A 144179-nucleotide genomic window follows, 5' to 3' on the forward strand; every position below is an offset into this window, starting at 1 on the left:
TTTATAGCCGTTATGCTGTCCGAGTCATCCCAGGTTTCTAAATAGTCCGATGCATTTGCAACTCCCTTCTTCCTGTTCTCGATGTTCCTTTGGGCCAGATTAAGCACACTAATCGGTCTGTTGAGGTACTCCGTTGCCTTGACATGTATGTTGGAGTTAGTATTATGACCCTAGGTGTCTCCGAGAACCACTCAGTGATCTAGCAATGTTTCTATTCCCAGTGTGATGATTCTGGCCACCATTCTCGAAAACATCCCATGATGCCATTTAGTAGTAGATATTCTACTTCTGGGTTCTTAAGCCCAAGATTCACCCTACTTGCTTCATGTTGATAGTGTTGCTAGTTCCTTTAGGATATTAGTAACCTTTGCGATAGTCCTCGAGGTCCATGGTATTTCCTTCTTCCAAATACCATGAACCATTAAGGCAGAAGTTCTTTGAACCAAAAGATCACCATTAGAGTACTCCTGAGGAGTTCTCCATTCATAATTGTGATTCTGCCAGCTCTACCTTTCTGCATGGGTTATCCGGAAGAAACCTGTTGAACTTGGTTCGACATACTAATCTATGCATCCACAACTCAGAAAATTATATGTTCCCTTGAGTTGTCCCTCTTTAGTTGTTTTCTGACTCTCGTCTATCAACTGATAGTCAGGAGTACTTGTGCAATCGTGTTCATCGATGCCTGCTATTCTTGTGGTTCATCAAACCATTCTATTCCAGAATGACTAGGAGAAACAAACTCCAGTATCTTATCCATATCTAGGATTGGGTCAAAGTAGTTGTATTCCATGGATCAAAATGCCAACCCAGCTTTTGCTCTGTTCTACCTTGGAGTGATACCATATTTATGTCAAGAATGTCATGACAATTGCACCACCCCTTATGAATTCTTGACGCAGTGATACTTATCGCCATCATTATTCATTCTTCGGTTCCGTGTTGTTGCAACCGGAATGCCGACAAGTGAACTGTGATGTGTGAAATTAATACTCCTAGCAACCCCGTTGCTTGGTAGTTAATGGACAATAAACTCATTCTTAGCGTGTCGGTTATTGAATCATCATTCTAATATTGATCGTGCTACCTAGTCCTTATTTCCGGAGCACTATTTGATCAATGAGTTAGGATTGTGTCAAACCCTTGCTCTATTGATCACATCGTCTTGCCTCGCAAAGCAAGATTGTTCTCGAGCTTAATAACATATCGGTGGGTTGTGATTTTCCAAATATCTTCTTGGAAGTATCACCAGGTTGTCACCTGATCGCTATGGTGAGTTCGTGATCAAGTTGGTTTCTTGTAGCCACCCTTTTCTCCAAGAATCTGTGTTGGCTACCCCTGAGCTAGTTGGTTAAGCTTAACAACAACTTGGAGAGTTGGAAGATAAAAGCTTGGCTTGCTTAGTTCGTGTTAAGGGATATATTTTGTGTGTGTGTGTGTGTTGATGAAAGATGATATCTTCATCGATTCGTCCTCGTGATCAGTTATTGGATCTATTGTCTTGTCCAAACTTTGATTTGAGTGCGGGCTATCCTCAAATCAAATCAGAACCAACGATGTTCATAATGTTGTCCTACTCGAGGTTGATTCCTCGGGCATACACCATTACATCCTTTGTTCTGACCAATGCTATCACCGTGTTCACTTAATTGTGGAATTCCATCTATATGGAAGCCTGGATGGTTGTTTGTTGAGCCCATTGACAACATTATCATCTTGTCCATGATTCATGTTGAACATCTAAGTTAGCGTTGGAAACTTTGAAAGCATTTCTTCATGGTAGCTCATGAAGCATATGTTTGGATGAAAGAAGTGACTACCTCTGATTCACATGCATTTGGTGAAAGTTGCCATCGTGGATTCAAGAAAGCTTGTTCTGCTTCCTTGGAATCATCGCAAGTTAGTCATGCATGTGCGAAGTATTCTATGGTTTGATAGGTTCGCTACCTCCAGTCCATATGTGTCCCTAGCACACCAAGCCACTGACTGATTTGTTCTAGGAGAAGGAGTTAAGTGCTAATCCATGGTAATGCACAAGACTTCGATATCCTTGATGATGGTTCCCAACCTGAACTCGGTAGTGTTTTATCATAAGACTACTATCTGGTCATGCTTGTCTGGGACAGCGTGTTCACATGTGTTTGGCAGAACCAGCTCATGTTTTGGAGCTTGCTACCATACTTCATTTCCCGAGAGTCTTGAACCATCATCTCGTCGATTTGTGTTGCAAACTTTCATTTTTCTTTCTAGACTTGATGAGTCTGAAATATCCTGACACCAACCAGATCTGAATCTCAGGCAGATATGATGGTTGGAACACACTCCAAGAACTATAATATTGGTCTCTCTGTAACCGGTAAAGTGGATGTCGTGGCCAACACAACCAGCCGGAAGACCTATTATTGTAGTATCTTGATTGAGGAAGTTGGCCACCTCCCCATAAGGATTTCGTAGGGTTTACTCCAGAAGTTGTTCCTTATGGATCTATTGTATTCCGAAGTCCGACCACTACTTGATGGCTATGCTGATGCTTTAAAGCATGACCAGTACATCAAGGAGAACATTAGAAGCGGAGTGCTAAATGTCTCTAGGTCGATCATCCAGTTTTCATTCCCTTGGCCTCGCTAAGGTGAAATCTGAGAAAGGGTTGTCTTTCTATGCATCTGCATTGTCCATCACTATTTGTCAAGCTAGTAAGATGTGTTGCCAGGATCCTCGACTCAGATGTTGGTAGAAACTTGATGAATATGGAAATGCTCAAGTTCTTGAGAGCACGCGCAAGCAAAATCATCCCTTGTGTTGTCTTCAACAAGGTAGTTCACATCATCCATTTTAGCCCGAGTGTGTCGCTCTCCCGAACTCTGTCAAACGATCGCTCGTAAATTGCCTTAGGCTGGTATAGAGAGTTCCAATGATCTCTGTATCAAAAGTAATTCTTTTTGCCACTTAAGGGATAATTACACGAGTCACCTTCCTTAAGGTATCACGTTACGAAATCATGGCAATTATCTCCTTGCTACTTGAAATTCATGCTCCATCTTAGTCAAGTGTGGAATTGTAACTTGCCAAATTGAAACCTCGTCATTTGTTTCTTTCCTCCCCTCTCGATATGTGTTTTGTGTCTCAGCTCGAGAGATGTTTCAATGTCTCACTCCGTGAGTTGATCCTAAGTTGTTCGACCTTCGATAAGATCGATCCCTCTCGAGTTTTCCTTCTCCTCTCATTGTCATGTTAGTTGGAGTTCTCGGGGCAAGACATTGAGACAAAGATGGTGATTGAATCAACGTTCATTTGAAGTGCAACCTGGATCGTGAGGATTGCGTTAGTTGCGTTCCCTCATCATCTTACCCTATGCTTGAATCTCGGGATGAGATTCTTGTTTAGTAGGGGTGAGCTGTCCCATCCCTAGCTTCTGGTAATGCTCTAGGCTAGCTTCATGTGTGCATCATGTCTATATTCCGAAAGTTGAAATGAGGAAATTGAAAGCCTCAGAAATCATTTTAATAAAAGGGTAAGAAACCCTAAAATTGCAATCAGTAAATCCAAAATGCCCTAGAAATAGCTCTGACAATTTTGGCAAGAGTTATAAATCAAGCCAAAATTTTGGAACATTTCTAAGGGATTATTTGGGCTCTGATTTTAAATCAATATTCTATTTGAATTTGGAGTTATATTCATAATATATAATGAATATATTTTCAAATGCCCTGAGACATTTTATGTATATGAGGAGTAGACCTTAAGTGACATAAAATTATGCAGGGGAGTTTTGGCACTGTTTTCAAATTTGTTTGAATTTGAATTCAGTGGAGCTTAAACAAAACAAAACAGAAACAAAAGAAAAACGAAAGCCCACCAGGCGTCTTACCCGCACCTACCTGGTCCAGCCCACCTACCCCCACCGCGTCGTCTTCCTCTTGCCAGTAGGAGCAGGTGTGTGTCAACGCACGCGCAGCTACGGCCACCTCCTGCTTCGCGCTGGAGGCCCGTCCTTCTCCCTGATCCCGCCTTTGGAGACGCCCAAAGACCCCCCTGACCACTCTCTCTCCCTCACCCGCAACCTCTCCCCTCCCCTGGCTCTCTCTCTCTCTCACCGGCCGAGCGCCACCATCGCTACCCCTCGCTGCCCTCGCGGCCACAGCCCACCCCTTGCCTCCCTAGCCATCCAACCGCTCCGCCAAGACGTCGCGGGCCTATCCATCGAAGCAAGCGAGCTCGGGACACGCTGCTCCGTCTCCATCGTCTTCGTCTTCAACGTTGGCCACCGGAGGGAGCCGCCATCGATTTGTCGCCTACCGGTCGTCCCCGAGCTCTTTGAGCCCCAGTTCTACTCCCTATGAGGCCGCCGTCGTTTCCCCTCTCTCCTCTCTATTAATTTCGTCCACTAGACCCGATCCCCATCGACGCTGTACTCCGGCCGCCGCCCAACTCGTCGTCCCCGCCGTTGCACGCCACCTCAGCGCCGCCCGAGGCCACCATTGGACGCGCCTTGTTGCGCCGCTTCCAACGCGCCCGGCCGCGCGACCTCTCGTTGCCAGAGTTGGCCGGACGAGCAACCTCGCCGTGCTCTGTTTATGCCGGTGGTTATAACGCCGGCGATGATGACGTGGACGCATCATTAGCGGCTAATTGAACCACTAACTAACCCCCCTGGCTCCCTGACATGCGGGTCCTGCTGCCTAACTAACTAGCTAACAAAAATAGATTAATATTAATCTAAACGCAGTGGCCCCACGCGTCACCGTTGACCTCGCTGACGTGGTCGTTGACCGGACCCACCTGTCTGTGACACTAAATGTCACTGGGCCACTGACCAGTGGGTCCCACTGGTCAGGTTTGACCTGGACCATGCCCCGTTGACCTGCTGACGTCATGACGATGTCATGCTGACGCAGTAATTAATTTCTGTTTTAAAACAATTCAGGAAATTCCAGAAAATGACTTAAACTTCAAAAAATCATAGAAATTAAACCATAACTCCAAATGAAATAATTTATATATGAAAAATTATCAGAAAAGTTCAAGGAATCTGTTTATGGCATTTTCATGCATGTTAGAACAACTTATGGCTGCTGTTTAGGCCAATTCACATAAATAGAATTTAAACTCTCACATATGGAATTTGAATTTGAACCTAGGGTTCAAACCAACTCCATTTAACATGTTGCTAGTTGCATTAGCTCAAACCACAGCATATTGACATGTCATGATCATGCATCATATTGTGCATTGCATTGATTGTGTTTCTTTCTCTGTTGCGGGTATTTGTCCCCGCTCGATAGACGTTGTACCGATGCTGTGATCGTTGACACTGATGAAGACCCAATGATATCTTCAGAAGTGCCAGGAAAGCAAAACCCCCTTGTTCATTCCGATACAATCCCACTCTCTCGCTCCGGCTCTCTTTTACTGCAATAGGATAACAACGATTCATCTGTTACTTGCTGCGGTAGTTGAACCCCTTATCCTCTGCATGACCTGTCATTGCCAAAGTAAATAGATGAAACCCACTAGCATGAGTAGGAGTTGTTTGAGCCCTAATGTGCCTACTCATTCATGCTTGTTTGTCATGCCTGCTATTGCATAGAGTTGTGTCGGGTCTGATTCATCGGGGATGAATTGGAGGTGTGTGAACATGTCCTACTATGTGTGAGCTAAGTGTGTGAACACGATTTGGTAAAGGTAGCGGTGAGAGGCCATGTAGGAGTACATGGTGGGTCGTCTCATTGCAGCCGTCCTCAGGAACTGAGTTCTGTGTCTGTGATCCATGAACAGCTACTACCACTCATTGGGATCCTTAATTGACCCTCTCGGCTTCTTAATCACCCTAGTACTCTGTCCAGGAGTTGCAACTAGTTTTTGGTGTTTGTAGGTTATGTGTTGGCGGCTGTGCATAGCGCTGACCCTACGGGTGGGCTATGTTGCGGTAGATACACCGTGGCACGGTGTACCAGGTGCCCGTTTGGTGTCTCGGGAACCCTGGTCACATCATTCGGGGCCGTATGTGGAATCCTCGGCCGGACTCCCTGCGGATTGAACCTGGATAGGCGATAAACCTGGACTAGAGACTTAAGTGTTTAGGTCGGCCGTGGCCGACACCCTCGTTGGGCTTCCGCTTGAAGGTTGCCGAGTACATGTCGTGTAAACGACGGTAAGTGGTGGGAGCGTGTGTGACGAAGTACACCCCTGCAGGGTTATCATTATCTATTCGAATAGTCGGATTCCTCTGATATGCAAACATGGACCCCTTGCATAGTTCATAGATAAGTGAAAGTGGATACTCTAAAACTCGCAAGATAACTGTGAGTGCTATGGATGGCCTTCTCGTAGGGAGACGAGAGCGGATCCATAGTGGTGTATTGAATGGTGAATATGTGGACTCGTGTGCGCCACCTCAAAAGAGTTGCTTGTAGTCGTAGTTCAGGTTAGCCACTAGGTCAAAGCTGGCTTGCTGCAGTTAAACTCCACCACCCCCTTTGTTGATACCGATGCATATGTAGATAGTTCTGATGTAAGTCTTGCCGGGTACATTTGTACTCACGTTTGCTTATTTTATGTTTTGCAGAGAGACTTCAGTCTCGCTAGTAGTTCCACTTGGACTTCGACGTTTAGCTTGTTACCTCAGCTACGATCTTGTACCCTTGGGAGGGTCTGGTATATAGTCAGGCTCCTCAGCCTTCTTCATTTTTAGTTGTGTGTACTCAGACAAGTTAAGCTTCCACATGTGCTTTGACTTGTATGCTCTGGATGTTGGGTCATGAGACCCATGTTTGTAATACCTCGCTCCTTGAAGCCTAATGAATAAATACTTGAGTCGTAGAGTTATGTTGTGATGCCATGTTGTATTTACACATATCGAGCATATTGTGTGTATGATTGAAATGCTTGGTATGTGTGGGATTCGACAATCTAGTTGTTTATCCTTGGCAACCTCTCTTATGGGGAAATGTAGTCTTGTGCTTCCATGAGCCATAGTAGTCTGCTACAGCCCGGTTCACCGGAGTCCTGCTAGCCCAACACTACTGCTCAGGACACTTGACTGGCCGGCATGTGTTTCACTTTGTTCCTGTGTCTGTCCCTTTGGGGAAATGTCACGCGGTGACATCCAGAGTCCTGCCTAGCCTGCTACAGCCCGGGTTCCCGGAGTCCTGTTAGCCCAATGCTACAGCCCGAATTCACACGCTGTTGATCGACATGCTCGATGTGATTCATGTATGCCCGTCCCCATAGGTTAGTGCCGCTTTGGGTTCACGACTAGTCATGTCGGCCCGGGTTCTCTGTCATATGGATGCTAGCGACACTATCATATACGTGAGCCAAAAGGCGCAAACAGTCCCGGGCCATGGTAAGGCGACACCCGTGGGAATACCATGCGTGACGCCGCAAAGTGATATGAGGTGTTACTGGATAGATCGATGTGACTTGGAATCGGCGTCCTGACACTAGTATTCACATTTCAGTTTGCGAACTTGCTAATGAGACATTATTGGAAATGATCTTTGGTGCGGCATGGCTCCCGACAAGCATCGACCACTCCTTCTGCTAATGCCGGAACCCCGACCGGTCCTTCACCTCCGTCTGGCACTGGCACAGCCCCGACCATTCCTACACCTCCGTGATAACGGTATTTTCCTTCTTATTTAGCGTGTTTAGTCCATGACATAATTTAGACTATTTAGTCCACAAATGACATAATAAGATGAAGAAAATCAAGGAAGAGTAAGCAAAGAAGGAATAGGAAGAAAAGAAGAAGAAGAAGAAGAAGAAGAAGAAGAAGAAATAAGAAGAAGAAGTTTCTTCTTCTTCTTCTTCTATTCTTCTTCTTCTTCTCCAAAATGAAGTAAGCTCCAAGTTATATCTCATAATATGCTTAGTTAGGTCAAAAATGGCATAATTAGCTAGGTAAGCTCAAAAATAGCATTTTTCTTCTTATTTAGCCTATTTAGTCCATTTATGACATAATTTAGCCTATTTAGTCCCCAAATGACATAATAAGATGAAGAAAATCCAGGAAGAGGAAGAAAAGAAGGAATAGGAAGAAAAGAAGAAGAAGAAAAAGAAGAACACGGAAAGAAGAAGTTCTTCTTCTAGTCTTCTTCTTCTTCTTCTTCTTCTAGTTTTCTTCTTCTTCTCCAAAATGAAGTTAGCTCTAAGTTATATCAAAAATGGCATAATATGCTTAGTTCACTCAAAAATGGCACAATTATCTAGGTTAGCTCCATTTTACCGAAGTATGCTTACTTCTTCTTCTTCTTCTTCTTCTTCATTTTGTTCTTCTTCTTCTTCTTCTTCTTCTTCTTCTTATTCTAGTCCTCTTCTTCTAACTCTCTTGTTTCCCATTTTGCAGATTTATTTCACTATATGGAAGCTTGCATGCATGGAGTGCTTGTTTCCCTTTTGTTTTTATCATCTGTATCGATGAAAACTGTGGAACTTGTTACACGGATGCATGGAACAATGTGTTGGATGAACATTATGATGTTACTATAATATGTGTGGATGGAACTCTGTTTCTTATTATGTATGTATGTTGTCATGGATGGAGCTATGTGTTGGATACATCATATGTCTGCTGTGCATGTGAAAAAAAAATATGTATATCTGTGTGTGAATTCCTGTGAAATTAAATGGATTCAAATAAAAATAGGGGATATGTAGCCTGTTTGCCGTCCGCTAGCAGACGGCAAAGAGCTTCGCCGTCTGCTAGAAGACGACAAAGAGGACATGTGGCAGTCACCTCTACAAACTGGGAACACTAGCTGCCTATTTCGTCATTTTGTCATCCGCTGGCAGACTGCAAAGTGACCGGCTATGCCGTCTGCCGGCAGACGACAAAGATTCAAACTTCTTTGCCATCTGCTGGCGGACGACATATTTGGACACGTGGCAGCTTCCAAGTGCAGCTACCTAGCTGGGATCTTTGCCATCTGTCAACGGATGGCAAAGAGCTTTGACTCTTTGCTGTCCGCTGGCAAACGACAAAGAGCGCCGTTAACCCCCTAACGGCCCTCACGCCACCGCACTGCCGTCCGCTGTCTTTGCCGTCTGCTGGCCTCGGATGGCGGACGGCGTAATCCTTTGCCGTCCGTTTCTAAGAAGCGGATGGCAAAGAAGGCCTTTGCTCGCACGTGTTCATCCGGACAGTTTGTTTTCTGTGATCTATGCCTTTACCGTCCGCCATGGCGGACGGCAAAGGAGCTGATTCCAGTAGTGATAGCGGGAAGTGGAAGAAGAGGAAAGTGAGCAAAGACTGGCAAAGCCTGGCAAGGATCATGGCAGAAATAGGAACGACAACAAGGGCGACCCCAAGGACATGACAAAGAAGAAACTGGTGTAGTGCCCAATGTACTTCGTCAGTTCCCTGATATAGGGAGCTAGATCGCAGTACTATGGCGTGCAAAAGTTGATCTTTGGTCTCATCATGGCCCCAAGGAAACAGTGACACTACTTCCAAGCCGATGAGATTATGATTGTCACTCGCTTCCCGTTGCAGAGGATACTCCAAAACCCTGAGGCTACCAGCAGAATAGTGGAGTGGCCTTTGGAGTTATCCAGCTTTGGCTTGAAGTTTGAGATGACATCAACGATTCAGAGCCGGGCATTGGCAGAGTTTATTGCAGAATGGATGCCAACCCCTAATGAGGAAGTGCTCGAAATAGTTATCCCCGGAATGGAAGCGCCCCAGGAATGGATCATGTATTTCGATGGCGCCTTTACCCTACAAGGTGCAAGGGCTGGCATGCTTCTCGTTGCCCCCTCTGGGAAGCACTTGAAGTACGTCGTCCAAATGCACTTTGCCCGGGAAGAGGTGACCAACAATATAGGAGAGTCTGAAGGGCTCCTTGCCGGGATCGGGATTGCTACCGAATTGGGAATCAAGAAGTTGATCATTCGAGGAGATTCACAACTTGTGGTGAGACAAGTCAACAAGGATTACCAAAGTCCATTGATGGAGGCATACGTTGAGGAAGTGGGAAGATTGGAGGAACGCTTTGACGGATTGCAAACAGAGCACGTACCCCGTGCGGAAAACAACATAGCTAATCATTTCTCAAAGTGTGCTGCGCAGAAGCTTCCTCTGGAACCAGGGACTTTTGTTCTCCATCTTACTCAGCCCTCTGTATCCACAGCAACAAAGGCCCGGAAAAGGTGAAAGATCGACTCTGGTAAGCCTCTCCCAGCAGAGCCCCCCGGGGCTCCTGGCAGGGACCATGCCAGAAACAGCTCCTCATAACTTGCCGGACCGTACCCTCTAGCCGGGCCTATGGTCCCGCGAATGAGGAACGTGCCCCCGCAGTTGAGAAGGTGTCGCTAGTCCTTGTTGCTGAGCCTTAGGCTCCAGCTTGGGCGAGGCACATAGTCCACTTTCTCCAAACCAAAGAACTTCCCGATGATTAAGATGAGGCTGAAAGTGTAGCTCGGAGGGCCAGTATGTACTAGTTTGTCAATGACACTCTGTACAGAAGGAGGCCCAATGGTGTGAAATTGAAGTGCATTTACCGGGAAGAAGGCAATGAATTGCTGGCTGAGATACACAAAGCCATGTGCAGCTCTGACATTGGATCGAGGGTATAAGTTGGGAAAGCATTCCGGCAAGGATTCTATTAGCCCATAGGCCTCCAAGATGCGGTTGAGCTAGTCACCAAATGTGAAGCCTGCCAGTTCCATTCCAAGAATATCCACCTGCCTTCCCAAGCTCTTTAGACAATCCCTTTTTCATGGTCGTTTTCAGTGTGGGGGCTCGATATCCTCGACCCTTTCCCCCGAGCTGTCGGGGGCTTTGAATTCTTGTTCATTGCTATCAACAAGTTTACAAAGTGGCCGAAAGTAGCTGTCATGAGAAAGGTGACTTCTCACTCAGCTATCAAGTTCTTGAAAGAATTGGTGTGTTGTTTTGGAGTCCCCGCAAGGATCACTACACTACAAAAAAAAAGACACATCAATGACATTTTGGGCCGAATAAATTTTTTTTGTCATGCTTATGACACTTCTATGATGATAATTGTGACAAAACCTGGTATCATCATATATGTGGTGGGATCCTACTTCTATGAAAAAAAATCTTGACAGAAAATGGTCTTTTCGTCGTGGGCGGGTAGGAGACGCAGCTACATGACATTCGTTGGGCCGTCTATGACGGAAAAAACCATGGTAGAAGCGAGGGCGAGGAAAATAGCAGGGAGTTCTCGCTTACGTTGGGTGGTTAGGGCCGAGCGATGCACGGAGGTTTGCACGTTTCTGTCGTGTACGCGCGTGTGTGCAAGGCGTTAGCTAACTGAACCCGAGCGATCGCATGTTACTGAACCTAAGCGATTGATCCCTTGGCTGTTAACTAAAGCCGAGCGATTCATTTGCTGCTGACTGAACCCGAGCAATTCCTTCGATGCTGCTGCTAACTAAACCCGAGCGATCAATCACAGCTGCTTATTGAAGCCAATCGAGCCCCCGTGCGAGACGTAGCTAGCCAGCCGGTGTTGTGTTGCCTCTTGATGGACAATGACCGTTGCACCCGGGCGGGCGGTACGTGGAACGAGCCGAGACGTGGTGAGTCGAGCCGGTTGGTTGGCTATGGATGAATAGTTCCTGATGGGGTTGGATGAATAGGACCACGAGGAAGCTGCCGCACCCCAGCCGGTTGGGGGTGGATGAACAGGACCCCGTGGAGGCTCTAGGAATAGCAGCAGGTGGAGGCTGGATGAACAGTAGCCATGGATGAACAGTAGCCCATGGAGGGTGGAGGAGCTCGAGGGTGGATGAATAGTAGCTCGTCGAGGTAGGAGCGAGGTAGTAGAAGGCGGATGAACAGGACCCTCTTTCGACCGTAGGCGCTCCAACACAAGTCCATTTCCTCCATTTTGCGGTACGCGAAACCCCTCCAGATCAACAGGACTCCGTTTGGAGAGTAGGCACTCGAACATAAGTCTGTTTCCTCCGTTTTGCGGTACACCAGGCCCCTCTTGATGAACATGATCCTGTTTTCAACCATGGCCGGTCAAACAGAAGGCCGTTTCGTCTGTTCCGTGATACGCCAGACCCCGTTTCGGTTGTTCCGTCCAAGCCGGTTGGCTCCCATTGAACAGGACACATTCCAACCCAGTTGGTTGCCTCCCGATGAATAGGATCTTGTTTCTCTGTTCCGACCCAGCTGGCTTGCTGCCCGATGAATAGGACTTCGTTGCTGCAGTTCGTTTCCTCTCCATGTACACAAGCCCTGGCCGTCCATATATATGCGAGAGTACGCAGTAGAAACCCCGCCCGTATGTACATACGTGGCCGTATTTTTTGCCCTGTGGCTATACGTACGTGTATAGGAATTAGACGGGATTGTGTGAACTGCTATGTCGTGTTCTCTACAACGACACGTGCTGCTACTTACTCGGCCACGGTTCATACTTGCAGAGAGACCGATCGACCAGTATTTACGTACACGTTCGTGACCAGATAGACAATGCTACGTACGCTTTGACCGGGTGGGTCCCAGTGGTCCGGGAGGATAAGGATGCACTTCCTTGCGTGCGAAGATATAGCTGCTCCGTCCCACCTGTCGGGGGGGCGGGGGGATTGTTTTTATTTTGCGAGTAATAAGGAGGCACTTCCTTGTGTTCGAAGAAGTAGCTGGTGGGTCCAGCTATCAGCCTCACCGCATAAAGTCCTCTTTCATTGACCATGTTGACCACACCGCGCCGAGAGCACCAAGGCAGTGGAGTACGGTGAGGCCTAGGAAGGGAACAACGTGGAGCAGGGGAAGACATGGTAGTGGATGCCCACGTGGAGGGGAGTACGTGGGTTGACTTATTCAGCTACGGTGTGAGGCTTCATTCACTGAAGCATAACAGGAGGTGTGGGTGAGAATAGAGGGATGGCATGGCCAGCGGTGGTAGCATAGCCGGACACGGGAGGTAGGAGCAGGTGACATGGCCGGCGCTAGTTTGGGAGGCTGGAGCAAGAAGACCATAGGTTGAAGAAGCACGAAGGCCGTTGGATGGACATCGTACGGTCACTGCAGCTAGAATCATTTATACTGACTAAGTTGACAAACCCCTTAGTACTCGTCAACTTAGTAGGCCCACAGGTCAGCCTCCGAAATGGTGTGCCCAAGATGTTAGGGGGAGGAATCATTTTTTGGGTGGCTGAAGCAAGAATATCTGAGATTGAAGAAGAAGCGCGACATTTGTTGGATGGACATCCAATGGCCATTGATGCTACAACCGTGTGTTGACTATAAGTTGAAAAAACCTCGCATACGCATCAACCTAGTCTTTTTAGGGGACGCGTCAACTTTGTAGGCCCACAAGTGTGTGGCAGAGAACATATATCCCATTTGTGATTTGTGAGAGGGTACAACCAATTTTGACTTCTAATGGAATATACGACAACCCATTTATAGTTTGTTAATAGTACAACCCATTTTCTAGCTAGGACAATGATTAATAATTTCAACCAAAATTTCCCACATTTTGATGGGATCTTAAATATTTTTATCCCGAAATTTTTAGTCAGATTAAAAAGAATTTCAAAATAAATTTCTATTACATAAAATCCAATGAAATATTGCGCGCGCAACAAGTAATGAAATTAAAATTTTCAAACTAATTACCTGTTTGGTGGTTTTTTATATGGTTACTACCCAGTTTTTATAATTACATCCCATTTATTATTTCTTCAAGCCCATTTTATTGTTAAGCCTAATGCATCCCTCCTATGAAAGATTGGAAACCTAGCGGGGCGGAGAATAACAACTTGACCCGGATATTGTGTACAACTGTCTGCCCGGTTGCATTGCTGATGTTCAAAAAAGGCCTATGTAGTACAGTCAACTTTACATGGCTACTCAGCCCACATTCAACGACGCCAAATAGGCCCAAACAGGGCTTCTGTACAACTTTTTGAAGTCACTGAGCTCAATTAATAACTTAAGAAAAAAGTTAGAGTATAGTGGAACCTAATTAAAAGCTGTCATCAGCAAAGAAATAATTCAATGGGTCCCACTTGTGTGTGTGTGTGAGTGAGAGAGACCCATCGGTTGATGCTCGAAAATACATCTTTCAGCCATATGCATTGCTGATGCTCAGTAAAAACATATATAGTTGACACAATCATATAGAACATCATATCACAGTGAACATGCATACAAAAATTTCACACAAGCGGCACAATCAGCTTCGAAGCAGTGGATCACTACGGGTAGGGCTTTGTTGAATACAACGAACTTGTACGTAACGGTTCATCGTCTTTATCAATGACGGGGAAATATCTTGAATGTTGTGCAAAGAAAACAGACAGACAACACAATAAGTTCTGCTAGCACATTAAGTTGACATACAACCCTTTCTAAAAAAAGTTAAAGTACGAAAATAGAACAGGTCACAATCAAATGTACTGGCACATCAATGCTTCACACCCATAGCTCGGATTTAACTACTATCTGATAAAATTCAGTTGTTACCTCGAATTAGAGCACATATAGGCAGCCAACCCTTCCTCTTCTCCTAAAGAAGTAGTGCCCTCCACTGCGTGATGGAGTAGGCCATGTGCCGTCCATCGTTCCGAGCAACACGGGAAAAGTCCAACGTTCACTCCTGTAATGGACGTTGTTGATGGACCCTGGCACCAGTGGCGGCAGAAGGACTTCTATTGATGGATTCACCACTTCATAGACATGCACGCACACTTGATATAGGTACATCCCTAACGTGGTCCACAGCGGCCTTGGTGGCGAAGAATAGTACAACCCCAGTACCTGCACCAGTATCTCAGCAACAATCACCTTCGGTATGGTGGACGACTTCTTCATCCATGCCATCACCGTTAGAGCCCAGCTGTCTGGAGGAACAAACATACTTAATAGCTCACCTCCAAGGTTGTTGATAAGCACATTCATGGACTCGTTGTTCCAAGCATGTCAAGGCATGCCATTGAAGGTAAGCTTAGTTAAAAACTCAAGCTTAGAGGGCACCAAGCCCCGTCCTAGATGCCACCAATCAAAGCTCACCAGCACGCCATCACAGAACAAACGGCGGGAAGATTCGAGCACACGACTGCGGTCGAAAGTTGTCCTGAACTTGACGAAGAAATCAGCCAGTGGCGGGCAGACTTCGACGAGCAAGTCACTTATTTGGATGCCGTGCGCAATGCCAAGAGCTTTGATAAGGTCATCCGGCGAGACGGGAGGCCGGTCGCCATTGTTGGTTACCATCAGCACTTTGCCGGCAAACTAGTCTTCAAGCGCCACCATGCCACTGTTGAGCGACAGCACGCAGCGCCCGAAGGCTAGACGGTCCTCAAGATCTTTGGCTCGGAGATCCGCGTTGATCGGCGACATGATAGTGCGCTTGAGTACAGGGAGTACAAGAGGGGGATTTGGGGGAACTGGAGATTCCAGAGGTGGGGGAGGGGTAGGAGATTGGGAATGAAAAGGTAGCATGAATTTCGAACACGCGCCAATATGCTCTCGGCACGCAAGCGCATGAAAACACCGGTGGCGCCCACATGTAGGCCTAAGAGTCCTTATTCTTTCCTTTTTGAGAGCCCGGCCATTTTTTCTGAGGATCTTTTGAGAGCCCGACCTGAGAGTCATAATTGACATGTTTGGCATTGCATTACTACTCGACCCATATTCAATGACACCTCACTGGCCCAAACAAGTGGACATCATCGAAAAGACACAAAGCTCACATTATAACTTGAAAAAAGGAGATATACTCCGAACACTAGAGAAAGGTGATGCCCTCATTTAGCCCACCAGCAGTTCAAGACAATAAACAGTTCGAAAGAACGATATATACAACATTCAAACACTGACTAGTTGTCACTACTGACATAAACAGCGAGCCGGGATAGTTCATAAGAAGTCTTGCTACACCACAAAAACGCACCCATCTGCAGCGCTCAGACTCTTGTGATCCAGACGAGAATGACATTCTAAATAGATGCAACTATTACATAGTAATAGTGACATAGATGAGGATGACCAAATGACAAGGAATATGTATAATAAAAGAGAGAACTACCCATCCAGAACAAGTAGCAAAGACAACAAGTCATTCGAGGAGGGATGATCCCACACCACCATAATTTGTAGCCCTGCTTCAGACACCAGTGATCTGGAGACACCAGTACTCCACCCTTTCGATGCAACAGCCCAATTACCTATCTACGTGAAGGCTTGAACCACATCACTTCCTGTCGGACTCGACAGATCCAAGGATCAAAGTTAATCCAGATGTCTTTGTCATGCTCACCTTCTTTTGGTTGCGGGCTGTATCATTGATAATCAGGGGAGTTTGCTCTCAAACTCCTATTGCTCGCCATGTAGACACGGTTTTCCATAGCAAACAGAGCCTCTCTGGCATCAAGGTCCTTGCCAACGATGATCTCCTGGTTAATCTGATAATTGAGTCCGAGAAACAGAGAGTGTGAACCAAGGCTGTTTACCCGCCTCCAACCCAAAAATCCTGATGGCTCCAACAAGCTGGTATCCTGCTCATAGATGTAATAGCCACTATCCAGATACTCGCGTATTTCATGGTGCTTGTACATAGTGGGGTTTTTGCAATATAACTTTCTGGCTCATGTGTGCGAATGATCATCAGTCTTTTGCTGTCATCTGATCGAGTAAGGAATCATTTGTGGTTCCCTGTTTTCGGCAAAGTTGGTGTGATTACAAAGGGTAGAAACTGTAGGGACACTCCATCATATCAAAAAGGATAGGCATTGTTAATGTAAGATCAGCATTGTTCAGAGTATGAGTAGGACAATGCAAGAAACATCATTGATATGTCCCTGTTGGAACTGAGAGGAAAATACAGGGAAATGTATATTGGGTTCGAAACTATAGAATTGACATGCATGGTTATACTCATGTTATCTTGCAAATGATTCTTCACACGAAACTACCATGTCATGCATCTTATGTACTCATGTTCTGTCCTCACAAACAAATTCTTCAAGGAAACTAACAGACCATGCATTGTTATATACTCATGTTCCGTGGGCAAAAAAATTGTGAGGATATTATTCTAGCCATTGATTGCTGAAGGGCGATTATAGGTATGTACACACGGTAAGCATTACAGGATTTCACTACTTCCAAATATAGAGTTCTCCATATGCACATTTACTTCCCTAATGTATGGTTAGATGGAACCATAGTGTGATGCATGTTTCTACATCATGAAAATGAGGAAACTAACATGGCCATTGATACACACTCATATTTAGTAGTATATATATTACTATAAAATAAGGAAAATATCCATATCTTCCTAACCGTTTGATTATTCAAGGGTACAAATTGGTTGTAATGACATGGTCACAATCGCATGAATTAAATCATTCCAAATATAGCTGATTTATGGCGTCTCTAATATATTTCCATAGTTCTACTCAAATTCTGCTCAAACAGGGATATGCCAATCATCACAAAAAGTTCAAACATTGTCATGGCATTATCATTAACATCAGATGGAAACTACTTACACGCGCCATCCCAGGAATACGTGGTTCCATCTGCTTTGTCAATAATGTAGATAATGCCACTATGGTCAATAGCATCATAGAAGTGTGTATCAGCTTTGACGATGCACTGCGTGGTGAGTTCTCTCCAGCTAAAGAAGGCACCAGCGGAAAGATAGGCGAGTCCGCGGTCGAACAAGGAAAAAGCTTGAAGTTTGTGTAATTCGCATCTTGTGTGGGGACTTGGCAGATTACCATCTTCTGCAAAAAAAAGGTGCGTACAACTGACAATGTAATCTAGATGACTTGGAACGCCATAGTAAAACCCTATATAATCCAATGTAGGAAGGATAATCTCATGCGAGGTGTGGAAGTTCACGAGCACCAAATTTTTCCTTTCTTATCTGACGACAGCCATCCAGTGGGAGTTCATGTCGACCAAGTACAAATCTGCCAAGAAGTTTTGGGCGATGGTGATTGGATAGAAGTCCAGGGAAATGATGTATGGCGACCCACTACATACCTGCAAACATGTTTCGGCTAATGGAGGTCGGATTGAAGTCGAGGGGCATCATATGCGCCCCCATATCATGGTGAACAAATCTCGCAAGACTAGATAGCAGCAAGCAGGGTGTCTTCAAAATCTTAGGCCTTGGTTCGACGATGGTCATGTGCATGTCCCTCGAGCATGCAGCCAGCCGCAGGGAGCTCAACATATGCATAGACAAACAACAAAGGTCAATGATGTCACTGGGGAGATTGCTCCAATCGCGGCTCATATGGATGCTGCGCGGTTCGTGTTCGGCCATGGTGGAGTTTGGAAGGTGGGGTTTTGGGGGGCTTGATTTACAGGGGAGAAGGCTCTCGGTGCTGGAGCAGCTAGCGAGGGAATAGTGGTACCGAGCGAGGCGAGGGTACGCAGGGGCACAATGAGATGATGAAGAGTGACCTCAGGATCTCCGGCGAGACAGAGATGGAGATGGATTGGTTATATGGGAGAGGGAGACGAGGCGAGGCATGCTATACAGCGGTGGTGACAATGACTGCACAGTGCACAAGGTGAAGCTGACTTTGGTAACCCAAACACGCCGCCTGGACTGCTATCACCACGGGCGCAGGGTCTTGTCACTTCACTGTGAGGACCGAATGAATAATATTTTGACCATCAAGTGTACCACGGTTGTACTACTACTAGTAGTAGTAGGAACATGAGTAGTACTGTATAGCGGAAATTGTTTTCCCATGCTAGCATGCCTCTGGGTTCACTTCATCCTCCAGGTATCATCCATATTGTGAGTAGAACCAAATTCTCGTGCATGCGGAAGCGCGAAGAAGGATTTTATTTTTTGAGGATAACCGCATATTCCTTAATGAGAAAATGTTGTGTCTTGCAAGAACGCGCCAATATCCATCCGAACCTGCTACAACACATTTTTTATATCCGTTTGCATAGGTCCCACCTGTCAGGAGGGGTGCAGAAATAAAAAGGAATCATAAAGTGTCTCGCCACAGTGATTCGAAAGAGTGACCTCAACTAGCCAGTGGAACATATAGCGCTAGAAGGATGGGCACGTACAAGGACAGGTACCACTCCTCAGTCTACCTGCATAGCCTTTTCATTTAGTCTACCTAGCCGTCTAATCAACTGCCTATAGGCCACTTCTCCCATTTACTTCTCCATCAGGAACCAATTTTCCTCAACTTCTTCACCTCTCCTTCATCTTCGTTTGCATCCAAACCACACTGCATTCACATTGTTTTAACCTCTTCACATACTCCTAGAGTAATTTTGAAGCCCCTTTAAATAATTTTCTTCTTCAGTTAGACTAGCCATCTAATCCTAATTCCCCAAACCATAGCCCTCTGGTCTAGAGGTTCGAAATGGCCAAAGATATCGAGATCCATGTTTTTAGCATCCAACATGTCCTCGTCGAGGGCTTGTTGAGCATAGTTGTCACCGACCACCCAAGGGTTGTTCGAAGTGGATCAACAATTTATCCAAATCCCCCCAAATGGTGGAGATGAAGGTCATCGGTCTCGACGTAGAGTACACGGAGCGTGCCACTGGGAAAATCCAACGGGCCGCCGTCCTTCAGCTGTTCCTCGAAGATGATGTTTTGGTGTACCACATCATACACGCGCCCTCCATACCAGGTGATCTCCATGATTTCTTGTATCGGGAGGACATACACTTCTGTGGGGCAGACATCGCAGTGGACAAGCAGAAGTTGGAGGCGTACAACCTTGATTTGAAAAGCATCGCTGACGTACAAGACAAATTAAAAATTCCTATAGAAGATTGTCATAAGTCGACAAAATCCCTATTCGACGTAGCAAATTTTGTGCTTGGAACAAATCTTCGGAAGGGTGACGAGACGCTGGCATTAAGGTCATCTGGATGGGAGAATTATCCCTTGATGTACGAGCGGATAAAATATGCTGCCCTCGATGCCCGTGTTAGTTTTGAGATAGCTGCAAGGTCCAGAGAGATTGTTGTGAAGTTGTCGCCCATAGAAAATGAGAACAAGACGAAGAAGAAGAAGAAGAAGAAGAAGAAGCTGCACCAGCAACAGGGCATTATGGATGGATGGACTATTTCCTCTCATGTAAAAAGTATTCCTCTCTATTTATATTGATATAGATGGAGTATTTTGATGGTGTGCATGTCTTTGGAACAAGTAGTAGCGTAGGTCCGCTTGACTATAAGGAACTATTTATCTGCCTACCTTTATCTACTACTCCTTCCAGTGATTGGTATGGAATGCATGTGTCCGTAGACATGACAGCTTGTCCATGGAAGTTCAACTAGGCAACCATCATGTTTCATCCACTGCCACTCGCGATTCCCACGACGCCGCTCCAATCCATGGCCCAGGAATGGATCATGTATTTTGATGGTGCCTTTTCCCTACAAGGTGCAGGGGCTGGCGTGCTTCTCGTTGCCTCCTCCGGGAAGCACTTGAAGTACGTCGTCCAAATGAACTTTGCCCGGGAAGAGGTGACCAACAATACAGCAGAGTCTGAAGGGCTCCTTGCCGGGCTCAGGATTGCTACCGAATTGGGAATAAAGAAGCTGATTATTCGAGAAGATTCACAACTTGTGGTGAGACAAGTCAACAAGAATTACCAATATCCATTGATGGAGGCATACGTTGAGGAAGTGAGAAGATTGTAGGAGCGCTTTGACGGATTGCAAACAGAGCACGTACCCGGTGCGGAAAACAACATAGCTGATCATTTCTCAAAGTGTGCTGCGTAGAAGCTTCCTCTAGAACCAGGGACTTTTGTTCTCCATCTTACTCAGCCCTCCATATCCCCAGCAACAATGGCACGGAAAAGGTGAAAGATGGACTCCGGTAAGCCTCTCCTGGCAGAGCCCCCCGGGGCTCCTGGCAGGGACCCTGCCGGAAACAGCTCCTCATCACTTGCAAGACTACACCCTCCAGCCGGGCCTATGGTCCCGCGAATGAGGATCGTGCCCCCGCAGTTGAGAAGGTGCTGCTAGTCCTTGTTGCTGAGCCTTAGGCTCCAGCTTGGGCGAGGCACATAGTCCACTTTCTCCAAACCAAAGAACTTCCCGATGATTAAGATCAGGCTGAAAGTGTAGCCCGAAGGGCCAGTATGTACTAGTTTGTCAATGACTCTATATAGAAGGAGGCCCAATGGTGTGAAATTGAAGTGCATCTGCTGGGAAGAAGGCAAGGAATTGCTAGCTGAGATACACAAAGCCATGTGGAGCTCCCACATTGGATCGAGGGTATAAGTTGGGAAAGCATTCCGGCAAGGATTCTATTGGCCCATAGGCCTCCAAGATGCGGTTGAAATAGTCACCAAATGTGAAGCCTGTTAGTTCCATTCCAAGAATATCCACCGGCCTTCCCAAGCTCTTTAGACAATCCCTTTGTCATGGTCGTTTTTGGTGTGGGGGCTCAATATCCTCAATCCTTTTCCCCGAGATGTCGGGGGCTTTGAATTCTTGTTTGTTGCTATCAACAAGTTTACAAAGTGGCCGAAAGTAGCTGCCATGAGAAAGGTGACTGCTCACTCAGCTATCAAGTTCTTGAAAGAATTGGTGTGTTGTTTTGGAGTCCCCGTAAGGATCACTACACTACAAAAAAAGACACATCCATGACATTTTGGGCCGAATGAATTTTTTTCTGTCATGCTTATGACACTTCTATGATGATAATTGTGACAAAACCCGGTATCATCATAGATGTGGTGGGCTCCTACTTCTATGACAAAAAATCTTGACAGAAAATGGGCTTTTCGTCCTGGGAGGGTCAGAGACGCAGCTACATGAGATCCTTTGGGCCGTCTATGACGGAAAAAACCATGGTAGAAGCAAGGGCGAGGAAAATATCGGGGAGTTCCCGCTTACGTTGGGTGGTCAGGGCCGAGCGATGCACAGATGTTTGCATGTTTCTGTCGTGTACGCGCGTGTGTGCGAGGCGTTGGCTAACTGAACCCGAGTGATTGCATGCTACTGAACCTAAGAGATTGATCCCTTGGCTGTTAACTAAACCCGAGCGATTCATTCGCTGCTGACTGAACCCGAGAAATTCCTTCGCTGCTGCTGCTAACTAAACCCGAGCCCCCATGCGAAGCGTGCGGTATGTGGAACGAGCCGAGACGTGGTGAGTCGAGCCGGTTTGTTGGTTGTGGATGAATAGTTTCCGATGGGGTTGGATGAACAGGACCATGAGGAGGCTGCCGCACCCCAGCCGGTTGGGGGTTGATGAACAGGACCCCGTGGAGGCTCTACGAATAGCAGCAGGTGGAGGCTGGATGAACAGTAGTCGTGGATGAACAGTAGCCCGTGGAGGGTGGAGGAGCTCGACGGTGGATGAATAGTAGTCCGTCGAGCCTGGAGCGAGGTAGTAGACGCTGGATGAATAGGACCCTGTTTCGACCGTAGGCGCTCCAACACAAGTCATTTCCTCCATTTTGCGGTACGCCAAACCCCTCCAAATCAACAGGACTCCGTTTGGAGAGTAGGCACTCGAACATAAGTCTGTTTCCTCCGTTTTGCGGTACGCCAGGCCCCACTTGATGAACATGATCCTGTTTTCAACCATGGCCGGTCAAACAGAAGGCCGTTTCGTCTGTTCTGTGATACGCCAGACCCCGTTTCGGCTGTTCCATCCAAGACGGTTGGCTCCCGTTGAACAGGACACATTCCAACCCAGTCGGTTGCCTCCCGATGAATAGGATGTTGTTTCTCTGTTCTGACCTAGCTGGATTGCTGCCCGATGAATAGGACATCGTTGCTGCAGTCCGTATCCTCTCCATGTACACAAGCCCTGGTCGTCCATATATATGCGAGAGTACGCACTAGAAACCCCGCCCGTATGTACGTGCGTGGCCATATTTTTTTCCCTGTGGCTATACATACGTGTTCAGGACTTAGATGGGATTGCGTGAACTGCTATGTCGTGTTCTCTACAACGACACGTGCCGCTACTTACTCGGTCACGGTTCATACTTGCAGAGTGACCGATCGACCAGTATTTACGTACACGTTTGTGACTAGATAGACAAGGCTATGTACGCTTTGACCGGGTGGGTCCCAGCGGTCATGGAGGATAAGGATGCACTTCCTTGCGTGCGAAGATATAGCTGCTCCTTCCCAGCTATCAGGGGGAGGAATTGTTTTTATTTTGTGAGTAATAAGGAGGCACTTCCTTGTGTTCGAAGATGTAGCTAGTGGGTCCAGCTATCAGCCTCACCGCATAAAGTCCTCTTTCATTGACCATGTTGACCACATCGCGCCGAGAGCACCAAGGCAGTGGACTACGGTGAGGCTTATGAAGGGAACAACGTGGAGCAGGGGAAGACGCGGTAGTGGATGCCCACGTGGAGGGGAGTACGTGGGTTGACTTCTTCAGCTACAGTGTGAGGCTTCTGTCACCGAAGCATAATAGGAGGTGTGGGTGAGTATAGAGGGATGGCATGACCAGTGGTGGCAGCACAGCCGGACATGGGAGGTAGGAGCAGGCGACACGGCCGGAGCTGGTTTGGGAGGCTGGAGCAAGAAGACCAGAGGTTGAAGAAGCACGAAGGCCGTTGGATGGACATTGTACGGCCACTCAGCTAGAATCATTTATACTGACTAAGTTGACAAAGCCCATGGTACTTGTCAACTTAGTAGGCCCACAGGTCAGCCTCCGAAATGGTGTGCGCAAGATGCTAGGTGGAGGAATCATTTTTTGGGTGGCTGAAGCAAGAATATCAGATATTGAAGAAGAAGCACGACATCTGTTGGATGGACACCCAACCGCCACTGATGCTAGAGACGTGTGTTGACTATAAGTTGACAAAACCTTGCATACGCGTCAACCTAGTCTTTTTAGGGGACGCGTCAACTTTGTAGGCCCACAAGTGTGTGGTAGAGAACATATAGCCCATTTGTGATTTGTGAGAGTGTACAACCCATTTTGAATTCTAATCGAATTTACGACAACCCATTTACAGTTTGTTAATAGTACATCCCATTTTCTAGCTAGGACAACGATTAATAATTTCAACCAAAATTTCGCACATTTTGATGGGATCTTAAATATTTTTATCCCAAAATTTTTAGTCAGATTAAATAGAATTTCAAAATAAATTTGTATTACATAAAATCCAATGAAATATTGCGCGCGCAACAAGTAATGAAATTAAAATTTTCAAATTCCAAAAATAATAATTTTTTAAACTAATTACGTGTTTGGTGCTTTTTTATATAGTTACTACCCAATTTTTATTACATCCCATTTATTATTTCTTCACGCCCATTTTATTGTTAAGCCTAATGCATCCCTCCTATGAAAGATTGGAAACCTAGCGGGGCGGAGTATAACAAGTTGACCGTATATTGTGTACAACTGTCTTCCCAGTTGCATTGCTGATGTTCAAAAAAAGGCCTATGTAGTACAGTCAACTTTACATGGCTACTCAGCCCACATTCAACGATGCCAAAAAGGCCCAAAGAAGGCTTCTGTACAACTTTTTGAAGTCACTGAGCTCAATTAATAACTTAAGAAAAAAGATAGAGTATAGTGGAACCTAATTAAAAGCTGTCATCAGCAAAGAAATAATCCAATGGGTCCCACTTGTGCATGTGTGTGTGTGTGTGAGAGAGAGACCCATCGGTTGATGCTCGAAAATACATCTTTCGGCCATATGCATTGCTGATGCTCAGTAAAAAGTTATATAGTTAACACAATCATATAGAACATCATAGCACAGTGAACTTGCATACAAAAATTTCACACAGGCGACACAATCAGCTTCGAAGCAGTGGATCACTACGGGTAGGGCTATGTTGAAACCAACGAACTTGTACATAACGGTTCATCATCTTTACCAATGACGGGGAAATATCTTGAATGTTGTGCAAAGAAAACAGACAGACAACACAATAATATCTGCTAGCATATTAAGTTGACATACAACCCTTTCCAAAAATAGTTTAGGTACGAAAATACAGCACATCTAGGCAGCCAGCCCTTCCTCTTCTCCCAAAGAAGTAGTGCCCTCCACTGCATGATGGAGTAGGCCATGTGCCATCCATCGTTCCGAGCAACACGGGAAAAGTCCAACGTTGACTCCTGTAATGGATGTCGTTGATGGACCCTGGCACCAGCAGCGGCAAAAGGACTTCGATTGATGGATTCACCACTTCTTAGACATGCACAAACACTTGATATAGGTACATCCCTAACGTGGTCCATAGCGGCCTTGGTGGCGACGAATAGTACAACCCCAGTACCTGCACCAGTATCTCAACAACAATCACCTTTGGTATGGTGGACAGCTTCTTCATCCATGCGATAACCGTTAGAGCCCAGCTGTCTGGAGGAACAAACATACTTAAGAGCTCACCTCCAAGCTCGTTGATAAGCTCATTCATGGACTCGTTGTTCCAAGCACGTCGAGGGATGCCATTGAAGGTAAGCTTTGTTAAAAACTCAAGCTCAGAGGGCACCAAGCCCCGTCCTAGGTGCCACCAATCAAAGGTCACCAGCACGCCATCACAGAACAAACGGCGGGAACCTGACGAAGAAATCAGCTGGTGGCGGGCAGATTTCGACGAGCAAGTCACTTATTTGGATGCCGTGTGCAATGCCAAGAGCTTTGATAAGGTCATCCGGCGAGATGGGAGGCCGGTCGCCATTGTTGGTTACCATCAGCACTTTGCCGGCAAACTAGTCGTCAATCGCCACCATGCCACTATTGAGCGACAGCACGCAGCGCCCGAAGGCTGGATGGACCTCAAGATCTTCGGCTCGGAGATCCACGTTGATTGGCGACATGATAGTGCACTTGAGTACAGGGAGTACAGAAGGGGGATTTGGGGGAACTGGATATTCCAGAGGTGGGGGAGGGGCAGGAGAATGGGGATGAAAAGGTAGCATGAATTTCGAACACGCGCCAATATGCTCTCGGTGCACAAGCGCATGAAAACACTAGTGGCGCCCACATGTAGGCCTAAGAGTCCTTATTCTTTCTTTTTTGAGAGCCTGACCATTTTTTTTGAGGTTCTTTTGAGAGCCCGACCTGAGAGTCATAATTGACCTGTTTGGCATTGCGTTACTACTCGGCCCATATTCAATGACACCTCACTGGCCCAAACAAGTGGACATCATCGAAAAGACACTAAGCTCACATTGTAAGTTGAAAAAAGGAGATATACTCCGAACACTAGAGAAAGGTGATGCCCTCATTTAGCCCACCAGCAGTTCAAGACAATAAACAGTTCGAAACAACGATATATACAACATTCAAACACTGACTAGTGGTCACTACTGACATAAACAGCGAGACATGATAGTTCATAAAAAGTCTTGCTACACCACAAAAACGCACCCATCTGCATCACTCAAACTCTTGTGATCCAGACGAGAATGACATTCTAAATAGAGGCAACTATTACATAGTACTAGTGACATAGACAAGGATGACCAAATGACAAGGAATATGCATAACAAAAGAGAGAACTAACCATCCAGAACAAGCAGCAAAGACAACAAGTCATTCGAAGAGGGATGATCCAACACCATCATAATTTGTTGCCCCGCTTCAGACACCAGTGATCTGGAGACACGAGTACTCCACCCTTTCGATGCAGCAGCCTAATTACCTATCTACCTGAAGACTTGAACCACATCACTTCCTGTCGGACTCGACAGATCCAAGGATCAAAGTTAATCCAGATGCCTTTGTCATGCCCACCTTCTTTTGGTTGCAGGCTGTATCGTTGACAATCAGAGGAGTTTGCTCGTGAACTCCTAGGGCTCGCCATGTGGACACGGTTTTCCATAGCAAACAGAGCCTCTCTGGCATCAAGGTCCTTGCCAACGATGATCTCCTGGTTAATCTGATAATTGAGTCTGAGAAACAGTGTGAACCAAGGCTATTTTCCCGCCTGCAACCCAAAAATCCTGATGGCTCCAACAAGCTGGTATCCTGCTCATAGATGTAATAGCCATTGTCCAGATACTCACGTATTTCATGGTGCTTGTACACAGTGGGTTTTTTGCAATATAACTTTCTGGCTCATGTGTGCGAATGATCATCAGTCTTTTGCTGTCATCTGATCGAGTGAGGAATCAGTTGTGGTTCCCTCTTTTTGGCAAAGTTGGTGTGATTACAAAGGGTAGCAACTGTAGGGATGCTCCATCATATCAAAAAGGATAGGCATTGTTAATGTAAGATCAGCATTGTTCAGAGTATGAGTAGGACAATGCAAGAAACATCATTGATATGTCCCTGTTGGAACTGAGAGGAAAATATAGGAAATGTATATTGGGTTCGAAAATATAGAATTGACATGCATGGTTATACTCATGTTATCTTGCAATCGATTCTTCACACGAAACTACCATGTCATGCATGTTATGTACTCATGTTCTGTCCTCACGAACAAATTCTTCAAGGAAACTAACATACCATGCATTGTTATATACTCATGTTCTATGGGAAAAAAATTTGTGAGGATATTATTCTAGCCATTGATTTCTGAAGGGCAAATATAGGTATGTACACATGGTAAGCATTACAGGATTTCACTACTTCCAAATATAGAGTTCGCCATATGCACATTTACTTCCCTAATGTATGGTTAGATGAAACCATAGTGTGATGCATGTTTCTACATCATGAAAATGAGGAAGCTAACATGGCCATTGATACACACTCATATTTAGTAGTATATATATTACTATAAAATAAGGAAAATATCCATATCTTCCTAACTGTTTGATTATTCAAGGGTACAAATTGGCTGTTATGACATGGTCACAATCGCATGAATTAACTCATTCCAAATATCGCTGATTTATGGCGTCTCTAATACATTTCCATAGTTCTACTCAAATTCTTCTCAAATAGGGATATGCCAATCATCACAAAAAGTTCAAACAGTGTCATGGCATTATCATTAACATCAGATGGAAACTACTTACACGCACCATCCCAGCAATACGTGGTGCCATCTGCTTTGTCAATCGCGTAGATGATGCCACTATGGTCAATAGCACCATAGAAGTGTGTATCAGCTTTGACGATCCACTGCGTGGTGAGTTCTCTCCAGCTAAAGAAGGCACCAGCGGAAAGATAGGCGAGTCCGCGGTTGAACAAGGAAATTAGCTTGAAGTTTGTGTAATTCGCATCTTGTGTGGGGACTTCGCAGATTACAATCTTCTACAAAAAAGGTGCGTACAACTGACGATGTAATCTAGATGACTTGGAACGCCGTAGTAAAACCCTATATAATCCAACGTAGGAAGGATAATCTCATGCGAGGTGTGGAAGTTCACGAGCACCAAATTTTTCATGTCTTATCTGACGATAGCCATCCAATGGGAGTTCATGTCGACCCAGTACATACCTGCCAAGAAGTTTTGGGCGATGGTGATTGGATAGAAGTCGAGGGAAATGATGTATGGCGACCCACTACATACCTGCAAACATGTTTCGGCTAATGGAGGTCGTATTGAAGTCGAGGGGCAGCATATGCGCCCCCGCATCATGGTGAGAAAATCTCGCAAGACTAGATAGCAGCAAGCAGGGTGTCTTAAAAATCTTAGGCCTTGGTTCGACGATGGTCGTGTGCATGTCCCTCGAGCATGCAGTCAATGGCGAGATTGCTCCAATCGCGGCTCATATGGATGTTGCGCGGTTCGTGTTCGGCCATGGTGGAGTTTGGAAGGTGGGGTTTTGGGGGGCTTGATTTACAGGGGAGAAGGCTCTCGGTGCTGGAGCGGCTAGTGAGGGAATAGTGGTAACGAGGGAGGCGAGGGTATGCAGGGGCACGGTGAGATGATGAAGAGTGACCTCAGGATCTCCGGCGAGACGGAGATGGAGATGGAGTGGTGCTATGGGAGAGGGAGACGAGGCGAGGCATGCTATACAGCGGTGGTGACAATAACTGCATAGTGCATAAGGTGAGGCTGACTTTGGTAACCCAAACACGCCACCTGGACTGCTGTCACCTCGGGCGCAGGGTCTTGTCACTTCACTGTGAGGACCGAATGAATAATAATTTTACCATCAAGTGTACCACGGCAGTACTACTACTAGTAGTAGTAGGAACATGAGTAGTACTATATAGCGGAAATTGTTTTCCCGTGCTAGCATGCCTCTGGGTTCACTTCATCCTCCAGGTATCATCCATATTGCGAGCAGAACCAAATTCTCGTGCATGCGGAAGCGCGAAGAAGGATTTTATTTTTTGAGGATAACCGCATATTCCTGAACGAGAAAATGTTGTGTCTCCCTAGCACGCGCCAATATCCATCTGAACCTGCTACAACACATTTTTTATATCCGTTTGCATAGGTCCCACCTATCAGGAGGGGTGCAGAAATAAAAAGGAATCATAAAATGTCTCACCACGGTGATTCGAAAGAGTGACCTCAACTAGCCAGTGGAACATGTAGCGCTAGAAGGATGGGCACGTACAAGGACAGGTACCACTCCTCAGTCTACTCGCATAGCCTTTTCATTTAGTCTACCCAGTCGTCTAATCAATTGCCTATAGGCCACTTCTCCCATTTACTTCTCCATTGGGAACCAATTTTCCTCGACTTCTTCACCTCTCCTTCATCTTCATCTGCATCCAAACTACACTGCATTCACATTGTTTTAACCTCTTCACATACTCCTAGAGTAATTCTGAAGCCCCTTTAAATAATCATCATCTTCAGTTAGACTAGCCATCTAATCCTAATTCTCCAAACCATAGCCCTCCGTCTAGCGGTTCGAAATGGCCAATGATATCGAGATCCATGTTTTTAGCATCCAACATGTCCTCGTCGAGGGCTTGTTGAGCATAGTTGCCACCGTCACCGACCACCCAAGGGTTGTTCGAAGTGGATCAACAATGTATCCAAATCCCCCCAAATGGTGGAGATGAAGGTCACCGGTCTCGACGCAGAGTACATGGAGCGTGCCACTGGGAAAATCCAACGCGCCGCCATCCTTTAGCTGTGCCTCAAAGATGATGTTTTGGTGTACCACATCATACACGCGCCCTCCATACTAGGTGATCTCCACGATTTCTTGTATCGACAGGACCTACACTTCTGTGGGGCAGCCATCACAGGGGACAAGCAGAAGTTGGAGTCGTACAACCTTGATTTGAAAAGCATCGCTGACGTACAAGACAAATTAAAAAATCCTATAGAAGATTGTGATAAGTCGACACCATCCCTATTCGACGTAGCAAATTTTGTGCTTGGAACAAATCTTCGGACCGGTGACGAGACGCTGGCATTAAGGTCGTCTGGATGGGAGAATTATCCCTTGACGTACGAGCGGATAAAATATGCTGCCCTCGATGCCCGTGTGAGTTTTGAGATAGCTGCAAGGTCCAGAGAGCTTGTTGTGAAGCTGTCACCGACAGAAAATGAGAACAAGACGAAGAAGAAGAAGAAGAAGAAGAAGAAGAACAAGAACAAGAAGAAGAAGAAGAAGAAGAAGAAGAAGAAGAAGAAGAAGAAGAAGTTGCACCAGCAGCAGGGCATTATGGATGGATGAACTATTTCCTCTCTTGTAAAAAAATATTTCCTCTCTGTTTATATTGATATAGATGGACTATTTTGATGGTGTGCATGTCTTTGGAACAAGTAGTAGCATAGGTCCGCTTGACTATAAGGAACTATTTATCCGCCTACCTTTATCTACTACTCCTTCTAGTGATTGGTATGGAATGCATGTGTCCGTAGACATGACAGATTGTCCATGGAAGTTCAACTACGACAACCATCACGTTTCATCCACTGCCACTCGCGATTCCCATGACGCTGCTCCAACCCATGGCACCACGTCCCGCGACATGCGCCTCACCCCTCTCGGCCGCACCTCCTCTCTACCTTTGTGTGCATGACATGTGTGCAACCTGAAATGTGACAAGCATCAAGTTTCTACCACAGCGACACACGATTCCCATGACAATGCTCGAACCCATGGCACCACACATCCCCAGACCTGTAGCTCACACCTCTCGGCCCCACTGCCCCACCGCCTTTAGGAGGATTACATGTGGACCAGCCAACTATCGGGTCCACATGTTATTAACTCAAAGGCAGGTGTAGTAAGGCACTGAAGCTCAGTCCCGAGGGCCCCGAGAGGGAAATGCAACTCCTGCGCCAGGCCTTGTGGTGCTACCACTGCACGAACTCATGCCAAACTCGAGATTTGTTTCTTACTAGTACATGCACGCAATGATTTAATGGACATTGTAATCTCAACATGTGATGGGGAGCTCTACATTTGATTTGAAACTTATAAAACAAGGAATTCAAAACAAATAAACTGAAAGAGAGGGAGTATACCGTAGGATGTGTCCCATACGAAACAAGTCCCTTGGTTTGTCACCGCGAAGATGCTGTTAGAAAGGAGCACATCGTCTTTGTACTCGCACGGCAACAAATCGACCGCAGACAGCATGGTCCACCTTTGAGCGCCATGTGCAGGGTTCGTGAAAGCACTCGCGATGTCGAACACCGCGATAAGAGTGTAATTTTGGTTGGCGGATGACCTTATCAGGGCTTCCAGGATTGCTATCTTCTTCAATCTCACCATGGTTCCATCGTACAAATTCAGGCGGTGGCCCATTGCATGGCTGATCCCAATGTTGGACAAAGGTTCTATAGGAACGGTGTCACCATTCTAAATGTTATACAAATTGATGTTGGTACCCTCCCGTACATATGCAAGCCAATCTCCACTGGCACCAAGCCTAACCTGTGAAATAGTGGGCAATGAGAGAATTAGGAAATGGACATGGAAGTAGTCTTTATAATGCATTTACTACCTGATCAAACTCATCATTTACCTGCTCATCGGACCAAATCCGAGTGCCCTCAACGTCGGCATCTCAAGGGGTGTCAACTTGCAAATACGGCCACGCCGTGCTGGAGAGACCCCCAAGGAAACATCCTCGTGCGTTGCATGTAACATCAAGATGCATTTGTATGAGTAGTTTATCTTGTAAGAGAAAAGGATGAATGAGGGAAGGCCTTATTTACAAATGTGGAGAGTGGTGTAGGTATCTTTTTGCAAAATTGCCATAGTTTTTGTCCTATCCGTCACATATAAATCGGACGGACTATATTGCAGGATGGCAGGCACACCATCATCACCAGTTCTGTTTTTTATAAGAGTAGTAGACTAGCAAGATGGTCGTGTGTTGCACGGAACATCAAGATGCATTTGTATGAGTAGTTTATCTTGTGGGAGAAACGGATAAATGAGGGAAGGCCTTATTTGCAAGTGTGGAGAGGGGTGTGGGTATCTTTTTGCAAAATTGCCATAGTTTCCTTCCTATCAGTCAGATATAAATCGGACGACCTATATTGCGGGATGGCGGGCACACCATCATCAACAACTATGTTTTTTATAAGAGTAGAGATGAGTAGTTTATCTTGTGAGATAAAAGGATGAACAAGGGAAGCCCTTATTTACAAATGTGGAGAGGGGTGTGGGTATCTGTTTGCAAAATTGCCATAGTTTTCTTCCTATCTGTCAGATATAAATCGGATAGATTATATTGCAGGATAGCAGGCACACCATCATCACAGCTCTATTTTTATAAGAGTAGTAGACTAGCAAGATGCCCGTGCGTTGCATAGAAGATCAGGATGCATTTGTATGAGTAGTTTATCTTGTGGGAGAAAAGGATGAATGAGGGAAGGCCTTATTTGCAAATGTGGAGAGGGGTGTGGGTATATTTTTGCCAAATTTCCATCGTTTCCTTCCTATCCGCTAGATATAAATCGGATGGCCTATATTGCAGGATGGCAGGCACACCATCATCAACAGCTTTGTTTTTATAAGAGTAGAGATAGAGACTACTACTACCAATGTGCTGGCCCATGCGTTGAAATGGGTCCAAAGTAGTAGAATAATACTTGTTCACGGGCTTGAAATATAAACACTCTAATTTTGATATACATATATCAGTAAAAATAAATCATGCTTCACTCAAAATATATTCCTTGGGCTGTTTTGATGAGGTGAGGGATGGGCATGGCTAGTTTGCAGATAACAGGTTTTGAAAAATTGGAGCTATTATTTTACATTTTGTAGCCTCGCATGGCATCCGGTGCATCCAAACATCTGAAAAAATTGAGTTTGGGTCGGTGGCACACCCTGCGACAAGATGCCCGTGTGGGCTTATCTTATAACTAGCAACATGCCGGTGCATTGCAGGAACATCAAGATGCATTTTTTTACAAAACACCTGTTGTCATTGACCCTTGCAGGAGTAATCCCATGTGTAAAAACTAATGATATCTCTAGAATTTTATCGGAAAATGGCATCTTTGCCATTGTTGAGGAAATCTTTAACTGGTAGCTGCTCGGTTGGCTAGCGAGTAGGGGATTAATCGGCTAATCAGCAAGTTAATTGGCCATTTAATCAATTAATCGGATGATTTTTCGGTTTATCGGCTACTCGGTTACCCTATGAGTAGGGATTAATCGGCAAGTTAACTGGTTAATCGGATGAATTCTTGAACAGGGATCTTTGGAACAAGTTTCTATACCAATTCTCATCGTAGTGAGCGGTATGCAATGCATGTGTCAGCAGACATGACAACTTGTCCATGGAAGTTGAACCACGACGACCATCAAGTTTGTACCACTGCCACACATGACTCCCACCATGCCACTCCAACCCACGGAACGACGTCCCCCGATGTGCGCCTCATCCCTCTTGGCCCCACCGCTCCTCTACCTTTGTGTGCATGACATGCGGGCTAGCTGAACTGCAGTGACCATCAAGTTTCTACCATAGCCACACCCGATTGGACGCGGTTTGCCTGCTTCGCTCATGTGCTCCGGTCCGTACTCCCACGCCATCGTATTTTCATCCAGCGGCTGTGACACATTTCATCTCGCACATCACTCCTTAGCTGGAGTACTTTTGTACTACAGGTAGTACCCGCCAGTGTGGTCATCTACGCCTCATAACGCCCCGACACCCAACTGTGGCACCGTTACCATGGCCACACCACCACCGGCCGGTTCATCTCGAACGAGTGAGTCACGAACCATGCCACCACCATGAGAATGACATATGGGCCAACTGCATTTAAGGTCCACATGTGATTGACTCATAGGTCGGTGCACTAAGCCACTGAAGCTCGATCCCGTTGGCCCCGAGAGGGAAATATAACTCCTGCGGCAGGACTTGTGGTGCTCCCATAGTTCGAACTCATGCCAAACTACCAATGTGCTATCCCGTGCGTTTCAATGGATCCAAAGTATATAAGCTTCATGGGTGCCCCCCACATCATATTTAGTGGAGTACTACGTTGACTGAAAAAAAGATAAATCACCCAAACAAGATCTTCCCTCTTTTTGTTCCTACGATGCTATGTCGTGCACGTACCTAGTAGTTGTTTAGTGGTAGTACTAGTTATAGTACAAACTTCGTACTAGTAGGAGTAGTAGTACAGAGTGCTCCTACTCTATCAACGACCGCCATCTCACACCAAATTTCTTGGCTTCCGTGCTATAGCTAGATCTTCCCCTCCTCGTTTATGTTTTCCAAGGCGGCGGGCGGGGTGCAATTTGCCAATTGTCGGTTTGGTCAACTGCGGTCCCACATGAAAGTGAAAATGCTAGGCAACGCCTTCCCTAGCTATGTGGCATGCCGGACGTGCTCTGGAGTACTCCTGATTCCTGGGCGTGTGGGGTGCGATGCGAACGCGGTAGGCCTTTTCCTTTCACGAGCGATGTGCCCGTGCGTTGTGACAAATCCAATGTACTAGTAGAATAGTAGTACTTGTTCACAAACTTGAAAGAAAACACTCATGTTTTGATATACATAGATACCATCAAAAATATATTACTTTTCACTCAAAATATATTTCTCAGGCTGTTTTGATAACGTGAGGGCGGGTTGTGGTTGCTTTCAAGATAATAAGGGGTTTTCTGCAAATTGGAGCAGAGAAGTGGGCCACTGTTGTAAAAATGCAACAACTTACCCCACAACCATTAGATGCAGATCTAATGGTCAGAAACGACAGATGACAGACACACCACCATCACCAACTGAGTCTTTTAGAGTAGGGAGTCGAGAAGCATGTATAAATTGTAACATTTGGTTCTGCTCCTTGGCACGATCGAGAGATAGAAATAATGATTGGAAACGCTAGGGCGGGGCTTTTTCTCCCAGATAAGTAGGGTAGTATCTAGGTTGGTACATTATCGGTTTGGTCACATGCGCTTCGACATGTTCTAGTCTTTCTAGCAAGATGCCCCTGCATTACATGAAGTTGATGGAAAAGGTAAGCACAACTTATAAATTGACAGATGGAGTACTAGTTACAGTGATGCATATAATTAAGCAAAGGGATCGCACATGTCTGTGTTCACTGGAACGAGAATGCAATAGCACAATAAGAATTAAGGACATGATGATGTGATCGCAGTGGTGGCTAATGAAGCCAAGAAGAAAGATGTATCCATCAATGTACGGCCTCCTCTTCCTCGACTTAGTGCGCCGGGCCACCGCCTGGCGGCTAAGGAGCGGCTGCTTTTGTGACAAGGTCAAGGTGCTTCTCAGCAAAGGCATCCAAGGCTTCCAGCCGGTTTAGGAAGGCCAACATCATAGCGTCCTCACTGGCCTCGTAGATACCTATGTATAGGATTTGCTCGTACACGTGGATTTGTAGGTTGACGAATTCTTGCTGGGCGAGGTGCCTCACGGCGAGCACAACCTCCAGGAGGATATTCTTGGTGGCAGGCAATGAGGAGCTTGGGCATGCGGGCTGGAGGAGTACGACGATGTCGTCTGCGAGCTTCTTGATGATGGTGAACTTGTTAGTGGTGACAACGATCATCTAGTCCAACTGAGAGTCGTAGCTGGCGTCGACGGCGGCCATCCACCAGCCGGTCGCCAACACTGTCTGGAGACGATCCTCGGCACCATGCCGCAGGCCAGCGTCGTGGACCATCTAGCACAGCCACTGGCCACTCGCATGCATCGCCGTCATGGTTTTGGAGTGAGCACTTTGGCGCTTAGTGTAGGTGCGTAGGAAAATGCTTAGGTACGTACAATGAGGGGCGCCTTTATATGAGTGCAAATTGCATTGCATTCACATTGTGCTGCCTATTTTCCCGGTCCTCCTCCCATTACTTCCCTCATGCATTCACGATGCTAAATGAAGGGGGATGCATCATTGGCCGTTCATCTTTTCGAGAACCGCTATCCTCTCCCTCGTCTACATTAAAGTCGTATCGGTAACTATGCCACCCGCTGTCAAATCGAATAGTACTGTGCCGCCTGCTGCATGCCCGGCTGAACACGCCTCCTCACCTCCATCAAACGCCTCCGTTAAACCCGCACGAAAACCGAGAAACCTACTCCGGCCACATGTCCGGTCATAAGTGGGCCGTAATTAAACGCAATGCCGGTCGAGCTCCTCCCGTTTTCCCTCTGTTTAAACGAGCCCAAACGTCGGTCAAGCTCCTACTGTCTTCCCTCTATTTAAACGAGGCCAGACAGACAACATCCAAGAATCATACCCCTTCACCACTGCCCCATCCCCTCATTCACCATTTTCTCCACTCTTCCAATGGCTTCCAAGGAGCCGTTCTCCGGCATACTCCCCGGCTGGGTGGCCCGCCGAGCCCTCCGGATACAAGCGAGGCCGCTCGGTGCTTCACCAACCTTTTCTTGGCCCGATGGAGCCAGTTGTCGACCCAAGCCGGCACGTGGTTCAGCAACTCGCCGCTCTAGTTCAGCTCGATGAGGAGTAGCGAGTTGCTCCACGCTGGCAAGGTGGCACAAGCGTCGTCACTGCCGCGTCATTCCGCGCCATCAGTGTTTGCGGTGGCCGCGCCTCCCGTGCCTGCGGCAGCGCCATGCGGGCAGAGACAGAAGCCAGGTGCATGGAGAGCGATGAGTTGGTGGCTAGCTTCTCCGTGTCCACCGCCATTATCAAGGAGAAGTAGAACACGGGAGGCCACTGCCACTTTGGTCCCACGAAGGCCACCGCCGAGGCGACGACTACGTATTCAAGTTGTTTCTTTGCTGCTTCGTCTCTTCTGAGGACCTTCGTCGACCCCGCAAGTGTCTTCCAGACGTGAGGTAGACAAAGGGATCCCACTACAGGAATCAGCTTCTTTTCCGTCCGCCAACTGTCCGTCCGAACACGTGACATCAAAGGCCTTCTTTGTCGTCCGCTTTGTAGAAACGGATGTTAATGGATTGTGCCGCCTGCCATCCGAGGCTATCAGACGGCAAAGAGAACAAACGATAGTGGTGTGGGGTGAGAGCCATTAGGGGGTTAATGGCTCTCTTTGTCGTCCACTGACAGATGACAAAGAGCTTATTTAGGCCAGCACTGGGAAGCAGCCACGTGGCCAACTATACCGTCTGCCAGCAAACAACATAGATAGCCCTGTTTGCCAGGCCTATTTGGTCACTTTGTCGTCTGCTAGCAGACGGCAAAATGACCAAAAAGGCAGCTAGTGTTCCCAGTTTGCACAGGTGACTGCCACATGTCCTCTTTGTTGTCTGCTAGCGGACGACAAAGAGGCTATATATATCCCCTGTTTTTATTTAAATCCAATTAATTAGACGTGGTATCAAACATAGATATACATGCATACATATCCAACAGGATGTCCAACAACGTATTTCATCAAATCCAACAACATAGTTCAACAAAGTCCAACATATCCATACATACATAACCAGAAACAAGTTTCCAACAACATATCCATATAGACATACATATCCAAACAAGTTTTCATAAACAACAAGGAAGCACCAGAAGAATAGTACACTCCATGAATGAAAGCTTCCTCATGTAAAGCAAATCTGTAAATTAGTAAAGATGAAAGTTAGAAGAAGAAGAAGAAGAAGAAGAAGAAGAAGAAGACTAGTTAGACGAAGAAGAAGAAGATTTTTTTTCTTCTCTTTCTTTTTCTCCTCTCCTCTTATTTATATTCTTCTTCTTCTAACTAAGGTAGGTAAAAATGCCATTTTATTGCTAAGCTAGGTAAACATGCTAAATGTAGGTCATTTTAGAGCTAAGCTAGGTAAATAGGTCATTTTGGAGCTTAGTAACGTTATTATGTCATTTTCGAGGAAAATAAGCTAAGTCTATATCATTTTGGAGGTAACAAAGATTATCATGCCATTTTTGATCTAAGTATACTAAGTATGTCATAAGTGAACTGAATAAGCTAAGTATAGCTCATTTTTTATCTAACTTAGGTAATTATGCCATTTAGGAGGAAAATAAGCTAAGTATCCATTTGTAAAGCAAAACACTAGAGAAAACTTACCCTCATCACAACAAATGTGAAGAAGATCGCAACTAAGGTAACAATTGATCCAACGGCATAATGATACCAAGCCTCATTATCAATGGCATATTTTCTAATCTTCTTAAGCTTCAGGCGCATTGCATCCATCTTCAAGCGCATTGCATTCATCTTCATCTTGTGATCATCGATGACATTGGCAACATACAACTCCAATGTCATCTTCTCTTCTTCAATTCTTTTAATTTTTTTCTTTCAAATACTCATTTTCTTTTTCAACTAAATTTAACTTCTTGACAAGAGGGTCGCTTTCAAATTCTGGTTCACATACCTCCTAGATTAAAATATCTTTATGTCAACTTGATGGCCATAATTGTCATAAAAGCGAAATGCAAATGATAGTTATGAAAGAGAATTTACCACATCCGAATCATAAAGCGGGCGAGGGTCGACGGGGACGGACATCAAGACCATGTCACTATGTATAAGAAACGATCATACAAAGTAAGAAAATTATACATACCAACTATATAAATCATACAATCATACAGATAACTATATAAATCAAGTATAACATAAAATTTGAATACTTAATAATAATTTGGATTGTCGGGTTCAATAAATGCTCCGGGATCAATAAATGCATCATCATCATCATCAATATCGGTAATGACGTGCTCATCATCATCATTAATAAATGCATCATCATGTGGAAGGCCACCTTTGCGTAATCGTTCAAGCATTGGCAGGTCATCTGCAGCAGTAACTTCTTATTTTTCCGGTTTAGGGGTGAAGTTGGATTCACTATCGTTTTCTACTTCAATGTTCTGGGGTGGAGTAGAACGGTTCTTCAAACGTTTTTTGCAAAGACGTGTTTCTTGGAAGAATTCTCCTTCGTCATATGTGCCTTGGTTAATGTGAGGTTCATAATCCTCTTCATTGGGGGGAGGTGGTCTAACACGTGGCGACACTTCACAAACGACATCCCAACCACTTAGATTTGGATCACTTTGACAGGCCCACGGTAGATAGAAAACTTAGGTTGCCTGTTGATCCATAATATAAACATCGGAAAACATCCAAATGGGTGCATTGATTGATCATGAGTCCTTCTAGTATCCCTCGGCTGGAACCAATAACATCTGAAGACTACGACGTTTGGTGGGTTTTCATCATTTGTGGGTTTTCATAAATTACTTCAACTCTTCCATAATACTCGATACCTCCTTCGCCGATAGCAAAGACACAACAATTTCTAGACTTTCGGTCGGCCATAGATAGCTCTTTGCCATACGTACGAAAGCGATACCCAATGATGTCGTATTTGTCAAATGAACGGACCATATAGTCAAACCCATTAGCTATGTGTTTCAATTCGGCATCCATAATCTCTGAATTAGCCTACAAGTTCAATACGAAAGGATTGTTGCATTAGTCGCAAATTAGTCAAAGAAATGAAAAGGTCTAATGCAAATTACCGTTGTTTTGAACCAAGAGATGAAACCGGGATATTCGCCTGCTTGCTTTGCTAGAAGCTCATACTCTTCGACGGAATCCTTTTGGATCGCCGATCCAAATGAGAATATGGCGACATATTGGCTGCATCAAATATCCAGGAATAAGAGCAATTCAAAGGAATTAGAAGTTGCGAAACAATGTACCAAGAACTTACTCGATGTACGGCAACACTTTTGTTAGGTTGTTGAAGAGATACAACGAAATGGTCCGCCATTCTTCAACATCCAACGATACTGGTTTCCAACCACTGGCTGGTGCGAGATTCCTTTTGAATAGGATGAGGTTGGATCGGCCCTTTTTAGGGTCGTCAGCATTTTACCGAGGATTCGGATTATGCAATTGACAATTTTTGGCTTTGTAGTGTGTTGTCACGAAGTTTTCCGCCTCCTCAGTGATGAATGCATCGGCCATCGATGCATCACATCTATGTTTCTTTTTACATTTTTCTCGAAGCGTCTTCTGCATCATCTCAGTTGAGTAGCACCAATGATTTTGCATGCCCCCCCAATCTTGCCTCGGTTGGGAGATGCAAAATCTAGTGTTGCATTGGATTAAAGAAGCTTGGCGGAAAGATCATCTCTAACTTGCAGGTCAACTCTGGCACCAACTGTTCCATTTCTTATAGGAGGCCAGGTGATAGTTCTTTCGCACAAAGAACACGAAAGAAATAGCTCATCTCTGCCAGTACTAGCCATTCATCATCGGGGATGAAGCCACGCAACATCACCGGCATTATCCGCTCAATCCATATGTGCCAATCATGACTTTTTAGACCTGATATTTTCAATTTTTCAAGACTCTCTCCCCTCTTTAGATCTGTTGCATACGCATCGGGGAACATCAACTGCATTTTCACCCACAAAATAATTTCCCTCATAGATGGCCTTCCAAGATTGAACCATGCCTTTGGCTTCATCCAGTTCCGCTTTCCTTTCGGTTCTTGCTTGTTTTGTAATGGTCTATCACATAGCTCCTCTTGATTGACTCTAGCCATAGTATTATCCTTTGATTTCCCCTCCATGCAAAACAATGTAATAAAAATGGCTTCGGCGACATTCTTTTCAGTGTGCATCACATCGATGTTGTGTGGGCAAAGGAGGTCTTTGAAGTAAGGCAGATCCCACAAGCATGTCTTGTGAGTCCAAGCGTGCTCCTTATAATACCCCTTGAAATACCCTGGATGCTCTAGATCTGGCTCGAGAGCATTTAACTGATCTAGGGTCTATTGGCCTGTCAACGCAGGTGGTGCAGAGTGTTTGACAACTCTACCTTTGATGAAGTTCTTCTTGTCTTTCCTGAACTTATGGCGAGAATCTAGAAACGGTCTATGCAAGTCGAAGCAACTATACTTGTGCCCTGCCGTCAGCCAACGAAACTCAAGAGCTCCCTTGCATGTGGGACACGGGAACCTTCCATGCACACACCAGCCAACGAATAACACATACGCCAGCAAGTCATGTGTAACATCCCAAAATTCTAAATTTTGCAATGTTATATTAAATAGATAGATTTGATTGATTGACTGAAAGTGAGTGAATTCGAACTTTCTGCAAGTTAAATGAGAGGGAATAAAAGGACTTTCCCAAACTTCCATTTTTGTATTTATGATCTCCGTGAATTCAAATTCTTTTCATCATAAAACCCACGAGAGAAGATGACATGACTTCTTCCATTTAAATAAAAGAAAAGGGTTCTTGAAATATTTGAATTCCATTTGGAAATATTTCCAATTCTGAAACTTTAAGTGACTCAATGATTTTCACGAGAGAAGATAAAATGACTTCTTCAAAACATATGAAATATGAGTTGGGAGTTTCAAAGAAACTCAAATTTAAAATTCATTTCAAATTATTTTTCAATTTGGGTTATTTGAGTTTTATTCAAATTATTTTCTCCAAAAATAAAATATATGGAAAATAGGGTAACATGATTCCCTACGTCAGAAAATTGGAGATAAATAAATTTGAATTCATTTTGGTATTTTTAAAATGATTTTATGACGTTTTATTGCAATAGTAGCACTCTTTGCTTTATTTAAATTTGTGTGGATTTTATTTGACGTTAGAAAAATGTTCATGTCGTAGAAAATCTTTTTCTGAAAATTTTGCTATATAATATGCCTATATAAAATTTTTATTTTATTTTCGTTATTCAGTTTCCCTTTCTGTTTCTATTTTAAAAAAAATATTGTAGATGCGGCCATAATTATTTGTCGCCCACGTGCGCTGCATAGTGGCATCGGGCGCCCCATCATTTTAGTTTTTTTTCTCTCCTACATGGGCCAGGCCTAGCCAGCCTTTTCATTTTTTTTCTTAAGCCGAATTTTGTTTTAAAAAAACTGCAGCCACAACGTGCGCACGCGGCCGGCCGAAGGCCCATGCGAGCCGCCTCTTTTCTTCTCTGTTTCTTTTCTTTTCATCTATATTTAGTCCCACATTGCCTAGTATTTGACCTCTAAGCCTCTTTTCCACCAATAAATATAGACCCATAGAGCCTTTAAAAATCATCCGTTTCGGGTTAAATCAATATTTTGGTTTGACTAGATTCATTTAAGAAAAATATATTTCTCCTCTCCGGCACGACTTCTGAAAATTGTCTCTTCTCTCCAAAGTCGTCTTTTTCTGCCTTATAAAGGTATCTTTCTTTGTTTTTTTATACTTCTGTACTTTATTATTTCTATACTAATACGATAGAATAATTAGATTATCAATTAGTCTACGTTTTTATACATTAGACCTTAGCCGTAGCTATTTTTTCCGTAAAACAACTTGGCCCTGATTTTTCAAATAGCCATAACTTTTTACTCGTTCATCCAAATTAGATGAAACCAACGCCTACTTCTTCGTTATGATCTCCTCTATCCAGTAAAACAACATAAACATGTTTTTGAAAGTTTTAAAATTTGAATTCATACAGATTTGTATTCAAACTTCTTTTGTTCATAACTTGAGTTTTATAACTTCGATTTAGTTGATTCTTTTTGCAAATCGAAGCTCTTGACCTAAACTTTATGATAAGGCCAAATTCACATAATTTTGGTACTGTTAGAAATTGTTTTATGTTGCAAGAGTTATTTGCTTGGTTTTGATGTTTTCCGAACTGTCTTCTTCATTCTTCCCGATCTTCTGAGTGATTGCTTATGTGTGGTTACTATTGCTTGCTCATGATAGATTGAACGGAGTGTGACGAGTAGAACGATCAAGAGTTTTGAGTGCGAATCATCTTCATCAACAGTACAGGCAAGTTCACACTTTGATCATATCCCCTTCATACCCAGTTTTTATGCATTAGTTCCAATTCTCAAACATTGCATGGTTAGGATGTGGTTAACATGTGGGTTGGGAAGTAGTTGATGAGGTAGAACCTATTGCCTTGTTACATTCAAACCCTTGGGAGTTACTTCTACGTATTGCTTATATTGCTATGCTATGCGCGTAGACGTGGTTTGGGAGAGTGAAATCCATGACAGATGTGAGATTGTTAAATAATGGTTTATCTTAAGGTGACAACTTAAATACACATCTGGGTTGATTGAGGCACCTGGAGTACCCAGTGTTGCCTGTATTTTTTGGAAATCTCGACGTTCCGTGTGATTTTCCTATGGACCGCCACCTAGGCTCAAAGGGAACTAAGATGATTCATGCTAGAAACTTCCGTGTGCAGCCTGTAACGCCCCGAGGCCGTTGCGCCAGGTGTCTGCCAGTTATTCGCTGTTGTTGCCTTGTCTTTCACTTGCGTGTTGCATCTTGTCTTGTCATCATGTGCATTGCATCATCATGTTTTTCAAAACTTGCATCTGTCCCGGCCTCCTCGTCCTGTCCGTTGTCCATTCTGAGCCGAACCACACTTGCACGCGCACGCGGCATGTCCGAAGTAGTATTTTATAAGTGGCCAAAAAATGTTCTCGGAATGGGTTGAAAGTTGGTGTGTGGACTTATTATAGAGTAGATAGACCGTCTGTCAAGTTTCATCGCATTCGGAGTTTGTTTGACACCCCAACGGATAACTATAGCGACATTATAGTCGGTCTAACGTCAGACATTTTCGGTCTCCGGAAACAGTCGCCGGGCCTCCCTCTCTTCTCTTCTCTCAGCTCGAGACCGTCTGCACAGGCTACCTACCGCCAGGTCCAACCTAACCTCTCTCGTCAGCCCGCAGCCCACCCCTCGCGTGTCCGAAAATTGTCCCGGACCCGACCCGAGCAGTCATCACCGTCGTGTCCGGATCATCCCCAAACATCTACAGAACATCTCCTTTTTCCTATTTGGTCTTCCTATCTTTTATTTCTCGACCGGCCGATTAAAATCGGAGGAACCAAATACCCCTAACCAAAAATTCAAGTTGCTATATAAATAGATGGAACCCTAGTCCTGTCCCATCGATCCATCTAATCCTTTCGCCGCCGCCACCCATGTTCCTCGGGAGCTTGTCCCGTCGCCAACCAAATCCCCCTCGGGATCCATTCCCCACCAACCATCGCTCGCCACCAACTCCTCCTTGCCTCGATCCAGCCCACAAGAGAGGAGCTCCTCCTCTGTTTTCTTCTCGAGGCCGTAGCAACAGCGCAGCTCCCGGGCGCACCTCACCTCTCTTCTCCTCGCTGATGGCTCCGCCCGTGCCGGAGCACGTGAACTGCAGCAGCTCCTCGCGTGCCCCTGCTCCTCCCCAGCAGGCCGTCCTCACTACCCCGCGCCCGAGGCCCTGCCTTCTCTTCGTCCGCGCCGACCGAAGCCAGCAGGTCGCCGTCTCCTTGTGCCCCTTCTCCCTTTTTCTCTGGTTCTCCTCTAACCTTCGCTCTCTGCTGCTCATGAACTAGCACCGGCCACCGCCGTCCCGTTCGTCTTCCAGTGAGGCGAGGCACCAAGCTTCGCCGCAATTCCCTCTGCTGCTCTGCGTCGCGCTGCTTCTCTGCTTCCCGGAGGATCTCGATGAGAGCCTCGCTCGCGCCCCCTCCGTCCCATCGCCCGGTTCCCGCCGCCGGCGCCCCCAAGTCCCGTCCAGCCGGCCTGGAACTTCTTCGCTGTCCGCCCAAGTCCGAGCAAGCCGTCGTCCCCTGAACCTGGCCGTCTTCCTCTACATCGAGCCAGTACGCTCGTCCGCGTCAACCACGGCCCCGCGTGACCCGCCGCCCCGCCAAGTCCCTGAGTCGTCGCGCGCCCACATCGCCTGAAGCCGCCGCGCCAAGTCCCCTGCCTTGCCTCTGCTTCGTTCGAGGGAGCTGGACGACGCGCCCGGTTACTCGTGTTGACCGCGCCCCGCCTGCTTCCCGTTCGGCCTCCAAGACCCAGCGTCGCCCGCAGCCTCCCAGATCCACCCGGCCCGCTTGCCCCGCCGGCCTGCCAAGCCTCTCTAGAAACGGGCCAAAGCCCATGGTGAGCCGCCTCCAGCGCCTGCCCTATTCGGCCCATGTTCCATTTTCGGCCCGCATATGTTTTTTTTACAGATCCGTGATTTTTCCTATTATCCAGAGACTGCAGTTTTTACAGAAAAACCCTCATTGTCATGCATATAATAACTTATTAATCATGCATCATGTGTAAATAATTTATATATGAAAAGTCCTTAGAAATTCATCTAGTTTCATAATATCCAACTTTCATCTATGTTTAAAATGATGTTTGGTTAAATCTGCTCCTATGCCATGCTAAAATGCTTTTATTCATAACTAAATAAGTGTAGCTCCGTTTTTAACAAACTTTATATGTAAATGGGGTAGAATTTTGCCTAGTTTAACATGGTGGCATCATCTTGCATGTTTAATAACTATAAAATATGGTTTAGGGCAGAACAGGACCAAACCTAATATATGCACATGGGGATTTACCGGAATTGTTGTTCGTTGTTTCCGGCCTCATTTAAACTTGCCTAGATAGGTAGTTTTCTTTTGCTTCACTCTCTTGCCATGTTCAACAACATTTAATATTTTTGAGTACATAAACGAGATTGAACTAAATAACCAAATGTGGTGTTTCGTCAATATGCAACGGAGTTGCATAACGAGCTCCACTTAATTTGTAGGACTATTTGTGCACTTTGCCATGCCATGCTTCATTAAACCGGACGTGCATCATACTTGTTTGCGCATCGTGCGATGTTGATGTGTTGGTTTTTTACTTTGTTGTTTGCTCCTTTCCGGTGTTGCTTCTTCAGGTTGGTTCCGATTACGTCGCGTTTGTGAGGAACCGTTCGACTACGTCCGTTTGTCTTCTTCATGGACTCAATCTTCTTCCTTGCGGGATTTCAGGCAAGATGACCATACCCTCGAAATCACTTCTATCTTTGCTTGCTAGTTGCTCGCTCTTTTACTATGCCTATGCTGCGATACCTACCACTTGCTTATCATGCCTCCTATATTGTTGAACCAAGCCTCTAACCCACTTTGTCCTAGCAAAATGTTGATTGGCTATGTTACCGCTTTGCTCAGCCCCTCTTATAGCGTTGTTAGTTGCAGGTGAAGATTGAAGTTTGTTCCTTGTTGGAACATGGAGATGTTGTTCCTTGTTGGAACATGTTTACTTGTTGGGATATCACAATACCTCTTATTTAATTAATGCATCTATATACTTGGTAAAGGGTGGAAGGCTCGGCCTTATGCCTGGTGTTTTGTTCCACTCCTGCCGCCCTAGTTTCCCTCATATCGGTGTTATGTTCCCGGATTTTGCGTTTCTTACGCGGTTGGGTAATAATGGGAACCCCTTGATAGTTCGCCTTGAGTAAAACTCCTCCAGCAATGCCTAACCTTGGTTTTACCATTTGTCACCTAGCCTTTTCTTTCCCTTGGGTTCTGCAGACTCAAGGGTCATCATTATTTTACGCCCCCCCGGGCCAGTGCTCCTCTGGGTGTTGGTCCAACCTGTCAGCCGCCGGTGGCCACCAGGGGCAACTCTGGGTTGGCCTACCGGAAGTTTAGACAATCTGAGTGTGCCCTGAGAACGAGATATGTGCAGCTCCTATCGGGATTTGTCGGCACATTCGGGTGGTGTTGCTGGATTTGTTTTACCCTGTCGAAATGTCTTGTAAACGGGACTCCGAGTCTGATCGGGTCTTCCCGCTAGAAGGAATATCCTTCGTTGACCATGAGAGCTTGTCATGGGCTAAGTTGGGACACCCCTGCAGGGATTTGAACTTTCAAAAGCCGTGCCCGCGGTTATGAGCAGATGGGAATTTGTTAATGTCCGGTTGTAGAAAACCTGAAGTTGACCTTAATTAAAATACATCAACCGCGTGTGTAACCGTGATGGTCTCTTTCCGGCGGAGTCCGGGAAGTGAACACGGTGTTGGGGTAATGCTTGACGTAGCACTACTAGAAAAAGGGCTATAGATGGGATTGACACTAATGGCGCACCAGACAAGTGGTGCGCCATTAGTATATACTAATGGCGCACCACCTTATGATACGCCATTAGAGTTGAAACTACTAATGGCGCACCTGGCACCGGGTGCGCCATTAGTATCCAAATTTTTTTTAACTAGTGCACCTGTCCAAACATACTAATGGCGCATCCAGACTCAGTGCGCCATTACTAGTTGTAACTAGTAATGGCGCACCTGCCGGAAAGTGCGCCACTAATGTTGTTTTTTTATTATATTTTTTATTCCTTTTTTGGAAAACTACTAATGGCGCACTGTTCCACCATGCGCCATTACTAGTTTAAACTAGTAATGGCGCACTGTGGGACAGTGCGCCATTAGTATTTTTTTTTTGCAAAACTACTAATGGCGCACCACCAGGAGGTGCACCATTAGTAACCTGGATTACTAATGGCGCATTTAGAGTTGGTGCGCCATTAGTAAGTGGGCAGCAACAAGATATTTTGGACAGCCTCTCCTACCGACACTCACTTTCTCCCCACTTCATTCTCTCCACCTCCTCCTTGTCTCGGGTGCCTCCTCTTTTTCACCTCATTTCCACCATGGATTCATTCAATTTAAGTGGTTAAATTACCTTGTTTTGATAGGTAAGTAAGGGGGGAAGCTATATTTATATTGTTCTCCCTACAACAATGTGCACATGCACTTTTTATGGCCTAGCTAGATCTATGTATGTTCGTGGTGTTGCATATGTTTGTGGTGTTGCATATGTGTTTGTGTTTGGAGGTGTACCGGTATTTGAAATTCGATAGTTGCCAATATTTGGCCGGAATGTTGATTCATTTCCGTTTCGGCAAGAATTTTGGCATTAAGCATTCTTTTTGGTCCTATTTTTAGGGAAAGTCATGCCAAATTTTTTCTTGGTTCTAAAATATCGTTTTGCTCTACCCCGTAGGCGACCATGGTCCGCATGATGACCGAAGGCATCGTGAATAGGTTTTTGAGGTCCGCGAAGGCCGAGATGCTTCAAAAGAACGAGACGGAGATAAGATGTCCGTGTCGAAGATGCAAGCTGAAGAGCCTTATTGCGGACCCGGAATCCGGGCAGGTGCGGGACCACCTGCTCTTGCGTGGTTTCATGGATGGCTATCGCTGGCAAGGTGATGAAGATGACTACGAAGTCGTCCATGGGGGCCGGGCAAGAAATGAGGAAGGGCAGCAAGACAACCACCGCGGCTCGGGCTGGCGAGAAGATGTAGAATCCCCAGGAGATGATCACGACGGTGATGCTGTACATAGTCATCATGTAGACGATGCAGGACATGATGATGAGGAAGATGCTGGAGCAGTCGACGGGCATGATCATGAAGATGATGATGCCGGCGGAGCAGACGACGCTGGACCATCGATGGGCTGGGTGCAGGACCCTCATATTCAAGAGCTGCTTCTCAAGCAGACGGATAACACAAGAGCTGCCACCCGAGAGAAAGCCAAGATGGATCAACTTAAGTTAGACGCGGTTACTCCATTGTATGAAGGATGCAGGCCTGAGGATACCCGCCTGAAAGTAACGCTCATGGCTCTGGAGATGAAGGTAAAACACAAAATGACCGACGCATGCTTCGACGAGAACATGTCATTCTAGCACGAACGTCTTCCCGAGGGGAACAAGTGCCCGACCAGTTTGGAGGAGGCAAAGAAAATCGTGTGTCCTCTGGATTTGCCGCACGTGAAATACCATGTGTGCATGAACAATTGCATCATTTATCGGGACGAGCACGCGGAGTCTACCATATGTCCGGTGTGCGGCGTCACTCGATACAAGAAGAGGAAGAAAGCTCCTCGAAAAGTGGTGTGGTACTTTCCGATCACTCCTCGTCTGCAGCGGTATTTCGCGGACCCTAAGGTAGCAAAGCTCCTGCGTTGGCACGCGGATAGGGAGGAGAAGAAGTGAGAAGATGACGCAAATGATCCGGAGATAGATAAAAAGACAAGATGCTGAGTCACCCTAAGGATGCGAGCCAGTGGCAAGCATTGAACTTCGAAGACCCAGAATTTGGGAACGATCCAAGGAACATCGTGCTAGGCACGAGCACCAATGGAGTCAATCCGTTTGGCAGCCAGAGAAGCACACATAGCACCTGGCCTGTGTTTGTGTGGATGTACAACCTTCCCCCCTGGTTGTGCATGAAGAGGAAGTACATTCACATGAGTATGCTAATTGAAGGACTGAAACAACCAGGGAACGACATCAATCTGTATTTGGGGCTGCTGAAAGAGGAGCTTGACACGCTGTGGAAAACGCCAGCCAATATGTGGGATGCCGCAGAAAAAGAATATTTCCCTATGAGAGCCACGCTGCTCACGACGGTGCACGACTATCTCGGTTACGGATATGTCGCGGGGCAGGTGGTCCACGGATTTTCTGGATGCGTTAGGTGCATGGATGACACAACGTATCGCCAGCTAGATAGAGATCCCGGGTCTTCGAAAACCGTGTTCATGGGACATCGAAGGTGGCTTCGCGATGATGACCCGTGGAGAAAATGCAAGGATCTGTTCGATGGTGAAACCGAACCCCGCGGACGCCCGCGTACGAGGAGCGGCAAGGAAATAGACGAGCTGTTGAAAAATTGGAAAGACTTCCCACTGCTGGGAAAGAAGCAAAAGGCGCTAGAGCCGGGAAAGAAGCGAAAGGCGCCAGAGCCGCTGCTGAAGGTATGGAAAACGAGGTCTGTTTTCTGGGACTTGCCGTACTGGAAGATCCACTGTGTGCCTCATAGCCTTGATGTCATGCATATCACGAAGAACGTGTGCGAGAGTCTGCTTGGTACCCTGCTCAACATGCCAGAGAGGACCAAAGATGGGCCGAAAGCAAGGGTAGACTTGAAATCAATGGGCATCAGGCAGGAGCTTCACGCTATATATGATGATCATGATGATGATGATGATGAGGCGAAGTAGGACACGAAAAGTCATCGCAAAGGCAAGAAGGCCAAGAAGACCGGAAATGACTACCCTCCCGCGTGCTTCACTCTCAGTCAGGAGGAGATCGAGCAGTTTTTCACCTGCCTCGTAGGAGTAAAACTTCCTTACGGTTACGCGGGGAAGATAAGCAGATACCTAGACCCAGCGAAGCTAAAGTTCAGCGGGATGAAGTCTCACGACTGTCACGTGCTGATGACGCAGATACTTCCAGTTGCAATCCGTGGGATCATGGACGCGCACGTCCATGAAACCCTATTTGGCCTATGCAACTTTTTCGACGTCATCTCTCGGAAGTCTGTTGGCGTGAGGCAACTCAGAAGGCTACAGGAAGAGATCGTGGTGATACTATGCGAGCTTGAGATGTACTTCCTGCCCGCATTCTTCGATGTTATGGTGCATCTACTAGTCCATATCATGGACGATATCATCCAACTCGGGCCAACGTTCCTGCATAGCATGATGCCGTTCGAAAGGATGAATGGTGTCATCAAAGGATACGTTCGCAACATGTCACGTCCAGAGGGAAGCATAGCCAGGGGCTTTCTGACCGAAGAGTGCATCTCCTACCGCACGAATTATCTAGGCATCGAGAACCCCGTTGGTCTGCCCGTCAACAGGCACGTCGGCAGGCTCGCTGGATGGGGTCACCATGAGGGTCGTCGCGAAATGCATGTCGACTTCGAGGGTCGACTCGCCGACTTTGAAAGAGCAAACCTAGTCGCGCTACAACACATAGACGTGGTCGATCCTTGGGTGGTACAGCACAAAACCTTTATTAAGAAAATGTACAATGACCGAGGCCAACAGAGGACGGACAGAGATATACTCAAAGAGCACAACTCATGTTTCACGCGTTGGTTCAAGAAGAAGCTTCTGTCGTACCCTTTACATGAGGATTCTTTCGCGGAAGAACAACTCATATTCGCCTTGTCACAGGGTGCCGAGCACAACCTGATGACCTATGAGGCGTACGATATCAACGGCTACACATTCTACACCGAGGCCAAGGACATGAAGAGAGATGGTTATCAAAACTTCGGGGTAACGATGGAATCCTACATCGGTAACGACAAGGACAGATACTATGGAAGGATCGAGGAGATCTAGGAGCTGAGCTACGCTGGAGAGAAGGTCCCGATGTTCCTTGTCACATGGGCCAAGAGCGTCCTAAAAGAAGACCGGTATTTCACCACCATGGTTATACCCGAAGCCAAATCCAAAACCGTGGGCGCAAACGTCACCGCGAAAAATGAGCCATGGGTACTGGCTTCCCAAGTGGACCAATGCTTCTTCTTTACCGACCCGTCAAAGCCCAGTCGTGTTGTCGTGAGGAGAGGCAAAAGGAAGATCATCGGAATGGATGGAGTAGCCAATGAGCAAGACTTCGACAAGTACGGCGACCTGAGGATCGAACATGACGACGATGATGAAGTAGCAGCATACACCACAAAAAGAAGCAGGACCACCCTACCTAAAGGACGTCCGTTCCACAGAAGAACTCCATTTGTGAAAAAGAAGGGCAAGAAGATTGTGAACAGATAGCTAGCTAAGATCGATTGTATTTAAATCGTAGCCTTCATTTCTCGATTGTATTTCATGGGCACTTTTTGAACTATCATGAACATTTTTAAATTTCATGGACACTCGACCTCGATCTCCCTCCATCTCGATCGCTATCCCACCTCGCCAGATCCGATCCCCCTCGCCGCCGAGCACCCCCTGGTCCACCGGCCGCCGCAGCCGACCCCCTGCACCCCTCCCCTACTCAACCGCCGCCGCCGACCCCCCGCACCCCGTGCACCCTCCCCCACTCCAGCGGCATTACTGTTTGATGATATTTTTAAAAAAATTATTACTGTCTTATAAAAAAATATTACTTTACTGTCTTATAAAAAATATTACTGTTATGATTTAAACAAGTTTAAAAAATTATTACTGTCTTATAAAAAAATACTAATGGCGCACCACGGTGAGGTGCGCCATTAGTATGGATGTACTTATGGCGCACCGAAGGGTGGTGCGCCATTAGTATTGTGCCATTTCTATAAGAAAAAAAAAATACTAATGGCGCACCAGGGTGAGGTGCGCCACTAGTATGGATGTACTTATGGCGCACTGAGGGGTGGTGCGCCATTAGCATTGTGCCGTGCCCCATCCTTATTCCCTCCCCGGCCCCTCCCTATCCGCTCTCTCTCCCTCGCCCTCTCCCTCGATCCCCTTCCCCTCTCCTCTCCCGACGCCGCTGCCCCACCGCCTCGACGCTGCCCCGCCGCCCCGACGCCGCTCGACCCCGCCGCCTCGACACTGCCCCGCCGCCCCGACGCTGCCCCGACGCCGCCTCGACCCTGCCTCGATGCTGCCCCGCCGCCTCGACGCGACCACGCCGCCCGGACGCCGCCCCATCCACACCACCGTCGCCGGAGCCACAGATCCCTCGCCGGCCGCCTCCCCCCCACTCCAATCAAGAGCTCGAGGTCAGCGCTGCGCTGTCCACTTCTGCTGCTCCTCTCCTCTCTGTATTGGGCTTGATTCTTGCTGCTGTTGATCCCAAGTTTGATGCATAACAATTGTTGTATGAGTTCTCCAAATGAACAGGAGTACTCCTCTATTTTGATATGAAATCACCATGATAGGTCCACATCCTACTGTTGTCAACATGATAAATAGTTTCAGTTAGTTACCTCTAAAACTATTCCTAATTAACTGAAGAAGAGAAGAGAGGAGGAGTAGTTTATTTCATAGAGTAAAACATTAGCACTATTTGACAGTAAAAGGTTTTAGCTAATTTGAATTAACTGAAAGCAGCAGTACATCATTTTTATTGACAGTAAAATGTTCAAAGAAACAGAAATATCAGTACAATAGCTAGATTACACTATCAGTACACTACCAGTAAAATGTTCATTTAGTTTCAGTAAACAAATATTGCCAAGCATGACATGGCCTTTGTGATCTCGTACTCCTGAATTTTCATGTCACTTGTGCTATTAGTAGTTTTTTGACAGTAAAAGGGATGAAGAGGTCGGTGACCTCCAAATTCCAAATTTAGTAAAAGTTTGGGTATTCGAAACTACTAGTCTGAAAAACAGTTTATGTGGTCTGAAACTTTTCCTAATGTGTTTCAGACTTTCAGTAAAAGTTGTTGAATCAAATCAGTTCTTTGATGCTATTATGGACAGATTTAAAATCCACACTAAACCTTGATATGGGAACTATTCGTTTTGATGCTACTGTGCTTTAATACGATATGCTGCTAGTGGAAGACTTTGGAATTTGAAAACCCAAATCAGTTCAGTCTGCCTAGTTCAGCTTCACATAGGTTCCTATTTTCTAGCCTACTGTAATTGTTCCGAACTTTTGATAATCTGTTTCAGACTTTCAGTTAGGAGTTAAGACTAGGAAATAGTATGAACTGCTGTTGGATTAAATCAGTACGTGGTTAACAGGCACAACATTGTGCCTGTTGGGTTTATGGACAGATGCTAGAAGGTTGTCTGAAGATAGTTGTTTGCTAGGGGTGGGGAATCATTTCATAAGTAAAAAGTCCATACTGAACCTTGATACGTAAACCAATGGTTTTGATGGTACTTTGGAACTTGAAAATCAAAATCAGTTCAGTCTGCCTAGTTCAGCTTCATATAGAAGATAATGATTCCTGTTTTTTAGTCTACTGTAATTGTTTTTTAGCCCACAGCACTTTGCATTGTTTTGAGGTTTTGTACATCAGCTTTCTTTTTTATCTTCTTATTTAAAACTGTAGCAGTACCTGTGACACATAATGCCTAACAGTTTAACTATTTTCTGTTTCTGTCCTCATTTAGTGCTTGGTATGTCTCCTGTTCTGGGTCATGGACTTTGTGCCATGCCCACATTGGTTTTCTGTTTGGCCTCAATTTGGCCTGACAAATGATGGTCTACTAGCTGGTCTACTAGCTGGCAAGATGCTTGGTATATATATGTTGTGTTCAGTTTTGGCAGGAGTTCAGAACTGTTAGGCAAAGGTCATGTCTCCGACCATCGTGTCCTTTTTTGCCTTGTCCACCCGAGAGGCCCTTGAGTTTGCTGGAATGTCGATTAACTTCCGTTCCGGCAAATTCGGGTACTCCATATGTCCTATTTTCAGCAAAGGTCATGCTGAAATTTTCCGTGAATTTTAGCATGACTTTGCTAAAAATAGGACATATGGGGTACTTGTGACTAATGCATGGGCCGGGGTATCTTAGTAGTTAATTAAGTAGGATCAAGTGCCCCGGCGTACTTGTGACTAATGCATGGCTTTTAGGGTGCCTCGGTGTCGATAAAAACCGAAATGATGAAAGCTTAGGCTTTTAGGGTGCCTCGGCGTCGAAAAACCCTCAATGATAAAAGCTTAGCTTTTAGGATGCCTCGGTGTCGACAAACCCTAAATGATGAGACCATGATCTTGTTCCTTGACAATAACCAACTTTTTGACCAAACTTTGTTCCTATTTATAGAGAAACATGGCCAACAACGATGAGGCCGGGGGTTCGGGCGGCAAGAAATTCTGGGAGCTGTCCCAGGAGATGGAGGAACAACCTCACTTGTATGAGGACGCCGCCTTCCCCACCGATCCTGAGACCACTGATGGTACCGCCGAGGATGACCCCACTGATGCCACCACTGATGGTGCCGCCGAGGATGCCACCACTGATGATGGCGGCGCACGCACAGATGGCAGCCAACCGAAGAGGCAACGGAAGGACCGGCGCCCGACCGTGCTCCGCACCCTCAAGGAGGAAGTTACTGAAGTGGACTCCAACGGGAATCCAACGGCGCCCGAACGAATAGTCAAGGGGTACTCGCTTCAGCTCGGGTGCATTCTCCGGAGCACCGTCTCGATCAACACCGAGAACCTCAGGCATCCTGACCGAGGGAATTTGCGCAACCTCCTCTTCACGAAGCTGCACGAACGATACAAGTTCCCCGCTGAATTTGAAAACACAAGCCTCAAAGGGAATAAAGTGAACAATGCTGCCCTCACGAAGATGAGCACGGCCCTGTCTACTTGGAAAAGCAATGTGAAGAGAATGATCGAGAAAGGTGAGAGTTATGAGAAGATCAAGGAGAAAAATCCTTCGATCACCGAAGATGACTACAACGACTTCAAGATCAATTGCTCGAGCACCGCAAGCTCCGAATCAAGTAAGTGGGGGAAAGAAATGCGGGAGCTGAACTTAGGGGAACACACACTCGGTCCCGGCGGTTACAGAGTGGCGGAGCCTATATGGGACAAGGAGGAGGCGGACCGTGCCGAGCAAGGCCTACCGCCCCTCTTCGATAAATACGGTGACAAGCAGACCAGGAACTTTGTCAGGGCCCGGTACAAGAAGGACCCGAAAACAAAGGAGCTTACCACGGATCCGAAGACCAGGGCGCTTGAGCTTGTTCTGGTAAGGAATACACCCCCGCGTAATTAGCTCCATATGGTTGCATTCTAATTAATGAAGCCAAATTTCTAAATGGTTCACATTCCTTCCGCAGGCGACTGAAAGCAGTAGCGCGGGGTCGACTAAGAGCAACCCTTGGGACACCACTCTAAATAGGGCGTTGAATGTAATGAAGAACAAGGATAAGCTCAGTAAGCCGACGTCAGCTGGTCGTGTGGCCGGCAAAGGCTTGTCGACAAAATGGTCGTCATACTATAACACTGGTGGGCGAAAGGAGAAAAAGACCAGCTCGGAAAGCCAGGCGCGCGAGGTTCAAGAACTCAGGGCACAGGTGGCGCGGATTCCGGAGATTGTCCAAGAGCAAGTGCAACAACAACTCGGAGCGACGATCACCGCCATTGTGCCTACCTTGATCCAGGGGATTAGTGCGTGGATTGCGGGCGGCCAACAGGGGCCGCCCCCGATTCCTAGCTTCACGGCCAGCAACTCGCAGAACGCGATGGCGGGGCCATTGGTGTCTCCGGCGGAGGCGGCATTGGTGTCTCCGACGCCGGCACGGGAGCTTAATGCACCCGGGTGTACGTCGGCCGGCACCTCTGCAGCAAGCGGCCCCTCCGTCAACTGCACGCCCGCCGTTGGCGGTGCCTCGACATTAGCCGAGCTCGACGCCATCATCACGGTAACTAATTAAGCCTCTCTCGGCCGAGGACTTCATCTCCTTGCCTTTGACTGGGCATCCCTGACGCCCTACATGTTTTCGCAGGGCGCCGCCGACGTTCCGTGCACTCTCCTGCACTTCGTGAACAACGAGTTGGTCGATGTCGCCAAGGGCAAAATCGTTCAACCGGGCAACCCCTTGTTCCACGGTACCCAGATGCCACCCAACTTGTTTAGGGTTCAACTGGTTCGGGTGCTGCCAGGCTGCGACGAGTTGTTACCTCCGATTCGACCCGTCGGGGCCGACGATGATGACGTGATGACCCTCAGCGCCTGCCTGAGCTGGCCCCTGCTTTGGCCGAAGAGCCAGATTCGTTTGGGGGCGGGGGACACCACCCCAAAGACAACACCGCCAGTCGTGCCGGCGCCAAGTCGGCCCCATGGCAAGACCGCCGCAACGGTGCCGGACATCCCTATGCCACTGGATCCAAACATGCATATGGCACAGGATCAGAACGACGACGACGACGATACATTTGCCAACGTCGATCAGTACTTTGCCGATCATGGGTACGGTGGCGACTTCATGGGGCCTCCTTCTCAAGAACCCAACCCAACAAAAGACGTGCGCGATCTAGCTGGTACCGCGGAGAAGCCAAGTTGCAACAGGCGTCGTCTGCAGTTCAGCTCTCAGGAGACGCCTCCAGCTGCCGACTTCACCGAGCCTCAGATAGGCGAGGTGCGAAATATGATCAGCCCCAACACACTCAAGAAGGCGGTCTGTGAGCAGAACTCGGTCCCATTACAGGAGAAGAAGAAGGCACGCAAAAGAAAGACTAACAAGGGTGCGGGCCAGCCGGCACCGAGTACGATCCGTGCTCAGGACGGGCCACCTTCACCTGAGGATATCTCGAGGAGGGTGCATGTGGCGGGTAGGCCGATGCTACCGAGAAATATGCTCGATGCTGCAACCGGTGCTATGCGGAGTCTGCATGACAGTGTTCTTTCTTTGGAGAAGCGGCGTCTCGGAGAGAAGGATGTGGCATACCCGGTTTTCGCGGCCAAGGTGCCAGAGGGCAAGGGCTTTGTGGATAACTCCATCGGGGGTACGATCGTCCTGCGGTTTGATGACATCCACGCTATGTTGAACCTTCATCCGCTGCACTACACCTTCGTTCGGCTATTTTCGCTGAGTATGGAGATGCGGATCATTCGCGACAAGACCCCGGACATCGTGATAGTCGACCCCTTCTACATGCGTGCCAAGATCTTGGGCAGCGCTGGGGACCGGCAAGTCGCGAGTTCTTACCTCGAAGGCGTCATTCTGGCAAACCAAGATAAGGATAACTTCCTCGTGCCTTACTTTCCCGAGTAAGTCCTCCCCTCAACCGCCCCGTAACATATGAATTCTTAGATTTCGATCGTTTTTCTTTTAACATTCCGTGTTTTCTGCAGTGACACACGTTGCACGCTCATCCTCCTAAGCCCCAAATATTCCATGGCCACGTATTTCGACCCGGACCGTCAGTCGAACGTAGACTACACAAATGTCAAGAAGGTTCTTGATGATGTTCTCCCCGGCTACGTCAAATCTGGAGGCACCTTCACCAGGCCTATTCGTAAGTACGGCAAGCACGTGTTCTCCCACAATACGACGTTCTGCTGCGTCAAGCAGCCGCCTGGCGGTCAGAAGGGTGCCTACTACGCCATCCATCACATGCGGGCGATCGTACGGGACCATCATCAACTTCTGCTACCGAGTAGACTCAAAGATTGGGCCGCGAGCGTGTCGGCAATCCAGGACGCGGACATCAGACAAGAATTCTTTCGCATCCAGTCGGAGTTTGCGGAAATCATCCATCAAGATGTCCTTCGTACCGCGGGGCAGTTCTACCTCAGAAATCAACCGTCCAACAGTGACATCGACACAATCCTACAAATGCAGGCTGACAACGCCCGTTCTTTCATGACTCCCACGATAGACGGCGGCTTCATCCACGCTCCGGTCCCTTGAGTCTCATGTTGTAATTAAACTTTAATGAACTTGTAGTATGTCTCTTTGGTTTCGAGAGTCGTTCAACTTAAGATGTAATCGATGCTATTAATGTCTTGCTTTTCTCTTCCGATCGTTCTGTTGCATACTTATATATTGCTTATGTATTGTCTGTGAATTGGTACTAACGTTTCGTTTGGCTACTGCATAGCGATGCCGTGGTATGTCGTGTACAAGGGTAAGGTTCCCGGAGTCTACGACGACTGGGAGGAGTGTCGGAGACAGGTTCACCGATTCAGCGGTAACAGTTACAAAGGGTACGCCACTAGGGCCGAGGCCAAATCTAGATACGCCCGCTATCTAGCGGGAGAGGGGAGGGAGCGTTGGAGGAACCGGATGAAGACGAGTTTCATCGTGATGATGCTCATCGTGATGACCGCAGCTCTCTTCTATGTGATGGTAGTTTAGATGATCGATATCGACTTGTAATGTGAAGACAAACTCGCGGTCTCGAGACTTGTAATATAATGTTCTATCTTTGTTCGGTCTTTTCAATTCGGAGACTAATATGATGACTTGTATTCGGAGACTAAAATGATGAATTGTATTCAGAGACTAATCTTCTATTGTATTCGATGAATCTGTTGTTGATGTGTGCTGTCTATATTTTGTCCAATTATACATTTTGTAACCTGTGCAAAAAACAGAAATTAAAAAAAAAACCTAATATTCATACTAATGGCGCATCACATCATAGTGCGCCATTAGTATGCCAAAGGATACTAATGGCGCATCATTAAAGAGTGCGCCATTAGTATGCCGAAGTTACTAATGGCGCATCTTTCTGTCGTGCGCCATTAGTATGCCAAAGCACCTGGGTATACATGGCCCCCTGGGAGGCATACTAATGGCGCACTGTTGTATATACTAATGGCGCATCAGGGGTGCGCCATTAGTATACCAGATACTAATGGCGCATCTGTGGTGCACCATTAGTAAAATATACTAATGGCGTGCTACTAATGGCGCACCACTAATGCACCATTAATGGCCAAATTAGGTGCGCCATTAGTAGGCCTTTTCCTAGTAGTGTTTGGCTATGTTACCGCTTTGCTCAGCCCCTCTTATAGCGTTGTTAGTTGCAGGTGAAGATGAAGTTTGTTCCTTGTTGGAACATGTTTACTTGTTGGGATATCACAATATATCTTATTTAATTAATGCATCTATATACTTGGTAAAGGGTGGAAGGCTCGGCCTTATGCCTGGTGTTTTGTTCCACTCTTGCCACCCTAGTTTCTGTCATATCGGTGTTATGTTCCCGGATTTTGCGTTCCTTACGCGGTTGGGTAATAATGGGAACCCCTTGACAGTTCGCCTTGAATAAAACTCCTCCAGCAATGCCCTACCTTGGTTTTACCATTTCCACTAACAACCTACCACCTTCCCTTGGGTTCTGCAGACTCAAGGGTCATCTTTATTCTAACACCCCCCCCCCGGGCCAGTGCTCCTCTGAGTGTTGGTCCGACCGAGTAGACTGCGGGGCCACCTCAGGGCAACTTGAGGTTTGGTTTTACTCGTAGGATGTCTCATTTGAGTGTGCCCTGAGAACGAGATATGTGTAGCTCCTATCGGGATTTGTCGGCACATTCAGGCGGTGTTGTTGGATTTGTTTTACCCTGTCGAAATGTCTTGTAACCGGGATTCCGAGTCTGATCGGGTCTTCTCGCTAGAAGGAATATCCTTCGTTGACCGTGAGAGCTTGTTATGGGCTAAGTTGGGACACCCCTGCAGGGATTTGAACTTTTGAAAGCCGTGCCCGCGGTTATGGGCAGATGGGAATTTGTTAATGTCCAGTTGTAGAAAACCTGAAGCTGACCTTAATTAAAATACATCAACCGCGTGTGTTACCGTGATGGTCTCTTCTCGGCGGGGTCCGGGAAGTGAACACGGTGTTGGAGTTATGCTTGATGTAGGTTGTTCTAGGATCACTTCTTGATCATAGTTTCTCGATCGTGCTTTGCCTTCTCTTCTCGCTCTCATCTGCGTATGTTAGCCACCATATATGCTAGTCGCTTGCTGCAGCTCCACCTCATACCTTTACCTTACCCTTAAGCATAAATAGTCTTGATCGCGAGGGTGTGAGATTGCTGAGTCCTCGTGACTCACAGATACTTCCAAAACCAGCTTACGTGCAGATGACGCAACCAAGCTCAGGAGGAGCTCGATGAAGATCTTGTCCTTTGTGTTGTTCGCTTCCAGTTGATCAGTAGTGGAGCCCAGTTGGGGTCGATCGGGGACCTTGTCGCATTTGGGGTTCTTCTTTTATTTTGGTTCCGTAGTCGGACCTTGATGTATTTGGTTGATGTAATGCTTTATTCATGTAATTGTGTGAAGTGGCGATTGTAAGCCAACTATATATCTTTTCCTTTATGTATTACATGGGTTGTTGTGAAGATTACCTCACTTGCGACATTGCTTTCAATGCGGTTATGCCTCTAAGTCGTGCTTCGACACGTTGGAGATATAGCCGCATCGAGGGCGTTACAAGTTGGTATCAGAGCCTTCCCCGACCTTAGGAGCCCCCACTGCTTGATCGAATTAGCTAGCGTTGTTGAGTCTAGAAAAATGTTTTGAGTCATTTAGGAATTATATATCGGAGAGTTTAGGAATTCTTTTACTCCTCTTCTCTTCTCAAATTTTCACTAAATTTTTTTAGGATCACGCGGGTATCTTGGAATCGTTCCGATGGTTTTGTGACGAGAACATTGTTGTTGGTGCCTCCTGTCTTTAGGGGTTGTGGCAGTGTCCCGGGGAGTTGAGCTCCGAGGTGTTGTTGTCACAATTTTATCGTTGCAGTTCTGGAATACCCGAGTTTAGTACGCCGACATCGAAAATCTATTTTATGCAGTTGTTGGTGAGATAACCTCGACGCCACCCAGTACTGGGGCGGGAGTTCGGGAGTATTGCCATAACTCGTATAACGGATGCTTTTCGAAGGTTGAGGTAAACGATTTCCGAAGGTTTCTTGGTTATGTGTTGAAGGATGGATACAGCTGGATGTAGGATTTGCTAGTTTTGGGTGAGATATTATGCTTCCCCTGTATCCCCAACACCTGACTGCATAACCGGAATGTTTCGGGAGTTTATAACTGGGAAATCAAGTAGCTCTTAGGATATCTTTCCGATAGATGTATGATATGAAATTGGGGTTCGACGTCTAGTGGTCCGCCTATTCACGGTCGGTTTTACAGTGGTCTCGTTGTGTCTTAAAGAGTCCTTGGTTATGCCGACTCGGGGACGCTTCATATGTCATGTGCACTGCCTTGTACATGATGGTGTTGTACGATCGAGCCCGTGTAGGCCCTACCACGAAAACTTCAGACAAAATCTCTATCATATATTTGTTCCGCCTTATTCTGCAAGCCAGTTCTTTATTTTGTTTTGAGTTGTGGTATTCGAGTTGCTTCGAAGTCAAATGTTGATTCCATACCTGTTCCTAAGCGGTGTTCTCATACTCCGATGTGAATACCAATCCTTCTTGATCATCATGATTGTTTTTTGTCAATCCTTTTAACCGGTGTGCTTCTCTTCAAGTGGATCCGATCACTTCAACATTCGCAAGATCAACTCAAGTCTTCTCAACGGTGTTTGTTTCATCCGTTCCAAGTTGTATTTGTTTTTCCCACCCACCCACCCTTCTTCTTCGAGGAATCAGATTTCTTACTCAAGTATCCTTTTATTATTGTGAAGTCTCTCCATTGTTTTTTCCGTCAATGTTCTTACCCGGTGTTTTCCATGAAGATGTTCTACTAGCTCATCTTTCATCATTCTTTTTCTTCTCCGGTAGATGTAATTCAAGCTTTGGTATTGAGCATACTCCTTTTCTTTTTGCCCAATGCCTATTTATGCTAGTGCACCTCTTAATTTTCCCCGCTTGCTATTCTTTTGTTCCGGAGTGCTAAAGATATCTCAGAAGATTCTGTTTCCACTCTTAATCCGTTCAAGCTATTTTGAGGATGTTATCTCATTCAAGCCTTTTAATTCAACCGGTGCAATCTCTCCTTTAATCATTTCAACAGTGTATCTTTTCAGTGGGCCCTAACCCACAGGTCTTTTCCCAGGATCTTACCTGACTCCTCTAATTCTCCCGGAGTTATTCTCAAATCTTCTAAAGTTTGACGTAAGAATGATTTTCATCAGTCAGATGTGTTTCTCCAAGATCTCTCAATTTTCTTTTCATCATTGGCTCAACCTTTCTAATTTTAATTCCGGAGTACCTCAATAAATCATGGCAGTGTTTCTCGTCGTCATTCTCGGATTTTGAAGACCGAAGAAGAGTTTCTCTTTAATCTTGCTCCATTCTCTTAAAGATTCGTGATTCTAGTTTGTTGCCATCTTCTCGTAATTGTTTTGATCGTGAAAAATTCTTTTCACCTATCCGAAGCAATTCAAGAGTCTTCTCAGTTTGTTATCCGGAGTCCATCAATTCAGGTTTATTCATTCTCAGCTATTAGTTATCATTCTCCTATCTTACCGGTGCTTCGTTCAAGTAATCTCTAATCAGTTCGTGATCCCTTCGTTCTTCTATCTAATCTCTCAAGCACCTTCGTTTGCTATTCTTTACCGGTGATTCACCCCTACTTCGATCATTTTTCAATTCTTACGGTGGTTCTTTCAAGATCTCTCTTCCTTGTTTATCATATCAATTCATTTGTTGTTCCAATCCTACCGGTGGTTCGTTGAAGACGTTTCTCAAGTTTTGATATATCTCTTTTAATCCTTTCTACGAGAATAAGTCGTATGCCAAATCCATTGATTGTCATCAATTTAATTGGTGAAGGATAAGCATAATGTAATTCTTAGTTTTGTTTCATCCAAGTGATTAATTCCTTATTCGGAGGTTCATCAAATTCTTGATTTTAGTTGTTTCATCTTCTCTTTTCCGGAGTTCCAAGTTTTTTTTCTCTGCCTTATATCGTCGCGAAGCTCCATCTAAATCATCGCAAGGCTTCACCTTAATATTCTCAACTTCTCTTTCTTTGTCATCCTTTCGTTTACCGAAGTACTTCAGGAGGTTCTACATGATGGTTCATCCAGGATTTAATTCCTTCTCCAACTTTTCCATCGAGATTCTTTTCTAAGAAGCTCAAGCTTTCTTCATATTGTAATCCGGAGTGCAATTCTTTCTTCTGTATCATTGGAGATGGTATTGTGTCATTCTTGATAATCTGAGTTCATGTTTCATGATTTGAATGTTGTTAAGAATGAGATATTATAAATCCATCAACCACTTCGTTGGAATTATCTTGGGTTATATTTCACCTAAAACTTTCCCTAAGGATTGTTGCTATCTATGGTGCTTATAAATGATCCATGTTCTTCTTCTATCCTCCTGGTGAAATAGTTTCTCGTCTCCTTGTTTTTATCAATCAAATCTCTTCCGTGAGTGGCAGGTTGTCACCTCATAATTTTGGGATGTTTTCCATAAGACCATATCAAGCTTATTCTTTTCATTGTTGGTTTTCCAACAACTCCGTTCTAGTTGTTGTTGTAAGTGTACTCCTCGAGATCGTGCTTCCCTTCGTTCACTCCATTCCATTCTTACATTGTGATGTTGCTCTCTTCAACCCATCTTCTGGTCTTGTCAAGATCATGTTTGACTCGTGCTTATCCTTTCAACCGGAGTGTTGTGTCCCTTTGCTCAAGCTCTTTCATTTTATCAAGTTTTTTCATCTCTTTTAAACCGGAGTGCTGTCCGAGATATTTCTTACCCCTTGTTCCATTCATTCAATAGTTCCGGATGCAGTATGTTGTGATCTCATCAAGCATCCTATCATCTTGCAAGTTCTTGTTAATTCCTTCCATTTGCAGTCAGAGTGCTGTCCAAATTATATCATTCTTAATCCTTCTCTATCTTGTTTTAATCGGAGTGGTTTCAATATATATCTTGCCTTTCAACCTCAAGGTTTTGCGCAATGTTCTTTGTTCCTCTCTTCTAACGGAGTGTTTTCAACTTCGTTCATCTCATTTGTATTCTTTGCTCGAAATTGTTCAACCTCGCAAGGTTCTTTGGTTTCACTCATTGGTAAAAGAAGCAACTTAGTTTTACCTCTTCTCGTTCTCGTCCGTTTTCCCCTCCAGCGCCATTCTAGATCTCGGGACGAGATCCTCTCGTAGTGGCGGAGTGTTGTAACGCCCCGAGACCGATGTGCCAGGTGTCCTTCCAGTTATTCGCTGTTGTTGCCTTGTCATTGCTTGCGTGTTGCATCTCATCATGTCATCATGTGCATTGGCATCATCATGTTTTTCAAAACCTGCATCCGTCCGGGTTCCCTAGTTCCCTCCGTTGCCCGTTCTGAGCCCAGACACGCTTGCACGCGCCCACGGCATGTCCGAAATATTATTTTATAAGTGGCCAGAAAATGTTCTCGGATTGGGTTGAAAGTTGGCATGCGGTCTTATTATAGTGTAGATAGACCGCCTGTCAAATTTCATCGCATTCGGAGTTCGTTTGATGCCCCAACGATTAACTATAGCGGCAGTATAGCCGGTCTAACGTCAGATGTTTTCGGTCTCCGGAAACAGTCGCTGGGCCTCTCTCTCTTCTTTTCTCTCAGCTCGAGACCATCTACACAGTCCACTCACTGCTAGCCCCAACCTATCCTCTCTCGTCAGCCTGCGGCCCACCTCTCGCGCGCGTCCAAAATTGTCCCGGACCCGACCCGAGCACTCGTCACCGTCGTGTCCGGATCATCCCCAAACATCTACAAAACATCTCCTTTTTCCTATTTGGTCTTCCTATCTTTTATTTCTCGACCGTCCGATTGAAATCGGAGGAACCAAATACCCCTAACCAAAAATTATTGTTGCTATATAAATAGATGGAACCCTAGTCCTGTTCCATCGATCCATCTAATCCTTCCGCCGCCGCCACCCATGTTCCTCGGGAGCTTGTCCCGTCGCCAACCAAATCCCCCTCGGGATACATTCCCCACCAACCATCGCTCACCACCAACTCCTCCTTGTATTGATCCAGCCCACAAGAGAGGAGCTCCTCCTCCGTTTTCTTCTTGAGGCCGCAGCAACAGCGCAGCTCCCGAGCGCACCTCACCTCTCTTCTCCTCGCTGATGGCTCCGCCCGTGCCAGAGCACGCGAACTGCAGCAGCTCCTCGCGTGCCCCTGCTCCTCCCCAAGCAAGCTCCAGCAGGCCGTCCTCACTACCCCACGCCCGAGGCCCTGCCTTCTCCTCGTCCGCGCCTACCGAAGCCAGCAGGTCACCGTCTCCTTGCGCCCCTTCTCCCTTTTTCTCTGGTTCTCCTCTAACCTTCGCTCTATGCTGCTCATGAACCAGCGCCGGCTGCCGCCGTCCTGTTCGTCTTCCAGCGAGGCAAGGCACCGAGCTCCGCCGCAAGTCCCTCGGCTGCTCTGCGTCGCGCCGCTGCTCTGCTTCCCGGAGGACCTCGATGAGAACCTCGGTCGCGCCCCCTCTGTCCCGTCGCCCGGTTCCCGCCGTCGGCGCCCCTAAGTCCCTTCCAGCCGGCCTGGAACTTCTTCGCTGTCCGCCCAAGTCCGAGCAAGCCGTCGTCCCCTGAACCTGGCCGTCTTCCTCTGCATCGAGCCAGTACGCTCATCCGCGTCGACCACGGCCCCGCGTGACCGGCCGCCCCGCCAAGTCCCTGAGTCGTCGCGCGCCCCGCATCACCTGAAGCTGCCGCGCCAAGTCCCCTGCCTCGCCTCTGCTTTGTTCGAGGGAGGTGGACGACGCGCCCCGTCACTCGCGTTGACCGCGCCCCGCCTGCTTCCCCTTCGGCCTCCAAGACCCAGTGTCGCCAACAGCCTCCCGGATCCAGCCGGCCCGCTTGCCCCGCCGGCCTGCCAAGCCTCTCTAGAAAAGGGCCAAAGCCCATGGTGAGCCGCCTCCAGCGCCTGCCCTATTCGGCACCTGTTCCAGTTTCGGCCCGCATATGTTTTTTTTACAGATCTGCGATTTTGCCTATTATCCAGAGACTGCAGTTTTTACAGAAAAACCCTCATTGTCATGCATATAATAACTTATTAATCATGCATCATGTGTAAATAATTTATATATGAAAAGTGCTTAGAAATTCATCTAGTTTCATAATATCCAACTTTCATCTGTGTTTAAAATGTTTAAAATGATGTTTGGTTAAATCTGCTCCTATGCCATGCTAAAATGCTTTATTCATAACTAAATAACCGTAGCTCCATTTTTAACAAACTTTATATGTAAATGGGTAGAATTTTGCCTAGTTTAACATGGTTCACTTTCTTTGCATGTTTAACAACTCTAAAATATGGCTTAGGGTAGAACAGTACCAAATCTATAATATGCTCATGGGGTTTTACCGGAATGGTTGTTCATTGCTTCCGGCCTCATTTAAACTTGACTAGATAGGTAGTTTTACTTAGCTTCACCCTTTTGTCACGTTCACAACATTTAATCTTGTTGGGTACATAAACAAGATCGATCTAAATAACTTGAATGTGGTGTTTCGTCAATATGCAACTCGTTGCATATTGAGCTCCATTTAATTTCTAGGATTTCTTGTGCACTTTGCCATGCCATGCCTCATTAAACCGGACATGCATCGTACTTGTTGTGCATCATGCTATGATTTTGTGGTGGTTGTTTACTATGTTGTGTGCTTCTTTCCGGGATTGCTTCTTCGGGTTGGTTCCGGGTAACGTCGCGTTTGCGAGGACCCGTTCGTCTATGTCCGTTTGTCTTCTTCATGGACTCGTTCTTCTTCCTTGCGGGATTTCAGGCAAGATGACCATACCCTCGAAATCACTTCTATCTTTGCTTGCTAGTTGCTCGCTCTTTTGCTATGCCTATGCTGCGATACCTACCACTTGCTTATCATGCCTCCCATATTGTTGAACCAAGCCTCTAACCCACCTTGTCCTAGCAAACCGTTGTTTGGCTATGTTACCGCTTTGCTCAGCCCCTCTTATAGCGTTGTTAGTTGCAGGTGAAGATTGAAGTTTGTTCCTTGTTGGAACATGGGATGTTTTTGAATTTTGTTGGGATATCACAATATCTCTTATTTAATTAATGCATCTATATACTTGGTAAAGGGTGGAAGGCTCGGCCTTATGCCTGGTGTTTTGTTCCACTCTTGCCGCCCTAGTTTCCGTCATATCGGTGTTATGTTCCCGGATTTTGCGTTCCTTACGCGGTTGGGTATAATGGGAACCCCTTGACAGTTCGCCTTGAATAAAACTCCTCCAGCAATGCCCAACCTTGGTTTTTACCATTTCCACTAACAACCTACCACCTTCCCTTGGGTTCTGCAGACTCAAGGGTCATCTTTATTCTAACCCCCCCCCCCGGGCCAGTGCTCCTTTGAGTGTTGGTCCGACCGAGTAGACTGCGGGGCCACCTCAGGGCAACTTGGGGTTTGGTTTTACTCGTAGGATGTCTCATCTGAGTGTGCCCTGAGAACGAGATATGTGTAGCTCCTATCGGGATTTGTCGGCACATTCGGGCGGTGTTGCTGGATTTGTTTTACCCTGTCGAAATGTCTTGTAACCGGGATTCCGAGTCTGATCGAGTCTTCCCGCTAGAAGGAATATCCTTCGTTGACCGTGAGAGCTTGTTATGGGCTAAGTTGGGACACCCCTGCAGGGATTTGAACTTTCGAAAGCCGTGCCTGCGGTTATGGGCAGATGGGAATTTGTTAATGTCCGGTTGTAGAAAACCTGAAGCTGACCTTAATTAAAATACATCAACCGCGTGTGTTACCGTGATGGTCTCTTTCCGGCGGAGTCCGGGAAGTGAACACGATGTTGGAGTAATGCTTGACGTAGGTTGTTCTAGGATCACTTCTTGATCATAGTTTCTCGATCGTGCTTTGCCTTCTCTTCTCGCTCTCATTTGCGTATGTTAGCCACCATACATGCTAGTCGCTTGCTGCAGCTCCACCTCATACCTTTACCTTACCCATAAGCTTAAATAGTCTTGATCGCGAGGGTGCGAGATTGCTGAGTCCCCGTGGCTCACAGTTACTTCCAAAACTAGTTTGCAGGTGCCGATGAGTCCGAGCAGGTGACGCAACCAAGCTCAAGGAGGAGCTCGATGAAGATCTTGTCCTTTGTGTTGTTCCGCTTCTAGTTGATCAGTAGTGGAGCCAGTTGGGGTCGATCGGGGACCTTGTCGCATTTGGGGTTCTTCTTTTATTTTGGTTCCGTAGTCGGACCTTGATTGTATTTGGATGATGTAATGCTTTATTCATGTATTGTGTGAAGTGGCGATTGTAAGCCAACTATGTATCTTTTCCCTTATGTATTACATGGGTTGTTGTGAAGATTACCTCACTTGCGACATTGCTTTCAATGCGGTTATGCCTCTAAGTCGTGCTTCGACACGTGGGAGATATAGCCGCATCAAGGGCGTTACACAGCCACAAGCTATTATGGGCTCTAGCATAGTTGAGTAAGTTACGTGAAGCTCTTGAAGAGGTGGATTAGCAGGTAGTGGGTTGTAGGTTTGGTATGGTCTGCCCGGAGTAGAGAGTTAATGTTTCTGAAAGACTGTGTCTCGGTCATCCGTTTCTCAAACATCATGCAGTGCGAGAAATCCAACAGAGGCGATCGAGTCTTGTGGGGAAAAGTGCGCAAACCTCTGCAGAGTGTACAAACTAATCATGGTTAGCCGTTTCCCCGGTTATGGCCATCTTGAGTATCTAGTACTTGGAGTATCTTAAGTATCTCATCACGTTACTTAAATAATTTGTTGGGTTATTGATGTTAATTTGGGATTGAGTTGGAGGAACCTTCTCAATATTTTATCAACCAACTTTGTAGTTAAATACAATATATTCCTTTGTAGTAGGGAAAAATTGGCTTTTCGCAAAAACTTTAACCATAGAGCTTTCCACCAGCCAAATATGCATGTAGTGATAGCTTTATTCTGTTCTTGCTCTACTGTGTTACATTGCCAGCATATTCCATGTGCTGACCCGTTCTCGGGCTGCAACGTATTATGTTTTAGACTTTTCAGACGGGGAGTAAGGTTTGTTAGGTCATTGCCATGCAGCTCAGCTATGCCATTGGAGTTGATGGACTCACTTTATCTTCCAAGCCTTCCGATGTTATCGCATTAGATGGCCTTAAGCCATATTATTGTAATAAGTTCTCTTTTGAGACATTCGATGTAATAAGTGTGTGATTGATACTCTGTTATAAATCCTTCTGTGTTTGTCAGCATTACCGATCCAGGGATGACACTGAAACACAGAGACTTGACTGTTTGAGGTCAGGTCGCTACATCATGCGTCGAGTACATGTACCAGACATGCATTATGAAGTTCTGTTTTCTAAAGGCGTCGTATGTCTTGAACCCATTATCCCAAGCTTCCTGCAATTCGTCCTTAAGCAGCTGCATGTACACATTCATATTCTTCCACAGATAGTTGGGCCCTGGAATTATCAACGTGAGGAAAATGTTCTTTCTTTGCATAATTTGCCCAGGGGGAGATTGAGTGGAATGACAAACACGGGCCAACAACTGTATGGGGCTGCCGCCTGACCAAACACACTGAACCCATCTGTGCTGACGGCGACTCGAGGATGCCTTGGATCTGCCATTTTTTTCCTTATGTGATGCATCGAAGTGCTTCCACGCTTCACCATCCGATGTGTGCACCATCATCACATTCCCATGTGCATCTAGTTTGGTTCATTTGCCCGTTTTGTGCCATGTCATCTGTCTGGCCATCTCTTCGACCATGAAAAGATGTTGAAGTACTGGTACGATTGGCACATACAGAAGAAAATTAACGGGTATTTTGGTCTGCGTCTTCTCACCCATACCGTTGTCTACCACAACATACCTGGAAAATTGCAAATGGGACAATAGTTCGAGTCCTCATACTGAAGCCTAAATAAGACACATCCTTTCTCACAAGCATGTATCTTCTCATAGGGCATCTTAAGAGAACGGAGGATTTTGTCTAACTAGTACAGGTTTGCAGGTAGCACATGGCCTTTGGGTAGAAATTGTCCGAATACTGTCATCATCGCGTCGTAGCATTCTCTACCCAAGTTGAATTGAGCCTTCAAGGCCATTATTCGTGAGATGGCATCCAGCTGACAAAGCTCAGTGTGCTCGTGGAGAGGACGTTTTGAGGACTCCAACGTTTCAGTGAAGGCCTTCGCAGATTCCTCCATCTCCTCGTCCGAGTCCCGATCATCGTCAAAGTCTTGCACCATGTTTGCGGTCCTGGTACCATGCTCGTCGGTGCGACGCCAAACCACCTCGGCACGTTGGGCAGACTGACCATGTAATGTCCAGACCATGTAATCGGGCGTAAAACCAAACTTCTGCAAGTCTTTACTCATTTCAAGCTCATCCCTCTTTTTATAGTTATCGCACCGGGCACGGAGGCACCAGCTTAATTCCTAGCCATTTGAAAATGCGGCTCTAACAAACCCCTTGGTTTTTGTTAACCATTCCTCGGTCCAAACTTTCTGACTAGTGTAACCGGTGTACATCCATGCACGATCACTCATATTGACTTCCTACTGGACACACGAGAAATATATACATAATTAAGCAAACCATATCCATAAGTTAATGGAGTTTGTCAGTTTTATTACGTCCATGCAACCTACACGCTAATAGGTAAAGATAGGTCCTAATCCTACCCGAGTATGTGTAGATTGGGTTCGTTTTCCCATGCTCTGCTCTGGATCAGACGCAAAATTTTGGCAGCACCTCCCCGCTGTTCTCCTGATACACGTCTCGGCAATAAGCAGAGAGGATGTGTACCCGGAGAACAACAGGGAGCCACTGATGAAATTCTGCATCGGATCCGGAGCAGAGCATATGGGAAAATGAACCCAATCTACACATACTCGGGCTGTCCATGGATAACGTTGGACAATTCGAAAGAATCACGATTATAAATATGCAAATGCATGCATATTTATAGTGGTTACGCATACTGATGATTAACACCTATAGCTAGCAAGTTTCATCGACACGAAGACCGGAACATAGCAAATGAAGGGGGGGAGGAGATGTCATTTGTGCTCACCAACAAACGTAGGGGCGAAGCTCGTCGAACGCTAGCAAGCATTCGACACGGACGGCCACATTTAACTCGCACTGACGATACTTGATATTTGCGGTACCATCGACACCGAGGAACCCCCTAACCCGCTCGTCCCTGGGTAAACTAAATAGCAACTACCATTGGCGCAAGTTACATGAGGTAGTCGGCGTTGAACACTAGATCAACATCCCACAAGTGAAGCCGGCGCCTGGCGTCCCGCTATAATAGTTTTGTTGGCCAATGACGGCTGAACACCCTGGTGAATTTGTCTGGCAGCCTCTGCGATGAGGATTAAAGCCAAGTTTTGAAATTTCAAACAACCAAACCGACTTAAGTTAGTTTGGGTGTTTCAAGTTTCAACACTTAGCTTTCAATCGTCATCTTTGAGGCTGCCAGACAAATTCGCCATGCTGATCGACCGCCATCGATGCCGAGAACTATTGCTGCTGAACGCAGGACCCCTGTGTTGAAGGAAATATGCCCTAGAGGCAATAATAAAGTTATTATTTATTTCCTTATATCATGATAAATGTTTATTATTCATACTAGAATTGTATTAACCGGAAACATAATACATGTGTGAGTACATAGACAAACAGAGTGTCACTAGTATGCCTCTACTTGACTAGCTCGTTGATCAAAGACGGTTATGTTTCCTAACCATAGATGTCATTTGATTAATGGGATCACATCATTAGGAGAATGATGTGATTGACTTGACCCATTCCGTTAGCATAGCACTTGATTGTTTAGTTGTTGCTATTGCTTTCTTCATGACTTATACATGTTCCTATGACTATGAGATTATGCAACTCCTGTTTACCGGAGGAACACTTTGTGAGCTACCAAACATCACAACGTAACTGGGTGATTATAAAGGTGCTCTACAGGTGTGTCCAAACGTACTTGTTGGGTTGGCGTATTTCGAGATTAGGATTTGTCACTCCGATTGTCGGAGAGGTATCTCTGGGCCCACTCGGTAATGCACATCACTATAAGCCTTGCAAGCATTGCAACTAACGAGTTAGTTGCGGGATGATGTGTAACGGAATGAGTAAAGAGAATTACCGGTAACGAGATTAAACTAGGTATTGAGATACCGACGACCGAATCTCGGGCAAGTAACATACCGATGGCAAAGGGAACAATGTATGTAGTTATGCGGTCTGACCTATAAAGATCTTCGTAGAATATGTAGGAGCCAATATGAGCATCCAGGTTCCGCTATTGGTTATTGATCGGAGATGTGTCTCGGTCATGTCTACATAGTTCTTGAACGCGTAGGGTCCGCACGCTTAACGCTACACTGACAGTTATATTATGAGTTTATTTTTTTTGATGTACCAAAGGGGTTTGGAGTCTCGAAATGGTCGAGACGTAAAGATCGATATATTGGACGACTATATTCGGACTTCGGAAAGGTTCCGAGTGATTCGGGTATTTTTCAGAGTACTGGAGAGTTATGGGAATTCGCCGGGGAGTATATGGGCCTTATTGGGCCATACGGGAATAGAGGAGATAGGCCAAAAGGAAGGAGGCCTGCACCCCCTCTGGTCCGAATTGGACAAGGGATGCAGCCCCCTTTTCCTTCTCCCTCTCCTCCTCTTTCCTTCACTCCTACTCCAACAAGGAAAGGAGGAGTCCTACTCCCGGTGGGAGTAGGACTCCCTGTAACACCCCGGATGTAACTTTCCCAATTTGTACTCCAACTCTTGTCGTTTCTGGCATTAAGTTATTTTATTTTTCTCGGGTTCAGGTCTTTGTCTCCGTGTGTTGTTATCGTTGTCATGCATCTCATATCATGTCATCATGTGCATTGCATTTGCATACGTGTTCGTCTCATGCAGTCGAGCATTTTCCCCGTTGTCCGTTTTGCATTCCAGCGCTTCGTTCTCCTCCAGTGGTCATTTCTAGCTTTCTTTCGTGTGGGATTAAACATTTCCGGATTGGACCGAGACTTGCCAAGAGGCCTTGGTTTACTACCGGTAGACCGCCTGTCAAGTTTCGTATCATTTGGACTTCGTTTGATACTCCAACGGTTAACCGAGGGACCGAAAAGGCCTCGTGTGTGTTGCAGCCCAACACCCCTCCAATTTGGCCCAAAACCCACCTAAGCCTTCTCCATCATCTAGAGCGTTCGACCATGATCGCGTGGCCGAAAACCGCACCTCATTTGGACTCTCCTAGCTCCCTCTACCTCTATTTACAGACCCCTCTCGAAATTCGTGGACCCCCCTCTCCGAAACCCTAAATTTTCCACCTCGCGCGCCGCCGGACAAACCTGCCACCGACGGACACGTCCGTATCCTCCCCGCCGCCGCCACATGTCGCCCCCTCACTCGCCATCGCCGCCTCCCTCCGCCGCCGGCCCGGGAAGCCCGGATCGGGCCCCCGCGGCCCAAGCCAGTGCGCCGCCCCGCGGCTTCGTCTCTCCCGTGGCCGAGCCGCCACCTCGCCGGCCGGCGCCGCCCGGCCGCCCCTGCCATCGCCTCGCCCGACGCCTCGGCGCTGCGTCCGAGCTCCGCGCCCGCCGCCTCCGCCGCCTCGGCCACCACCGCCGCCCGGCCGTCTCCCCCTCCTCCGGCGACCTCCTCCGCCGTCCTCGTCCCCGCCGGTGAACAGTGCGCCACCGCCTTGTGTTGCGTCCCGTAAAACCCTAGATCCGGAGGTTGATTTTTCTTCTAAGTCCCTAAGAATTCCAGATCCAAGTGCTCCTGTTCATAGCCTCGTAACTTTGCATCTGTAGCTCCGATTCATGCATATAGCATATAAAAATGTTCACCTCGGAGAGTACATCATTTCAATCCATTGCATCATTTTCATTTGAGTTCATCTTGATGCCCGAAATGCTGTTAGAAGAGGGCTACTTGAGATAATTGTCAGATCTGCTACTCCATTTAGGTTTTTGTCATTTTTGCCATGATTATTGTGTGCATGATATGCCCTGATGCTCTACATATGTTTTGTTAAGGGTTTTGTCATCTTTTCAGAGGTGCAACCCATGTATTTTTGTGATGTGTGTGGTTACTAGCACAAGCTTGCAAAGTGGTGCACTTGGTAATTCTGTTTTCAGGGACTTAGCATTTCCACTAAGTCCTTGAGCCGCTTACCTCATGTTGTCATATGTTCATGTTGTTTCCTAGTGATCCGTGCCTCTTTTGAGGATGATCAGTAAGGATGTTTTGTTAATATTGTAGTGATCTATCCATCCATGTCTTTGTTTGCAATTATGGGGCAACCTAGCTTGAGCCAATCGAGCTCTACTTTTGCTACTTTGTGAATCTGGGCAGATTGTCAACTTGTTTGCAATTTTGCCGATGATGTTGTAGTTGATCTGTGCATGCTATGCTATTGTTCTTGCCATTTCTATCTTGCATTTTGTGTGTTCTTGATGGGTGTATGCTTGTCTTGCCATGACTTGCACCGTAGTGAGTGCATCGAGCTCGTAAACATGCCTACTTGAGTTATATTTCAGCATGTGCCAGTTTTCACTAAGTCTGAAAACTGATTATGTTTTTGCTATGTTCACATGCTTGCAATTGTATTTTCTAATCCCTTTTGGCTCAAGGTCACTAAGGGACTTTTGTTAAGATCTTTGAGTAGCTCCATGCCATGCTTTACTTTGCCATTTTCAGGTCCTGTAGCATGTAGTTTTGTTGCTCCGAAGTGTGCTACCTGATCTAAAATTCCAGACAAGTGTTAAATTCACTAAGTCTGAGATCTGTTTACCATATACATTTTTGCCATGCTTGTTTGAACCTGTTAATTGATGAATTGGCTGTAGCTCAGTGCTAGACTTTTGTTAATCATCTTGAATGCATCCCGGCCATGTATTTTGTTGTCATGTTTGGGTGCTGTAGCATGTTCATCTCATTGCATTTAGATGGCTACTTGCTGTAAATCGCAGACCGGTGCCATATTTGAATCGCTTGCCATTTCCAAACCGTAACTCCGATTCCGGCGTTCTTTATATCGTTTTCAAGCGATTTCATCTCATCTTTCAAGTGACACACTTGGAATTCCAAGTTGAGGCCAGGATCTTGCATTTCCTGTCATATCTTGCATATGCATCCCGCATCGCATCCCGCATAGCATATCATCATTGCTTCGTATTGTTTGTTCCTTGCACGTGGTTGATTGTGTCCTTGTTGCTTGTTTGTCTTGTTTGGGTAGAGCCGGGAGACGAGTTCGCTAACGAGGAGCCTGTTGAGTTTGCTTTCGAGGATCCAGTCAACTCTGACAACTGTGCAGGCAAGATGATCATACCCTTGAAATCACTACTATCTTTGCTATGCTAGTTTGCTCGCTCTTTTGCTATGCCAATGCTACGATGCCTACCACTTCCTTTCAAGCCTCCCAAATTTCCATGTCAAACCTCTAACCCACCATGTCCTAGCAAACCGTTGATTGGCTTTGTTACCGCTTTGCTCAGCCCCTCTTATAGCGTTGCTAGTTGCAGGTGAAGATCGGAGGCCGTTCCTTGTTGGAACATCTATTTACTTGTTGGGATATCATTATATTGCTACGTTATCTTAATGCATCTATATACTTGGTAAAGGGTGGAAGGCTCGGCCTCTCGCCTAGTGTTTTGTTCCACTCTTGCCGCCCTAGTTTCCGTCATATCGGTGTTATGTTCCCGGATTTTGCGTTCCTTACACGGTTGGGTTATAATGGGAACCCCTTGATATTTCACCTTGATTAAAACTTTTCTAGCAATGCCCAACATTGGTTTTACCATTTGACACCTAGCCTCTTTTCCCTTGGGTTTCCGGAGCCCAAGGGTCATCTTATTTTAACCCCCCCCCCCGGGCCAGTGCTCCTTTGGGTGTTGGTCCGATCGAGTAGACTGCGGGGCCACCTCGAGGCAACTTGAGGGTTGGTTTTACTCGTAGGATGTCTCATCTGAGTGTGCCCTGAGAACGAGATATGTATAGCTCCTATCGGGATTTGTCGTCACATTCGGGCGGTGTTGCTGGTCTTGTTTTAACCTGTCGAAGTGTCTTGAAGAACCGAGATACCGAGTCTGATCGGAACGTCTTGGGAGGAGGTCTATTCCTTCGTTGACCGTGAGAGCTTGTCATGGGCTAAGTTGGGACTCCCCTACAGGGATTTGAACTTTCAAAAGTCGTGCCCGCGGTTATGGGCAGATGGGAATTTGTTAATGTCCGGTTGTAGATAACTTGAACCTTAACTTAATTAAAATGAATCAACTAAGTGTGTTACCGTGATGGCCTCTTCTCGACGGAGTCCGGGAAGTGGACACGGTGTTGGAGTAATGTTTGCACATGTTGTTCTCTAGTTTCTCGCACGCGCTTGCCTTCTCTTCTCGCTCTCTTTTGCGAATAAGTTAGCCACCATATTTGCTAGTCGCTTGCTGCAGCTCCACATACTTACCTTGCCTTACCTATAAGCTTAAATAGTCTTGATCGCGAGGGTGCGAGATTGCTGAGTCCCTGTGGCTCACATATTACTATTACACCAGATGCAGGGCCTGACGATTCCGCTCCTGGAGACGCGCTTGAGCTCAAGTGGGAGTTCGACGAGGACTCTCAACGTTAGTATGTTTCATTTCCCGATGATCAGTAGTGGTGCCCAGTTGGGGGTGATTGGGACTGTGTCGCATGTTGGGTTATCTTTTATTTTGGCGCCGTAGTCGGGCCATAAGTGTTTGGATGATGTAATGTTATTTATGTACTTGATTGACGTGGCGAGTGTAAGCCAACTATGTTATCTCCCCTTTATAATTTATATTACATGGGATGTTGTGAAGATTGCCTAACTTGCGACTTATGCCTTCAATGCGATTATGTCTCTAAGTCGTGCCTCGACACGTGGGAGCTATAGTCGCATCGAGGGTGTTACAAGTTGGTAATCAGAGCCTTCCCCGACCTTAGGAGCCCCATTGCTTGATCGTTTTAGCGGCCGAGTTGTGTCTAGAAAAATGTGTTGAGTCATTTAGGAATTATATATCAGAGAGTTTAGGAATTCTTTTTACTTCCCAGTCTCCTCATCGCTCTGGTAAGGCATCCTGACGTAGAGTTTTGACTCTTCTCTTCTCAAATTTCACTAAAAAAAATTTAGGATCACGCGGGTATCTTAGAATCGTTCCGATGGTTCTATGATGAGAACATTGTCTTGGTGCCTCCTGTCAGGGGTTTAGTGGAAGTCTCCCGAGGAGTTGAGCTCTGAGATGTTGTCATCATAATTTCATCGTTACAGTTCTGGAATACCTGAATTTAGTACGCCGACATCAAAAATCTCTTTTATGCAGTTCGTTGGTGAGATAACCCGACGCCACCCAGTACTGGGGCGGGAGTTCGGGAGTATCGCCATAACTTGTATAACGGATGCTTTTAGAAGGTTGAGGTAGATGGTTTCCGAAGGTTTCTTGGTTATGTGTTGAAGGATGGATACAGTTGGATGTAGGATTTGCTAGTTTGGGTGAGATATTATGCTTCCCCTGTATCCCCAACACCTGATTGCATAACCAGAAAGGTTCGGGAGTTTCATAGGTGGGAATTCTTGTAGCTCTAGTTCTTCTTCCACGGATATTGGTTTGAGATTGGGATTTCTTACCGATTATTCGTTCTTGATCTGTACCTTGTTGATTTATTTCTCTACCTTAATTCTACGTGGCTTCTCAATTTATGGATATGTGACAATTTCAAGAGGAATGCATTCGTTCATTTTTGTTCGGATGTGAAGACTATATGTTGCAATTTTCATTCCGTTGGATTCAGCTTCAATATTTGTCTATCAATGTGCTAATGGATGTCAATCTCTTCAGGATGGCTCCTCCAACACGCACGACTCCGAATCCTGATCCGCCACCACCTCCCCCTCCTCCGGAGGCATGGCAAGCTGTGATGGCCGCAACCAATGCGAACACACAGTTGATCATGCAAATTCTTCAAGAGCGCAATCAAGGCAACCAAGGGAATCGAGGCAGCAATCAGAATCACTTTGCTTCACTCAACCAGTTCCTTGCTAACGGGCCAAAGACTTTCAGCAATTGTGTTGAGGCAACCGATGCTGACGATTGGCTTGTGGATCTGTGGAAGCATTTCGAGTGCAGTAACGTCAGGCCTGAGGACTTTGTCAAGTTCACTTCCTTCCAACTCAAAGATCAAGCTGCAGAATGGTTCCAGCAGTACAAGGATTCCAGAGGTGGACGTGTTATCACTTGGGATGATTTCTGTCGAGATTTCCGAGCTCATCATATTCCTCAGAGCGTGGTTGAAAGCAAGCATGAGGAATTCCGCAACCTGAAGCAAGGCTCTTTGTCTGTCTATGACTACAACAAGTTGTTCCAAAAGCTCGCCCGCTTTGCCAAGCCTGACGTCCCTGATGAGAAGAGCATGATATACCAGTTCAGGGGTGGTCTTAGAGAAGAAATTCAGCTCACTCTTGTTCTCTTTGAGCCTTTGAGATACGATCAGTTCTACAACATGGCACTGAAGCAAGAGGCTGCTCAGTTGAGGTGTGATGCTTCCAAGAAGCGAGTCAGAGATGTTACTCCTTCTTCCTCTACTCAAGTGGCCAAGCAGCAGAAGTATTGGCTACCTCCTCCTCCATTCCGTCAGCCGTATCAGCAGAAGAGCAAAGGTGGCATTGGTTCTTCCCACGAACCCAACCCTGGCTTTCAGAACAAGACTTCATCTCAAGCTCCAAGATCGAGTGCTCCATATCACCGTCCGCTTTCAGAGGTCACCTGCAACAAGTGCCAACAGAAGGGTCACTATGCCAACAAGTGTTTCAACCAGAGGCGTCTTCCTCCTCCTCCTCCTGTCAGATCAGCAAGTACAGTTGTGGTCAAGCATAACCCCTAGCACGCCAAGGTCAATTTGATGAATGCAGCTCAGGCAGAGGACTCGTCAGATGTGATCATGGGTAACCTTCCTGTTAATGATGTTCCTGCTAAAGTTCTTTTTGACACTGGTGCATCGCATTCCTTTTTGTCATGCCCTTTTGCATCGAAGCACAATGTTGAGACTGAGATCATGCCCAAAGTCATGCAAGTTGTTTCTCCCGACAAGCTTTTGACTTCTAGTTTGGTTGCTCCCGACATCTCTATCACATTGGGTGATTACAAGTTTCTCTCTTCTCCGGTGGTTCTTGGTAACTCATATATTGATCTTATTCTCGGAATGGATTGGCTTTCTAAGCACAAGGCTCAGCTTGATTGTGCAGCCAGGCAGATTCAATTGACTCATTCGTCTAAGGATGTAATTGTCTTTGCCGCTCGTGATGATACCATCCGTCTGTTTTCTCGCAATGAGAAGGGTGAATTGGATGCCATCTCTCAAATTCCAGTCGTTTGCGAATATCAAGACGTCTTTCCAGAAGAGCCTCCAGGAATGCCTCCGCACCGTCCAGTTGAATTCGTTATTGATCTTGAGCCTGGCACGGAACCTGTGTGCAAGCATCCTTACAAGCTCGGACCTGAAGAGTTGAAGGATCTGAAGAAACAACTCGATATTCAAGGCCTAGTTCTTCTCCGTGGGGTTGTGGTGTTCTTTTCGTGAAGAAGAAGGATGGAACGGACCGACTTTGTGTTGATTACCGTCTAGTGAACAAGAAGACCATCAAGAACAAATACCCACTTCCCAACATCAATGAGCTGTTCGAACAACTCAAAGGTGCCCAAGTATTCTCCAAGCTTGATCTCCGTATGGGTTATCATCAGATTCGAATCCGTGAGCAAGATATTCCCAAGACGACTTCCAGGACAAGCTTTGGTTCATATGAATACACTGTCATGTCTTTTGGTCTCGTCAACGCTCCTCCGACGTTCTCTCGCATGATGAACATCATATTCAACGCCTACACCAATGACTTCGTTTTGGTCTATCTCGACGACATTCTGGTTTTCTCGAAAAACAAGGAAGATCATGCCAAGCACTTGCGTTTGGTTCTTGATAAGCTCAGAGAACATCAGTTCTAAGCCAAGTTCTCCAAGTGTGAATTTTGGCTCGATGAGGTTCTTTATCTTGGTCATATCATCTCTGCCAAGGGCATTGCCGTGAATCCTGAGAAGGTGTCTGCAATTGTGAATTGGGAACCTCCTCAGAATGTGAAGCAACTCCGTAGCTTCCTCAGTCTCGCAAGCTATTGCCGAAGATTCGTTGAAAACTTTTCTAAGATCGTGAAGCCTCTCTCAAATCTTCTCCAGAAGCACGTCAAGTACGTTTGGTCTCCGGAGTGTGATATTGCTCTCAACACTTTGAAAGAGAAATTGATCACTGCTCCAGTTCTGACTCCGCCTGATGAATCCAAACTGTACGAGGTCTTTTGTGATGCCTCCCACCAAGGTCTTGGCGCAGTATTGATGCAAGAGAAGAAAGTTGTTGCTTATACCTCTCGCCAGTTGAAGCCTAATGAGAAGAATTACCCCACTCATGATCTCGAGTTGGCGGCAGTTGTGCATGCTCTTTTGACTTGGAGACATCTTCTATTGGGAAGAAAAGTGGACATTTTCACTGATCACAAGAGTGTCAAGTACATCTTCACTCATCCTAATCTAAACCTCAGGCAAACTCGATGGGTCGAAATGATTCAAGAGTATAATCCGAGTATCGAGTATACTCCAGGCAAGGCCAATGTGATTGCTGACGCTTTAAGAAGAAAAGCTTATTGTAACAGTGTGATTCTCAAGCCTTATCAACCCGAGCTTTGTGAAGCTTTCCGCAAACTTAATCTGCAAATTGTTCCTCAAGGTTTCCTCGCCAACCTTCAAGTCTCTCCTACCTTGGAAGACCAGATTCACCAAGCCCAGCTTCTTGATGCTATGGTGAAAAAGGTGAAGATTGGGATTGCCAAGAGTCAACCCAAGTACAAGTGCTACCGCCTTGATGACAAGGATACTCTCTTCTTCGAGGATCGTATTGTTGTACCCAAAGGTGACCTCCGTAAAGTGATCATGAACGAGGCTCACAATTCTCTCCTCTCCATCCACCCTGGGAGCACGAAGATGTATCAGGACCTTAAGCAGGCTTATTGGTGGACTCGAATGAAGCGCGAGATTGCTCAATTCATGAATGAATGTGATGTCTGCAGAAGAGTGAAGGTAGAACACCAAAGGCCAGCTGGTCTCCTCCAACCTCTTGCCATTCCAGAAAGGAAGTTTGACCACATTGAAATGGACTTCGTGACTGGGTTTCCTAAGTCCAAGTGTGGCAATGATGCTATATTCGTTGTCATCGACAAACTCACTAAATTGGCTCATTTTCTGCCTATCAAAGAGTCGATCACTGCAGCTCAATTGGCGGAACTCTATACCTCTCGTATTGTCTCTCTACACGGTATTCCACAAGTGATCTCTTCAGACCGTGGCAGCATCTTTACCTCCAAGTTTTGGGATTCTTTTCAGAAGGCCATGGGCACCAACATCCGCTTCAGCACAGCTTTCCATCCTCAAACTAGCGGTCAAGTCGAGCGTGTCAACCAGATTCTTGAAGATATGCTCAGGGCTTGTGTGATCTCCTTCGGCATGAAGTGGGAGGATTGTCTTCCTTATGCTGAATTCTCCTACAACAACAGTTTTCAAGCAAGTTCGGGCAAGGCCCCATTTGAAATTCTGTATGGCAGGAAGTGCCGTACCCCTCTCAACTGGTCTAAAACCGGTGAATGTCAGCTTTTGGGTAATGACTTAATCACAGAGGCAGAGGAAATGTGCAAAGTCATTCGTGATAACCTCAAAGTAGCCCAATCCCGTCAGAAGAGCTACTATGATAGTAAGCACCGTGATTTGGCTTTCGAGATCAGAGATCATGTTTACCTACGCGTCTCTCCTATGAAAGGTACTTGTCGCTTCGGTATCAAAGGGAAGCTTGCCCACAGATACGTGGGACCTTTCAAGATTGTCAGCAAGAGAGGCGACCTCGCCTATCAACTCGAGCTTCCTTCAACCTTTGCAAATGTTCATGACGTGTTCCATGTCTCTCAGCTCCGAAAGTGCTTCAAGACTCCTGACTGCACCGTCAACTTCGAGGACATTGAGCTCCAAGAAGATCTCTCTTATCGTGAGCACCCAGTTGCTATTCTTGCAGAGACTGAACGCAAGACTCGCAACAAGTCAATCAAATTTCTCAAAGTCAAGTGGTCACACCATTCCGACCGTGAAGCTACCTGGGAATGCGAGGATCACCTCCGTTCTGAGTACCCAGGTTCTTTCAGTCCTAGATCTCGGGACGAGATCCTTTCGTAGTGGTGGAGTGTTGTAACACCCCAGATGTAACTTTCACAATTTGTACTCCAACTCTTGCCGTTTCCGGTGTTAAGTTATTTTATTTTTCTTGGGTTCGGGTCTTTGTCTCCGTGTGTTTTTATTGTTGTCACGCATCTCATATCATGTCATCATGTGCATTGCATTTGCATACGTGTTTGACTCATGCATTCGAGCATCTTCCCCGTTGTCCGTTTTGCATTCCGGTGCTTCGTTCTCCTCCGGTGGTCATTTATAGCTTTCTTTCATGTGTGGGGATTAACCATTTCCGGATTGGACCGAGACTTGCCAAGCGGCCTTGGTTTACTACCGGTAGACCGCCTGTCAAGATTCGTATCATTTGGACTTCGTTTGATACTCCAACGGTTAAACAAGGGACCGAAAAGGCCTCGTGTATGTTGCAGCCCACCTCCAATTTGGCCCAAAACCCACCTAAGCCTTCTCCATCATCTAGAGCGTTCGATCACGATCGCGTGGCCGAAAACCGCACCTCATTTGGACTCTCCTAGACCCCTCTACCTCTATTTATAGACCCCTCCCGAAATTCGCGGATCCCCCTCTTTGAAACCCTAAATTTTCCACCTCGTGCGCCGCAGGAGAAACCTGCCACTGACGGACATGTCCGGATCCTCCCCGCCGCCGCCACGTGTCGCCCCCTGACTCGCCATCGCCACCTCCCTCCGCCGTCGCCCCGGGAAGCCCGGATCGGGCCCCCGCGGCCCAAGCCGGTGCGCCGCCCCGCGGCTTCTTCTCTCCCGTGGCCGAGCCGCCACCTCGCTGGCCGGTGCCGCCCGGCCGCCCCTGCCGCCGCCTCGCCCGACGCCTCGGCGCCGCGTCCGAGCTCCGCGCCTGCCGCCTCCGCCGCCTCGCTCACCGCGCCGCCTCGCCCGCCGTCCGCCGCCTCGGCCACCACCGCCGCCCGGCCGTCTCGCCCTCCTCCGGCGACCTCCTCCGCCGTCCTCGTCCCCGCCGGTGAACAGTGCGATGCCGCCTCGTGTTGCGTCCCGTAAAACCCTAGATCCGGAGGTTGATTTTTCTTCCAAGTCCCTAAGAATTCCAGATCCAAGTGCTCATGTTCATAGCCTCGTAACTTTGCATCCGTAGCTCCGATTCATGCATATAGCATATCAAAATGTTCATCTCAGAGAGTACATCATTTCAATCCATTGCATCATTTTCATTTGAGTTCATCTTGATGCCCGAAATGCTGTTAGAAGAGGGCTACTTGAGATAATTGTCAGATCTGCTACTCCATTTAGGTTTTTGTCATTTTTGCCATGATTATTGTGTGCATGATATGCCCTGATGCTCTACATATGTTTTGTTAAGGGTTTTGTCATATTTCCAGAGGTGCAACCCATGTATTTTTGTGATGTGTGTGGTTACTAGCACAAGCTTGCAAAGTGGTGCACTTGGTAATTCTGTTTTCAGGGACCTAGCATTTCCACTAAGTCCTTGAGCCGCTTACCTCATGTTCTCATATGTTCATGTTGTTTCCTAGTGATCCGTGCCTCTTTTGAGGATGATCAATAAGGATGTTTTGTTAATCTTGTAGTGTTCTATCCATCCACGTATTTGTTTGCAATTATGGAGCAACCTAGCTTGAGTCAATCGAGCTCTACTTTTGCTACTTTGTGAATCTGGGCAGATTGTCAACTTGTTTGCAATTTTTCCGATGATGTTGTAGTTGATTTGTGCATGCTATGCTATTGTTCTTGCCATGTCTAGCTTGAATTTTGTGTATTATTGATGGGTGTATTCTTGTCTTGCCCTAACTTGCACCATAGTGAGTGCATCGAGCTCGTAAACATGCCTACTTGAGTTATATTTCAGCATGTGCCAGTTTTCACTAAGTCTGAAAACTGATTATGTTTTTGCTATGTTCACATGCTTGCAATTGTATTTTCTGATCCCTTTTGGCTCAAGGTCAATAAGGGACTCTTGTTAAGATCTTTGAGTAGCTCCATGACATGCTTTACTTTGCCATGTTCAGGTCCTGTAGCATGTAGTTTTGTTGCTCCGAAGTGTGCTACCTGATCTGAAATTCCAGACAAGTGTTAATTTCACTAAGTCTGAGATCTGTTTACCATATGCATTTTTGCCATGCTTGTTTGAACCTGTTAATGGATGAATTGTCCGTAGCTCAGTGCTAGACTTTTGTTAAGCATCTTGAATGCATCCCTGCCATGTATTTTGTTGTCATGTTTGGGTGCTGTAGCATGTTCATCTCATTGCATTTAGATGGCTACTTGCTGTAAATCGCAGACCGGTGCCATATTTGAATCGCTTGCCATTTCCAAACCGTAACTCCGATTCCGGCGTTCTTTATATCATTTTCAAGCGATTTCATCTCATCTTTCAAGTGACACACTTGGAATTCCAAGTTGAGGCCAGGATCTTGCATTTCCTGTCATATCTTGCATATGCATCCCGCATCGCATCCCGCATAGCATATCATCATTGCTTCATATTGTTTGTTCCTTGCACGTGGTTGATTGTGTCCTTGTTGCTTGTTTGTCTTGTTTGGGTAGAGCCGGGAGACGAGTTCGCTAACGAGGAGCCCGTTGAGTTTGCTTTCGAGGATCCAGTCAACTCTGACAACTGTGCAGGCAAGATGATCATACCCTCGAAATCACTACTATCTTTGCTATGCTAGTTTGCTCGCTCTTTTGCTATGCCAATGCTACGATGCCTACCACTTGCTTTCAAGCCTCCCAAATTTCCATGTCAAACCTCTAACCCACCATGTCCTAGCAAACCGTTGATTGGCTTTGTTACCGCTTTGCTCAGCCCCTCTTATAGCGTTGCTAGTTGCAGGTGAAGATCGGAGGCCGTTCCTTGTTGGAACATCTATTTACTTGTTGGGATATCATTATATTGCTACGTTATCTTAATGCATCTATATACTTGGTAAAGGGTGGAAGGCTCGGCCTCTCGCCTAGTGTTTTGTTCCACTCTTGCCGCCCTAGTTTCCGTCATATCGGTGTTATGTTCCCGGATTTTGCGTTCCTTACGCGGTTGGGTTATAATGGGAACCCATTGATATTTCACCTTGATTAAAACTTTTCCAGCAATGCCCAACATTGGTTTACCATTTTCCACCTAGCCTATTTTCTCTTGGGTTTCCGGAGCCCAAGGGTCATCTTATTTTAACCCCCACCCCCGGGCCAGTGCTCCTCTGGGTGTTGGTCCGACCGAGTAGACTGCGGGGCCACCTCGAGGCAACTTGAGGGTTGGTTTTACTCGTAGGATGTCTCATCTGATTGTGCCCTGAGAACGAGATATGTACAGCTTCTATCGGGATTTATCGGCACATTCGGGCGGTGTTGCTGGTCTTGTTTTAACCTATCGAAGTGTCTTGAAGAACCGAGATACCGAGTCTGATCGGAACGTCTTGGGAGGAGGTCTATTCCTTCGTTGACCGTGAGAGCTTGTCATGGGCTAAGTTGGGATTCCCCTGCAGGGATTTGAACTTTCGAAAGCCGTGCCCGCGATTATGGGCAGATGGGAATTTGTTAATGTCCAGTTGTAGATAACTTGAACCTTAACTTAATTAAAATGAATCAACTGAGTGTGTTACCGTGATGGCCTCTTCTCGACGGAGTCCGGGAAGTGGACACAGTGTTGGAGTAATGTTTGCGCAGGTTGTTCTCTAGTTTCTCGCACGCGCTTGCCTTCTCTTCTCGCTCTCTTTTACGAATAAGTTAGCCACCATATTTGCTAGTCGCTTGCTGCAGCTCCACATACTTACCTTGCCTTACCTATAAGCTTAAATAGGCTTGATCGCGAGGGTGCGAGATTACTGAGTCCCTGTGGCTCACAGATTACTATTACTAAGAATTCCAGATCCAAGTGCTCCTGTTCATAGCCTCGTAACTTTGCATCTGTAGCTCCGATTCATGCATATAGCATATCAAAATGTTCATCTCAGAGAGTACATCATTTCAATCTATTGCATCATTTTCATTTGAGTTCATTTTGATGCCCGAAATGCTGTTAGAAGAGGGCTACTTGAGATAATTGTCAGATCTGCTACTCCATTTAGGTTTTTGTCATTTTTGCCATGATTATTGTGTGCATGATATGCCCTGATGCTCTACATATGTTTTGTTAAGGGTTTTGTCATCTTTTCAGAGGTGCAACCCATGTATTTTTGTGATGTGTGTGGTTACTAGCACAAGCTTGCAAAGTGGTGCACTTGGTAATTCTGTTTTCAGGGACTTAGCATTTCCACTAAGTCCTTGAGCCGCTTACCTCATGTTGTCATATGTTCATGTTGTTTCCTAGTGATCCGTGCCTCTTTTGAGGATGATCAGTAAGGATGTTTTGTTAATCTTGTAGTGATCTATCCATCCATGTCTTTGTTTGCAATTATGGAGCAACCTAGCTTGAGCCAATCGAGCTCTACTTTTGCTACTTTGTGAATCTGGGCAGATTGTCAACTTGTTTGCAATTTTGCCGATGATGTTGTAGTTGATCCGTGCATGCTATGCTATTGTTCTTGCCATTTCTATCTTGCATTTTGTGTATTCTTGATGGTGTATGCTTGTCTTGCCATGACTTGCACCGTAGTGAGTGCATCGAGCTCGTAAACATGCCTACTTGAGTTATATATCGGCATGTGCCAGTTTTCACTAAGTCTGAAAACTAATTATGTTTTTGCTATGTTCACATGCTTGCAATTGTATTTTCTGATTCCTTTTGGCTCAAGGTCAATAAGGGACTTTTGTTAAGATCTTTGAGTAGCTCCATGACATGCTTTACTTTGCCATGTTCAGGTCCTATAGCATGTAGTTTTGTTCCTCCGAAGTGTGCTACCTGATCTGAAATTCCAGACAAGTGTTAATTTCACTAAGTCTGAGATCTGTTTACCATATGCATTTTTGCCATGCTTGTTTGAACCTGTTATTGGATGAATTGTCCGTAGCTTAGTGCTAGACTTTTGTTAAGCATCTTGAATGCATCCCTTCCATGTATTTTGTTGTCATGTTTGGGTGCTGTAGCATGTTCATCTCATTGCATTTAGATGGCTACTTGCTGTAAATCGCAGACCGGTGCCATATTTGAATCGCTTGCCATTTCCAAACCGTAACTCCGATTCCGGCGTTCTTTATATCATTTTCAAGCGATTTCATCTCATCTTTCAAGTGACACACTTGGAATTCCAAGTTGAAGCCAGGATCTTGCATTTCCTGTCATATCTTGCATATGCATCCCGCATCGCATCCCGCATAGCATATCATCATTGCTTCATATTGTTTGTTCCTTGCACGTGGTTGATTGTGTCCTTGTTGCTTGTTTGTCTTGTTTGGGTAGAGCCTGGAGACGAGTTTGCTAACGAGGAGCCCGTTGAGTTTGCTTTCGAGGATCCAGTCAACTCTGACAACTGTGCAGGCAAGATGATCATACCCTCGAAATCACTACTATCTTTGCTATGCTAGTTTGCTCGCTCTTTTGCTATGCCAATGCTACAATGCCTACCACTTGCTTTCAAGCCTCCCAAATTTCCATGTCAAACCTCTAACCCACCATGTCCTAGCAAACCGTTGATTGGCTTTGTTACCGCTTTGCTCAGCCCGTCTTATAGCGTTGCTAGTTGCAGGTGAAGATCGGAGGCCGTTCCTTGTTGGAACATCTATTTACTTGTTGGGATATCATTATATTGCTACGTTATCTTAATGCATCTATATACTTGGTAAAGGGTGGAAGGCTCGGCCTCTCGCCTAGTGTTTTGTTCCACTCTTGCCGCCCTAGTTTCCGTCATATCGGTGTTATGTTCCCGGATTTTGCGTTCCTTACGCGGTTGGGTTATAATGGGAACCCCTTGATATTTCACCTTGATTAAAACTTTTCCAGCAATGCCCAACATTGGTTTACCATTTTCCACCTAGCCTCTTTTCTCTTGGGTTTCCGGAGCCCAAGGGTCATCTTATTTTAACCCCCCCCGGGCCAGTGCTCCTCTGGGTGTTGGTCCGACCGAGTAGACTACGGGGCCACCTCGAGGCAACTTGAGGGTTGGTTTTACTCGTAGGATGTCTCATCTGAGTTTGCCCTGAGAACGAGATATGTACAGCTCCTATCGGGATTTGTCGGCACATTCGGGCGGTGTTGCTGGTCTTGTTTTAACCTGTCGAAGTGTCTTGAAGAACCGAGATACCGAGTCTGATCGGAACGTCTTGGGAGGAGGTCTATTCCTTCGTTGACCGTGAGAGCTTGTCATGGGCTAAGTTGGGACTCCCCAGCAGGGATTTGAACTTTCGAAAGCCGTGCCCGTGGTTATGGGCAGATGGGAATTTGTTAATGTCCAGTTGTTGATAACTTGAACCTTAACTTAATTAAAATGAATCAACTGAGTGTGTTACCATGATGACCTCTTCTCGACGGAGTCCGGGAAGTGGACACGATGTTGGAGTAATGTTTGCGCAGGTTGTTCTCTAGTTTCTCGCACGCGCTTGCCTTCTCTTCTCGCTCTCTTTTACGAATAAGTTAGCCACCATATTTGCTAGTCGCTTGCTGCAGCTCCACATACTTACCTTGCCTTACCTATAAGCTTAAATAGTCTTGATCGCGAGGGTGCGAGATTGTTGAGTCCTTGTGGCTCACAGATTACTATTACACCAGATGTAGGGCCTGACGATTCCGCTCCAGGAGACGCGCTTGAGCTCAAGTGGGAGTTCGACAAGGACTCTCAACGTTACTATGTTTCATTTCCCGATGATCAGTAGTGGTGCCAGTTGGGGGTGATTGGGACCATGTCGCATGTTGGGTTATCTTTTATTTTGGTGGCGTAGTCGGGCCATGAGTGTTTGGATGATGTAATGTTATTTATGTACTTGATTGACGTGGCGAGTGTAAGCCAACTATGTTATCTCCCCTTTATGATTTATATTACATGGGATGTTGTGAAGATTGTGTAACTTGCGACTTATGCCTTCAATGCGATTATGTCTCTAAGTCCTGCCTCGACACGTGGGAGCTATAGTCGCATCGAGGGTGTTACAAGTTGGTAATCAGAGCCTTCCCCGACCTTAGGAGCCCCATTGCTTGATCGTTTTAGCGGCCGAGTTGTGTCTAGAAAAATGTTTTGAGTCATTTAGGAATTATATATCGGAGAGTTTAGGAATTCTTTTTACTTCCCAGTCTCCTCATCGCTCTGGTAAGGCATCCTGACGTAGAGTTTTGACTCTTCTCTTCTCAAATTTCACTAAAAAAAATTTTAGGATCACGTGGGTATCTTAGAATCGTTCCGATGGTTTTATGATGAGAACATTGTCTTGGTGCCTCCTGTCAGGGGTTTAGTGGAAGTGTCCCGAGGAGTTGAGCTCTGAGGTGTTGTCATCATAATTTTATCGTTGCAGTTCTGGAATACCTGAGTTTAGTACGCCGACATCAAAAATCTCTTTTATGCAGTTCGTTGGTGAGATAACCTCGACGCCACCCAGTACTGGGGCGGGAGTTCGGGGGTATCGCCATAACTTGTATAACGGATGCTTTTAGAAGGTTGAGGTAGATGGTTTCCGAAGGTTTCTTGGTTATGTGTTGAAGGATGGATACAGTTGGATGTAGGATTTGCTAGGTTGGTTCCAATTACGTCTAGTTTGTGAGGAACCGTTCGACTACGTCCGTTTGTCTTCTTCATGGACTCGTTCTTCTTCCTTGCGGGATTTCAGGCAAGATGGCCATACCCTCGAAATCACTTCTATCTTTGCTTGCTAGTTGCTCGCTCTTTTGCTATTCCTATGCTGCGATACCTACCACTTGCTTATCATGCCTCCTATATTGTTGAACCAAGCCTCTAACCCACTTTGTCCTAGCAAACCGTTGATTGGCTATGTTACCGCTTTGCTCAGCCCCTCTTATAGCGTTGTTAGTTGCCGGTGAAGATTGAAGTTTGTTCCTTGTTGGAACATGGAGATGTTGTTCCTTGTTGGAACATGTTTACTTGTTGGGATATCACAATACCTCTTAGTTAATTAATGCATCTACCTTATGCTCGGCCTTATGCCTGGTGTTAGAGGCTTGGTAAAGGGTGGAAGGCTCGGCCTTATGCCTGGTGTTTTGTTCCACTCCTGTTGCCCTAGTTTCCGTCATATCTGTGTTATGTTCCCGGGTTTTGCGTTCCTTACGTGGTTGGGTAATAATGGGAACCCCTTGACAGTTCGCCTTGAGTAAAACTCCTCCAGCAATGCCCAACCTTGGTTTTACCTTTTGTCACCTAGCCTTTTCTTTCCCTTGGGTTCTGCAGACTCAAGGGTCATCATTATTTTACCCCCCCCCCCGGGCCAGTGCTCCTCTGAGTGTTGGTCCAACCTGTCAGCCGCCGGTGACCACCAGGGGCAACTCTGGGCTGGCCTACCGGAAGTTTAGACAATCTGAGTGTGCCCTGAGAACGAGATATATGCAGCTCCTATCAGGATTTGTCGGCACATTCGGGCGGTGTTGCTGGATTTGTTTTACCCTGTCGAAATGTCTTGTAAACGGGACTCCGAGTCTGATCGGGTCTTCCCGCTAGAAGGAATATCCTTTGTTGATCGTGAGAGCTTGTCATGGGCTAAGTTGGGAAACCCCTGCAGGGATTTGAACTTTCTAAAGTCGTGCCCGCAGTTATGGGCAGATGGGAATTTGTTATTGTCCGGTTGTAGAAAACCTGAAGTTGACCTTAATTAAAATACATCAACCGCGCGTGTAACCGTGATGGTCTCTTTCCGGCGGAGTCCGGGAAGTGAACACGATGTTGGGGTAATGCTTGACGTAGGTTGTTCTAGGATCACTTCTTGATCATAGTTTCTCGATCGTGCTTTGCCTTCTCTTCTCGCTCTCATTTGCGTATGTTAGCCACCATACATGCTAGTCACTTGCTGCAGCTCCACCTCGTACCTTTACCTTACCCATAAGCTTAAATAGTCTTGATCGCGAGGGTGCGAGATTGCTGAGTCCCCGTGGCACACAGTTACTTCCAAAACTAGTTTGCAGGTGCCGATGTTACCGAGCAGGTGACGCAACCAAGCTCAAGGAGGAGCTTGATGAAGATCTTGTCCTTTATGTTGTTCCGCTTCCAGTTGATCAGTAGTGGAGCCCAGTTGGGGTCGATCGGGGACCTTGTCGCATTTGGGGTTCTTCTTTTATTTTGGTTCCGTAGTCGGACCTTGACGGTATTTGGATGATGTAATGCTTTATTCATGTATTTGTGTGAAGTGATGATTGTAAGCCAACTATGTATCTTTTCCCTTATTGTATTACATGGGTTGTTTGCGAATATTACCTCACTTGCGACATTGCTTTCAATGCGGTTATGCCTCTAAGTCGTGCTTCGCCACATGGGAGATATAGCCGCATCAAGGGCGTTACACAGCCACAAGATATTATGGGCTCTAGCATAGTTGAGTAAGTTACGTGAAGCTCTTGAAGAGGTGGATTAGCAGGTAGTGGGTTGTAGGTTTGGTATGGTCTGCCCGAAGTAGAGAGATAATGTTTCTGAAAGACTGTGTCTCGGTCATCCGTTTCTCAAACATCATGCAGTGTGAGAAATCCAACGGAGGCGATCGAGTCTTGTGGGGAAAAGTGCGCAAACCTCTGCAGAGTGTACAAACTAATCATGGTTAGCTGTTTCCCCGGTTATGGCCATCTTGAGTATCTAGTACTTGGAGTATCTTAAGTATCTCATCACGTTACTTAAATAATTTGTTGGGTTATTGATGTTAATTTGGGATTGAGTTGGAGGAACCTTCTCAATATTTTATCAACCAACTTTGTAGTTAAATACAATATATTCCTTTGTAGTAGGGAAAAATTGGCTTTTCGCAAAAACTTTAACCATAGAGCTTTCCACCAGCCAAATATGCATGTAGTGATAGCTTTATTCTGTTCTTGCTCTACTGTGTTACATTGCCAGCATATTCCATGTGCTGACCCGTTCTCGGGCTGCAACATATTATGTTTTAGACTTTTCAGACGGGGAGTAAGGTTTGTTAGGTCATTGCCATGCAGCTCAGCTATGCCATTGGAGTTGATGGACTCACTTTATCTTCCAAGCCTTCCGATGTTATCGCATTAGATGGCCTTAAGCCATATTATTGTAATAAGTTCTCTTTTGAGACATTCGATGTAATAAGTGTGTGATTGATACTCTGTTATAAATCCTTCTGTGTTTGTCAGCATTACCGATCCAGGGATGACACTGAAACACAGAGACTTGACTGTTTGAGGTCAGGTCGCTACATCATGCGTCGAGTACATGTACCAGACATGCATTATGAAGTTCTGTTTTCTAAAGGCGTCGTATGTCTTGAACCCATTATCCCAAGCTTCCTGCAATTCGTCCTTAAGCAGCTGCATGTACACATTCATATTCTTCCATAGATAGTTGGGCCCTGAAATTATCAACGTGAGGAAAATGTTCTTTCTTTGCATAATTTGCCCAGGGGGAGATTGAGTGGAATGACAAACACGGGCCAACAACTGTATGGGGCTGCCGCCTGACCAAACACACTGAACCCCATCCGTGCTGACGGCGACTCGAGGATGCCTTGGATCTGCCATTTTTTTCCTTATGTGATGCATCGAAGCGCTTCCACGCTTCACCATCCGATGTGTGCACCATCATCACATTTCCATGTGCATCTAGTTTGGTTCTTTTGCCCGTTTTGTGCCATGTCATCTGTCTGGCCATCTCTTCGACCATGAAAAGATGTTGAAGTATTGGTACGATTGGCACATACATAAGAAAATTAACGGGTATTTTGGTCTGCGTCTTCTCACCCATACCGTTGTCTACCACAACATACCTGGAAAATTGCAAATGGGACAATAGTTCGAGTCCTCATACTGAAGCCTAAATAAGACACATCCTTTCTCACAAGCATGTATCTTCTCATAGGGCATCTTAAGAGAACGGAGGATTTTGTCTAACTAGTACAGGTTTGCAGGTAGCACATGGCCTTTGGGTAGAAATCGTCTGAATACTGTCATCATCGCGTCGTAGCATTCTCTACCCAAGTTGAATTGAGCCTTCAAGGCCATTATTTGTGAGATGGCATCCAGCTGACAAAGCTCAGTGTGCTCGTGGAGAGGACGTTTTGAGGACTCCAACATTTCAGTGAAGGCCTTCACAGATTCCTCCATCTCCTCGTCCGAGTCCCGATCATCGTCAAAGTCTTGCACCATGTTTGCGGTCCTGGTACCATGCTCGTCGGTGCGACGACGAACCACCTCGGCACGTTGGGCAGACTGACCATGTAATGTCCAGACCATGTAATCGGGCGTAAAACCAAACTTCTGCAGGTCTTTACTCATTTCAAGCTCATCCCTCTTTTTATAGTTATCGCACCGGGCACGGAGGCACCAGCTTAATTCCTAGCCATTTGAAAATGCAGCTCTAACAAACCCCTTGGTTTTTGTTAACCATTCATCGGTCCAAACTTTCTGACTAGTGTAACTGGTGTACATCCATGCACGATCACTCATATTGACTTCCTACTGGACACACGAGAAATATATACATAATTAAGCAAACCATATCCATAAGTTAATGGAGTTTGTCAGTTTTATTACGTCCATGCAACCTACACGCTAATAGGTAAAGATAGGTCCTAATCCTACCCGAGTATGTGTAGATTGGGTTCGTTTTCCCATGCTCTGCTCTGGATCAGACGCAAAATTTTGGCAGCACCTCCCCGCTGTTCTCCTGATACACGTCTCGGCAATAAGCAGAGAGGATGTGTACCCGGAGAACAACAGGGAGCCACTGATGAAATTCTGCATCGGATCCGGAGCAGAGCATATGGGAAAATGAACCCAATCTACACATACTCGGGCTGTCCATGGATAACGTTGGACAATTCGAAAGAATCACGATTATAAATATGCAAATGCATGCATATTTATAGTGGTTACGCATACTGATGATTAACACCTATAGCTAGCAAGTTTCATCGGCACGAAGACCGGAACATAGCAAATGAAGGGGGGGAGGAGATGTCATTTGTGCTCACCAACAAATGTAGGGGCGAAGCTCGTCGAACGCTAGCAAGCATTCGACACGGACGGCCACATTTAACTCGCACTGACGATACTTGCTATTTGCGGTACCATCGACACCGAGGAACCCCCTAACCCGCTCGTCCCTGGGTAAACTAAATAGCAACTACCATTGGCGCAAGTTACATGAGGTAGTTGGCGTTGAACACTAGATCAACATCCCACAAGTGAAGCCGGCGCCTGGCGTCCCGCTATAATAGTTTTGTTGGCCAATGACGGCTGAACACCCTGGTGAATTTGTCTGGCAGCCTCTGCGATGAGGATTAAAGCCAAGTTTTGAAATTTCAAACAACCAAACCGACTTAAGTTAGTTTGGGTGTTTCAAGTTTCAACACTTAGCTTTCAATCGTCATCTTTGAGGCTGCCAGACAAATTCGCCGTGCTGATCGACCGCCATCGATGCCGAGAACTATTGCTGCTGAACGCAGGACCCCTGTGTTGAAGGAAATATGCCCTAGAGGCAATAATAAAGTTATTATTTATTTCCTTATATCATGATAAATGTTTATTATTCATACTAGAATTGTATTAATCGGAAACATAATACATGTGTGAATACATAGACAAACAGAGTGTCACTAGTATGCCTCTACTTGACTAGCTCGTTGATCAAAGACGGTTATGTTTCCTAACCATAGATGTCATTTGATTAATGGGATCACATCATTAGGAGAATGATGTGATTGACTTGACCCATTCCGTTAGCATAGCACTTGATCGTTTAGTTTGTTGCTATTGCTTTCTTCATGACTTATACATGTTCCTATGACTATGAGATTATGCAACTCCTGTTTACCGGAGGAACACTTTGTGAGCTACCAAACATCACAACGTAACTGGGTGATTATAAAGGTGCTCTACAGGTGTCTCCAAAGGTACTTGTTGGGTTGGCGTATTTCGAGATTAGGATTTGTCACTCCGATTGTCGGAGAGGTATCTCTGGGCCCACTCGGTAATGCACATCACTATAAGCCTTGCAAGCATTGCAACTAACGAGTTAGTTGCGGGATGATGTGTAACGGAATGAGTAAAGAGAATTACCGGTAACGAGATTAAACTAGGTATTGAGATACCGACGACTGAATCTTGGGCAAGTAACATACCAATGACAAAGGGAACAATGTATGTAGTTATGCGGTCTGACCTATAAAGATCTTCGTAGAATATGTAGGAGCCAATATGAGCATCCAGGTTCCGCTATTGGTTATTGACCGGAGACGTGTCTCGGTCATGTCTACATAGTTCTTGAACGCGTAGGGTCCGCACGCTTAATGCTACACTGACAGTTATATTATGAGTTTATTTTTTTTGATGTACCAAAGGAGTTTGGAGTCCCGGATGAGATCGAGGACATGACGAGGAGTCTCGAAATGGTCGAGATGTAAAGATTGATATATTGGACGACTATATTCGGACTTCAGAAAGGTTCCGAGTGATTCGGGTATTTTTGGAGTACCGGAGAGTTATGGGAATTCGCCGGGGAGTATATGGGCCTTATTGGGCCATACGGGAATAGAGGAGATAGGCCAAAAGGAAGGAGGCCTGCACCCCCTCTGGTTCGAATTGGACAAGGGTGCAGCCCCCTTTTCCTTCTCCCTCTCCTCCTCTTTCCTTCACTCCTACTCCAACAAGGAAAGGAGGAGTCCTACTCCCGGTGGGAGTAGGACTCCTTGTAACATCCCGGATGTAACTTTCCCAATTTGTACTCCAACTCTTGCCGTTTCCGGCATTAAGTTATTTTATTTTTCTCGGGTTCAGGTCTTTGTCTCCGTGTGTTGTTATCATTGTCATGCATCTCATATCATGTCATCATGTGCATTGCATTTGCATACGTGTTCGTCTCATGCATTCGAGCATTTTCCCCGTTGTCCGTTTTGCATTCCAGCGCTTCGTTCTCCTCCGGTGGTCATTTCTAGCTTTCTTTCGTGTGTGGGGATTAAACATTTCCGGATTGGACCGAGACTTGCCAAGCGGCCTTGGTTTACTACCGGTAGACCGCCTGTCAAGTTTCGTATCATTTGGACTTCGTTTGATACTCCAACGGTTAACCGAGGGACCGAAAAGGCCTCGTGTGTGTTGCAGCCCAACACCCCTCCAATTTGGCCCAAAACCCACCTAAGCCTTCTCCATCATCTAGGGCGTTCGACCATGATCGCGTGGCCGAAAACCGCACCTCATTTGGAATCTCCTAGCTCCCTCTACCTCTATTTACACACCCCTCTCGAAATTCGTGGATCCCCCTCTCCAAAACCCTAAATTTTCCACCTCGCGCGCCGCCGGACAAACCTGCCACCGATGGACACGTCCGTATCCTCCCCGCCGCCGCCACGTGTCGCCCCCTCACTCGCCATCGCCGTCTCCCTCCGCTGCTGGCCCGGGAAGCCCGGATCGGCCCCCGCGGCCCAAGCCAGTGCGCCGCCCCGCGGCTTCGTCTCTCCCGTGGCCGAGCCGCCACCTCGCCGGCCGGCGCCGCCCGGCCGCCCCTGCCGCCGCCTCGCCCGACGCCTCGGTGCTGCGTCCGAGCTCCGCGCCCGCCGCCTCCGCAGCCTCGGCCACCACCGCCGCCCGGCCGTCTCCCCCTCCTCCGGCGACCTCCTCCGCCGTCCTCGTCCCCGCCGGTGAACAGTGCGCTGCCGCCTTGTGTTGCATCCCGTAAAACCCTAGATCCGGAGGTTGATTTTTCTTCTAAGTCCCTAAGAATTCCAGATCCAAGTGCTCTTGTTCATAGCCTCATAACTTTGCATCCGTAGCTCCGATTCATGCATATAGCATATCAAAATGTTCATCTCAGAGAGTACATCATTTCAATCCATTGAATCATTTTCATTTGAGTTCATCTTGATGCCCGAAATGCTGTTAGAAGAGGGCTACTTGAGATAATTGTCAGATCTGCTACTCCATTTAGGTTTTTGTCATTTTTGCCATGATTATTGTGTGCATGATATGCCCTGATGCTCTACATATGTTTTGTTAAGGGTTTTGTCATATTTTCAGAGGTGCAACCCATGTATTTTTGTGATGTGTGTGGTTACTAGCACAAGCTTGCAAAGTGGTGCACTTGGTAATTCTGTTTTCAGGGACTTAGCATTTCCACTAAGTCCTTGAGCCGCTTACCTCATGTTGTCATATGTTCATGTTGTTTCCTAGTGATCCGTGCCTCTTTTGAGGATGATCAGTAAGGATGTTTTGTTAATCTTGTAGCGATCTATCCATCCATGTCTTTGTTTGCAATTATGGAGCAACCTAGCTTGAGCCAATCGAGCTCTACTTTTGCTACTTTGTGAATCTGGGCAGATTGTCAACTTGTTTGCAATTTTGCCGATGATGTTGTAGTTGATCCGTGCATGCTATGCTATTGTTCTTGCCATTTCTATCTTGCATTTTGTGTATTCTTGATGGGTGTATGCTTGTCTTGCCATGACTAGCACCGTAGTGAGTGCATCGAGCTCGTAAACATGCCTACTTGAGTTATATTTCAGCATGTGCCAGTTTTTACTAAGTCTGAAAACTGATTATGTTTTTGCTATGTTCACATGCTTGCAATTGTATTTTCTGATCCCTTTTGGCTCAAGGTCACTAAGGGACTTTTGTTAAGCTCTTTGAGTAGCTCCATGACATGCTTTACTTTGCCATGTTCAGGTCCTGTAGCATGTAGTTTTGTTGCTCCGAAGTGTGCTACCTGATCTGAAATTCCAGACAAGTGTTAATTTCACTAAGTCTGAGATCTGTTTACCATATGCATTTTTGCCATGCTTGTTTGAACCTGTTAATGGATGAATTGGCCGTAGCTCAGTGCTAGACTTTTGTTAAGCATCTTGAATGCATCCCTGCCATGTATTTTGTTGTCATGTTTGGGTGCTGTAGCATGTTCATCTCATTGCATTTAGATGGCTACTTGCTGTAAATCGCAGACCGGTGCCATATTTGAATCGCTTGCCATTTCCAAACCGTAACTCCGATTCCGGCGTTCTTTATATCGTTTTCAAGCGATTTCATCTCATCTTTCAAGTGCACACTTGGAATTCCAAGTTGAGGCCAGGATCTTGCATTTCCTGTCATATCTTGCATATGCATCCCGCATCGCATCCCGCATAGCATATCATCATTGCATCATATTGTTTGATCCTTGCACGTGGTTGATTGTGTCCTTGTTGCTTGTTTGTCTTGTTTGGGTAGAGCCGGGAGACAAGTGCACTAACGAGGAGCCCGTTGAGTTTGCTTTCGAGGATCCAGTCAACTCTGACAACTGTGCAGGCAAGATGATCATACCCTCGAAATCACTACTATCTTTGCTATGCTAGTTTGCTCGCTCTTTTGCTATGCCAATGCTACGATGCCTACCACTTGCTTTCAAGCCTCCCAAATTTCCATGTCAAACCTCTAACCCACCATGTCCTAGCAAACCGTTGATTGGCTATGTTACCGCTTTGCTCAGCCCCTCTTATAGCGTTGCTAGTTGCAGGTGAAGATCGGAGGCCGTTCCTTGTTGGAACATCTATTTACTTGTTGGGATATCATTTTATTGCTACATTATCTTAATGCATCTATATACTTGGTAAAGGGTGGAAGGCTCGGCCTCTCGCCTAGTGTTTTGTTCCACTCTTGCCGCCCTAGTTTCCGTCATATCGGTGTTATGTTCCCGGATTTTGCGTTCCTTACACGGTTGGGTTATAATTGGAACCCCTTGATATTTCACCTTGATTAAAACTTTTCCAGCAATGCCCAACATTGGTTTTACCATTTGACACCTAGCCTCTTTTCCCTTGGGTTTCCGGAGCCCAAGGGTCATCTTATTTTAACCCCCCCCCCGGGCCAGTGCTCCTCTGGGTGTTGGTCCGACCGAGTAGACTGCGGGGCCACCTCGAGGCAACTTGAGGGTTGGTTTTACTCGTAGGATGTCTCATCTGAGTGTGCCCTGAGAACGAGATATGTACAACTCCTATCGGGATTTGTCGGCACATTTGGGCGGTGTTGCTGGTCTTGTTTTAACCTGTCGAAGTGTCTTGAAGAACCGAGATACCGAGTCTGATAGGAACGTCTTGGGAGGAGGTCTATTCCTTAGTTGACCGTGAGAGCTTGTCATGGGCTAAGTTGGGACTCCCCTACAGGGATTTGAACTTTCAAAAGCCGTGCCCGCGGTTATGGGCAGATGGGAATTTGTTAATGTCCGGTTGTAGATAACTTGAACCTTAACTTAATTAAAATGAATCAACTGAGTGTGTTACCGTGATGGCCTCTTCTCGGCGGAGTCCGGGAAGTGGACACGGTGTTGGAGTAATGTTTGCGCAGGTTGTTCTCTAGTTTCTCGCTCGCGCTTTGCCTCCTCTTCTCGCTCTCTTTTGCGAATAAGTTAGCCACCATATTTGCTAGTCGCTTGCTGCAGCTCCACATATTTACCTTGCCTTACCTATAAGCTTAAATAGTCTTGATCGCGAGGGTGCGAGATTGCTGAGTCCCTGTGGCTCACAGATTACTATTACACCAGATGCAGGGCCTGACGATTCCGCTCCAGGAGACGCGCTTCAGCTCAAGTGGGAGTTCGACGAGGACTCTCAACGTTACTATGTTTCATTTCCCGGTGTTCAGTAGTGGTGCCCAGTTGGGGGTGATTGGGACTGTGTCGCATGTTGGGTTATCTTTTATTTTGGCGCCGTAGTCGGGTCATGAGTGTTTGGATGATGTAATGTTATTTATGTACTTGATTGACGTGGCGAGTGTAAGCCAACTATGTTATCTCCCCTTTATTATTTATATTACATGGGATGTTGTGAAGATTGCCTAACTTGCGACTTATGCCTTCAATGCGATTATGTCTCTAAGTCGTGCCTCGACACGTGGGAGCTATAGTCGCATCGAGGGTGTTACAAGTTGGTAATCAGAGCCTTCCCCGACCTTAGGAGCCCCATTGCTTGATCGTTTTAGCGGCCGAGTTGTGTCTAGAAAAATGTTTTGAGTCATTTAGGAATTATATATCGGAGAGTTTAGGAATTCTTTTTACTTCCCAGTCTCCTCATCGCTCTGGTAAGGCATCCTGACGTAGAGTTTTGACTCTTCTCTTCTCAAATTTCACTAAAAAAATTTAGGATCACGCGGGTATCTTGGAATCGTTCCGATGGTTTATGATGAGAACATTGTCTTGGTGCCTCCTGTCAGGGGTTTAGTGGAAGTGTCCCGGGGAGTTGAGCTCTGAGGTGTTGTCATCATAATTTTATCGTTGCAGTTCTGGAATACCTGAGTTTAGTACGCCGACATCGAAAATCTCTTTTATGCAGTTCGTTGGTGAGATAACCTCGACGCCACCCAGTACTGGGGCGGGAGTTCGGGAGTATCGCCATAACTTGTATAACGGATGCTTTTAGAAGGTTGAGGTAGATGGTTTCCGAAGGTTTCTTGGTTATGTGTTGAAGGATGGATACAGCTGGATGTAGGATTTGCTAGTTTGGGTGAGATATTATGCTTCCCCTGTATCCCCAACACCTGATTGCATAACCAGAAAGGTTCGGGAGTTTCATAGGTGGGAATTCTTGTAGCTCTAGTTCTTCTTCCACGGATATTGGTTTGAGATTGGGATTTCTTACCGATTATTCGTTCTTGATCCGTACCTTGTTGATTTATTTCTCTACCTTAATTCTACGTGGCTTCTCAATTTATGGATATGTGACCATTTCAAGAGGAATGCATTCGTTCATTTTGTTCGGATGTGAAGACTATATGTTGCAATTTTCATTCCGTTGGATTCAGCTTCAATATTTGTCTATCAATGTGCTAATGGATGTCAATCTCTTCAGGATGGCTCCTCCAACGCGCACGACTCCGAATCCTGATCCGCCACCACCTCCCCCTCCTCCGGAGGCATGGCAAGCTGTGATGGCCGCAACCAATGCGAACACACAGTTGATCATGCAAATTCTTCCAGAGCGCAATCAAGGCAACCAAGGGAATCGAGGCAGCAATCAGAATCACTTTGCTTCACTCAACCAGTTCCTTGCTAACGGGCCAAAGACTTTCAGCAATTGTGTTGAGGCAACTGATGCTGATGATTGGCTTGTGGATCTGTGGAAGCATTTCGAGTGCAGTAACGTCAGGCCTGAGGACTTTGTCAAGTTTGCTTCCTTCCAACTCAAAGATCAAGCTGCAGAATGGTTCCAGCAGTACAAGGATTCCAGAGGTGGACGTGTTATCACTTGGGATGATTTCCGTCGAGATTTCCGAGCTCATCATATTCCTCAGAGCGTGGTTGAAAGCAAGCGTGAGGAATTCCGCAACCTGAAGCAAGGCTCTTTGTCTGTCTATGACTACAACAAGTTGTTCCAAAAGCTCGCCCGCTTTGCCAAGCCTAACGTCCCTGATGAGAAGAGCATGATATACCAGTTCAGGGGTGGTCTTAGAGAAGAAATTCAGCTCGCTCTTGTTCTCTTTGAGCCTTTGAGATACGATGAGTTCTACAACATGGCACTGAAGCAAGAGGCTACTCAGTTGAGGTGTGATGCTTCCAAGAAGCGAGTCAGAGATGTTACTCCTTCTTCCTCTACTCAAGTGGCCAAGCAGCAGAAGTATTGGCTACTTCCTCCTCTGTTCCGTCAGCCGTATCAGCAGAAGAGCAAAGGTGGCAGTGGTTCTTCCCACGAACTCAACCCTGGCTTTCAGAACAAGACTTCGTCTCAAGCTCCAAGATCGAGTGCTCCTATCACCGTCCGCTTTCAGAGGTCACGTGCAACAAGTGCCAACAGAAGGGTCACTATGCCAACAAGTGTTTCAACCAGAGGCGTCTTCCTCCTCCTCCTCCTGTCAGATCGGCAAGTACAGTTGTGGTCAAGCATAACCCCAAGCACGCCAAGGTCAATTTGATGAACGCAGCTCAGGCAGAGGACTCGTCAGATGTGATCATGGGTAACCTTCCTATTAACAATGTTCCTGCTAAAGTTCTTTTTGACACTGGTGCATCGCATTCCTTTTTGTCATGCCCTTTTGCATCGAAGCACAATGTTGAGACTGAGATCATGCCCAAAGTCATGCAAGTTGTTTCTCCCGGCAAGCTTTTGACTTCTAGTTTGGTTTCTCCCGACATCTCTATCACATTGGGTGATTACAAGTTTCTCTCTTCTCCGATGGTTCTTGGTAACTCGGATATTGATCTTATTCTCGGAATGGATTGGCTTTCTAAGCACAAGGCTCAGCTTGATTGTGCAGCCAGGCAGATTCAATTGACTCATTCGTCTAAGGATGTAATTGTCTTTGCCGCTCGTGATGATACCATCCGTCTGTTTTCTCTCAATGAGAAGGGTGAATTGGATGCCATCTCTCAAATTCCAGTCGTATGCGAATATCAAGACGTCTTTCCAGAAGAGCTTCCAGGAATGCCTCCGCACCATCCAGTTGAATTCGTTATTGATCTTGAGCCTGGCACGGAACCTGTGTGCAAGCGTCCTTACAAGCTCGGACCTGAAGAGCTGAAGGAGCTGAAGAAACAACTCGATATTCAAGGCCTAGTTCTTCTCCGTGGGGTTGTGGTGTTCTTTTTGTGAAGAAGAAGGATGGAACAGACCGACTTTGTGTTGATTACCGTCCAGTGAACAAGAAGACCATCAAGAACAAATACCCACTTCCCAACATCAATGAGCTGTTCGAACAACTCAAAGGTGCCCAAGTATTCTCCAAGCTTGATCTCCGTATGGGTTATCATCAGATTCGAATCCGTGAGCAAGATATTCCCAAGATGGCTTTCAGGACAAGCTTTGGTTCATATGAATACACTTTCATGTCTTTTGGTCTCGTCAACGCTCCTCCGATGTTCCCTCGCATGATGAACTTCATCTTCAACGCCTACACCAATGACTTCGTTTTGCTCTATCTCGACGACATTCTGGTTTTCTTGAAGAACAAGGAAGATCATGCCAAGCACTTGCGTTTGGTTCTTGATAAGCTCAGAGAACATCAGTTCTAAGCCAAGTTCTCCAAGTGTGAATTTTGGCTCGATGAGGTTCTTTATCTTGGTCATATCATCTCTGCCAAGGGCATTGCCGTGAATCCTGAGAAGGTGTCTGCAATTGTGAATTGGGAACCTCCTCAGAATGTGAAGCAACTCCGTAGCTTCCTCAGTCTCGCAAGCTATTGTCGAAGATTCGTTGAAAACTTTTCTAAGATCGCGAAGCCTCTCTCAAATCTTCTCCAGAAGCACGTCAAGTACGTTTGGTCTCCGGAGTGTGATATTGCTTTCAACACTTTGAAAGAGAAATTGATCACTGCTCCAGTTCTGACTCCGTCTGATGAATCCAAACCGTACGAGGTCTTTTGTGATGCCTCCCTCCAAGGTCTTGGCGCAGTATTGATGCAAGAGAAGAAAGTTGTTGCTTATCCCTCTCGCCAGTTGAAGCCTAATGAGAAGAATTACCCCACTCATGATCTCGAGTTAGCGGCAGTTGTGCATGCTCTTTTGACTTGGAGACATCTTCTATTGGGAAGAAAAGTGGACATTTTCACTGATCACAAGAGTGTCAAGTACATCTTCACTCATCCTAATCTAAACCTCAGGCAAACTCGATGGGTCGAAATGATTCAAGAGTATAATCCGAGTATCGAGTATACTCCAGGCAAGGCCAATGTGATTGCTGATGCTTTAAGAAGAAAAGCTTATTGTAACAGTCTGATTCTCAAGCCTTATCAACCCGAGCTTTGTGAAGCTTTCCGCAAACTTAATCTGCAAATTGTTCCTCAAGGTTTCCTCGCCAACCTTCAAGTCTCTCCTACCTTGGAAGACCAGATTCGCCAAGCCCAGCTTCTTGATGCTATGGTGAAAAAGGTGAAGATTGGGATTGCCAAGAGTCAACCCAAGTACAAGTTCTACCACCTTGATGACAAGGATACTCTCTTCTTCGAGGATCGTATTGTTGTACCCAAAGGTGACCTCCGTAAAGTGATCATGAACGAGGCTCACAATTCTCTCCTCTCCATCCACCCTGGGAGCACGAAGATGTATCAGGACCTTAAGCAGGCTTATTGGTGGACTCGAATGAAGCGCGAGATTGCTTAATTCATGAATGAATGTGATGTCTGCAGAAGAGTGAAGGCAGAACACCAAAGGCCAGATGGTCTCCACCAACCTCTTGCCATTCCAGAAAGGAAGTTTGACCACATTGAAATGGACTTCGTGACTGGGTTTCCTAAGTCCAAGCGTGGCAATGATGCTATATTCGTTGCCATCGACAAACTCACTAAAGTGGCTCATTTTCTTCCTATCAAAGAGTCGATCACTGCAGCTCAATTGGCGGAACTATATACCTCTCGTATTGTCTCTCTACACGGTATTCCACAAGTGATCTCTTCAGACCGTGGCAGCATCTTTACCTCCAAGTTTTGGGATTCTTTTCAGAAGGCCATGGGCACCAACATCCGCTTCAGCACAGCTTTCCATCCTCAAACTAGCGGTCAAGTCGAGCGTGTCAACTAGATTCTTGAAGATATGCTCAGGGCTTGTGTGATCTCCTTCCGCATGAAGTGGGAGGATTGTCTTCCTTATGCTGAATTCTCCTACAACAACAGTTTTCAAGCAAGTTCGGGCAAGGCCCCATTTGAAATTCTGTATGGCAGGAAGTGCCGTACCCCTCTCAACTGGTCTAAAACCGGTGAATGTCAGCTTTTGGGTAATGACTTAATCACACAGGCAGAGGAAATGTGCAAAGTCATTCGTGATAACCTCAAAGCAGCCCAATCCCGTCAGAAGAGCTACTATGATAGTAAGCACCGTGATTTGGCTTTCGAGATCGGAGATCATGTTTACCTCCGCATCTCTCCTATGAAAGGTACTTGTCGCTTCGGTATCAAAGGGAAGCTTGCCCCTAGATACGTGGGACCTTTCAAGATTGTCAGCAAGAGAGGCGACCTCGCCTATCAACTCGAGCTTCCTTCAACCTTTGCAAATGTTCATGATGTGTTCCATGTCTCTCAGCTCCGAAAGTGCTTCAAGACTCCTGACTGCACCATCAACTTCGAGGACATTGAGCTCCAAGAAGATCTCTCTTATCGTGAGCACCCAGTTGCTATTCTTGAAGAGACTGAACGCAAGACTCGCAACAAGTCAATCAAATTTCTCAAAGTTAAGTGGTCACACCATTCCGACTGTGAAGCTATCTGGGAACGCGAGGATCACCTCCGTTCTGAGTACCCGGCGTTCTTTCAGTCCTAGATCTCGGGACGAGATCCTTTCGTAGTGGTGGAGTGTTGTAACACCCCGGATGTAACTTTCACAATTTGTACTCCAACTCTTGCCGTTTCCGGTGTTAAGTTATTTTATTTTTCTCGGGTTCGGGTCTTTGTCTCCGTGTGTTTTTATTGTTGTCATGCATCTCATATCATGTCATCATGTGCATTGCATTTGCATACGTGTTTGTCTCATGCATTCAAGCATCTTCCACGTTGTCCGTTTTGCATTCCGGTGCTTCGTTCTCCTCCGGTGGTCATTTATAGCTTTCTTTCGTGTGTGGGGATTAAACATTTCCGGATTGGACCGAGACTTGCCAAGCAGCCTTGGTTTACTACCGGTAGACCGCCTGTCAAGATTCGTATCATTTGGACTTCGTTTGATACTCCAACGGTTAAACGAGGGACCGAAAAGGCCTCGTGTGTGTTGCAGCCCACCTCCAATTTGGCCCAAAACCCACCTAAGCCTTCTCCATCATCTAGAGCGTTCGATCACGATCACGTGGCCAAAAACCGCACCTCATTTGGACTCTCCTAGATCCCTCTACCTCTATTTATAGACCCCTCCCGAAATTTGCGGATCCCCCTCTTTGAAACCCTAAATTTTCCACCTCGTGCGCCGCCGGACAAACCTGCCACCGACGGATACGTCCGGATCCTCCCCGCCGCCGCCACGTGTCGCCCCCTCACTCGCCATCGCCGCCTCCCTCCGCCGCCGGCCCGGGAAGCCCGGATCGGGCCCCCGCGGCCCAAGCCGGTGCGCCGCCCCGCGGCTTCGTCTCTCCCGTGGCCGAGCAGCCACCTCGCCGGCCGGTGCCGCCCGGCCTCCCCTGCCGCCGCCTCGCCCGACGCCTCGGCACCGCGTCCGAGCTCCGCGCCTGCCGCCTCCGCCGCCTCGCTCGCCGCGCCGCCTCGCCCGCCGTCCGCCGCCTCGGCCACCACCGCCGCCCGGCCGTCTCCCCATCCTCCGGCGACCTCCTCCGCCATCCTCGTCCCCGCCGGTGAATAGTGCGTTGCCGCCTCGTGTTGCGTCCCGTAAAACCCTAGATCCGGAGGTCGATTTTTCTTCCAAGTCCCTAAGAATTCCAGATCCAATTGCTCATGTTCATAGCCTCGTAACTTTGCATCCGTAGCTCCGATTCATGCATATAGCATATCAAAATGTTCATCTCATAGAGTACATCATTTCAATCCATTGCATCATTTTCATTTGAGTTCATCTTGATGCCCGAAATGCTGTTAGAAGAGGGCTACTTGAGATAATTGTCAGATCTGCTACTCCATTTAGGTTTTTGTCATTTTTGCCATGATTATTGTGTGCATGATATGCCCTGATGCTCTACATATGTTTTGTTAAGGGTTTTGTCATATTTCCAGAGGTGCAACCCATGTATTTTGTGATGTGTGTGGTTACTAGCACAAGCTTGCAAAGTGGTGCACTTGGTAATTCTGTTTTCAGGGACTTAGCATTTCCACTAAGTCCTTGAGCCGCTTACCTCATGTTGTCATATGTTCATGTTGTTTCCTAGTGATCCGTGCCTCTTTTGAGGATGATCAATAAGGATGTTTTGTTAATCTTGTAGTGCTATATCCATCCATGTCTTTGTTTGCAATTATGGAGCAACCTAGCTTGAGTCAATCGAGCTCTACTTTTGCTACTTTGTGAATCTGGGCAGATTGTCAACTTGTTTGCAATTTTTCCGATGATGTTGTAGTTGATCCGTGCATGCTATGCTATTGTTCTTGCCATGTCTAGCTTGCATTTTGTGTATTATTGATGGGTGTATGCTTGTCTTGCCCCAACTTGCACCATAGTGAGTGCGTCGAGCTCGTAAACATGCCTACTTGAGTTATATTTCAGCATGTGCCAGTTTTCACTAAGTCTGAAAACTGATTATGTTTTTGCTATGTTCACATGCTTGCAATTGTATTTTCTGATCCCTTTTGCCTCAAGGTCAATAAGGGACTCTTGTTAAGATCTTTGAGTAGCTCCATGACATGCTTTACTTTGCCATGTTCAGGTCCTGTAGCATGTAGTTTTGTTGCTCCGAAGTGTGCTACCTGATCTGAAATTCCAGACAAGTGTTAATTTCACTAAGTTTGAGATCTGTTTACCATATGCATTTTTGCCATGCTTGTTTGAACCTGTTAATGGATGAATTGTCCGTAGCTTAGTGCTAGACTTTTGTTAGCATCTTGAATGCATCCCTGCCATGTATTTTGTTGTCATGTTTGGGTGCTGTAGCATGTTCATCTCATTGCATTTAGATGGCTACTTGCTGTAAATCGCAGACCGGTGCCATATTTGAATCGCTTGCCATTTCCAAACCGTAACTCCGATTCCGGCGTTCTTTATATCATTTTCAAGCGATTTCATCTCATCTTTCAAGTGACACACTTGGAATTCCAAGTTGAGGCCAGGATCTTGCATTTCCTGTCTTATCTTGCATATGCATCCCGCATCGCATCCCGCATAGCATATCATCATTGCTTCGTATTGTTTGTTCCTTGCACGTGGTTGATTGTGTCCTTGTTGCTTGTTTGTCTTGTTTGGGTAGAGCCGGGAGACGAGTTCGCTAACGACGAGCCCGTTGAGTTTGCTTTCGAGGATCCAGTCAACTCTGACAACTGTGCAGGCAAGATGATCATACCCTCGAAATCACTACTATCTTTGCTATGCTAGTTTGCTCGCTCTTTTGCTATGCCAATGCTACGATGCCTACCACTTGCTTTCAAGCCTCCCAAATTTCCATGTCAAACCTCTAACCCACCATGTCCTAGCGAACCGTTGATTGGCTTTGTTACCGCTTTGCTCAGCCCCTCTTATAGCGTTGCTAGTTGCAGGTGAAGATCGGAGGTCGTTCCTTGCTGGAACATCTATTTACTTGTTGGGATATCATTATATTGCTACGTTACCTTAATGCATCTATATACTTGGTAAAGGGTGGAAGGCTCGGCCTCTCGCCTAGTGTTTTGTTCCACTCTTGCCGCCCTAGTTTCCGTCATATCGGTGTTATGTTCCCGGATTTTGCGTTCCTTACGCGGTTGGGTTATAATGGGAACCCCTTGATATTTCACCTTGATTAAAACTTTTCCAGCAATGCCCAACATTGGTTTACCATTTTCCACCTAGCCTCTTTTCTCTTGGGTTTCCGGAGCCCAAGGGTCATCTTATTTTAACCACCCCCCCCCCTCCCCCGGGGCCAGTGCTCCTCTGGTTGTTGGTCCGACCGAGTAGACTACGGGGCCACCTCGAGGCAACTTGAGGGTTGGTTTTACTCGTACGATGTCTCATCTGAGTGTGCCCTGAGAACGAGATATGTACAGCTCCTATCGGGATTTGTCGGCACATTCGGGCGGTGTTGCTGGTCTTGTTTTAACCTGTCGAAGTGTCTTGAAGAACCGAGATACCGAGTCTGATCGGAACATCTTGGGAGGAGGTCTATTCCTTCGTTGACCGTGAGAGATTGTCATGGGCTAAGTTGGGAATCCCCTGCAGGGATTTGAACTTTCGAAAGCCGTGCCCATGATTATGGGCAGATGGGAATTTGTTAATGTCCAGTTGTAGATAACTTGAACCTTAACTTAATTAAAATGAATCAACTGAGTGTGTTACCGTGATGACCTCTTCTCGGCGGAGTCCGGGAAGTGGACACGGTGTTGGAGTAATGTTTGCGCAGGTTGTTCTCTAGTTTCTCGCACGTTCTTGCCTTCTCTTCTCGCTCTCTTTTGCGAATAAGTTAGCCACCATATTTGCTAGTCGCTTGCTGCAGCTCCAGATACTTACCTTGCCTTACCTATAAGCTTAAATAGTCTTGATCACGAGGGTGCGAGATTGCTGACTCCCTGTGGCTCACAGATTACTATTACACCAGATGCAGGGCCTGACGATTCCGCTCCAAGAGACGCGCTTGAGCTCAAGTGGGAGTTCGATGAGGACTCTCGATGTTACTATGTTTCCTTTCTCGATGATCAATAGTGGTGCCCAGTTGGGGGTGATTGGGACCGTGTCGCATGTTGGGTTATCTTTTATTTTGGCGCCGTAGTCGGGCCATGAGTGTTTGGATGATGTGATGTTATTTATGTACTTGATTGACGTGGCGAGTGTAAGCCCACTATGTTATCTCCCCTTTATGATTTATATTACATGGGATGTTGTGAAGATTGCCTAACTTGCGACTTATGCCTTCAATGCGATTATGTCTCTAAGTTGTGCCTCGACACGTGGGAGCTATAGTCGCATCGAGGGTGTTACACTCCCCCCTTGGCACGCCCTCCTCCTAGGCCGGCCGCCTCCCCCTTGCTCCTTTATATACAGGGGCAGGGGGGCACCTCTAGACACACAAATTAGATCATTGATCTCTTAGCCGCGTGCGGTGCCCCCCTCCACCATAGTCCACCTTGATAATACTATAGCGGTGCTTAGGCGAAGCTCTGCATCGGTAGAATATCAACATCATCACCACGCCGTCGTGCTGACGAAACTCTCCCTCAATACTTGGCTGGATCGGAGTTCGAGGGACGTCATTGAGTTGAACGTGTGCTGAACTCGGAGGTGCCGTACGTTCGGTACTTGATCGGTCGGATCGTGAAGACCTACGACTACATCAACCGTGTTGTGCTAACGCTTCCGCTTTCGGTCTACGAGGGTACGTGGACAAGAATCTCCCCTCTCATTGCTATGCATCACCATGATCTTGCGTGTGCGTAGGAATTTTTTTGAAATTACTACGTTCCCCAATAGTGGCATCCGAGCCTGGTTTTATGCGTAGATGTCATATGCACGAGTAGAACACAAGTGAGTTGTGGGCGATATAAGTCATACTGCTTACCAGCATGTCATACTTTGGTTCGGCGGTATTGTTGGATGAAGCGTCCCGGACCGACATTACGCGTACGCTTACGCGAGAGTGGTTCTACCGACGTGCTTTGCACATAGGTGGCTGGCGGGTGTTAGTTTCTCCAACTTTAGTTGAACCGAGTGTGGCTATGCCTGGTCCTTGCGAAGGTTAAAATAGCACCAACTTGACAAACTATCGTTGTGGTTTTGATGCGTAGGTAAGGACAGTTCTTGCTAAGCCCGTAGCAGCCACGTAAAACTTGCAACAACAAAGTAGAGGACGTATAACTTGTTTTTGCAGGGCATGTTGTGATGTGATATGGTCAAGCCGTGATGAGTTATAAGTTGTTGTATAAGATGATCATGTTTTGTTGAAGTTATCGGCAACTGGCAGAAGCCTTATGGTTGTCTCTTTATTGCATAAGATGCAAGCACTAAATAATTGCTTTACAATTATCGCTATGCGATAGCAATAGTTGTAAGAGCAATAGTCGGCGAGACGACCATGTGACGACACATTGATATAGATCAAGATGATGGAGATCATGGTGTCATGCCGGTGACGATGGAAATCATGACAATGTTTTGGAGATGGAGATCAAAGGCACAAGATGATGATGGCCTTATCTTGTCACATATTTTGATTGCATGTGATGTTTATCTTTTATGCATCTTATTTTGCTTAGTTCGACGGTAGCTTTATAAGATGATCTCTCACTAAATTTCAAGATAAAAAAGTGTTCTCCCTGAGTATGCACCGTTGCCAAAGTTCGTCGTGCCCAGACACCACGTGATGATCGGGTGTGATAAGCTCTACGTCCATCTACAACGGGTGCAAGCCAGTTTTGCACACACAGAATACTCAGGTTAAACTTGACGAGCCTAGCATATGAAGATATGGCCTCGGAACACTGAGACCGAAAGGTCGAGCGTGAATCATATAGTAGATATGATCAACATAATGATGTTCACCATTGAAAGCTACTCCATTTCATGTGATGATCGGTTATGGCTTAGTTGATTTGGATCACGTGATCACTTAGATGATTAGAGGGATGTCTATCTAAGTGGGAGTTCTTAAGTAATATGATTAATTAAACTTTAATTTATCATGAACTTAGTCCTGATAGTATTAGCATATCTATGTTGTAGATCAATAGCTCGCGTTTAGCTCCCCTGTTTTATTTTTGATATGTTCCTAGAGAAAACTAAGTTGAAAAATGTTAGTAGCAATGATGCGGATTGGATCCGTGATATGAGGATTATCCTCATTGCTGCACAGAAGAATTATGTCCTTGATGCACAGCTAGGTGACTGACCTATTGTAGGAACAGATGCAGACGTTATGAACGTTTGGCTAGCTCAATATGATGACTACTTGATAGTTTAGTGCACCATGCTTAACAGCTTAGAATCGGCACTTCAAAGACGTTTTGAACGTCATGGACCATATGAGATGTTCTAGGAGTTGAAGTTAATATTTCAAGTAAATACCCGAGTTGAGAGATATGAAGTCTTCAACAAGTTCTATAGCTAAAAGATGGAGGAGAATAGCTCAAGCAATGAACATCTGCTCAGATTGTCTGGGTACTACAATCGCTTGAATCAAGTGGGAGTTAATCTTCCATATAAAATAGTGATTGACAGAATTCTCTAGTCACCATCACCAAGTTAGTAGAACTTCATGATGAACTATAATATGCAAGGGATAACGGAAACGATTCCCAATCGCTTCGTGATGAAAAAATCGGCGAAGGTAGAAATCAAGAAAAACATCAAGTGTTGATGGTTGACAAGACCACTAGTTTCAAGAGAAAGGGCAAAGGGAAGAAGGGGAACTTCAAGAAGAACGGCAAACAAGTTACTGCTCTAATGAAGAAACCCAAGTCTGGACCTAAGCCAGAGACTAAGTGCTTCTACTGCAAAGGGACTGGTCACTAGAAGCGGAACTACCCCAAGTGTTTGGTGGATAAGAAGGATGGCAAAGTGAACAAAGCTATATTTGATATACATGTTATTGATGTGTACTTTACTAGTGTTTATAGCAACCCCTTGGTTTTTGATACTAGTTCAGTTGCTAAGAGTAGTAACTCGAAATGGGAGTTGCAAAATAAACAGAGACTAGTTAAGGGTGAAGTGACGATGTGTGTTGGAAATGGTTCCAAGATTGATATGATCATCATCGCACACTCCCTATACTTTCGGGGTTAGTGTTGAACCTAAATAAATGTTATTTGGTGTTTGCATTGAGCATAAATATGATTGGATCATGTTATTGCAATACGGTTATTCATGTAGGTTAGAGAATAATTGTTCTTCTGTTTACATGAATAAAACCTTCTATGGTCATACACCCAATGGAAATGGTTTGTTGGATCTTGATCGTGGTGATACACATTTTCATAATATTGAAGCCAAAAGGTGCAAAGTTAATAATGATAGTGCAACTTATTTGTGGCACTGCCATTTAGGTCATATTGGTGTAAAGCACATGAAGAAAATCCATGTTGATGGGCTTTTGGAATCACTTGATTATGAATCAGTTGATGCTTGCGAACCGTGCCTCATGGGCAAGATGACTAAAACACCGTACTCCGGAACTATGGAGCGAGCAACAGATTTGTTAGAAATCATACATACAGATGTGTGTGGTCCGATAAATATTAAGGCTCGCAACGGGTATCATTATTTTCTGATCTTCACACATGATTTGAGCAGATATGAGTATATCTACTTGATAAAACACAAGTCTGAAACATTTGAAAAGTTCAAAGAATTTCAGAGTGAAGTGGAGAATCATCGTAACAAAAATAAAAGTTTCTACGATATGATCGCAGAAGTAAAATATTTGAGTTACGAGTTTGGCCTTCAGTTAAAACAATGTGAAATAGTTTCACTACTCACACCACCTAGAACACCACAGTGTAATGGTGTGTCCGAACATCGTAACCGTACTTTATTAGATATGGTGCGATCTATGATGTCTCTTATCAGTTTACCACTATCGTTTTGGGGTTATGCATTAGAGACAACTACATTCATGTTAAATAGGGCACCATCTAAATCCGTTGAGACGACACCGTATGAACTGTGGTTTGGCGAGAAAACTAAGCTATCATTTCTTAAAGTTTGGGACTGTGATGCTTATGTGAAAAAGTTTCAAACATGATAAGCTCGAACCCAAATCGGAGAAGTAAATCTTCATAGGATACCCAAAAGAAAATGTTGGGTACACCTTCTATCACAGATCCAAAGGCAAGATATGCATTGCTGAGAATGGATCCTTTCTAGAGAAGGAGTTTCTCCCGAAAGAAGTGAGTGGGAGGAAAGTAGAACTTGATAAGGTAACTGTACCTGCTCCCTTATTGGAAAGTAGTTCATCACAAAAATCTGTTCCTGTGACTACTACACCAATTAGTGAGGAAGCTAATGATGATGATCATGTAACTTCAGATCAAGTTACTACCGAACCTCGTAGGTAAACTAGAGTGAGATCCGCACCAGAGTGGTACGGTAATCCTGTTATGGAGGTCATGTTACTTGACAATGATGAGCCTACGAACTATGAGGAAGCGATGATGATCCCAGATTCCGCGAAATGGCTCGAGGCCATGAAATCTGAGATGAGATCCATGTATGAGAACAATGTATGGACTTTGATTGACTTGCCCATTGATCGGCGAGCCCTTGAGATTAAATGGATCTTCAAGAGGAAGACGGACATTGATAGTAGTGTTACTATCTACAAAGATAGAATTGCCGCAAAAAGGTTTTCGACAAGTTCAAGGTGTTGACTACGATGAGAGTTTCTCACTCATATCTATGCTTAAGTCTGTCCGAATCATGTTAGCAATTGCCGCATTTTATGAAATCTGGCAAATGGATAAACAAAACTGCATTCTTTAATGGATTTATTAAAGAAGAGTTGTATATGATGCAACCAGAAGGTTTTGTCAATCCTAAAGGTACTAACAAAATATGCAAGCTCCAGCGATCCATCTATGGACTGGTGCAAGCATCTCAGAGTTGGAATATACGCTTTGATAAGTTGATCAAAGCATATAGTTTTATACAGACTTGCGGTGAAGCCTGTATTTACAAGAAAGTGAGTGGGAGCACTATAGCATTTCTGATAAGTATATGTGAATGACATATTGTTGATCGGAGATAATGTAGAATTATTCTGCAAATCATAAAGGAATGTTTGAGATGAGTTTTTCAAAGAAAGACCTCAGTGAAGCTGCTTACATATTGAGCATCAAGATCTATAGAGATAGATCAAGACGCTTGATAAGTTTTTCAATGAGTACATACCTTGACAAGATTTTGAAGTAGTTCAAAATGGAATAGTCGAAGAAGGAGTTCTTGCCTGTGTCACAAGGTGTGAAGTTGAGTAAGACTCAAAACCTGAACACGGCAGAAGATAGAGAGAGAATGAAAGTCATTCCCTATGCCTCAGCCATAGGTTCTATAAAGTATGGCATGCTATGTACCAGACCTATTGTATACCCTGAAGCTCGCTCAACAGAAACCACACAACCTCGCTCCTACTTGGGAAGGTCCCTTCATCGTCACCAGAGTCCTCCACAATGGAGCGTATCACCTTTACAATGTCGATCACCAGATCGATGAGCCACGAGCTTGGAATGTGGAACTGCTCCGCCCCTTTTACACTTGAATTATCACTCGAATGAGATGTTATAAGAAAAACTTCTGTAGTCTATTTATCAAAGACAAGAGTGTTACAATTTTTCCTATAATTGTTGTCGCCTTTGTTTGCGTGTGAAATCCCCTACTGGGTGGCTTAGCTGCAAATCCGTTTCGCCTAAGTTTGTAAAAAAAATCCTACTGAGTGGTGAGCCAGACTCCCACTCGGAGGCTTAGCCGCAGCCCAGTGCTCGCCTAAGTGTTTAAAAATCCTACCGAGTTGTGAGCCAGACTCCCACTCAGAGGCTTAGCCGCAGCCCAGTGCTTGCCTATGTGTTTAAAAATCCTACCGAGTGGTGAGCCAGACTCCCACTCGGAGGCTTAGCCGCAGCCCAGTGCTCGCCTAAGTGTTTAAAAATCCTACCGAGTGGTGAGCCAGACTCCCACTCGGAGGCTTAGCCGCAGCCCAGTGCTCGCCTAAGTGTTTAAAAATCCTACCGAGTGGTGAGCCAGACTCCCACTCGGAGGCTTAGCTGCAGCCCAGTGCTCGCCTAAGTATTTAAAATACCTACCGAGTGGTGAGCCAGACTCCCACTCGGAGGCTTAGCTGCAGCCTAGTGCTCGCCTAAGTGTTTAAAAATCCTACCGAGTGGAGAGCAAACCTCCCACTCGAAGGCTTAGCTGCAGCCCAGTACTCGCCTAAGTATTTAAAAATCCTACCGAGTGGTGAGCTAAACGCCCACTCGGAGGCTTAGCTGCAGCCCAGTGCTCACCTAAGTGTTTAAAAATCCTACCAAGTGGAGAGCAAACCTCCCACTCGGAGGCTTAGCTGCACCCCAGTACTCGCCTAAGTATTTAAAAATCCTACCGAGTGGTGAGCCAGACTCCCACTCGGAGGCTTAGCTGCAGCCCAGTGCTCGTCTAAGTGTTTAAAAATCCTACCGAGTGGAGAGCAAACCTCCCACTCGGAGGCTTAGCTGCAGTTCAGTACTCGCCTAAGTTTGAAAAAATCCTACCGAGTGGAGAGCAGACCTCCCACTCGGAGGCTTAGCTGCAGTCCAGTACTCGCCTAAGTTTGAAAAAATCCTACCGAGTGGAGAGAAGACCTCCCACTCGGGGGCTTAGCTGTAGTCCAGTACTCGCCTAAGTTTGAAAAATCCTAGCGAGTGGAGAGAAGACCTCCCACTCGGGGGCTTAGCTGCAGTCCTGTACTCGCCTAAGTTTGAAAAAATCCTACCGAGTGGAGAGCAGACCTCCCACTCGGGGGCTTAGCTGTAGTCCAGTACTGGCCTAAGTTTTTAAAATCCTACCGAGTGGAGAGCAGACCTTCCACTCGGGGGCTTAGCTGCAGCCCAGTGCTCGCCTAAGTACGGAACACATCCCAATCCGCAAGGACGACGAGGTGCAAATCGACTGCTACCTTCTCCTTCGGAGCTGCACCACAAATACAAAGTTATTTCGAGTGAAGAACAAGTTCCACTCGACAGATAATTCATGAAGATATTCAACGATAAATCAAGTTCAGATAAGATCCAAAGGTCCTAGACCGCAAATCAAAGTACTCGAGCCTCCAGATCGCTCCTACTTGGGAAGGTCCCTTAATCATCACCAGAGTCCTCCACAATGGAGCGTATCACCTTTACAATGTCGATCGCCAGATCGATGAGCCAGAGTCCTCGACCACGAAGCAATCACTCGACTAAGATCCAACCACTCGACTGCCAGGAGATCTAAAGTCACCCTGCACGCAAACGGTCGGTCATTAAGTAGCTTTTATGGTCATCATAGCACTTTATTAGGGGCGTTACCAGTAACCCCCAGTCTTAATGTACTCTAAACCCTGCATTACTGAGGGCTGGAGGGGCCTGGCGAACTCTATATAAGCCACCCCTCTCCTCGGTATCAAGGGTTGGCACCCCTGTTATTCATAGACACATAATTCAGTTGACCGCCTCCGGGCACCGAGACGTAGGGCTGTTACTTCCTCCGAGAAGGGCCTGAACTCGTAATCCTCGTGTGCTTACAACTCCTCCATAGCTAAGATCTAGCCTCTCCATGCATACCCCCCTACATCACTGTCAGAGTTAGAAATACGACAGTCAGGGGGCGAATCGTTTTGTTTTTTTGCCTAGACGCACTTCCTTGTGTGCGAAGGTGTAGCTGGTGGGTCCCAACAGTTAGGGGGGAAACATTTTTTTCACGAAATACGGTGGCGCGTCCTGTGGGTCCTCTCTGTGAGGTGGAGGAATAATTATTTTGCACATAATAAGGAGGCATTTCCTTGCTGCGGCCGTGGACCCAGCTGTCAGCCTCTCCACGTACAGTCCACGTCCGATGGAAGTCATTCCTTGACCACGTTGACCACGCCGCGCCGAGAGCACCAGGGCGGTGGACGACGGCGAGGCCTAGGTAGGGTACGATAGGGAGCCGGGGAAGACGCGGAAGTGGAAGCCCGCGCGGAGAGGAGTACGAGGGTTCACTGGTTCGGCTGCAGTGTGAGGCTGCCGTCGCCGTAGGGCCTGGCCAGCGGTGGGAATAGTAGGGGGCGGTGAGGCCTCCGTGGTAGCACAGCCGGCCACGGGAGGCAGGAGCATGCGGCACGACCGGTGCTGCTTTGGGCGGCTGGAGCAAGAAGACCAGAGGTTGAAGAAGCACTACGACCGTTGGATGGAGCTAGAATCGTTCATATTGACTAAAGTTGACAAAGGCCCCCGTCCCAGTCAACTTAGTAGGCCCACAAGTCAGCCTCCCACCATGGTGGGTCCCAGCTAGCAGGGGGAGTATTCATTTTTTTGTGCGTAATAAGGAGGCACTTCCGGTGGGTCCGAGCTAACAGCGGGGGGAACGTTTTTTTTCGCGAAATACGCCGCCCGTCCGGTGGGTCCGAGCAGTCAGGGGGGAAACGTTTTTTCGCGAAATAAGGTGGCCCTTCCGGTGGGTCCCTGCTGTAAGGTGGAGGAATAATTATTTTGCGCGTAATAAGGAGGCACTTCCTTGCGGCCGCCTGGACCCAGCTGTCAACCTCTCCACGTACAGTACTCTTCCGATGGAAGTCGGTCATTGACCACGTTGACCACGCCGCGCCGAGAGCACCAGGGCGATGGTCTGGACGACGGCGAGGCCTAGGAAGGGGACGACGCGGAGCCGGGGAAGACACATCAGTGGAAGCTCGCACGGAGAGGAATACGAGGGTTCACTGGTTCGGCTGCGGTGTGAGGCTGCCGTAGCCGCAGAATAACAGGGGGTGTGGGTGAGTGGAGGGATGGCCTGGCCAGCGGTGGGAGTAGTATGGGGGCGGTGAGGCCTCCGCTGCAGCACAGCCGGCCACGGGAGGCAGGAGTAGGCGGCATGACCGGTGCTGCTTTGTGCGGCTAGACCAAGAAGACCAGAGGTTGAAGAAGCACTACGGCCATTGGATGGACATCGTACGGTCACTGAAGCTTGAAACGTTTATTATTGACTAAGTTGACAAAGCCCTTGGTACGCTCCAACTTAGTAGGCCCACAGGTCATCCTCTGAAACGGTGCGCCCCATATATCAGGGGGAGGAATCATTTTTTGGGCGGCCGAAGCTAAGAATATCTGAGATGGAACAAGAAGCACGACATCCGTTGGATAGACATCCAACGGCCACTGCTGCTAGAACCGTGTGTTGACTATAATAAGTTGGCAAAGCCTTGCATACGCGTCAACTTATTTTTTTAGGGGACGCGTCACTTAGTAGGCCCACAAGTGTGTGGCAGAGAACTTATAGCCCATTTGCGTTTTGTAAGAATGTATAGCCCATTTTGGAATTCAAATGGAATTTACAACAACCCATTTATAGTTTGTTAAAAGTACAGCCCATTTTCTAGCTAGGACAATGATTAATAATTTCAACCAACCGTTGAAGACAGAATTCAATAAAATTTCCCACATTTTGATGGGCTCCAAAATATTTTTATCCCGAAATTTCTAGTCAGATTAAATATAAATTTGTATTACGTAAAAATCCAACGAAACATTGCGCGCGCAACAATGAAATTTAAGATTTTCAAAATCCATAAATAATATTTTATAAACTAATTTCGTGTTTGGTGCATTTTTTTATAGTTACTGCCCAGTTTTCATAATTACATCCCATTTATTATTTTTTAAAGCCTATTTTCCTGTTAAGCCTAATGCATCCCTCCTAGGAAAGATTTGCAGCCCAGCGGGGCGGAGAATAACAAGTTGACCTTGCCTGGGTATTCCTCAAAAAGATGTATAACTGGGCTAGCCATTTTCATCTTGAAAAAATTAGTATCTGGGCTGGATATCTGGCCTGGGCTAGACGGGCCATAGCCCGCCCAGTTAATACCCTGCTCTCCTCTGAACAACAACGAAATCATCGCCAAGAAAAACTCTGCAGTGCTCATGCCTCAAAAACACAAATACTGCTCAAGCTGCTTGGTCCCAGCTGTCGGCCGCACCTTGTGCAACTCTCTCGTTTATATTGACTACATAGGTTGACAATGGTGTGTGACCGTGATGTCACGAAACCAGGAGAAAGCAAAAAGAAATATAGTTGTACATAATAAGGAGGCACTTGCGTACGTACGGCTATGGCCCTAGTGGGTCCCTGGTGTCATCCAGTCAAAATAAAGTCATCTCCTGAATCCTCATGTTCGTTGACGATGTTAACAATACTCGGCGCCACGGCGAGCGCAACAACTCGAAGGACAATGGAGAGGGCCTCGCGGGCCCTACGGATGGTCTGAGACAGCGCCCGCTACTCATTCAGGAAGCCAGGATCATCGGACACCTATGAGCACCTTCGAGAAACTAAGACGGCATGAAACGGTATGGCCTCACTTGGGAGCCCTGGTTTATTTCAAACTTGTATTAACATACAAGTGTAATTTACTCGTCATCAAAAACAACGCGTAAAATACAGGCGTAATGAAACCGAGGGCCCGAGGTATGTAAGTAAAACCGGCGGGTTACGCGTGTAATTTGAGAGACCAGTGTATATTTTACGAGCACTGCTATATGGACGACGTTACCAGACGATACATGCACGACATGCGTATCATGCCATCCATGGGCAAGACTGAAACAGCAGCTAACGGCTGGATTAGCAATCGTCCGAGTGTCGTTCAGCGTTTTTATCGTGTGTCAAGTACTTCCGACATTTTACTAGTCAAAATCGACCAACCAAGCCTTCGCCCGAGACCATCTGCTTTAATTTACAAGCGTCAGTTTTACAAGCAGTTTTGGTTGGAAAACGATGATCCAATCACAACCTAATATCATGAGTTGGCTAACCTACCCGACTTGTCGTATAGGCTATGAATGAAACATCAGACGATGAACTTCTTAAGCACGGAAACAACAGAAGAGGATGATCTTCTTAACAAGCAAATCACTGGCATTAGATCGACATGCAAAACAATACGAAGCATTATTCTCAGGAGGCACGATGAACAGCTCGTGATGCCGCATGCCACAACATTCCAAGCTCTACTTTGCAATCAAAAACAAGGCCTGGCATTACATAGACAATATTCAGAACAAACTCTTAACACAGGAATATCATAGCAGAGTAATTATTTACTTCTAAACTGAACATAGTAATAGGAAAAAAAACACTCGACGCTGCTCACAGCAAGGGCGTCCCACTCAAAAATATCAAATGCATGTCTTCTGGCTAACATCAATGAGCAAATTTTGACAAGGTTTTCCAATTCCAATATATTAAACTAACGTCTTCTTGCTAACATCAATGATTAAACTTTGACAAGCTTTTCCCATTAAAAATATGTAATGCCTATGATTGTGGAGTCCTGTCGTAGCTTTTATACTTGTTTGGGCACTTTTTGCCCAGGGCACTCCACATATTGTTAAATTGCCAATGGTCTCTGCAGACTAGTCATGTCACCGGTGTCTAATAATACTCTGTAAAGCTTCTCGGCCATTCCTTCTGTAATGTAGCGCAAACAGTGACTGCTTCTTTCTGCAAAGTGGAACGACCAACTAGACCCAATGAAAGTGCAACTATCCCTAGGTGGTTTTGGTAATTCATAACAACATATAGCTCATTGAGCTAATGCTATTCCAAGATGATTATTTCAAGAAAGCTCAATGATTGGCATGGCATGGATGTGAAAGTGGAACCCTCAAAATGCTAAGGACAAAGGATTGGCTCAAGCTCAAAAGCTCAAGACTCTTCATTTTATATTTTAGTGATCCAAGATCACATTGAGTCTTTAGGAAAAGCCAATACTATCAAGGAGGGATGAGGTGTTGCTTAATGAGCCTCTTGCTTCATGTGCTTAGTGATATGCTCCAAAACCCTCAACTACTTTCCCATATCCACATATGACCTAAACCCTAAGCCAAACTCGGTCATACCGATTCTTTCTATCCGGTGCCACCGAGTTTTACATGTCATTAGCCACTGCCAAACCCTAGCAATTCGGTTCTACCGATAGGGATCTCGGTCTCACCGAGATGGGACTGCAAACTCTCTGTTTCCCTTTCGTAACTTTTCGGTCTCACCGAAAGAGCGGATCGGTCCCACCGAGATTGCAATGTAAATTCAGTGTTTCCTTTTTGTAACTTTTTGGTCTCACCGAAAGAGCAAATCGGTCCCACCGAGTTTGCCTGACCAACTCTCTGGTTAGCTAATTACCAAAATCGGTCTCACCGAGTTTGTGTAATCGGTCTCACCGAGATTACGTTATGCCCAAACCCTAACCATATCGGTCCTACCGAGTTGCATGTCAGTCCCACCAAAAATCTCTAACGGTCACTAGGTTTACCTTTTCGGTCCGACCGAGTTTGTTGATTCGGTCCCACCGAGATTGGAAAACTGTGTGTAACGGTTGGATTTTGTGTGGAGGCTATATATACCCCTCCACCTCCTCTTCATTCGTGGAGAGAGCCATCAGAACACATACACAATTCCAACTCATATGTTCTGAGAGAGAACCACCTACTCATGTGTTGAGACCAAGATATTCCATTCCTACCATATGAATCTTGATCTCTAGCCTTCCCCAAGTTGCTTTCCACTCAAATCTTCTTTCCACCAAATCCAAATCCTATGAGAGAGAGTTGAGTGTTGGGGAGACTATCATTTGAAGCACAAGAGCAAGGAGTTCATTACCTACACACCATTTGTTACTTCTTGGAGAGTGGTGTCTCCTAGATTGGCTAGGTGTTACTTGGGAGCCTCCGACAAGATTGTGGAGTTGAACCAAGGAGTTTGTAAGGGCAAGGAGATCGCCTACTTCATGAAGATCTACCGCTAGTGAGGCAAGTCCTTCGTGGGCGATGGCCATGGTGGGATAGACAAGGTTGCTACTTTGTGGACCCTTTGTGGGTGGTTGCTTCTTCGTGGACCCTTCGTGGGTGGAGCCCTCCGTGGACTCGCACAACCGTTACCCTTTGTGGGTGGAGCCCTCCGTGGACTCGCGCAACCGTTACCCTTCGTGGGTTGAAGTGTCCATCAACGTGGATGTAGGATAGCACCACCTATCCGAACCACGGGAAAAACATCCGTGTCTCCAATTGCGTTTGAATTCTCCAAACCCTTCCCTTTACATTCTTGCAAGTTGCATTCTTTACTTTCCGCTGCCAATATACTCTTTGCATGCTTGCTTGAATTGTGTGATGATTGCTTGACTTGTCCTACAATAGCTAAAATCTGCCAAGAACTAAAATTGGGAAAAGGTTAAGTTTTTATTTGGTCAAGTAGTATAATCACCCCCCTCTAGACATACTTTCGATCCTACAAGTGGTATCAGAGCTTTGGTCTCCATTTGCTTTGATCTCCATTGCTTTTGGTGGTCATAGCCTTGGTTTCACAACCTAGGAGAGTATGGCGTCTAGCGAGGGAAATTATCATCGTAGAGGTCCTTACTTTGATGGTACTAATTTTGCTAGTTGGAAGCATCAAATGAAAATGCATATTCTTGGACATAACCCCGCCGTTTGGGCTATTGTGTGTGTTGGTTTGCAAGGTGACTTCTTTGATGGGAAAGAACCAAACCGTGAAGCTACCACGGATGAGTTGAAGATGTTGCAATACAATGCTCAAGCTTGTGATATTCTCTTCAACGGATTGTGCCCCGAAGAATTCAACAAAATCAGCCATCTTGAGAATGCAAAGGAAATTTGGGACACTTTGATTGATATGCATGAAGGTACCGACTCCGTCAAGGAATCCAAGTTGGATGTGCTTCAAAGTCAACTTGACAAGTTCAAAATGAAGGATGGTGAAGGTGTCGCTGAAATGTACTCTAGGCTTGCTCTCATCACAAATGAGATTGTCGGCTTAGGAAGTGAAGAGATGACCGATAGATTCATCATCAAGAAGATTCTAAGAGCCTTGGATGGAAAATATGATACCGTGTGCACATTGATCCAAATGATGCCCAATTATAAAGATCTCAAGCCAACGGAGGTGATTGGAAGAATTGTTGCTCATGAGATGTCACTTAAGGATAAAGAGGAACTTCACAACAAATCAAGTGGTGCCTACAAAGCCTCATGTGAAGCCCCTACATCATCAAGTGAGAAACAAAACTTCGATGAAGAACTGAGCTTAATGGTGAAGAACTTCAACAAGTTCTACAAGAGTAGAAGCAAAGATAGAAGCTTCAAGTCAAGGTCCTACAATGACAAAAGATCTTCTAGTCGAGAGCGAAACTGCTACAGTTGTGGAAGACCCGGACACTATTCCAATGAGTGTACGGCTTCCTACAAGCGAAGAGAAGATTCTCCAAAGAGAAGAAGCAAAGAATCACCACCAAGAGAGAGAGAAGGAGTAGAGATGATCGTTATGAACGAAGATACTCACGGAGAAGCAAGGATTCGGAAAGGAAGGAAAAATCATCAAGGAGCTACACAAAACGAAGACATCAAGCTCATGTTGGTGAATGGGTATCCGGCTCCGACTCCGACAACCACTCCGAGAGAAGTTATCACTCCGACTCCGAAGATACTCAAGATGAAGGTGTTGCCGGTCTAGCACTTGTGTCAACCAACTCCTACGACATATTTGACTCACCAAATGAAGGAATTGGAAGATGCTTCATGGCCAAAGGTCCTAAGGTAACACACCCCGAGTATGTTGATTTCAATAGTGATGAAGATGACTTGTTAGGTGATGATTTGCTTGTTGACAACTCTAGTGATGAATACTATGATGAAACGTCAATTAATCATGCTAATCAAGATGAAACGAATGACAATGATAAGTAGAAGATTGAGGCTCTAACTAAAGAACTATACACTCTTAAGTTAGCTCATGAAACTATCTTCAAAGATCATCGAGAACTTTTAAGAGCTCATGAGAAATTACGCTTTGAAAAGCTCAATCTTGAGCAAGAGCATGAGTTCTTAAAAGCAATCAATGATGATCTCCGCAAGAAAAGTTCTTCTTACATTGCCAAGCGTTTACTCTTATCCACTTACATGCCTCAAGTCAAGTCTAGTAACAAGAACAAGAAAGATTCTTCCTCTAGCAGTAACAATGATCATGCTAAATCCAATATTGTTGCTTCTAGTAGTTCTCTTGATTCCACTAATGATTCTCTTAGCCAAGTTACACTTGAGCAAGAAAATAGCTTATTGAAGGGAATTATATAGAAAGGAGTGTACAAAAGCCTTGCCGGGAGTAAGCAATTCGAGGAAATTGTGTGCAAGCAAGGAATGCACCGGAAGAATCAAGGTGTTGGTTTTGAACGAAAGTTCAATGCCAATGGAGTTGAGTGGGAAGAAGATCAATACCCCAAGACAAAGTTTGTTCCTCAACAAGAGAAGTATGATACTTCTTTCAAGGGGACACAAGCTCAAGATGATCTTCCACCACAAGACTACAAGCAAAAAGGCAAGGACAAGCTTCAAGAGGAAATTGATGCATTTGAAGAAGCTCCTAAGACCTTAGTCAAGTGGATTCCCAAGACTACTTCAAGTTCCACTTCATCAAGTACGACTACAACTCCAAGGATTCCCATCAAGATGGTGTGGATCCAAAAGAAGAAGAACTAGAGAGTTCTTGTGGGTGACTCCGCCAACAAACTTCACTCTTATCATTTTGGCAAGAACAAGTGCAATCAACTTCCACATCTTGCACTAGTTAAAGGAGTCACAAACCCTCTTGTTGGTAAGACAAGGGACAAGGTAACCTAAAAGTTTTCATGGACATCATCTTGTGTGTGCATCACTCTATGTCTATGGATATCCTTGTTTGTTCCTTGTGGGACTAACCCATGTAGGTAGTGAAAGTGCAATTCACTCAAATGGATAGCTCCAAGTGATCTACATCAACATTGAGCATCCACATCTTCAACATCTACATGAAGTCATCATCGACAAAACCCGAGGTTAGTTCATCCCTGTAAGGGGGGATATCACATCTAGGGGGAGCTTTACTCTAAGACTTGAGCTAAAGCAACTCTAAAGATGTGAACACAACAATGCTTTATGTAAAAGTGGTAACCCCACTTGAGCTTAAACGATGAGTATGACCTATGATCAAGTGTTCTCACTTGACTCCTAAGTCAATATACTCATATATATAGATGACCTTGTCATCACAAATTGCTTGATAGATGCTAGAATTGGTTGTGCATGCCTTGTCACATATTTCATTTGTCATCTTATTGTGTGAGCATGCTAGTTGCATATTTTACTCATTCGAGGACATCCACTTGTTGTTTTGATTGTTTGGTTTTATTTCCTTTTGCCAAGTGGATGGGCAAGAATGCCTAAGAACCTCCTCTAGCTATCTATGCTTTTCTCGTCTCAAACTCTATTCATGCTACATCACAAAATTTGATCAAGTTAGATTCGAACCACTCTGTGTGAGGAGCGCTCGGAGTCCCCGATTCGTCATAGACTTAAACTTCCAAAACCACTTTATGATTCTCGGTCTGACCGATACCCTACTTTCGGTCCTACCGAGATCATTAAGTTGATCTAGGTTTTCGATCTCGGTGCAACCAATTTGAACCATTCGGTCACACCGAGTTGCAACAACTGTATACAGTTTTGCATCTCGGTGCCACCGAGTTGTTCCACTCGGTCACACCGACAGGGTCGGGCTATATATAGTCACGGGCAAAAATTTGGAAATTTCTCCGAACCCCTTCGCCCGCGCGATAGCCTGCTCTGCCAACGTGGTCTCTGGATCGTCTCCTTGCCGCCAGCCGCCTCCAGTCGCTGGTCTCCATCGCCGTCAACGGGAATTCAACCCCGCCGTTGCCGCCGTAGCGAGTCTCTGCCGAACTAGGGTATGGACTCGATCTTTGTGCTATTCCCCAATCCGATTCTTAGCACATTGTGATCATCATGATTCTTGCCACGATTGAAACACTCCTATCCAGTCAATGCGCTCGTAGATTAGGTTTGATTCGAAAATTTTAGGGTTAGGTTTCCGCCGAAACCATCTCGGACCCACCGAGTTGAAAAACTCGGTCCCACCGATTTGGCTTATGCCATTGCACAAGTGAGACTCGGTCTGACCAAGAATTACTTATCAGTGTGACCAATTTTGGAACTCTGTGAAACCATAGCAGTCTCGGTGCCACTGAACTGTGACTCGGTCCAACCGAGTTCACTAGTTTAGGTTCCAAAACTGCTTCGGTATCACTGAGTTTGAAAATCGGTAGATCCGAGATGATTTCAGTGGGAAACTAAAACTAAGTTTTTGGATCATTCTTTTGCAAAAATCTCTGCATTTTGTGATGCTCATCTATTCTACCTCATCTATAAACTATTCACAAGGTCAGCAGTCAGCTTGTTCATCATGTCAGACCAAAGTGATAGCCAGAACATGTCAGAAGAGCAAGTGCAGATGAGTGAGGGCACTAGTCCCTCAAGTTCTTCAGATGAAGGCAGCAGAAGTACTCATAGCAATCTGCCAAAAGCTGCCACTAGACAAAGGAAGAAGAGAACCTCAGAATCAGAGGATGAGGATTATGTGGCAGAAGAGGAAGCAACTTCCAAGAGAGTTGAGCCAGCTCAAGGCACAAAGCCAGGGATGAAAATCAAAAGTCCAGCAGGTAGGCAGCCTGTGCCAAAGGCCAGAGCCTCAACTCAGATTCCTGAAAAGCCTGCAACCACAGAGCCAGTTGCTGCTGAGGGAAAGAAGGGGAAGGAAAGGGTCAAGAAGACCGTAGCCAGAGTGCTTGGAAAGTCTTCCATCATGGAAGAAGAGGAAGAAGAAGAGGTTGCTGCACCAGCACCTAAGGCACCTAAGCTTATGGGTGATGCTATAAGATCAGGGGCTGCTGCATCCAAGCCCAAAGAAGCACCCAAAGCTGCCTCCAAGCCCAAGTCTGCCCCAAAGAGAAATACGAGGAGCATACCTGCAACTGAAAAGAACAAGGCCCCAGTGCCGGACATTGCTGAAGAAGAAGAAGGTCAAGTGCTCAGAAAGCTCAAGCCCAAGATCCCAGACCATAGTGATGCTCATCCTGTGGCTGAGGACATGAAGCTCAGGAGAGACTCAGGGCTCAGGAAGTGGAGAGAAGCAGATACATATGCTTCAAGGAGAAGGACTGCTGTTGACTATAGGTTCCACACTAAGGAACAGCAGGACTTTTATGAGACAGTGCTGCTTGATAAGAAGCCCATTGTTTGTGACATGAGATGGGTCGACTGGACCTACATGAAGGAAAATGAGGAACACTATCCTGGTGTGATTGACAACTTTAGTGCTTGTGGAGTTGCAGACTTTGTTGGGCAGAAGCTCACAAAGTGGAACGAGGAGCTCATTATGCAATTCTACTCCACAGCACACTTCTACCCAGATGCAAGGATAACATGGATGTCTGAAGGTACAAGGTACCAATCTACAGTTGCTGAGTGGGCACATCTCATTAATGCCCCAGAGGAGCATGATGATGACTTGGACATATATGCCAAGAAGAAGATGGACCATAACTCAATGTCAAACATGTACAAGGAGATCCCAAATGAAGCACTTGATACTTTCAAGTTTGGCTCAGTGCATTATCTTCTGTCAGGTCTGCCAACTATCAATTGGATACTGAGGCACACCTTATTGCCCAAATCTGGAGATCACAAGATGATCAGGGGCCACGCGATCAACTTGCTACATATCTTTGATGTGCCACAAAAGTTCAAGGTGATGAGCCTCATGGTAGAGACCATCAAGAGGACAGCAGCAGACCAGAAGAGGAGCTGTGGTTATGCCCCTCAGATCCAGGAGCTCATTAACTCCAAGATGGGCACGGGGATATACCTTTTGGATAAGGAACATCTGCCCATTCATCCAGATTTTGAAGATAATCAGGTTGTCATGCATGAGAATGAACCATCGTCCGTTCAAGCACAAGCGAAGAAGGAGAAGGCAAGGAAGGAGAAAGCTGCCAAGATGCCAACTCAAGAGGAGGCATCTGAGTATTTCTTGAAAACCAAACAAGAGCAGCTTGGTTACTTGATTGCATCCACACTGAGGATTGAGCAAGGACTGGCCACCCTCACTCAGAATCAGCAGAGCTTAGAGAGAATCATGGAACAAAAGTTCTATGACTTGGATGTCAAAGTAACAGAGATTCAGTCTGCAGTGGAACAACTTCAGGATGACATGCAGGAGAGGAGAGGAAAGACTACAACTGATGCATTTGCCAGAGTGCCAAGAGCTCAGAGATCACATGCAGTGCCAGTTGCTGACACCAGAGCCACCACTTCTGCACCAGCTACAGCCTCAGTTCCACCAGCTCCAGCATCTACTTCAGCCTCAACTCCGACCACGTCTATAGAAGGCTTCGTCCTTGGAGTGCTCCGGACTCCACCACCACCTGAAGATCAAGCCTGAGTGTCGATTTAGCACTATGCATTTTCTAGGAACTTTTTGGTAACTTGTTGCCAAAGGGGGAGAAAATGTATAGATCATAGGCTTCGAGAGAGAGAGTGTTGCTTTTCTCTCTTGTTTTATTTGGTGGTTTTTCGAACTTTGTTTCCTTTTGAGTTCTTGAGATACTATGTCATTGCTCGTGAGACATTGATGATCATGTGTTTGATCATAAGCTACACTTAATGTTTGCTTAAATATTATCATCTTATCTATCTTATGTGATCATTCACTATTTTTGGTGATGAGTGCATGTATTTCATTCTTATCATTTTAAGCGCTCCACCAAGATGTATGTGACATGGAAGAGTAGCCCATGACTCTAACTCCTTGTGCATTTGCAGTCCAAAGCAAATTTTAAATATGCACAAATTTAGGGGGAGCTCTTACTTGTCACATACTTCTCAAAGCGACGATATATTTCATGCTTATTATCATTTGTCGAAGCTTTGATCTATATGTTGTCATCAATTACCAAAAAGGGGGAGATTGAAAGTGCAACTATCCCTAGGTGGTTTTGGTAATTCATAACAACATATAGCTCATTGAGCTAATGCTATTCCAAGATGATGATTTCAGGAAAGCTCAATGATTGGCATGGCATGGATGTGAAAGTGGAACCCTCAAAATGCTAAGGACAAAGGATTGGCTCAAGATCAAAAGCTCAAGACTCTTCATTTTATATTTTAGTGATCCAAGATCACATTGAGTCTTTAGGAAAAGCCAATACTATCAAGGAGGGATGAGGTGTTGCTTAATGAGCCTCTTGCTTCATGTGCTTAGTGATATGCTCCAAAACCCTCAACTACTTTCCCATATCCACATATGACCTAAACCCTAAGCCAAACTCGGTCATACCAATTCTTTCTATCCGGTGCCACCGAGTTTTACATGTCATTAGCCACTGCCAAACCCTAGCAATTCGGTTCTACCGATAGGGATCTCGGTCTCACAGAGATGGGATTGCAAACTCTCTGTTTCCCTTTCGTAACTTTTCGGTCTTACCGAAAGAGCGGATCGGTCCCACCGAGATTGCAATGTAAATTCAGTGTTTCCTTTTTGTAACTTTTCGGTCTCACCGAAAGAGCAAATCGGTCCCACCGAGTTTGCCTGACCAACTCTCTGGTTAGCTAATTACCAAAATCGGTCTCACCAGTTTGTGTAATCGGTCTCACCGAGATTACGTTATGCCCAAACCCTAACCATATCGGTCCTACCGAGTTGCATGTCAGTCCCACCGAAAATTTCTAACGGTCAGTAGGTTTACCTTTTCGGTCCGACCGAGTTTGCTGATTCGGTCCCACCGAGATTGGAAAACTGTGTGTAACGGTTGGATTTTGTGTGGAGGCTATATATACCCCTCCACCTCCTCTTCATTCGTGGAGAGAGCCATCAGAACACATACACAATTCCAACTCATATGTTCTGAGAGAGAACCACCTACTCATGTGTTGAGGCCAAGATATTCCATTCCTACCATATGAATCTTGATCTCTAGCCTTCCCCAAGTTGCTTTCCACTCAAATCTTCTTTCCACCAAATCCAAATCCTATGAGAGAGAGTTGAGTGTTGGGGAGACTATCATTTGAAGCACAAGAGCAAGGAGTTCATTACCTACACACCATTTGTTACTTCTTGGAGAGTGGTGTCTCCTAGATTGGCTAGGTGTTACTTGGGAGCCTCCGACAAGATTGTGGAGTTGAACCAAGGAGTTTGTAAGGGCAAGGAGATCGACTACTTCGTGAAGATCTACCGCTAGTGAGGCAAGTCCTTCGTGGGCGATGGCCATGGTGGGATAGACAAGGTTGCTACTTCGTGGACCCTTTGTGGGTGGTTGCTTCTTCATGGACCCTTCGTGGGTGGAGCCCTCCGTGGACTCGCGCAACCGTTACCCTTTGTGGGTGGAGCCCTCCGTGGACTCGTGCAACCGTTACCCTTCGTGGGTTGAAGTCTCCATCAACGTGGATGTAGGATAGCACCACCTATCCGAACCACGGGAAAAACATCCGTGTCTCCAAATGCGTTTGAATTCTCCAAACCCTTCCCTTTACATTCTTGCAAGTTGCATGCTTTACTTTCCGCTGCCAATATACTCTTTGCATGCTTGCTTGAATTGTGTGATGATTGCTTGACTTGTCCTACAATAGCTAAAATCTGCCAAGAACTAAAATTGGGAAAAGGTTAAGTTTTTATTTGGTCAAGTAGTCTAATCACCCCCCCCCCCTCTAGACATACTTTCGATCCTACACCCAGTAATGCAGCAGTTTGCCTTACACATTGTCTCCTTTTGTGCAGTTCAACTAAAATCGAAGTCGGAATAAAACCTAGCTTTAATTTTGATATCCCTGTAAGAAATAATAGGTATAAGGGAAACAATTACTAAGAAATAATGGTTGATGACTTGTACTCCCAGAAGAAAAGCATCTACTGATCTACTTTATCTTAATGGGAAACAAAGCAAGAGAGTAGCAATTCTCCATCAGTGTGATTCATTCATATTGACTGAGACATTATCTTAACAATGCATTGTTTCAACATGTATAAAGAACAACAAAGCTTATAAAGGGGGTGATGTTGAATTTGTTGTAACAAAGCAACAAGCATCATGTCTGGGTTGGTCCCATTTTTGTTCACTACTTAATGGGAAAAGACAACAATACAATAGCTTCAATTCATCATTTATTTAAAACAGTACCAATACAAGTAGCACAGCATCTCAAAACGCACTGCACGATCATGTGGATGAAGGCCTGTACTGACCTTTCATGAGATGACCAACATAAAATACGAATCTACCAACACGAATAGGAAATCCAATCAAGTTTTGTGCAGTTGCACTGAAATCAAGCAAAGTTGCCGGTGTGACATTTAAGTTTTCTATAGCAACAAGTTGAATAGATATCCCTGTTTTAAGAGGCAAAAAAGAAAACAATTACTGGCCAATAAAGGAGGATGAAACATGCGGCCACAAAAATAAGCATCTACCTTATCTTGATGGAAAACAAAGTATAGGACATTGGCATTTCTAAAACAGTTGCATTGATTCATATTAACAGAGAAATTCTTTTAAAACAGATCAGTAGTTAATTCTGAGATTAACAATAGCAAAATAGCTGCATGGGAGATGCCAGCACCATGTGCGTCCACACGTATAAATGGGTGATGCAGAGTATGTAGCCAAGCAGCATATATGCGCCGGTCCCATATTTGTTCTCTTTGAACCTTCTTCCTATGTGAGGGCACCAAATCTAGTCGTGCACAAACTACCCGACCCCCAATTTCTTTCCCTTTTCAACAAAGAGATCGGTTCCTTACAGATGTGTGTACCGGGTTACCCTCTTTTTCCCTTTTCGACCTACAAAGCGGTTGGATAGCCAGTCTATACTACTTTCCGCCCCTCCTTTCCTCATTGAACCACGTCCTAGATTCTTGCTCCCGCCCACTACACCCCTCATTCCTCTTTGAACCAAGACCTAGATTCGACTACAGATCGAAAAAGATCCACATGTAGCAAGAGCAACGACGGTTTCAAAGAAACTTATACCTTAGGGTCGTCGGGATGTGGCAAGGTGTGCGGCGGGAGGCCGGATCTGCGCACACTAAGTACGGCAGCAAGGAAGAAGGGGTCGATGGCCCTCCCGCACAGGCGCTGGGTGAAAGAGAACAATGCAGCCGACAGTGCATTGCCTCCGTCGCCGAAGACGATAGAGTGAAAGCTGCACCTCCTCCCCTTCCCGGTGCGACGGGATACGGACGCCTCCTTCACCAGTTGTGAGGGGGGAGAGAGAGACAAGAGGCCAACGCAGTCTTGTTTAGATCTGGTGAAGAGAGGGTGAGAGATTATGAATATAGAAAACCCTAGCAAATGTATCTAGACTCATTTTAGTGCTAGATACCTCTGTATCTAGACAAATCTAAGACAAGTAATTCGGAACAGAGGGAGTAACATATATGTAGTGCGGCAAGCATGTGGAGAGTGCAAACCCTAGCGAACAAGCGCTGAGGCTCCCACTTATATATATACTACTGTAGTACGGACTGAGCTCCGGTGCCTTCACTGCACCTGCTTTTGGCTGTATGACAGGTGAGCCAGCCACATTTTGGGCCCACCTGTCATAAAACCCTAGCGAAAATTGCACCAATGTGAAAGACGATTGCGTCTCCAACGCAACCAAGGTGAACTGACAAAGGATATCATCTTTGTGTGTAACAAGCAAATAGCACTGATGGAAGACACCTAGTTTTTCATCGAAAATCGATCAGCTTCACCAGCCGACGCAACCATGAGGCGCAACCATGAGCATCGATAGGTCATCGTGGTGATGCATCATCCATTTGGCATCAAGTTTGGGTGAGGCACCTAAGAAGTTTGACAAATCCTCATTGTGGTCTGTTTCTTCTCAGTAATCAAGCTCGAGGAAGGAAGAACCACATGGGAGAGGACAGTGAGGCGGAACAACTATGGCCATCCAATTTTGTGCAGTTCCACTAAAATTGAGGAAGACATGCCTGGGTATGGAGACACGCATCGTTGTTTCCAAAAATATAAAAAAGGGTTAGCAACGACATCTCAATTGGCAATAAGAATTAATGAAAAGTACACCAACAAACAGAAGCATCATAATTATCTTGATGGGAACTAAAGCAGGATACCCGAGAAAAAAAGCATTTCTTCAATTAACCAGTGATAGTACTACCACCATATGGACAATGACCACACAACCACCATGTACTTTTTGTCGAAACAACATGTATACCTCCACCGAGGCATAAATCAGGACACCTTTTTGAGTGGCATTTCCTCTATAATAGTACTAGTAGGTGATGTTGGACCAGTCGACGAAACCTAGCAACTATGCATGGGGGGCTGGGGAGTAGTCGCATAGAAGAAAACCAATACGCACCGACCTGGGGAGCTGGATCAGTACAAGATGTTATACCTCAGGTGGGCGAGATGTCGTTTAGGCGGGCGGGCAGGATCTGCCCACACGCCAGCAGCGAACAAGGGCGCGGAGGATCTTCATCCGCGCCAGCGCCAGCTCCGATAGGACGGTGCGCATCGGCTTCCTCCGTCGCCGACGGCGACAACGTCAACGCTGCACCTCCTCACCTCCCGCAGCAGACGGGATTCGGCCGGATCTGTGATCACCGGTGAGGAGAGAGATAGACTGGACACTGTCATCTTGTTTTGATATGGAGAGGGTGAGAGAGCGAGACGCGAGAAAATCTATCAAATAAGAGGCTATAATGTAGTAAAAAAATCTCTCCATAGCAGTGGTTTTAAATAGAATACGCGCGTTCCCGGAAAAAAGAAACGAAAACCGGCGGACAATTTTTTAAGGGTCTATCTAGGACACATCTAGATGTGACAGTTATGTCACATATAAGTTGATGTCCACTCTATTTGTGGTCTTTTCCTAGTTTTTTTTGTTCCTTGTTGCTACATTATATACTTGTGGGAGCTTAGATGTGATATCCATAAATAACATCTAGATGTGAATTAGACAAACTGATTTTCTAACGTACCAAGAAAGAAAACTCGATCAAAAACACGCCCCCGCTTCCAGGTCACGAGAGTCGTCGCGCACACACACATAGACATAGACATGCACATCCGTGTTTACGTAAAATTCCATTTCCATCTCTATCTCCAATCATATTTGTCCAACTGGCACATTATTTACGTTGTTAATTATATACGCAGCAATATTAACGTACATCATCTCTTGTTTGCGCACGTCCGGACCGCTGCCACGGCCGGTCCTGACCAACCCGAACCCTCTTCATCACCCGTATAACGCCCTCGATGCGGCTATATCTCCTACATGTCGAAGCAAGACTTAGAGGCATAACCGCATTGAAAGCAGTGTCACAAGTAAGGTAATCTTCACAACAACCCATGTAAATAGATAAAAGGGGAAAAAAGGTACATAGTTGGCTTACACTCGCCACGTCACACAAATACATGAATAACATTACAATCATCCAATATACTCATGGTCCGACTACGGTACCAAAATAAAGATCAACCCCCACATGCGACAAAGCCCCCGATCACCCCAACTAGGCACCACTACTGATCATCTGGGAAAAACACATAGAAACGACGAGAGTCTTCATCGAGCTCCCACTTGATCTCAAGCGCATCATCTGGAATGGTATCATCGGTCCCTGCATCTGGTTTTGGAAGTAAACTGTGAGTCACAGGGACTCAGCAATCTCGCACCCTCGTGATCAAGACTATTTAAGCTTATAGGTAAGGCAAAGGTATGAGGTGGAACTACAGCAAGCGACTAGCATATATGGTGGCTAACATACGCAAAAGAGAGCGAGAAGAGAAGGCAAAGCACAGACGAAGAACTATGATCAAGAAGTGATCCTAGAGCAACCTACGCCAAGCATTACTCCAACACCGTGTTCACTACCCGGACTCCGCCGAGAAGAGACCATCACGGTTACATACGCGATTGATTCATTTTCATTAAGTTAAGTTTCATGTAATCTACAACCGGACATTAACAAATTCCCATCTTCCCATAACTGCAAGCACGGCTTTCGAAAGTTCAAATCCCTGCAGGGGAGTCCCAACTTAGCCCATCACAAGCTCTCATGGTCAATGAAGGATATTCCTTCTCCCGAGACATTCGATCAGACTCGGCATCTCGGTTTTACAAGACATCCTCGCCAATGGTAAAACAAGTCCAGCAACACCGCCCGAATGTGCCGACAAATCCCGATAGGAGCTGCACATATCTCGTTCTCAGGGCACACTCATATGAACACTACGTACAACTAAAACCAACCCTCAAGTTTCCCCGAGGTGGCGCTGCAAGTGGCTCTGTTTGGACCAACACTCAGAGGAGAAATGGCCCAGGGGGTTTAAATAAAGATGACCCTTGGGCTCCGGAAACCCAAGGGAAAAAGAGGCTAGGTGGAAAATGGTAAAACCAAGGTTGGGCATTACTGGAGGAGTTTTATTCAAGGCGAACTGTCAAAGGTTTCCCATTATAACCCAACCGCGTAAGGAACGCAAAATCCGGGAACATAACACTGATATGACGGAAACTAGGGCGGCAAGAGTGGAACAAAACACTAGGCAAAAGGCCGAGCCTTCCATCCTTTACCAAGTATATAGATTCATTAAGATAAACAACATAATATGATGATATCCCAACAATAAACAATGTCCCAACAAGGAATGATCTCCAATCTTCACCTGCAACTAGCAACGCTATAAGACGGGCTGAGCAAAGCGGTAACATAGCCAAACAATAGTTTGCTAGGACATGGTGGGTTAGAGGTTTGACATGGCAATTTGGGAGGCATGATAAGCAAGTGGTAGGCATCGTAGCATAGGCATAGCAAAAGAGCGAGCATCTAGCAAGCAAAGATAGAAGTGATTTCGAGGGTATGATCATCTTACCTGCAAAGTTGTCAGAGTTGACTTGATCCTCGTAAGCGAACTCAACGGGTTCCTAGTTCACGAACTGGTCTCCTGGCTCTACCCAAACAAGAACAACAAGCAAACGGGAACACAATCAACCACGTGCAATGCTCAAACAACATGATGCAAACATGGTATGATATGCGGGATGCGGTATGTAATGCATATGCAAGGTTTGACAAGGAATGATTGAACCTGGCATCAACATGGAAATCCAAGAGTTCCACTAGAAAGGTGGGGTGATTTCGGTTGAAATCGATATAAAGATCACAGGAATCGGATGCACGGTTTGGAAATGGCAAGCAAAACAAATATGGCACCGGTCTGCGATAATCAGCAAGTAGCCATCTAAATGCATCAAGATAATTATGCTACAGCACTCAAACATGACAACAAAATACATGGCAGGGATTCATTCATGAAGCTTGACAGAAGATGAACACTGAGCTACGGCTAATTCATCCATTAACAGGTTCAAACAAGCATGGCAAAAATGCAAATGATAACAGATTTCAGACTTTAGAGCATTAAAACTACATGCTACAGGAACTTAACATGGCAAATAAAAGCATCGCATGAAGCTACTCAAAGCTCTTAACAAAAGTCCCTTAGTGACCTTGAGCCAAAAGGAATCAGAAAATACAATTGCAAGCATGTGAACATGGCAAAAACATAAACAGATCTCAGACTTGGTGAAAAACTGGAGCATGCAAATCAGTTAACGAGTAGGCATGTTCACGAGCTCGATGCACTCACTACAGAGCATGGAATGACAAACTAAGCATACACCCATCAAGAATACATAATGCAATGAGATGAAATGATGTACTCGTTGAGGCAAACATTTTGATATTCTACACGCACAAATCGAAGCTACGGATGAAAAGTTACGACATGCCAAAGTTTACAAAAAGATTAGGGTTCGGGGATGAAAAGTCAACCGTCTGAAAATAGATCTCAGATCCAGCCCGCGGTTATTGTAGCTGCACTGTTCATCTCGCACTGAGGTCGCCGGAAATGGCCGCGCTGGTGGCCGGAGTAGAGGTCGGAGGTCGCCGGACATGGTGCTTTTGCCGGATCCGGTGGGTAGAGGTCGCCGGGGTGCGCCGGCGACGGAGAGGAGGACGGCGGAGGGCGGCGGGGTCGCCGGAGCCGGACGGCGAGGAGGCGAGGCATGGCCGGGTCGCCGGCGTTGGGGAACCGTGGCAGCCGGCGAGGTGGCTTGGTGAGGGCGCGCGGTGGCGTCGAGCGATGGCGGCGGAGACGATGAGGCGGTCGGGCGGCGCGGGCACCCAGGCGGCATGGTGGAGCCGATGGGCTTCGAGGGCCCCGGCGATCGTGATCGAATGCTCTAAATGATGGAGAGGGTTTGTAGCCACGCGATCGTGATCGAACGCTCTAGATGATGGAGAGGGTTTAGGTGGGTTTTGGGCCAAATTGGAAGGGTGTTGGGCTGCAACACAAACGAGGCCTTCTCGGTCCCTCGGATAACCGTTGGAGTATCAAACGAAGTACAAATGGCACGAAACTTGATAGGCGGTCTACCGGTAGTAAACCAAGGCTACTTGGCAAGTCTCAGTCCAATCCAGAAATGTTTAACCCCAACACACAAAAAGAGGTAGAAAGGGGCACCGGAGGAGATAGGAGCGCCGGAATGCAAAACGGACAACGGGGAGAAAGGTCGGACGCATGAGACGAACCCGTATGCAAATGCAATGCACATGATGACATGATATAAGATGCATGACAAAGGCAAAAACACACGGAGACAAAAACCCAAACCGGAGGTAAATAAAATAACTTAGGCCGGAAACGGCAAGAGTAGGAGTACAGATAAGGTAAATTACATCCGGGGTGTTACAACACTCCACCACTACGAAAGGATCTCGTCCCGAGATCTAGGACTAGAAAAACGCCGGGTACTCAGAACGGAGGTGATCCTCACGTTCCCAGGTGGCTTCACGGTTGGAATGGTGTGACCACTTGACTTTGAGGAATTTGATTGACTTATTGCGAGTCTTGCGCTCAGTCTCTTCAAGAATAGCAACGGGGTGCTCACGATAAGAAAGGTCTTCTTGGAGATCAATGTCTTCGAAGTTGACGGTACGGTCAGGAGTCTTGAAGCACTTGCGGAGCTGAGAGACATGGAACATGTCGTGCACGTTTGCAAAGTTTGAGGGAAGCTCGAGTTGATAGGCGAGATCGCCTCTCTTGCTGACGATCTTGAAAGGACCCACGTATCTGGGGGCAAGCTTCCCTTTGATACCGAAGTGACGAGTACCTTTCATTGGAGAGACATGGAGGTAAACATGATCTCCGATCTCGAAAGCCAAATCACGATGCTTACTATCATAGTAGCTCTTCTGGCGCGATTGCGCTGCTTTGAGGTCATCACGAATGACTTTGCACATTTCCTCTGCCTCTGATGAAGTCATTTCCAAGAACTTGACGTTCACCGGTCTCTGACCAGTTAAGAGGAGTACGACACTTCCTGACATGGAGAATTTCAAATGGGGCCTTGCCCGAACTTGCTTGAAAACTGTTGTTGTAGGAGAACTCGGCATATGGAAGACAATCTTCCCACTTCATACCGAAAGAGATAACACGAGCCCTGAGGATATCTTCAAGAATCTGATTGACACGCTCGACTTGACCGCTAGTTTGAGGATGAAAAGTTGTGCTGAAATGGATGTTGGTGCCCATGGCCTTCTAAAAAGAATCCCAAAACTTGGAGGTAAAGATGCTGCCACGGTCTGAAGAAATCAACTGTGGAATACCATGCAGAGAGACAATCCGAGAGGTATAAAGCTCCGCCAATTGAGCTGCAGTGATAGACTCTTTGATAGGCAGGAAATGAGCCACTTTAGTGAGTTTGTCGATGACAACGAATATACCATCACTGCCACGCTTGGACTTTGGAAATCCCGTCATGAAGTCCATCTCAATGTGGTCAAACTTCCATTCTGGAATGGCAAGAGGTTGGAGGAGACCAGCTGGTCATTGGTGTTCTGCCTTCACTCTTCTGTAGACATCGCATTCATTCACGAACTGAGCAATCTCACGCTTCATTCGAGTCCACCAATACGCCTGTTTGAGGTCCTGGTACATCTTCGTGCTCCCAGGGTGGATAGAGAGGAGAGAATTGTGAGACTCGTTCATAATGACTTTACGAAGGTCACCTTTAGACACAACAATGCGATCCTCGAAGAAGAGTGTATTCTTGTCATCAAGGCGATAGCACTTGTACTTGGATTGACTCTTGGCAATCCCAATCTTCACCTTCTTCACCATAGCATCAAGAAGTTGAGCCTCGCGAATCTGATCTTCCAAAGTAGGAGATACTTGAAGGTTGGCAAGGAAACCTTGAGGAACAACTTGCAAATTGAGATTGCGGAAAGCTTCACAAAGCTCGGGTTGGTAAGGCTTGAGAATCAGACTGTTGCAGTAAGCCTTCCTGCTCAATGCGTCAGCAATTACATTGGTCTTACCTAGAGTATATTCAATGCTCGGATTATACTCTTGAATCATTTCGACCCAATGAGTCTTCCTGAGGTTGAGATTAGGCTGAGTGAAGATGTACTTGAGACTCTTGTGGTTAGTGAAGATGTCCACTTTTCTTCCCAATAAGAGATGTCTCCAAGTCAAAAGAGCATGCACAACTGCCGCCAACTCGAGGTCATGAGTGGGGTAGTTCTTCTCGTTGGGCTTCAACTGACAAGAAGTATATGCCACAACTTTCTTCTCTTGCATCAACACTGCACCAAGACCTTGAAGAGAGGCATCACAGAAGACCTCAAACAGTTTGGATTCATCAGGAGGAGTCAGAACTGGAGCGGTGACTAATTTCTCTTTCAGGGAGTTGAAAGCGATGTCACATTCAGGAGACCAAACGTACTTGACGTGCTTCTAGAGAAGGTTGGAAAGCGGCTTCGCGGTCTTTGAAAAGTTCTCAACAAACCTTCGACAGTAGCTTGCTAGACCAAGGAAGCTGCGGAGTTGCTTCACGTTCTGAGGTGGTTCCCAATTCACAATTGCAGACACCTTCTCAGGATTCACCGCTATGCCCTTGGCAGAAATGATATGCCCAAGATAGAGAGCCTCATCGAGCCAAAACTCACACTTTGAGAACATGGCGTAGAATTGATGTTCTCTGAGCTTATCGAGCACCAAATGCAAGTGCTTGGCATGATCTTCCTTGTTCTTGGAAAAGACCAAAATGTCATTGAGGTAGACCAAGACAAAGTCATTTGTGTAGGCATTGAAAATGAAGTTCATCATGCGAGAGAAAGTTGGAGAAGTGTTGACGAGGCCGAAAGACATGACAGTGTATTCATATGAACCATAGCTTGTTCTGAAAGATGTCTTGGGGATATCTTCCTCACGAATTCGAATCTGGTGATAGCCCATACGGAGATCAAGCTTGGAGAATACTTGAGCACCTTTGAGTTGTTCAAACAGCTCATTGATGTTGGGAAGTGGGTACTTGTTCTTTATAGTCTTCTTGTTCAATGGATGGTAGTCAACACAGAGTTGGTCCGTTCCATCCTTCTTCTTCACAAAAAGAACTCCACAACCCCACGGAGAAGAACTAGGTCAGATGAGACCCATTTGCTCTTGAATATCGAGTTGCTTCTTCAGCTCCTTCAATTCTTCAGGTCCAAGCTTGTAAGGACGTTTGCAAACAGGTTCCGTGCCAGGCTCAAGATCGATGACGAATTCAACTGGCCGGTGCGGAGGCATTCTTGGAAGCTCTTCTGGAAAGACGTCTTGATATTCGCAAACGACTGGAATTTGAGAGATGGCATCCAGTTAACCCTTCTCATTTAGAGAAAACAGACGGATGGTATCATCACGAGCGGCAAAGACAATTACATCCTCAGACGAATGAGTCAATTGAATCTGCCTAGCAGCACAATCAAGCTGAGCCTTGTGCTTAGAAAGCCAATCCATTCCGAGAATAAGATCAATGTCTGAGTTACCAAGGACCACTGGAGAGGATAGAAACTTGTAGTCACCCAAAGTGATAGTAACATCCGGGACGCAATTGTTAGAAGTCATTTGCTTGCCCGGGGACACAATTTTCAACGGGAAAGGAATCCTTTCGGTCACAAAATCATGCTTGGCAACAAATGGTCTTGAAATAAAAGAAAGCGATGCACCAGTGTCAAAAAGAAATTTTGCAGGAACATCGTTAACAGGAAGGTTACCCATGATGACATCTGGCGAGTCCTCTGCCTGAGCTGCGTTCAACAAGTTGACCTTGCCGTGCTTGGGGTTATGCTTGACCACAGCTATACTTGCTGATCTCATAGGAGGAGTAGGAGGGAGACGCCTCTGATTGAAGCATTTTTTGGCATAGTGACCCTTCTATTGGCACTTGTTGCACGTGACCTCTGAAAGCGGACGGTGATACGGAGCACTTGATCTTGGAGCTTGAGACGAAGTCTTGTTCTGAAAGCCAGGGTTGGGTGGGTGGGAAGATCCACTGCCACCTTTGCTCTTCTGCTAATAAGGATGGCAGAACGGAGGAGGAGGAAGCCAATACTTTTGCTTCTTAGCCACTTGAGTTGAGGAAGAAGAAGTAGCATCTCTGACTCGCTTCTTGGAAGCATCGCACTTCAGTTGAGCAGTCTCTTGCTTCATTGCCATGTTGTAAAACTCATTGTACCTCTTGGGCTCAAAGAGAACGAGAGCTAGCTGGATTTCTTCTCTGAGACCACCCCTGAACTGGTATATCATGGTCTTCTCGTCAGGGACGTCTTGCTTAGCAAAACGGGCGAGCTTCTGAAACATCTTGTTTTTCTCGTAAACAGACATAGAGCCTTGCTTCAGGTTGCAGAATTCCTCACGCTTGCTTTCAACCACGCTCTGAGGAATATGATGAGCTTTGAAGTCTTGACGGAATTCATCCCAGGTAATCGCATGGCCTCCTCTGGAATCTTTGTACTGCTCAAACCATTCTGCAGCTTGGTCTTTGAGTTGGAAGGAGGCGAACTTGACAAAGTCCTCAGGCCTGACGTTACTGCACTCGAAATGCTTGCATATGTCCATGAGCCAATCATCAGCGTCTGTTGCCTCAACACAACTGTTGAGGGTCTTTGGCTGGTTAGCAAGGAACTGGTTGAGTGTAGCAAACTGATTCTGATTGTTGCCATGACCCTGGTTCCCTTGGTTGCGCTCTTGAAGAAGTTGCATGATCAGCTGCGTGTTTGCATTGGTAGCGGCCATCACAGCTTGCCATACCTCCGGAGGTGGAGGTGGTTGTGGCGGATCAGGATTCAGAGTCGTGCGCGTTGGAGGAGCCATCCTGAAGAGGTTGACATCCGTTAGCACATTGACAGACAAATATTGAAGCTGAATCAAACGGGTTGAAATTGCAACATATAGTCTTCACATCCGAACCAAATGAACGAATGCATTCCAATCGAAATGGTCACATATCCATAAATTGAGAAGACACTTAGGATTTAGGAAGGAGAATAAAAACAAGGTACGGACAAGAACGAATACTCGGTGAGTATTACCCAATCCCAAACCAAATATTCGTGGAAGAAGAACTAGAGCTACAAGAATTCCCACCTACGAAACTCCCTAACCTTTCCGGTTATGCAATCAGGTGTTGGGGATACAGGGGAAGCATAATATCTCACCCAAATCTAGCAAATCTTACATCGAGCTGTATCCATCCTTCAACACATAACCGAGAAAAACTTCGGAAATCATCTACCTCAACCTTCAAAAAGCATCCGTTATACGAGTTATCGCAATACTCCCGAACTCCCGCCCCAGTACTGGGTGGCGTCGAGGTTATCTCACTAACAACTGCATAAAAGAGATTTTCCATGTCGGCGAAACTCAGGTATTCCAGAATCTCAATGATAAAATTGTGACGACAACACCTCGGAGCTCAACTCCCCGGGACACTGCCACAACCCCTAAATGACAGGAGGCACCAAGAACAATGTTCCCGTCACAAATCGATCGGAATGATTCCAAGATACCCGCGTGATCCTAAAAAAATTTAGTGAAATTTGAGAAGAGAAGAGTCAAAACTCTACGTCAGGATGCCTTACCAGAGCATTGAAGGGACTGGGGAGTAAAAAGAATTCCTAACTCTCCGATATGTATTTCATAAAAGACTCAAAACATTTTTCTAGACTCAACAACGCCAATGATTCGATCAAGCAGGGGGCTCCTAAGGTCGGGGAAGGCTCTGATTACCAACTTGTAACGGCCTCGATGCGGCTATATCTCCTACGTGTGGAAGCACGACTTAGAGGCATAACCACATTGAAAGCAGTGTCGCAAGTAAGGTAATCTTCACAACAACCCATGTAAATAGATAAAAGGGGAAAAAGGTACATAGTTGGCTTACACTCGCCGCGTCACACAAATACATGAATAGCATTACAATCATCCAATACACTCATGGTCCGACTATGGTACCAAAATAAAGATCAACCCCAACATGCGACAAAGTCCCCGATCGCCCCAACTGGGCACCACTACTGATCATCTAGGAAAGACACATAGTAACGACGAGAGTCTTCATCGAACTCCCACTTGAGCTCAATCACATCATCAGGAATGGTATCATCGGTCCCTGCATCTGGTTTTGGAAGTAAACTGTGAGTCACGGGGACTCAGCAATCTCGCACCCTCGCGATCAAGACTATTTAAGCTTATAGGTAAGGCAAAGGTATGAGGTGGAACTGCAGCAACCAACTAGCATATATGGTAGCTAACATACGCAAAAGAGA

Source organism: Triticum aestivum, chromosome 4A (assembly GCF_018294505.1).
Source record: "Triticum aestivum cultivar Chinese Spring chromosome 4A, IWGSC CS RefSeq v2.1, whole genome shotgun sequence".
NCBI lineage: Eukaryota > Viridiplantae > Streptophyta > Magnoliopsida > Poales > Poaceae > Triticum > Triticum aestivum.